The sequence below is a fragment of the Juglans regia genome, chromosome 9 (genome assembly GCF_001411555.2).
Source record: "Juglans regia cultivar Chandler chromosome 9, Walnut 2.0, whole genome shotgun sequence".
NCBI classification, from domain to species: Eukaryota; Viridiplantae; Streptophyta; class Magnoliopsida; order Fagales; family Juglandaceae; genus Juglans; species Juglans regia.
Window position 1 is genome coordinate 22,875,445 of NC_049909.1, and position 111,070 is coordinate 22,986,514.

General features: G+C 35.2%; 13 protein-coding genes and 1 long non-coding RNA gene across 17 annotated transcripts; 8 read left to right on the forward strand and 6 right to left on the reverse strand.

Moving 5' to 3' along the window:
* Nucleotides 1–1,539: 1,539 nt before the first annotated feature.
* Nucleotides 1,540–7,742, reverse strand: LOC108993325 (mRNA cap guanine-N7 methyltransferase 1-like). The gene is made up of 13 exons (XM_018968209.2): nucleotides 7,422–7,742; nucleotides 6,670–6,809; nucleotides 6,324–6,392; nucleotides 6,162–6,233; nucleotides 5,605–5,706; nucleotides 5,263–5,319; nucleotides 4,408–4,546; nucleotides 4,145–4,209; nucleotides 3,945–3,995; nucleotides 2,947–3,009; nucleotides 2,672–2,795; nucleotides 2,317–2,378; nucleotides 1,540–2,189 (listed from the first exon to the last, which is right to left on the reverse strand). The coding sequence occupies exons 1-13, from the start codon at nucleotides 7,495–7,497 to the stop codon at nucleotides 2,094–2,096; spliced, it is 1,116 nt and encodes a 371-aa protein (XP_018823754.1). The 5' UTR covers nucleotides 7,498–7,742; the 3' UTR covers nucleotides 1,540–2,093.
* A 2,910-nt stretch (nucleotides 7,743–10,652) lies between these two features.
* LOC108993391 lies at nucleotides 10,653–16,267 on the forward strand. The gene is made up of 3 exons (XR_004802431.1): nucleotides 10,653–11,046; nucleotides 13,485–13,648; nucleotides 15,734–16,267. It is a non-coding gene; the product is annotated as an uncharacterized LOC108993391 (long non-coding RNA).
* Nucleotides 11,784–15,976, reverse strand: LOC108993364 (putative beta-glucosidase 41). Its single transcript, XM_018968269.2, has 13 exons — nucleotides 15,833–15,976; nucleotides 15,677–15,743; nucleotides 15,500–15,558; nucleotides 14,984–15,059; nucleotides 14,822–14,893; nucleotides 14,654–14,741; nucleotides 14,501–14,573; nucleotides 13,473–13,670; nucleotides 13,191–13,306; nucleotides 12,875–13,098; nucleotides 12,745–12,776; nucleotides 12,566–12,668; nucleotides 11,784–12,492 (listed from the first exon to the last, which is right to left on the reverse strand). Exons 1-13 carry the CDS (start codon nucleotides 15,947–15,949, stop codon nucleotides 12,380–12,382), a joined length of 1,338 nt encoding a protein of 445 aa, XP_018823814.1. The 5' UTR covers nucleotides 15,950–15,976; the 3' UTR covers nucleotides 11,784–12,379.
* A 4,176-nt stretch (nucleotides 16,268–20,443) lies between the features above and the next one.
* On the reverse strand, nucleotides 20,444–22,928 carry LOC108992229 ((-)-germacrene D synthase-like). The gene is made up of 7 exons (XM_018966724.2): nucleotides 22,800–22,928; nucleotides 22,373–22,655; nucleotides 21,773–22,148; nucleotides 21,436–21,654; nucleotides 21,192–21,330; nucleotides 20,830–21,078; nucleotides 20,444–20,737 (listed from the first exon to the last, which is right to left on the reverse strand). The coding sequence occupies exons 1-7, from the start codon at nucleotides 22,926–22,928 to the stop codon at nucleotides 20,444–20,446; spliced, it is 1,689 nt and encodes a 562-aa protein (XP_018822269.1).
* Nucleotides 22,929–37,354: 14,426 nt separating this feature from the next.
* Nucleotides 37,355–44,134, forward strand: LOC108992005 (putative anthocyanidin reductase; the record flags this gene model as incomplete). The annotated part of the gene is made up of 6 exons (XM_035693879.1): nucleotides 37,355–37,531; nucleotides 37,612–37,766; nucleotides 38,172–38,279; nucleotides 40,361–40,364; nucleotides 43,573–43,673; nucleotides 43,742–44,134. Coding segments are annotated over 6 exons (699 nt in total), but the record flags the coding sequence as incomplete, so codon positions are not given.
* Nucleotides 44,135–45,347: 1,213 nt separating this feature from the next.
* Nucleotides 45,348–47,764, reverse strand: LOC108999455. The gene is made up of 2 exons (XM_018976344.1): nucleotides 46,560–47,764; nucleotides 45,348–46,211 (listed from the first exon to the last, which is right to left on the reverse strand). The coding sequence occupies exons 1-2, from the start codon at nucleotides 47,236–47,238 to the stop codon at nucleotides 45,580–45,582; spliced, it is 1,311 nt and encodes a 436-aa protein (XP_018831889.1). The 5' UTR covers nucleotides 47,239–47,764; the 3' UTR covers nucleotides 45,348–45,579.
* Nucleotides 47,765–55,606: 7,842 nt separating this feature from the next.
* Nucleotides 55,607–56,947, forward strand: LOC108993415 (probable histone H2A.1). Its single transcript, XM_018968332.2, has 2 exons — nucleotides 55,607–55,960; nucleotides 56,428–56,947. The coding sequence occupies exons 1-2, from the start codon at nucleotides 55,772–55,774 to the stop codon at nucleotides 56,641–56,643; spliced, it is 405 nt and encodes a 134-aa protein (XP_018823877.1). The 5' UTR covers nucleotides 55,607–55,771; the 3' UTR covers nucleotides 56,644–56,947.
* Nucleotides 56,948–61,074: 4,127 nt separating this feature from the next.
* On the forward strand, nucleotides 61,075–62,158 carry LOC108992238 (21.7 kDa class VI heat shock protein-like). Its single transcript, XM_018966736.2, has 2 exons — nucleotides 61,075–61,414; nucleotides 61,790–62,158. The coding sequence occupies exons 1-2, from the start codon at nucleotides 61,108–61,110 to the stop codon at nucleotides 62,083–62,085; spliced, it is 603 nt and encodes a 200-aa protein (XP_018822281.1). The 5' UTR covers nucleotides 61,075–61,107; the 3' UTR covers nucleotides 62,086–62,158.
* An 8,870-nt stretch (nucleotides 62,159–71,028) lies between these two features.
* On the forward strand, nucleotides 71,029–73,124 carry LOC108993448 (methanol O-anthraniloyltransferase-like). The gene is made up of 3 exons (XM_018968374.2): nucleotides 71,029–71,275; nucleotides 71,401–71,890; nucleotides 72,020–73,124. Exons 1-3 carry the CDS (start codon nucleotides 71,094–71,096, stop codon nucleotides 72,941–72,943), a joined length of 1,596 nt encoding a protein of 531 aa, XP_018823919.2. The 5' UTR covers nucleotides 71,029–71,093; the 3' UTR covers nucleotides 72,944–73,124.
* Nucleotides 73,125–77,886: 4,762 nt separating this feature from the next.
* LOC108993424 (kinesin-like protein KIN-14N) lies at nucleotides 77,887–84,230 on the forward strand. 2 transcript variants are annotated; one of them, XM_035693743.1, is made up of 18 exons: nucleotides 77,887–77,962; nucleotides 78,214–78,291; nucleotides 78,450–78,674; nucleotides 78,808–78,952; nucleotides 79,030–79,139; nucleotides 79,231–79,350; nucleotides 79,476–79,658; nucleotides 80,247–80,456; nucleotides 80,564–80,638; nucleotides 80,768–80,914; nucleotides 80,987–81,125; nucleotides 81,245–81,354; nucleotides 81,799–81,960; nucleotides 82,050–82,255; nucleotides 82,580–82,661; nucleotides 82,812–82,916; nucleotides 83,134–83,238; nucleotides 83,718–84,230. In XM_035693743.1, exons 3-18 carry the CDS (start codon nucleotides 78,483–78,485, stop codon nucleotides 83,895–83,897), a joined length of 2,271 nt encoding a protein of 756 aa, XP_035549636.1. In that variant the 5' UTR covers nucleotides 77,887–77,962; nucleotides 78,214–78,291; nucleotides 78,450–78,482; the 3' UTR covers nucleotides 83,898–84,230. The 2 variants fall into 2 exon arrangements, with proteins under 2 accessions (XP_035549636.1, XP_018823890.1); XM_018968345.2 differs by lacking the exon at nucleotides 77,887–77,962 and having other exon boundaries at nucleotides 78,047–78,291.
* A 1,144-nt stretch (nucleotides 84,231–85,374) lies between these two features.
* LOC108993453 (transcription factor ILR3) lies at nucleotides 85,375–87,995 on the forward strand. Its single transcript, XM_018968380.2, has 5 exons — nucleotides 85,375–85,760; nucleotides 86,488–86,550; nucleotides 86,979–87,056; nucleotides 87,158–87,320; nucleotides 87,514–87,995. The coding sequence occupies exons 1-5, from the start codon at nucleotides 85,621–85,623 to the stop codon at nucleotides 87,778–87,780; spliced, it is 711 nt and encodes a 236-aa protein (XP_018823925.1). The 5' UTR covers nucleotides 85,375–85,620; the 3' UTR covers nucleotides 87,781–87,995.
* A 2,189-nt stretch (nucleotides 87,996–90,184) lies between these two features.
* On the reverse strand, nucleotides 90,185–93,023 carry LOC108993438 (probable galacturonosyltransferase 12). Its single transcript, XM_018968366.2, has 6 exons — nucleotides 92,675–93,023; nucleotides 92,092–92,147; nucleotides 91,841–91,996; nucleotides 91,109–91,699; nucleotides 90,718–91,020; nucleotides 90,185–90,614 (listed from the first exon to the last, which is right to left on the reverse strand). The coding sequence occupies exons 1-6, from the start codon at nucleotides 92,886–92,888 to the stop codon at nucleotides 90,327–90,329; spliced, it is 1,608 nt and encodes a 535-aa protein (XP_018823911.1). The 5' UTR covers nucleotides 92,889–93,023; the 3' UTR covers nucleotides 90,185–90,326.
* Nucleotides 93,024–94,964: 1,941 nt separating this feature from the next.
* Nucleotides 94,965–97,940, forward strand: LOC108992246 (disease resistance protein At4g27190-like). Its single transcript, XM_018966747.2, has one exon. The coding sequence runs from the start codon at nucleotides 94,965–94,967 to the stop codon at nucleotides 97,938–97,940; it is 2,976 nt and encodes a 991-aa protein (XP_018822292.1).
* Nucleotides 97,941–100,805: 2,865 nt separating this feature from the next.
* LOC108993457 (autophagy-related protein 18f) lies at nucleotides 100,806–106,016 on the reverse strand. Of its 3 annotated transcripts, none has more exons than XM_018968399.2 (7): nucleotides 104,944–106,016; nucleotides 103,943–104,407; nucleotides 103,433–103,864; nucleotides 102,800–103,036; nucleotides 101,909–102,709; nucleotides 101,649–101,815; nucleotides 100,806–101,279 (listed from the first exon to the last, which is right to left on the reverse strand). In XM_018968399.2, exons 1-6 carry the CDS (start codon nucleotides 105,139–105,141, stop codon nucleotides 101,705–101,707), a joined length of 2,244 nt encoding a protein of 747 aa, XP_018823944.1. In that variant the 5' UTR covers nucleotides 105,142–106,016; the 3' UTR covers nucleotides 100,806–101,279; nucleotides 101,649–101,704. The 3 variants fall into 3 exon arrangements, with proteins under 3 accessions (XP_018823944.1, XP_018823935.1, XP_018823929.1); XM_018968390.2 differs by having other exon boundaries at nucleotides 100,806–101,230; nucleotides 101,636–101,815; XM_018968384.2 differs by having other exon boundaries at nucleotides 100,807–101,230.
* Between the last annotated feature and the right edge of the window lie 5,054 nt (nucleotides 106,017–111,070).

Consider the following 111,070-nt stretch of genomic DNA (forward strand, 5'->3'; position numbering starts at 1 on the left):
TCTCTCCGAACGTATGGGTGCTATAAGTTAGGCAAAAAATTAATAATAATAAAATTGAACTCTATTAAAAAAAAGAGTGATGCTCCCGCTGGGATGTAGTGTTATTTTTTATGTGTTTTGTTTAAGTGATTTTTTATTATTTTAAAATATTTTAAAAAAATAAAATAAATTTAAAACATCATTAAGAAAATACTTTCTTAATCAAAAAGTAAAAAAAATATATATTAAAAAATAATTTCTTAATCATGAAGTAAAATAAAAAATTATAAAAAATATTTTTAAAAAAATAAAATAAATTTAGAACATCATTAAAAACACTTGCTTAATTAGAAAGTAAAAAACAAAATCATTAAAAAATACTTTCTTAATCACGAAGTAAAATAAAAAAATATTTTTTATGATTTTTTATTTTACTTCGTGATTAAGAAAATATTTTTTAATAGTATTTTGAATTTTTTTTTTAAAAAAAATATTAAAAATTATTAAAAAAATTTATATAAAAAATAACTTTAAAAAAATACATAAAAAAAACACTACTAATCTCCAGCGGGAGCTCCCAGTGGGAGATATAGCATTTCCCTAAAAAAAATTAGGCAAAAAATTAATAATAATAATAATAATATTTTATTATTATTTTACCTCCAATATACATAAACTAATGTGAATGCTAGAAATTTTCATTTTGCTTGGCACATGATTGCCATATACAATGTAGGCCTAATTATTATAAGCCTAGTAAGAGCATTCACATTGACTTGACCAAATGAAAAAGTTAGTTAAAATTTACATAATTAATGTTAAAAATACTCTTCTACAGTGATTGACCAAAGATGAAAAATCACAATTGATTCACCAAATATTAAAATACTAATTTCTCACTCCAAACAAACATTAAAATATTAATTTCTTACTCAAGCAAAAATACTATTTAGTTTGTAATTAAGAAACTTAGATAGAATTTTAAATGAGTTTAATCAAATATTTTTTGTTATTAGCATTAAATGACTTTTGAAAATATGATTTTTTTTAATATTAATTTAATTAGAATATAATTATTATTAATCTTAAATTGATAGAATTATAAAATGTGATACAAATAAATTAAATAAAAAGTATTAATTTAATAATATTTTATTATTATATAGAGAGTGAATGGTTAATTCAATATAGGGATTGAATTTAAATAAAATAGATAAATGTAAAAAAGTATAATATTGACTAAATTTTAAAGATGTATTTGACCAAGCCAATGAAGATGCTCTAATAGCTGGTTAGCCAATGGCAGAAATTGCTCGGTGCTGTGGCGTACAAGAGAGATTCGAAGCTTATCTTGACCTTGCACTTTGGTGAGAATGTTGCCGTTGGTATCCGTCCCCACGGGCAAGGGTTGCAAGTGGAAGACTAAATTCAGGGATTGAGATCCTAATCCTATTTTAGGTGAAATCAAGAGAGTTAAAAGGGAGACCTTGCTTGCCACGGGATGTGTGGTTATACAGCGCCACCAACGATAAAACGATAGTACAGACTCTTTTTAAAGTATGGTTCGAAGAAATTGGCTCGTAAGACAAGCACAAAAATGAATATTTTACAAGATTCGCATGTTCGTATCTTAGAATTAGCCTGACATTTTTCTTCTTATAAATCTACAGCTCAGTTACAGATGGGATATATTGCACCATCACTTCTCGTCAACTATTTTGGAGTTCTTGTTTTGTACCTGTAATTATACGTACAAACCAAGAACGTTTTCAACAAATATAACTGCATAATTAGACCTTACGAGGAGACAATTGCAAGAAATAATATCGTTACAATTCCCCAGTTGTCTTGTCTACTATAGATATTCCTCATCCTGAGAAAGTGCTCTTGATGTTATCTTCTCCAGAACAGTAAGGTAGATTTTTCTTTTTCAATGACTTGTAACCTCGCCAAGGCAAAAACCTTCGGATCCACAAGGGAGTAATCCCAAATACATGAACTCACCACCAAACCGTGTATCAACTATCAAGTAATTCAGGAGTTTGAGCATTTATTCACTGGATGTTATCCTGTTAAAGAATTATCCGATGAGAATTGGTTGCCTTGCCTGTCAATCAATTGCTACTAATGTACATGATGTCCTCCTTTGATATATGCATCTGCCCCCTGTCTCTTTTGGTATTTAACGGTGTCCGATCCGGTTGTCCTCGCTGAAAAGAATACAATTACGTAACTTAGGTTGCAACTGACTTCTAACAACATATCAACAGTGATCGTTTCACACAAACTCTCTTCTTTCCCTCTCTAACTCAGCCAGAGAAGGGACGTGGCACTTACCTTCTTTAAGACAAACGCCAAATATAAATAAGCTACTTCCCATTCATCCTGTGAGAGCGTACCTGCATATCACAAAGCAATACTATAAACTATCAGTCATAGTTGGTGGATCTTAAGCACTTTGAGGACGACACGGTAGTGAATGACTAAAAAGAAAAGTAAATGAGCCCTTTGTTGGGAAATAGAGGGGTAATGGTAACAAAACATTAGAAGGATAACAAAGGAAGGCCAAACGATTCTCAACTAAAATAAGAATTAGTGTCTTGGATTACTGACTTGTTTACTACCCAGTGAGAAAAGAAAAGGTATTACAGCTAAAGGAAACTTTTTTTATAAGTAGCTAAAGGAAACTTACTCTGATCTTGATTACCATCACCCAAGGCACCAAGCCTCCGCATGAGGTCCACATATTCTGACTTTTTTATATATTCGTGCACAAATTCATGTGAGTTCTTTGCAAACACTAGCTCCAAATCATACTGAAAAAATGAAAACAAATTACATTGCATGGACATATCAAGTTAATGCACTCCAATGCCTAAAAAACATTTTGATAAGGCTTCAATCTAAGTAACAGTGGAGTTTGGCTGCCCTATCAAGGGGGTGACCAGCGAAAAAAGTTATATATACCTCTTCTGCCAATGATTTGAAGACATGAAAGGGGACAATCCATTCCGGGCAATCAACAGCATCCTGTGTCACGGTTTAAAATTTAAATACCATGGGGTATCTAATTCCACAAAGCATGCAAATTGAGTGAATTCACTTTTTTTGTTTTAAAAAAATCACAATTAGTCATCTAATGGAGATAGTTGGGAGTTGCTGCAGAAATTCAGTTGATTGAGGAATTGAAAATTTTTATGCACTACACCATTATCCCACTCTTATTCTACTATGATAAGGTGGCATTGCCCATCAACCTTCGAATCTGCTCTTTAAAAATATAAGAGATGATCGAAGGATGTTGGAAAGTGTCACATTTACAAAATAGGATGCAAATAACATAGCAGTGTGGTGTATATATATATATTTTATGTCAGGGAACCTCTCCAAGGCAAGGCCTTTTGGATCCACCCTTGTAGAGTAAACCTTAGTACCATGCACCGCACCCTCAGAAGTTTCCCTACACGAAACTGATTAAATCGCTGATTTTTCAGCAGAGAGTGTGGCCCCAAATGATTGTTTGCACCCACGAGGTGTTGAACTTTGGACTTTGAAGGGAGTGATACCCCAAGACCAAGGCCTTCATCATTTGGGCTAGCCCCTTAGGGTTGCAGTGTGGTATATAATATTACTCTATAGAGAAATGATTTGTACAGGCCTCAAATAGACAAGTCTCATACAAGCTCTTGTAAAAAAGTGGAACCCACCTAAAAAAGTGTAAAAAAAACTATTCTTTATTAGTGGAACCCACTTTTTTACAAAGGGCTTGTATGAGGTTTGTCTATTTAAGGTTTGTACCTAGCATTACTCTACTCTATATAATAGGTGATGAAAATAATACACTGGCTACCATACAACAAACGTAGAGATGTAAAACCTTTTGACACTACTGCATTACCTTGACATGGCAACATATCATCCAATTCATAAAAACTACGAGATATATAAAAAACAAACTTTGATACCTCAAGGTGAAACTTGTACTTGATACCAAAAGGTTTGGAAGATTTGAATTTCTGGAACATATAATGCAGTCAAGTTAGAAGTAATCTCCAGCATTTATGCATACATACCATGTAGCTGCAACAGGGGAAAAAAGGAAAAAATCCCCCCCCAAAAAAAAAAAATCAAAAGACCATGTAGCTGCAAGGGAAAGAAGTCCTACCTTCTCAGAAAATTCTTCATCAAAATGTATCCAATAGACACTATTACCAAAATCCAATCCCTCTGCTGCATATTCAAAGTGAAAAATAGCGCCTCCAATAAAAAAATATTAAAATTATCTGCCATTACTGAGGAATCTTAATGGTCATGGAAATCATCAATCACAGAATACAACTTTTACTCCATGTACTCGCTCTTTATTAAATAATTACTCCAATAAAGGTAAACAAGTAAAGGCAACCACGATGAGGTGCAAGATAAAACCTTCTCTAAGTTTTTTAATAATCACATTGGCGTCTGGCATTGTTCCAATTAAGGTGCCTCCTGGACGAAGTAAAGATGATATATTTGCCAAGGCTCGTCGCGCACGTGCCTCAGTAGACCAGGAGTAATGCAACGCAAACTGCAAGATTTTGTATATATTGATGTTCAGAATCCGCTCAGCAAAGCCTTAAGAAAGCAAAAAATATGAATGGGCAGGATTTAAAGAATATACGATAGGAACAGCATAAACAATATTGCAGTTTGTTCAATGAAAGAGAAAATATGTTGTGATTTTATGTCTGCTGTACAACTATCATTTTATGACAGCCTGACACATGCACTTTATAGAAAGGGCAGTTCCTAGAGTTTGTTATTTTACTTCGAAATCAAGACAAATTCAAACAATAATCAATTTGATGAAATAAAGGTGATTAATCATTTGACAAGCCCCAATCCCAATACCTTGATTTCCAATGGCAATGCATCGTGGGCCCATAAATATATACACACGCCAGCAGTCCAACCATTTGTACAGTTTACTACTATCTGACTAGGAATTTTGTCTTTTGCTTGTTGGAATGCTATCCAAGTAACAAGTAGGCAGCTCTACTACTTAGTTCTGCTCTGTGTGTGTGTGTGTGTGCACGTCCGCAGTCGAACAGTTTACTACTCATCTAACTAGGAATTTTGTCTTTTGCTTGTTGGAATGCTATCCAAGTAACTAGTAGGCAGCTCTACTACTTAGTTCCTGTGTGTGTGTGTGTGTGTGTGTGTATGTCCATATACATATAAATATACACATATATATATATAGAGAGAGAGAGAGAGAGAGAGCAGGTACGGGGTATCACTCACCTGGCAACTGCAGATATCAAAAGGTGCATCATCTGCAAGTACTTTGTCCAAGTGAATCTGAGAACATTATATGGAAAACAAATCAAAATGATTTCTGCTGCCATCTTAACTAAGTACATAAATGGCTACAGAAGCAACCGGTCATAAAGTCAATTGCTCTAAATCAATTTCAATTTTGATGTTTTTAATCTACTGAAAATTCACAACTATTCAGTATTGTTAACGACAACATATGACAATACTCATCTCATCAAGTTATGCAATGATAAGCTGGAAAATTTTTTAGCTGACTAGCTAGAGAACTGACATTTTTTTTACAAGTAAAGAGAGGACTGCAATTACCTCATAACAATCTCCACATATGAGGCGAGCAGGAAATGTGAATTTGTTACGACGCTGATGATGGTCAGCATCACCATTATAACGTGTACGACAGTCTTCCATCTGTAAATAAATGCTGAAAACTATGATAAGATGGTTGATGAAAAGACACATAACAACTGGAATAGTTGGAATGAAAAAAACAGATGACAGGTAAACTACACCATGTGTTAATAGAAACTTAGGCATCAAAATAGGTGATTCATCAGCAAGAAGGAAAAAAAGGTATTCATATTGGTGTGAAGATGAAGTTTAACTGTGGCATAAAAGACTTGCTACCATACCAAAAGGTACATATTGTGACCACAACATAAAACATGCACTGTCACAAGCTATTTCTAACAGTCTATTCGTTTTGAAAGGGAGTTAATTGTTAATGGACCTATTACAAAAGAGGCTTTCTGGATAAATCAACTTTGGTATCTCACCAATAAATTGACTACCATAATAACTCAACCTGTGGTATCTCCAACATAGAAGTGAACAAAGGAAGTAATATGTCAATTTTATGCACTTACCGAGCCTTCCGCTATATCAACACCAACATAATATCCAATTTTCGCCTTGTCCCATTTTATGAGATCACCACCCTGTTGAGCATTAAATAAAAACAAATAATTTTTTTCTGGGGAGGGGGGATGCAAATAGTAATAGAATAAAATTTAAAGAACCTACAATACCTTTCCACAGGCAAGATCAAGAACTGCACCTCCCTGGCGAGCATAGAGCTGAATAAGTACACTTTTAATCTGTTTAATGAAAGAAGGAACCACAACAAATTAAAATATTCAAAAGAATGAATATAGATAGAAGTCACTATTGGGAGCATCCATTTTACACACATGATATGGCATCATCTAGACCACACATTTCTCTAAGTGAGTGTTGGGAACAATCAACTAGAAGCAACCACGCAGTGAGTGCAAAGTGTACACTGCTATAGTGGCTTCTCTCTAGCATTACTCTATTCAAAAACATGTGGTGATCGCAAACTTATAACAAGCTTCATGAGATTGCAAGACAAACCCAATTGTTGAGTTTCTTTAAATGGATGATTGGACTATTTTCTCTCTCTTCCAGAGTCTGATTTGTCCTCGCACTGTAATGGTCAGCCACTTTCCGAGCAAAAATCTTGGTGCTTTCATCCTCTAAAAAGTGTCCATCACCTGAGACCACAAAGCACAACACACAATCAAAAGAAGATCTTGACGCTCAATTTAAGCTTCCATCAAAATCCAAGAATGGAAAGAAAAACCGAAATATCATTTTTAAACTCCTCATTGTTAGGGAACAGAAGGTAGAAGAAAAAAACTTACACAAGGCAAACTCTGACACAACCTTTGGTCTAGTTGATGTAAGGTTTTTTATTTATTTATTTTTTTTTTAATGTGAGCTTCTCTTTTCCGGTAAACAAAATCTGATTTTATTGGTGGTTTGCCAAACCAGAATAACATACAACACAAAAAACCAAATAGTAATTTCTTCCCCTGTCCTCTGCTTTCTCAGCGACCATACAAATCATAAAGCTTAGGAGTAACCCAAGTCCTGGAGTTAACCCTCGAATAAGTAATTGATAAACTTTCCATAATAAAACCAATCAATATCAGAAAATAAATAAATAAATAAAGTGTTTGAATCTTTAATTCCTATACCTTTCCACCACTTTCCCAGCAAACAAACTCAAACAAAAACCCCCAAACGCTCCCAAATTAACCTCAAAACCCATCAACAGCATCATAGACCCAAAAATCACAACCAAGGAAAAGACCAACAATTACCGTTAGGGTTATACTTAGTTCTGGACTGAGGTGGCCCCACGGAGGCCGACGGAGATTCCGGGTACCCTCGTTTCATTGCCAAACTATCAAAACGACAACGCTGTTTCTGTTGCTGATTGAAAACGAGCTATGGGTTTTTCTAGTGGACAGGATGGAACGTGGGTTTGCTCCAAAAACCAACCGGGTGCTTTTTGTGTCTGAGAACGAATGACAAAACCAGCAAAGATGCTTTTTTTTTTTTTGGGTCGGGTTTGGTCACAGAGACAATACAGGAAACAACGCGTCTGAGAGAGCTGAGACAATTTTGCGTTTCGATTTTAGGTAGATTCGAGGTCCGAAACTTAAAAAAAAAGGGCATGAAGTATTAAGTTCATGTAATTTGGTAGACGGTTCATTGATTTATGCCATTTAATACTTAAGTTACTTGAATAAACTATATATGCGTGTCAAATCAAGATAAATCTTAAACATCTCTCAACTCATCATTACAACTTTTTCAAATTCCAATATAAAATATAATAAACAATTCAACTTTTTTAAATTTTAAAATAATAATAATATTAAAAAATAATATTTTAACAATATTTTATCATCTCAACTCAACTCAACTTAACTCACTTTAACATCCAAACACAACCTAAAAATTAAATAGAAAATATTGTTTATGTTACGAGAATGAGAGCCAAAGAAATTGAACTAACCATATGGAATAACATGTTTTTATTTTAGAGTATTTGTTGTTTATTAGTTACGATTCTTTTGTACTTGTGGTCAATATTTATAATTTGTGACATTATCCATAAATCTATTAGTTTATTTGAAAATAATTGATATGATGACCTATAGGTAATAATTATAGATCAAAGTGGGGCATATTGGGGGGGAAAAAAAATCTGAGACCTCTCACGGCTTTAGAAAATACTTGGTCACACAATAAGCATAACAATCCTGCTTATAATCTTTGAGAAGATATACTTCACTATTGCATGGTCATGAGTTTTGACATGCAAAGCACATAGAGAAGGTTTACTTGGCAGATGGATTAGCTGAGCCTCCCTTGGAGTACATGGTAGTACTTCGAACTCTTCTTCAACTTATGGCATTTTAGTAATTGACAAGTCCGGTATACCAAATTTCGTAAGGAAATAGATTTTCGTGCTTAGATGTATATGACTATTAGTTTGTAAGGAAAATTTTATAAACTATATTATTATTCTGCTTTCATTTTATTAGGCAATATGTGACATATTGATGTGTAAGAAATTGCATAACAGACCAGAATGAAAGAAAGAGTTATTCTAGACTTGTTATGATGATTTAGACTTCGATCAGTGTTGTTTGTGCTCCTGGCAGTGGTTCGGTACGGTCGTACAGTATTGATGTGTACATCCATTGTGGTGTATAGGAAACAAATGCAGAGAAAGTAAGAAATTGAGACAGAGATTTACATTATTTGGCATAATGCTTACGTCCACCGGTGTTTGGGGAGGAGAAATCCACTATAATATGCTTGTTTATAATCTCTTATTTTTTATTGTACAATGAAGATTTTGAATATATTTACTGGAGAAAACCCCTCGTTTGAGCCCCTCTTCGAGAGGTTGAAGAAGAAGTCGAAGCAGAAGAAGTCCCCAAGTCGTCTTGCCGTTTGTTTTTTTATTTAATCATCTTCCCGCGTGCGCCTCGGTAGTGGTGAAGGAAGTCTGTTTTACATGTTTGACCACCTCTCACTTTCCCACTTTCTCTTGACACTACCCCATTGCCTCCTAACACACTCTTATCCTTACCTTCCTGTTTTTCCTCTTGTTCTCTAGTGGTAGTCTAGTGGGTTGAGTCTGGTTGTAATTCTTTATTGAATGATTTTTTATCATCCATTGATAAATATGCCACATTTTATATTGTGAGATTAAAATAGTGAATAACTTCAGACCGGAGACACCTATAAACTGAGAATAACGGAGACCAGTAGCACGCTGACACATAAGGAGCATATGACCAAATTATATCCTGTGTAAACAGCAGATCAAACTTTCTTCTCTCACTCTCTCTGCCTTTCGATTCTCCCCTCCCCCTCTCTCTTTGCTCTCTCACTCTCTCTGTCAAAGGAGAAAAACCATGCTCCCTCTCTCTCTGCTCTCTCAATCTCTATCTCCGAAAGACAAAACTACATCTGCATCATCCCAAAAATCTACTCCCTTTCTCTCCTCTCTCACTCGATTCAAAAGACAACACCTCCATCTCCATCTCTCACTTCCCTCTATCTCTATCTCCGAAAGAAAGCCACCAAGCCCTCACTTGAGATGTATCCAGACCCCTCAAGTGATCCAATGAAGGTGAGAGTTTTTCTCTATTTTTGCAACTCATGATGTAGAACAAATGGAGAATATTGTTTGGAGCTCAAGAAATTCCTAGAAAATCAATTCAAATTAAAAAACTCAGTAGCTTTACTTGAGAAGAATATCTTTTATAGGGTTTTTTAAATTAAAAAAAAATAAAAAAATAAAAAAAAATAAAAAGAAAAAAGGGAAGGATATTTTCTTCAGTTCGTTAAGGGTTGTTTACATTAATAAACTGACATTCCTGTTTGCTTTTACTTTTCAACTCTTTCAAAGGGATGACAACTTCCAAAGAGATGCATACCAAATTGCACTATTTTTGACAGTCCTCTATTTTGTCGTTCATTTTTTGAATTTAACATTATAATAACAGCTCCGAGGACACTCACTTTTGTAATTGTGGTTGTGAGTGTTTTCGTGAGGGAGATCGAAAGAGACTGACTCAAAGGAGCGAGAGGGAAGGAGAGAGAGAACTGACCGATTAAATTCAGGAGGAATTTTTCATGAGAGATCGAAGAAGAGAGAGGGAGAGTCGAGAGAGAGTAAAGAAGAGAGACAGAGAGAGTTAAAGGAATTATCGAAGGAGAGAGAAAATCAATTTTGGGAGAGAGAGAAAGACGATAGGACTGATTTGGGCAGCATTTCTGTTGATACCTTATATGCGTCCCCACATTAACAACTGAGGAAGGCTTACATCACCTCTCTATTTGTTTATATTATTCTCACTTTATAAGTGCCTCCATCCAGTAGCGTTTATAATTAAAATAAAATGAGAATATAATATATAATATTACTCAATTTGTAAATGTGTTACATACATGTATATTCAATTGTAAAGAGTAGTCTTGGTTAAATATTTTTGTAACTTTAGTCCTCTTTTTTTTTTGAAAAAAAATAAAAGAAGCGCTCCTTACAACGGCCAGCCGGCTGATCTCCCCGTCTCCGTCAGCATTCCCACTAAAGCCGTCTTGTTGAGCACGATTTGCTAGATTTCATATAAATCCACCTGAAACTTCCTCTCTTTCGCTCTCCCCGACCTTATCCGTGAAGGATCGTGTTTGTTTTTCAGGAAGTAGCTAACCTAGGGTCTGGAAAACCTAATTCGGGCAAATCTTCGTCAAATTCCGACTATATTCGAGGTACGATTTCGTGCGGTTCTGTATATGCATCGGACATTGTTGCCTCTTTTAGACCAAACGACACCGTTAATCTGCCTGGAAACGCCGCAGAAGCAGTTGCGGTTTTCATCTGCTTAAGAAACAGCACCTCTACAATATCATCGTTGACTTGTAAGTTGTACACATTGTTGACCATCTTTTACGACTCGTAGCTATAGCCCATGGAAAATCTTGACCTTTCCATCAACTATTAACAGCAAGATTTCAGTATTTTCTTTACGATTAAAATGTGCAAGATTCTGACCTTTTGGGTCTGAAAAAGGCTGGGACTTCTTTTAACTTTTTTTTCCTTCCCATTTTAGGTGTCATTGTCAATGTTGGGATTCGTTAGTAAGTTGTAATCTTTTCTAGGGTCAATATGTGGTTCTGTGAGTCTGATGACATTTGCTGCCGTCTCTGTCATAACTGAAATCTGGGGTGAGTGATGATATATTGAGGTGGTGCCAGGATAGATAAAAGGGTGAACAATTGACTAAGGGAAATACTGTAGTTACAAAATAATTATAAAAGTAATTTCATAAATTAATATAATTTTTTAAATTATAAAATTATTTTTATGATAAAATAAATTTAACAAATCTAATGAACTACGGCAGTTTGTGAAATTATTTTGTATAATTATTTTGTGGATGTAACAACTCATTGACTAATCCATGTCTTCAACGAATTTTCTTTCCAACTTTGATTGAATGTTCCTGTTTGAGCTTTCAATACATGGTACAACTTGTGCTTTTTATGTTATATTACTACAATGTAAAATTCAATTGCTTCGATCATCGTGTTTTTCCCGGAGAATGCTTTTGAACCATTGAGCAGAATCTTTGGGAATCCTTGTCAGGTTATTCTTGTAATCGACGTAGTAGAGTCCAAACCTGACGCTATAGCCTAAGTTCCATTCCCAGTTGTCAAGCAATGCCCAAACAAAATAACCACGCACGTTGCAGTTGTCTTGCCTGCATTTGTAAAGTCCCCTGTTAGGTGGTATTTGTAATTTCGAGGGTCTATGCAGAAGGGCTTCAACAACTCTGAAGCACAGGCATTCATAAACAGCAGGAACCAGGGACGAAACTACGTGAGGGCCCTCCTCCCTCCTCCCAAGATGTTGAAAAAGAAAATGACAAGATAGATATAAATGATTGATTTGCTGATTTTCGAGTTGTGCAGGAGTAGTGTTCTTTATTTCTTATCTTGCAAACTTGGTTTAAACCACACGGACGGTCTCTAAGCTATTGAAATTTGAGACATTTCAAGATATTTCCACGTGTTTGAGCCAAATGAAACATTTTGGGTATGAGACCTTGAAAATTTAGTCATAAATCGCTTATTATAAAATATAATATAAAGATTTTCGGGAGAATTTAATCCAGCCCCCTTAAGTGAAAATCTCGTCCCTGGCAGGAACCCAATTGATAATAGGTTGAATAACCAATCTAGGGAGTTGTTATTACCTTATAGCAGCAGACAGGTTCGACAGATAGTCCCTGTGGAATCTTATCCTTTTGTTGTCCTTTAAAGCTTTGTCTATAGCTATAGAAGCTTTATTTGGATCATCCATCCCTGTTGTCATGTATTTTGATTAATTTCTTGAAAGTATGGGATTAGCTTTTTTGTTGGCCATAAATATACTCACCATTTTCTGTTATAATCACTGGGGGGTTCCTGTACTTATCTTTCACATACCTTGCCAACTTTCGGATGCCCCATGGAACTATATGTAGCCAACGGGAAGCTGCCTGGGGAAGGAAGAACTCATGAGTCAACTATAATGAACATATTAATTTTAGGCTTTACTCAGGCATAGAAACGTACTCTTTCTCCAATGGCAACCCCACTTCGGTATGCTACAATAGAGGATACATAGATTATTAGTCAAAATCTCAATGCAACTTCTTATATACATATATATCTAACTAACTAAGATTGCATTTTGACATCTTACGGGATGCAATGACTGCAGTATCAGATGAAGCATCTTGCAGTATCAATTTTCGAATCCGAGTTCTGTCGTTTCGGGCATACAGTGTGGTGTAGTGGTTTATGCCAACAAAGTCGAAGGATCCCACTAGGAGTTTTGAGACTGCACTCGAAATGTTTGGTAATCTCCCACCTACAAGCTTCCTCATTGAAAGAGGGTATTCCCCAAATATAAGTGGATCGAGGAACCTGATTCACTTTCACTGTATTAGATTTATTTCTATGTGAAAGTTGCTTTCTTCTCAAATGTGAGTTATTTATATTTGTAGTAAAAAAATTACCATCCAAGCCCAAAATCTATTGCTCTACGTGCTGCATCTTTATCCTCATCACTCTCAGATATGGGTTCATACCATTTGGTATCTAGTGCTATTCCTATTTGACCTCCTTGCCTTTCCTGGAAAACCCGGTTTAAAATAATAAGAACAACATCAACATCAACACCAGGACCACCACCAACAACAATAATAAAAAAATATCTTTTTGATTCTCTGTTTTCTTTTCACATCTGGTAAATTGATTACTATATGGGTTAGAAGGGTCATGTGTGCAAATCAGAGTACCTTAAAATGCAGGTTGTAACTATGATAAGCGGCAGCATGAGACAAGAGGATATTGTGAGCGACAATGTATGGTTCCGTGGATGATTTTCCCATTTTGCACAACAGATGACCAAGAAGAGAACATCTTCCAGGAGCTTGAATGCCCAAGTCATATCCTTGGATTGAGTAACCACGAGGTTCGTTGAAGGTGATCCAGTTCTTTACTTTTTTTTTTTGATAAGTAAAGATATAAACTTTATTGATGTGAATGAAATAGGCATATACCTAGTACACAGGAAGTATACAGTTGAACACCTAGATACATTCTAAGAGCGTTAACCTAAAGATAGGAATTCATGTATATCATCCCCATTTAATACAATAACTGAAAACCAAAGCAATAAAGTGTGCAGAAAATAATTCTTCAGCTCCATCATTGTTCTTTCTTTGTCTTCGAAGCAGCGCATATTCCTTTCCGTCCAAATACACCACATAATACACAACGGAATCATTCTCCAAACTGCTGCCACTTGATGACTGCCCTGCAGTTTTCTCCAACAACCCATCAGCTCCACCACTCGCCTAGGCATTACCCAAGCCACACCGACCCGTCGAAAAATCTCATCCCACAACCCTCTTGCTACATCACAATGTAGTAAAAGATGATCTACCGATTCTCCATTCTTTCTACACATGTAACACCAGTCCAGTACAACGCATCCTCTCTTCCTCAAGTTATCCGTGGTTAAGATCTTCCCAAGGGCGGCATTCCAAACAAAAAAAGCAACTCTAGAGGGCACTCGAGACCTCCAAATGTTCCTCCATGGGAATGAGGTGTGATCCTGTGAAGTCAAAATTTTATAATACACTTTTACTGAGAATTTCTTATGATCCTGGGACCTCCATTTCAAGCTATCTTGTTGCGCCCTAGTAGACCCTAAAGAGTGTAACAAGCTGAAAAAATCTGAAACCATAGATAATTCCCAATCATGAATATCTCTATTAAACAGAATATTCCACTGATGCGAACCATGAGCAAATAATCGCACATCCGCCATCCAGTTCTTTACTCTATCTCCAAAAGCTTGGAAGCAAGTATAGGCAAAATATTCAAAGTCTTTTCTGCAAGTGAATGGAGGCTATTGTGAAGCTTGACCGGTATTCAGTCACAAAGATGGCGTATATGACTTTGGATTACTTACACTATTTGTGTGCTCAACCATCCTTCATATTCATCTTCTAGCTTCTGTGGAAGATCCCAGTGATATAGAGTTACATAAGGCTGGACTCCTGATTGAAAGAACAGCTCATCCTTTAATAAGATTGCCCCATATGAAAAATCAATTTCTAACTGATGTTTCTCAAGTGACCTTTTTCCAATAAAGCGTCTATGAAGCCGTTGTAGTAGTTTATTCCTTCTGGATTAGGTTCTCCTGTTCCATCTGCAAAAAATATTTCAGAAGTAATTAGTGATGGATATATGACAATGAAATATATTACAGAAGTCAGTTCTGGTCAGAATTGTCACTTACTTGGAAAGATTCTTGACCATGATATTGAGAGTCTGTAAGCATCCATTCCCAAATCCCTCATCAAGTCTATGTCACTCTGTAAGTGTTAATTTTTTCTCTCAATTTCAGTTAGAAAGAGACAGATTGCACTCATGTATTGAGTTAGAATATTTAAACCTTTATGCCGCACTGATTCTCAATTGCTAAAACATCATCATCAAGACCATCTTAATAGTCTTGATTCTTAATTCTATGTAGTTTCGTGCGTGTTATGAATGGACCACGTAAGCTACTTTTTGTATAGCTGATTTATCCTCAAATTTGGTCATGTTCTTTGAATTTTTATGTGTTTTGGTCGGTAACTTGTGGACTTGAAAATTGCTACTTAGCTTTCCTTTTGTGGTGGGGGGGAGTGACTCTCTTGCTATGCAAGGATATACTTGTATGGGAGGAAGGAAGAAAATTTCGGAGTAACCAACCTCAGGTTTTAGTATAAAAACATAATTTGAAGCCAACAAACTTATCTCTACAATTCACCTTAAATCGATGATACTGATCGACTGCCATCTCTGGATTGCTGAAATCTAATATTCTTCCTGTTGTAATATAAAGAATTGTGACAAACAAAATGCAGTAGTCAAGATAAATATAATAGTTCGCATATATAAGCTTTTGCAACATTGATTTTACCTTCCAGATTTGCAAATTTCTTACCCGGCTGCCTTGCAAAAGTATCCCATATACTAACTCCCTTGTTTCCTTCTTTAACAGCTCCTTCAAACTGCCACACAGAGGATCACCCGATCGGTAAGCTGCTCCAGTGTATGCCGGAGTATGGTTGAATTAGACTCAAAAACATGAAAACTTTACCTGGAAGGCCGAAGAAGCAGTTCCAAAGACGAACCCATCTGGGAAATCAAGCCTACTAACTGATTCTGAGGTCATAAAGAAACGGGTTAGAAGAAAGAAAAGAAGGCTGACTTCCATTGTGATAGGTTTTGGATAGAATATGATCTTCTTCTTTTTTATTTCTCAACGAGTTTCATGATGAAGGTTTTCTTGGATATTTGTAGAGGTGGCACGGGGAGGTTGGCTGAAAAAAACTTTATTAACTTTGCTCTTTGTGTGCACGTTATGCAATATACGTACAGGGAAGTCGGCATCTCCCCTGGATAACAGGGGAGGATGCATGCTATACTATTGTACAGAGAACATCTTGACAAGAACAGCAAGTGCTAGCTTGTGTCTCTTTTATTTTTTAACTGTTTGTAAAAAAATAAATAAATCTATTTACTTACCATGTCACATCAATATCAAAAAATTATTTATATTTTTCTTTTTTGTAATTATTATGGATTGTACAGTGAGTAGGAGTAGGAGCGCAAGTAAATCAACAGGTTTCGTTGATGTTTTATTTTTACCCCTTTTTTTGTTTTTTTCTGAGTAAGCTCTCTTACAGGATGTTGGAGTATTAGTGGTTGGTTCCTTCAAAGAAGGAAATAGAGATATTATATAATATTTTACCACCATATTTCCCAACTCATTTTATCTAATATTTTCCAAAGAAATTCATATTAAAATATGAGTTTGGCTATTCAATAATGAACGATTGAGTTTCCAAATTAAATGCCCCAATGTCGATCTTACCATGTGATCATGTCCCTATCTTTGAAGAATGATTATATAAATAACAATTTTTGGTGAGTCCCACTATTTATTTATTTTGAGAAAGATATATATATAACGCTTAGTGCTTGGTGACTGGATTATAAAATAATCATTCGATTACGTAAACCGTGTGAACACGCCATGTATTTGAATATTGATTAAATTATAAAGAAAACGTGGATTATTCTAAGTTATTGGGCTAAGCTTGATGGGTTTGCTCATCAAGAAAACACGACTTTGAGAATGGGCTTTCTGGTCCATCTAGATACCTTGTTGATGGGTTTCCCACCTGCCTCTCTCTCTCTCTCTCTCTCTCTCTCTCTTCCTATCCTACCCTTCAATCTTCTATTCGTTCTGCTCCTTCAAGCTCTTCGTAATTTTCTTCATGTTATTAAGTTTTCTACTTTCTATTCAGAATCTGGTGATATTCTGTTTTTGTGATTCACTTCGTGTAGAGTACTTCGATGCTGTGTCTTTCTGCTCGGAAGACGTAGGAAAGGAAATGAAATCGTGCATTTAGTATATTATGTGTTTCATTTTTTCGCGTCTCATTAGTTGAGTAGCTCAGAAAATAATAGCTCCTAGAGATTCAATCACTAAATAGTGTTGTTAGTTTGATTATCTGTAACCTTGGCGTTAGAGATATAATGATCAGTTTTAAAATATAAATCAATGGAGGGGTACGGTTATTCGCCGTTGTAAATGGAGCATACGCTCATATATTTGGATCGACTGGGTGTCAATCTAGCTGTAACGCTGATTGTTTAGGATGGTGACCACTTTGGTCTTGGTTTCTGTAGCAGTAGGATTTTAATGCGTGGTAACCAGAAGCGATGTCTCTCTCTGTTATTGGTTGTCTGACAAAGATGTAGAGAATTAGCGGATGTGAAAGGGTGGTAATTGGTTTGCTTGGTTGAGCAACTCTGCTGCTCGATTCACTTTGGTTGTCTCTCTCCAGCTTTGTTTTCTTTTATGTGTCACTTTTTAAACGTTGTGTTTCTTGAGATGATTACAAACTTGCATTAAGTTTTTTTACTATTGTTTTCTTTCTTTTTATTTTTTTTTCTCTGATTGCCTTTATAGCCTTGTAGGTGACCCGTCAGGCTTAAGAGGTTCTATGAAGATACATATTGTAGATTGGTCAATATTAAACCTCTATCTTTATACAGTACGACTTTATATACTACAATAACAATAATAAATATGGTAGAAAGTTATATATATTTCTTTCTACCATACTATCCAATCTCATAGAATACTAATGATTCTAGTCCACTTATTTCATTTAAGACACTAAATTTGAATACTTTCCATTTTCTTTTTTCTTTTCATGCATTAAGAAGAACTAAACAGTCAAGTTTCATTCAAATGTATCAATAGTTCAAACCGCACTCAAAGATAGGGCATTTCCCATTTTTATAGGAACTTTTGTACCAAAAATAATGATATCTTCAATTATAGCCCATTTGGGAATCTGAGATGTAAAATATATCTTTTCTCACCATCCACATGGTATATGAGACAAATGTATGCATTTCGATTAGGGTCATACAAACACTTATGATCTGCCCCTCTATGTCCTGCGGTAATGATTCCTCTGGAATTACGACCTTTATCACAATGATGCTATTCGTAGATCAAATTATTTCGTAGATTAGATTTCACTTGACTTTCTATGGTTCCATTGTGTGTGCTCGGGGTAGAAGTTTTGTATAAATGTATCGCCATGCTATTAAGTATTTTGATTTAAATTATTTTCTTTCTAAGAGATGGAATAGAATAACCCGGTTGAAGGGTAATGATCATACGTCAGTAATGCATTGTATGTCCCATAAGAGGTGGATTAGAATAACACCATTTTTTTTTTATAAGTGGTAACTGAACACATTCTTTCTATTTGTGTTGTGTGGTTTCTAGATGGTTGGGTTATATTTGCCGAGTATGCAAGACCCAAACAACCGCCCAGCCTGTCCGAGAAAAACATGGCTACCTTCATATGGCTTAGTCTTCAAATAGCATTTATGGCTCGAAGTTCTCCATCTTTATGTATACATCCTCTGTACTTAGACTATGCCCTTCTTCTAGGATCAATAAAATTTGTTTTTCTCAGATAAAATTTTATGGTTCTTTCAATGAAAACTATTGTTATTTTCATAGTACTAGCATATACTTGGCCTAAAAGCTTGCATTTCTTCAAAACCCCACTCACACGTATATTGCTCATTGAAAGAACCACATGATTTAGAATATCCTTGAAAAGGGATATGTAAGAGCATTATCGGAGATCACAACACTTTCGATTCACATATATATGAACCCAAGAACACGGACGTAGCTTTGTTGGTTTATACCTTATACACTTGTGAAAATGTTGTGAGGATGAAAATGGACATACCTGAATCCTAATGCCAAGTTCTAGAAATACTAGGTATAAATCACAAATAGATAAATCCCGCGCATCCCTCTCTAAAAAAGTGGGGAGATGAGAAGCCTGTGATGCCAAGCTCGCATCGATGAGGTGTTCTTTGAGAGAAGAGAGACTAGAAAGGGAAGGGAAAATATAATGTGGTTGGGGTGTCTAGGATCTCCATCGAAGATAGTGCAATTCAGAAACAGAGATGAGAGGGAATGAGCAAAAAGATTAAAATGTGAAATATGCAGGGCAGCTCTAGGACTTCTACATACAATACATGTTAATTATTATGGCCAATCGCTTTGGATTTGAATTTTGAGGATCAACCAAATTAACCCCTCGCTACAAAAGAAAGCCGGTTTATCTATGTTTACAATATTCACTGCATAAGCCGGTTTATCTATGTTTACATTCACTGCATTTTTGTATATACTGGTAAATTTACATTATTGCCAGCGATTATTTTTTACACCGACAAATAAGAATTTTGCCAGCGTTTACACTGTTACACCAGTAATAATATATATATATATAATCTGATATTTTTAGGAAATTTATGCCCTATTATTGATTTAATTCATCAGTTTTTTAAAGAGTTAAATATATACCTATTTATCGGTAAATTTAAGTTTCGTTATTTTTTTTTAAAGTACAAAAAATATTAAAGGTAATAGTACAATAGGAGAAAAGCTATTAATTATAATCTGAAATTCTGAAAAACTACAAGTTAAATATGTGCTACGTACCCAATATGACTGCAATTTAAATATATAATACCGGTATATTATATAGTCTTGGTTTTTGTAAATAGTTACCGTTTTCATTATTCACATATTGTAAAGCTTGGTATAGGAATTTTTTTAAATCTTCGTTAGGAACTTTAGCTACCATTAGGTTTATTTGTAATAAATATTCTTTCATCATAAGTGAGAATTATAAATTGAGGTGTTATTGCTTTCTATATATATATATATATATAAAAGTATGCCATATAAAGGTAAAACGAAATAGATACTATACGGCATTGCAACTTTCCATTTTTTTTAAAGAGGATAGAATCTTAATTTTATTGATTACTCTCACTTTTAATAGAGGAAAACCGTATTTACAACTGGATATCTGGGAGTTACATATCATCTTAAATTTTAAACCCAGATATCATAATGAACTGCAAGAACATAAAGGAAAACCGCTAAATTCGCAACGTTCCATTGAACATCGATTAATCAGCTTGAGAACTTACGTACTATGATTATATTATGACTTTAAATTTATAAGTTTTTATTACATCGATACTAGGATGGTTTATTTGAGCTTTATTTTATAAGGAAGCAATACATGAGAGAGATGATAGATATATTCTCATCCCAAGAGCTTTGCATTGACAGACTCATAGTTAATTATAGCAATACGGGATCGACAAGCAATGAAGTGACACCCTCTGTCAGTACTCCTCCAAGATGTGTGTACGCGTCTTCATTCTTGTAAAGAAGATCCATTACACGTGCGAGATTGAGTATCCGCAAAAGGAGAGGCATTGGAACTTGAGTAGGTTTAAGGAGCTCCTCATTCATATCCTTCCATGCATTCACAATCTGCCTCTGAAATTCTTCATGTACCTCTTGCTTTGACACGCCATGTTGCTTCATATAGCATTCAATACCTGTGACAACGTGGCCACTCTGTTGTTCAAACTGCAAAAAAATGAAATCCAAATCATCCACACACACACACACATATATATATTTGGAAACGAGGGGACAAGCTGTCTATTAATTATAAGTACTTCAGTGGAAACAATATCATCCATGAGCCTGTTTATGATTTCTGCTGCTTTAACCATCCTAGGGTGACTGAAGACCCAATCGAAGGCTTCCTTTGTTACGATGTCTCCCATGCCAACAAAAGATAAGGTTGTCATAGTGGAGTAAGCACATGATACAAGTGCATTATTCATATACTCCTCGAACGTGGGTACATAATTTTCATTAAGCCATTTGGCTTCAACAAAGTAGGCTTGAACTTGATTCTTCATCTGCAGGTTATAAAATTAAAACAAACGAAATTATTATGCCTATAAATCCCATTTAATCCAAAAAAGATTAAGCCAAAGTGAATTGATAGTGTCATAGACTCGTATGTATATACCTCTTCCTTTGCATAGTAAACGCGGTAGAACCTTCCTTCCTTGGACATCTCTTCCTCAATTTCTTCATAAACATCCAAGAGTGCTTTATAGATCAATTTCATGTACTGTGGGAGTTGGTCAATGCAGTTTATATCCCACCTGAAGGTATTTGTAAACAGAAAAAAAATCAATCAAACAATATTAAATCGACTTCAACACCAGAAAATTATTGAAGACACTTTCGTTCCAATGCAAGTGCCAAACCTTTTAACTGCATCTGTAAAGAGCTCGAGTTCTTCAAACGTACCATAGGAATCAAATGCATCATCTATGATTGATAGCATGCAAGCTATTTTGGTAAGAATCCTCCTAGCAAGAGCGTACTGGGGTTCAAAGTACACTCCCAAAATCCAAAAGTACAATTCCACCAATCTATCTCGGGCAAAAGATAACTCTATCGGGATGTTTAAATCTTTCCACCACCTAATTAAGCATGCAAAACAATTAGCGGAAATCTACTCCTTAGTTCTTGCATGCCTATAAGTACAAGATTAACACCAACTTTATCATGGAGTGCGATATGTTTGATGAACTTAATTACCTTGAGAGATGGACAAGTTCTTTCTGGTGTTGTCCTTGCAGTATGTTAAAATCTAACTTGGCGAAGTTCAACAAAACCTCATTAAATGAACTACTTTCCTGGTAGATAGACAAGTAATGTCTCGCCTCTAACCTCGGCAAGCACTTTCGAAGGGGCCTCTGTAAGGCACGACTTACTTGTGCAACAACAGAAGGATTTGAATCTGCAGTCACCATCGACTCAAGGCGAGCGGTTGTAAAATCGAGTGCCTCATCAAGTATATCTTCTCCATGCACCCTCATATGCGAAGCTTCATACAAACATAAAATGCCTCGCACATCGTCAATAAGTGACTCCCTAAAGTTCCCCTTGCTGTCCTTGAACTTGTTGAAAACATCTGCGCGGGTTACCACCCAACACATTATGCGACCCATTTGCATGTAGATTGTATGATATATAATAACGAGGTCATGAGATGAGTGCATGCATACATACTTCAACTGCTCAACACAAGTATGAGTTTGCAGCTAAAGTTGAATTTCCTAAATAGTTGTACAATTTATAGATTTAAGTTGTTGATCAATCTGATGAACTTGAGCAATTTAGAAAAAAAGGACTAACCGCTTGGAATATTATAACCTTGTTGCCTCAGTAATCGAAAACGGAGAGCAACGGTGTAAAGGCCATGACCAGAGATTTCCTGTTCATCTTCATTGTAATAATAGTACTTGTGAATTTCTTGTAATACAGAGTCAATCTCGCTTTCAAAATGGTAAGATACGCCTAAACGCTGGATCGCATCAATTAACTCCAGCTTTTGTAATGGTTTATCGACGGGAGCCATTAGCATTCTCTGCACTTCTTCCTTCAGCTTCTGGACTTGCTCCAAGTTCCCATAGGTTTCCTACAAAAGCAAATGAGTTTTGTGTTTCAAATTAAGATTATTTGTGTTAACAATAATATTACTTTTAAGACTCTGGCATTTGAATACATAATTGAGAAATAATAAGGAAGTTATTCTGTAGTCTGACGTATCTTTTGTATATACCATGGAGTTGTTAGCTAAAGATAGGAAACGATCTCCCCATAAGCTAGGACGATAATTTGCTGTTGGACGATTTACTACAGAATTTGAATTCTGGGTTTGAGCAGAACTTGTCGAAACTGGAAGAGACATTATTCTGGGATGTTAAGAGCATCACTTGATGTGGATCAGATGATGCAGTTGGCTGGGGTGAATGAAAAAAGTTATGGACATGGTACGTACTTATAGACGATGATTCATCGAAGGCAACAGCATTAATGTTTCTAATGAAAAACACAGGGCCAATCACGAACTGTCACGTGTTCATCTTTCGTAGGTAATATACACTTTTTCCCTTTTTTTTATTTATTAGTTGAAATTCTTAGCCCCGTTTGGATTGGTTAGTGAACTAAGCTCATTTCATTTCATCATTATAATTTTTTTAAATTTTTATAAAAAATATAATAAATATTTTAACTTTTTCAAATCTCTAAATTATAATAATATTAAAAAATAATATTCTAATAATATTTTATTCAATTTTTAACTTTTATCTCAACTTATCTTATTTCAACTTTCAATCCAAACACGCCTTAGGAGTGGTTTGGATTTAGAGATGAGTTGATATGATTTGTGAATAGTTGAATAAAAATTAAATTATTTATTATATTTTGTGTGAGAATTTAGAAAATTTGTTTTAGGATTTGAAAAAATCGAATTGTTTATTATATTTTGTGTAAAAATTTAAGAAAGTTGTAATGATAAGATTAAATGAATTGAGATGAATTGAGATTAGTTTTGAATTCAAATGAGGCTATCTCATATATGTTTGAACGACTTCATTTTGTTGTTGTATTCTTGCCTTCAAGAATGCAATTTTTCCCACGCCACATAGAATAGCCTCTACGGAACCATATTTATGAAGATATTAATAACCTTCATCATAAATATGATGCATCCCCAAAACGAAAAATGGGTGCATGCCAATTACAAAAGTGACGGCTTTCAGTTTTATTTTCATATTACATCTGTTTATAGAATGGAATAAGATTTATTGTAACACCTTTCTTCTCCATGATTAAGAACGGCATCGTATTTAGAAATTTGGAGAGCCAGAGTACTACTACTAATGAACTTCACTTAAAAATATTTCTTTTATTCTAAAGGAATTGTCTAGTACAAAGATATTCATTATAATCAATAAAATCGTTCAACGTACTGAACTCATAAAAGAGTGCAAGCAATATGCTTATGACATGGTTGATTTGAAAATATTTCTTGTACCTTGAGTTATATGATTTATCTAACTTATTTGACCGGATAACACACTTAATTTTATGTGCAAGTTTGTGCACCAGTTCCACATCTTGTGGCTTGCACATCCACCATGACTTTATTGGTATTATGCATATGAATGGTCGCTTAATCTAATCTTTATCTTATACTTGTCTTTTGAAAGCTTACGTATCTTACGCAACGTGAGATGCATGATATGTATAATACTTAAAATAATTATAAAATATGGAATTAAACATGATCATGAATTATGATGGATAACGTACTTGTAATTAGCATGACATGTGTCGTACATAAATATTAGTTTCAAAAAAAGTTATTTTAATAATAATATATCTAATTAATTAATATGTGTTAATCTTAATTTTATGATCAAGCTACTTATCTCATAACGCTGCTTTCAAATTTTCACTTTGTAACCCGTTACTTATACAGAATACTCTGCTTAAAAAAGAGCATGATTCCTGATTTAAGGCCCGTAAAGAAATTTAAACAGTCTCCTATATATGAAATTCGGTTCTTTATAAAGTAAAGGGTATTATCGTGAATGAAGCATTTACGGGATTATGGAAATATTATGGAAAGTCTGAACATGTTTATGATTGAAAACGACGGGTAATTTTTTCCCCACCAAACAAAAGCATGGTCTGACTTTTGTTTTTTAAAGATAAGCATGGTTGAGATATGAGTTGAGATGATTTGTAAAAAATAATAAAATTTATATAAATTAAAATTTATGAATAATAATAAATAGTAATGAAATGAAATGAGTCGAGATGATTTTAACGCACCTCTCAATCCAATCGAAGATATATAACATAGTTGACTAGCCCCATGAGTAGCTTGATTGCTTACTTGTGAAAGCAATTGCAAGTTGAAAGGAGAATAATTGAAATAGGACACCGTCACACCTACAGAAGAAATCTACCAAAAAATTAATCTGCAATTTTTTTTAAAATATTTTACACCCCTTAAACATTTTTTTAAAAAAAGTATAAATTTATTAAAAAATACTTCTTTAATCATTCAATTAAAAAAAATAACAATGAATAAATGTTGTCAATGATATTCCTTCGTGAAAATAGAAATATTCTTCTCATCAGTTACTATTCACCATTCTACATTCTATAAAAAATATCTCACATCCTATGAAACACCACACTCTATAAAAAAATTTATAAATATAGAATGTGAGAATAAATAGTGGCTGATCCATTCCTCATTAAAAAAAAAAAAAAGTTGTGATGTAATTGCAAAGATCTGGTGGAAAAGAAAAAAGAAAAGGAAAAAGTAACACAATTGAAAGCAAAAGGGGTAGGTCACTTGAAAGTCGTGTGTCCTGACTCAGAAATAAAACATTTGAAATAAGTGGTTTCCGTGAGAGTTTGATGTTTACTCTGTACAACGGAAAAATGTTCAGGCTCAGAAATAAAACATTTGAAATAAATGGTTTCCATGAGAGTGTCCTGGCTCAGAAATAAAACATTTGAAATAAGTGGTTTCCATGAGAGTTAGATGTTTAATCTGTATAACGGAAAAAGGTCCAGGCTTAGAAATAAAACATTTGAAATAAATGGTTTCCGTGAGTGTCCTGGCTCAGAAATAAAACATTTGAAATAAGTGGTTTCCGTGAGAGTTTGATGTTTAATCTGTACAACGGAAAAATGTCCAAGCTCAGAAATAAAACATTTGAAATAAATGGTTTCAGTGAGAGTGTCCTGGCTCAGAAATAAAACATTTGAAATAAATGATTTCCGTGAGAGTTTAATGTTTAATCTGTACAACGGAAAAATGTCCAAGCTCAGAAATAAAACATTTGAAATAAGTAGTTTCTGTGAGAGTGTCCTGACTCAAAAATAAAACATTTGAAATAAAGCAGCAGCATGCATGGCCATGGGAGTTATTAATTAACACAAAATGACCTAGGACCACATGCATGCATAGCCGCACACAAGGTATATGGACCTCTAGATTATAAATTAAGATCAGCTTTCCCATGGGTGCATGGCTAATGGCTTCCTCGATCTCAAGATGCGTTTAGATGTTGAATTAAGATAATAAAATATTATTAAAATATTATTTTTCAATAATATTATTATTTAAAAATTTAAAAAAATTAAATTATTTATTATATTTTATGTTAAAATTTTAAAAAAAATTATAATAATGAATTAAGATGAATTTAATAACCAAACCAAGCAAGCAATCTCAAAACTATATATGAATTATTGTAGTCAAGGGCATAATCGGAGTTTCATTAGGAAAAAAAAAAAAAAAAAATCTTGGATCAAGTCTTCCATTGATTTCTGACGTCATGAGGAATGGACACACTATTTTTACACTAGCATTCCAAAAGAACTAATCAAAACTACAATTGAAATACCCCCGCCTCCCCTTGTTGTTGAGGAAAAAAAAAAAAAAAAAGATTTTGAAAAAAAAAAAATACAATTAAAATCTCATTATAATTCTTATTAAAAAAAAAACAAGAAATTATTCGTTCTAAACAATAACAATAAGACATCTCATATATCACTTATATAACTTGCACTTAGGGTGAGTTTGGTTACCAAACTCATCTCAACTCATCATTACAACTTTTTCAAATTCTAATATAAAATATAATAAATAATTCAATTTTTTCAAATCCTAAAATAATAATAATATTAAAAAATAATATTCTAACAATATTTTATCATCTCAACTCAACTCAACTCACTTCAACATCCAAACACAATCTTAATACGGGTATCATAAATTTTTTTTTTTTTTTTGAGACCAGTCACATCTTATTTTTAAGATGTACTGGAGGTAGGATGGCAAGACCATCCATCCGGACTGGAAAAATCTACGGGAGCGAATGGTTATTAGTTTGGGTTTTACATCTATGTCAACACTTCTCAATTTATTATTATAATTTTTTTAAATTCTAATATAAAATAAAATAAATAATTTAATTTTTTTAAATTTTAAAATAATAATAATATTAAAAAATAATATTATAATAATATTTTATCATCTCAATTCAACTCAACTCAACTCAATTTAACATCTCAACTCAATCTAGATCATACGAACCGAATCGATATTCTTATTGATCAATCTTAAGATGTGATTATTTTGGACTAGACTGGACCGAGACCAACCGAATGTAGATATGATATATATTTTTAAATATTATATATATAATATTATTTTATATAGTAGTTGTATAAATTAATTATGTAATTTTTATTCAAGAGATTACCATTATCATATATATATTGAAATTATTTAATATTCATTACCTATATATAAAATGTTAAAAAAATTACTTATTTTAATTTTACTAATTTAATTAATTTTTTTATAAAAAAAAAATGTTCATGGACCGACTAGATTGATAGCTAACGGTCCGGCCCGACCAAAATTTTTAATCCATGAACCCCAAGACCTGGACGGATTACACCCCTAACTAAAGGTGGACATACATGTTTCCTTCCAAAAGGAGAAACAAAATAAATATCAATAACATGAGCAGCTGAAATCGTACCAGCACTACAAAAATTCTGGCCTTTTCCGGGGAGTAGAATTCGCCACAAAAATATAAATTCTCGCCACAAAAGACTTCATGCGACCGATATTCGTTCGCAGCAAATTGGCCGAGAATAAATCTTCTGGGTTGATCAATTACGGTGGCCTTCAGATTTCGTCGAATGGGATATCTTTTTCTGCGAAAACATTTCGTCGGAAATAATCTATTCACACAACATAGAATCATTTTTGGCGCAAGCTTAGCTCTCCAGAAACAACTATTTGCGGCGAGTAGTATTCGCCGCAAATAATAAAAACATTAAAAAAATATATCTGCGGCGAATTAGGATTTGCCGCAAAGAACAATTATTCCCAAAAAAAAAAATAAATGCAGAACACATTCATCAAAATCCAAGTCATGCACTAAACATCCTCAAAAATATGTTTGCAATAGAATCACCAAATGCAATCTTGGATATTGTGCACGTATGGGTTTCACATATAGCCACAACAACTTAATATATGTAAACATTTTCTCAGCCAAAAATTGTATAGTAACCAAAAAGAAAGCATCAAAAATTGTATAGTAACCAAGTCTTGGATGAACAAGTCTGGGAGAATGTAATGAGTCCAACCAAAACAAACATAAAACTTTAGGCTCCATCCTCAAGATCAGATTGAGAGACTCACCTCCTCAGTGAGGGTAGTTTGGCTACATCCTCAAGATCATGTTATGCTTTTGAGAGGTAGTGAAAGCATCATCACTTGAAAACATCATTACTAAAGTCAGCCCTTAATAAAGCCACACACGCACACACAAAAACATGGAAAGAAAGAAATAGAAATAGAAAGAGACAAGAGTAAAATAATAATAACAGTTGCCGTATTTAATATTATGCATAAACCAAACAATCTATTAAAGACCATTCAAAGAGCAAAATGCATAAAGAAAAAAATAGAAAGTTGAGAGATGTACAAAAATATTTTGGACCCATATTTTACTTGCATAAAAAAAAATTAAGTATAAAAAGTAAATTAACCTCCCATAGCTTTAGACATCAATTAAAACTTGTAAGATGTCTTGGAAACAACCTGAAACAAAAAATAACCAGAATAGCAAAGATTTCCCCCTCTTGTTTATGATTCTGGGATGAACAAGTTTGAGAGAAAACAAAATTATACCAAACAAAAGTGAAAACAAGAGATTGAGAGACTCAGGCTTGTAAATATGTACTAAAGCTCACTAAATATGTACATATATATATATATATATACTTTATATAATATGATACTTTACATAATATAATATATACTTTACACTAAATGCGTTTTGTAATCTGATGTGTATATGTATAAATATAGCAAGTCACCTTAATTACTTTCTAGCAAAACAGGGTAGTTGCTAGTGCTTCTCCGATGTCCCTTCTGAAGTGGTGCCCCATGATTTGGGTAGCAAAAGTGGGTAGTTTGGCTACAAATCTTTGTCTAAGCTATAAAAAAGTGGGAAGTGCCAAGTGGCATCAAAGGATTTGTCAAATGTTGAAGGGAATTACTTATTAGAATTCAACTCATTTTCTTTGGAAAGAGTATTATGAGATGATAATGTGGGCTGTGCAACCAGCCTAGCTTGTGGTTGGTGCCCCAACACATGCCTCAATTTCTAAGGGGTCAAATATTGCTCATGCAATATTAATATATATTGCCAAATCTATATAATATATATATATATATATATATATATATATATACATCAAGTTGCAACAATCTTTCACCCAAATAAGTTTCCAGTTTGTCCCTTAGTACTCTCTATCTTTTCATGTTAAGACGTTCCACATCCTATAAGATATGGAATATCTATTATATATTAATGTTTATATATATATATATATATATATGCTACCTAACAAAGTATTGAACAATAGAGGTCATTGTTTGGACCCTGATCTTCATCCTTGCAATGTCTCTCAAATTTCAGACTCTAAAAAGCCTCAACATGTATTGGAATTGTATATATCGGGTAAAATTCCACCACCACAGGGCTGGTTGTAACATTAATTTCAGACTCTAAAACTCTCTGTTACTACCCTCCTCAGCGTGCATTTATTTGATTAGATGTGGATTAAATATTTCACAGCAGCTAGAGCCAGCACAATCCCAAAATCCATGGAGAAGGAAATTATATTAAATATTTGGCAGATGCATGCAGTAGCTTCCTATGTTCATTAGTATCCGCTTCATGTCCTTGTTATTTATTGGAATTACTTTCATAGAAGATGTAAAAATAGTATATTTTCAAAGGTTTCCTTTGAGACAAATTTTAGGGCGAAATCAGATAAACATATATATAGATAAAGCATGGCAATTCATAACAGATTCACAATAAATTCGTAACAGATTCACAATCAATCATGGAGAATATCCAAATAAAAGTGAACTTACCCACCTTCATACACAGGAACTCCAAATCTACGAAATCAAAACAAACATAGATGAAGGCAATAGCACTATGCTCAGATGAAATGCTTGCAATACATATACCTAAAACAAGAGGGGAAAATTTTGAAAAACACAGACCCATTCATTGAGCAGCAGCCCCTCGTCCACGCTCCGGTCGAGATCCCCACGTACGATGATGGAACCGAGAGAGAGATAATTAGGGCGAAATAGAGAGTGGGCGAAACGGAGAGACGCGCACACACACAGACGAAGATAGAGAAAGAAACAGACGGAGGATTGAGAGACTCACCTCCTCGGTGAGGTGGCGACGGCACGGCAGCGGGCATGGCTTGGGAAGGGCAACAACAAACTCACTGAGAATAGAGAGGGAGTGTCGATTTGGGGGAAAAGAAATAAGGGGGAAAAAGAAATAAGGGGAGTTCGCACTTCGGAGGATTTTAAAGTGACATTTTGCGGCGGTTAAAAATCGCCGCAAATAAAGTGAAAACGTCACCGTAAAGACCCATATGTGCTATATACCGGGATTGTGTATGCGATCATATTTGCGGCGACATATTGTCGCCGAAAATAATCTTTTTAGCGGTGAATATCTTGCTCTCCAGAAGAAAAACACGGCTACAGTTGATAAACGGCTTCTGCCGTCCAATTGTTGCTCGCGGCAATATTGTTTGGCCGCATAAATGGCTTTTTCTTGTAGTGCAGGGAACCAAAAAATGCTCTACCTATACGTAATACTCTACTTCTAGCTTCGTTTGTTTTCGTATATAAGATGAGATGAATTAAATTAAAATTAAAAAATTAAATAAAATATTATTAGAATATATTTTTATTTTAAAATTTAAAAAAGTTAAATTATTTATTTTATTTTGTATTAAAATTTTAAAAAAAATTATAATAATTAGATAAAATAAATTGAGAAGTTTCTTAAAAATAAATAAATAAATCTTCAAAAAGAGCATGATTCCTGATTTAAGGCCCGTAAAGAAATTTAAACAGTCTCCTATATATGAAATTCGGTCTGCATAAAGTAAAGGGTATTATCGTGAATGAAGCCTTTACGATATTATGGAAATTTTATGCAAGTCGGAACATGTTTATGGTTGAAAAGGGCAGGTAGTTTTTTTCCCACTAAACAAAAGCATGGTCCGACTTTTTTTTTTCGAAGATAAACATGGTTGACTTGTTATCTTTGAATTGATAGATGAGTTGAGTTAAAATTTATAAATAATAATAAATAGTAATGACTTGTCCCATAAGTAGCTTGATTGCTTTGTACAAAGCAATTACAAGTTGAAAGGAGAAGAATTGAAATAGGACATCGTTACACCTACGGAATAAATCTACCGAAAAATTAATCTGCAATTTTTTTAAAAAAACTTTTTACACCCCTTAAACATTTTTTTAAAGTATAAATTTATTAAAATATACTTCTTTAATTATTAAATTAAAAAAATAACAATGAATAAATTTTGACGATGGTATTCTTTCGTAAAAATAGAAAAGTTCTTCTCATCAATCACTATTCATTATCCCATACTCTACATTATATGAAAAATATCACACATTCTATGAAAAACACCACACACCTTATAAAAAAATTATACATATAGAATATGAGAATAAATAATGACTGATGCATTCCTCGTTAAAAAAAAAAAAAGGCGGCCATAATGTAATTGCACAGATCCGGTGGAAAATGAAAAGGAAAAAGGAACACAATTGAAAGCAAAAGGGGTAGGTAACTTGAAAGCTTGATGTTTACATGAGAGCTTGTTGTTTAATCTGTACAACGAAAAAATGTCCAGCCTCAAAATAAAATATTTGAAATAAGTGGTTTTTATGAGAGTTTGATGTTTAATCTGTACAAAGAAAAGAGCCGATTTGATGAAATTGTGCATGCAGGACTGTGTCTGGATCGGTTGGTTGATTATTTTTTATAACATGATTTGGCTTTGAAAATTTAGAAATGAAATAGACTTGTAAAATTGACTCAGTTAGTGCTTAAGACTTTATAAAAAACGAGAGAGTTTTAGATAAATATTGGTAGAAAATTCGAAGGGGACTCGATCAATGAATTTGGATTCAAAATTTAGTAACATCTAGATTGATGATTTAAAATGAGGAAAATTCATAACTGGAGATGCTTGTTTGGATACAGAAACTATCTCATCTCATCTCATCATTACAATTTTTTTAAATTCTCACACAAAATATAATAAATAATTCAACTTTTCAAATTTTAAAATAATTATAATATAAAAAAATAATATTTTAACAATATTTTATTCAACTCATCTAAAAACATATCATCTTATCTCACTTTTGAATTATTAAAGTGAATTTTTTTAATATAAAATTGTAGCTAAGTTGTAGAGTTGTTTGAAAAATTGGAAATGATATAGGAATATCGTCAAGAAAAGTCATCGATTCTCATTTTTATTTTATTTTTACTTAATTATTTATAATTATTTTTAAATGAATTTGTGAAAATTTTTTAAATGTTTAAATTTTTTTTAAAAAATACTTAAAAATAGAAACGCAAAATAAAAAATAAAAAATAAAAAAAAATGCATTGTACTTCGGTATTCTCGGTAGCTCTAGCACGAGCCTTGAAAAATATACTACCACTCCGTACCCAAACAACTTGATCAATCGACGCACAGCTAGCTGTGTCAATTAAGCAAGCAACCATGTAGAATGCGGTTCCAACCAATTTCTTAACCTCACTTTGTGGGCTAAAAGCGTTTTTCTCTATTAATCACGTGCAAGGCACCAAACGGCAACTTATTAATTGCCCAAAAAATAAAAACAATTTGTAACACTCCAAAAATATTTGGTAAAGAAATACACTGAAAATAACTCTTCGATGGAGTACCTCCAAAAAATAGAGATAGAAGTAAAAGATGATAGAAAAGAAAATAAGAAAATTGATTTAAGATTTTGCCTACGGATACAAGTGCCTCCTTCTACTGCATGTGCTGATTTCCCTCTTGGGCCAACTTAACCAAACAGTAAAAGTAAAGCAATTAATATAATTTTAACGAACAATAAATTGATCATGGCCCGACTCAACAAAAACATACAAATAAAAAGGTGATGATGGCTTCGACTCACAAGCCGAGTCTAACTACTAAACTCTTATTATCCAACCCAACCCCACTATGTCTTTGGCTCTACTGTCGCTACTACAACGTATGACACAATTTATCTTTACTAAAATCTCAGCAATAAAAGTTCAATGACAAACATCGGATTGAGGCGTTGAGCAATTTGATTTTGAGATAAATCATATGGACAAATTTTATATTTAGATAAAATTGGTCACACAGCCCTTATATTATATATATATATATATATATATATATTTGACTTTGGATTAACTTCTTGTGTTTTTTTACAGAATTGACATATTGTGATTTCAATTATTTAGATATTATAATTTCTCCCATCAACTTTTTCATCCATCAATATTAATGAAAAACACGTGACTCAATCACGAACTGTCGTGTGTTCAACTTTCTTAATATTATATTTTCCCCCTCTCTATTATTAGCTGAGATTCTTAATCTCAACGACTTCATTTTTTTTATAATAACATCAAATTGCATTCATATTGTAACAAGTACAGAAGAACATAATACATGAGCATAGCATTTACATAGCGGAATCTAAAATAACACGATTATAAATAAATCCAGAATATTGGTGCCACCATGAACACTATGATCCACAAAATAAGTATGTTGTGCAAGTAGGTGAGCCACCTCATTCCCTTGTCTACCCACATGAATCACCTCAACCTCTTCAAACTGACTCAAAATAATTTGAATCTCTGCAATCACAGCTAAGTCTAGATAAATTGGAACAAATAGGTAGCTTCAATTGTTTAAATAGAGTTCCCCTTGTCTGTGTTTGGACAGCGAACATTTCTCAAATATTTTCATACAGATGAGGAGACTTCACATGCCAAACATGTTTGAAGTAGTTTGAACAAAGTCTCTTGCCACTATGTTGAACAATGTCTCTTGAACAAAGTCTCCAAACACGTTTGAAGTAGTTTGAACAAGGTCGTGTGCAAATGCCAATGTGCGACGGAGAGGGAGAGGGAGAGGGGAAGGAGGTTCGTGGTGGTTGGGTCTGCGAGAGGTGGTGGAGGTGCGGTGGCCTGGGTGGCCGCGTACGGCGGCGCAAGTGGACAAAAATTTGGTGAAACCCATTTCAGTTGGGTTACTGTAGGGGAGAGAGAGCTGCGTGTGGGGGAGATCGGTGGTGGCTGGCTTGGTCACCGATGTGAGGGAGAGTCACCAGTGGTGGCAGTGAGGCTGGGTGGCCGTGTACGGCGGCACAAGTGGAGAGAAACCCATTTCGGTTGGGTTATCGTAGGGGAGAGAGAGAGAGCTACGCGTGAGGGAAATCGGTGGTGACTAGTTTGGTAGCCGGCGTGAGGGAGAGTCGTCAGTGGTAGCGGTGAGGCTGGGTGGGGAGAAACGGGCGTGGGGGAGAGAGAGAGAGAGAGAGAGAGAGAGAGAGAGAGAGAGAGAGAGAGAGAGGAAACGAAAAAAATTACTATAATATTTATTACTATTATATAAATAAAAAATAAAATCACTATAATATTTATCACTATTATATATAAAAAATAAATAAAATCAATAAAATATTTATCACTATTATATATAAATAAAATTATCATTTCATCATCATTAAAAAAAAATCAATTAATGATGAGACCTACATATTTTTCAACTATATATCCAAAAGTCAACAATTCAGCATACTTCATACATCTAAACAACTCAAAATACTCTTAATGAAACTCACAAACTCACTTCAATCTCTACTCATAACTATTCACAAATATTCTCAACACTTTTCATATATTCTCATTATCCAAATGTGGCAAAATCACCTTGTTTGGCAAATTCATATTCCAAAACTTTCTCCAAAATAATTTCCACTCAGCAACACATGAACTTTCAGCTTTGTCCTTTTCAATAAATAACTTCACCGATGATAACCAGACTTAAACAGTATAATAACCATTTTTAGTACCTTGCCAAACCAGACTCAACGAGACTTCATAAAGGTGTTGTATTCAAGGCGAAAAAGAATGCAATTTTTCTCACGCCAATTAGAATAGCCTCTACGGTACGATGTTTAAGAAGATGTTAATAACCTTCATCATAAATATGATATTGCATGCATCCTTAAACAAATTGCTTGATGAACAAAAATACAGGGTGCATGCCAATTACAAAAGTGACGGTTTTCAGTTTATATCAGGCTTAGATCAGAGGCTCAATCTGGACCAAAACAATAGCATGCACGTCGAAAGCCACAGGTTCAAAGAAGCAGCATCGATCTCAAAATGGCAACGCCATTGCTGCACTCTCTATCCCTTCTCATATCTAGGGGCGAAACCAAGAATTTGAATTGTGGGGGCCGAGCAAAATTATATCATTATTTTTTGGGGCAAAGTTTATTTTTATAAATTAGTTTACTTTAAGTAAAATTAAAAAGAAAGTTAAAACTTTTTCAACTTTGTGGGGCCGAGGTTCCCCAAAGCAATACATGTTTAATTCCGCCCATGCATGCTCACGTCCTACTTGTGTTTTAATTAGCAAGTGTGCATGATATGAATCACCGTTAACTTGTGGCCCAACAGAGATATATCGTGTGGCCCATCTATGACAAGCATGCACATATGACGTGCGTCTTTTTTTTTTTTTTTAATAGAAATAGACTTTCATTTCATTCAATGCTGCGACTTATCAATATAGAAAAAAATCTAGAGTACAAGTCAAACTAATGCATTTGCTCTGGGGCACCCCACACAAATTTTTTTATGATGGATATTATCTTAACTTCTAAAAACTCACTCCTAACAAAGATGAACGCTCCGTAAAACAGACCTAAACGTCCCCTTCCAACATAAGAGAAGTATCATCTTCATCCTCTCCAAGAGGAGAATTACTATCTCTCCGACTCCTCCCAAAAAAAGAATGAGACTCCACTACTATGGACAACAAAGTCCAAAAGCCTATTCCTTATTATTTTTACCTAAAAACAAACAACAAAGTCCAATAGTTTTAATTTCTTACTCAATGTCTCATAGCTATGACTTCTTTTTTCTTTTTTTCTTTTTTTTTTTTTTTTTTGAATTGCTTATGGATTCTAAGAAGAGACTAGAGAGGATTAATGTATGTTTTCGTTTTGATTAGAGGGAGAGAGAGATAGAGTTATCGAGCTTCATTGACATGGAAATTGGTGAAGAAAGGGTCAATTGTTGAGTACCATTTATTTGTTGCATATTAATTAGAGTTTGCTGAACTTTCGGAAAAACTTTAAAACTATTTCCTGTTTTTAGTTTTAGAAATGAAAATTCTCTTATCAATCATTATTTACCACCCCACACCCTATATCCTATGAAAAACACCTATGAAAAAGTTATAGACATAAGGTGTGAGAATGAATGGTAGCTATGCATAGTAAATCTCATTAAAAAAAGTAAAACGATAAATAACTAAATTAATATTGTTCCTTCTTATTTTTTCCATTTCTCTGAGACCTATATCTTATTAAGAAAACACAGCCAAACGGGCCCAAATATTCTTGCGTAAATGAAACCAACCACCCAGGCAAGTCTTGGAATTCAAGCGAAGAAGGGACGAAGATCTAGTTGGGTTGAAGTTGAATAAAAGTGGAAAAAAACAAAAGACCAACAAAATGAAAACTACAACTATATATAGTCATGGTAACGCCTTAATTAGTTAAAAATCAATTTGAGCCCTTCTACGCATAGCCCATGATGCTGATTCTCAAGCCGAAGGGCGCAGGTTGGGGGTTCCCATAACCCATGGGCCAGATTGTGCTTGTGGAGTCATCGCATCCGCGGTGGGCATTTTTCCTTTTAGGTGCTTGTAAAGTAGTTCAAAAGGCTGCCCAATGTGCCCATGGCGATGGTAGCAGTTAACTTGAATATGTTATCTTTATTCTTTTGTCACTTCCAATATTTTTTATGATTTTCTATATGAACGAAATATTACCCATATTTCATCTTCTTGGAATTATATATGGGTAATGTATGTAGGCTGAACTGAAACCTTAATTGTCACAGCAAAGTCACTATCCCTATTATCCATGTGGACGGGAAGTGAGCGGTTGAGATTCATAGGTAATCCCATGATAACTAATTAATTACCAAGCTATTGACAACTTTTCAGAAGCCATTATGTTGGATAAAAGTCGCATTTTAACACTCGGTTTCTCTCTTCTCAACTTGAAGACACTTATGCTCAATCAAATATCATTGACCAACCTTGAACGTTTTCAAAGCCTGCTTAAAATCCAAATCTGTGAAAAGGGTTGTTTTCACATCTTCCATTAGTACTCTCACTGCCAAAGAGTACATCACTGGAAATTGGAGATCTGTAGTTGATGAGTCTTGCCAAACTCCGGTTGATCATGTCTGGAATACAAAAGCAAGTGGATGGGTACGTGGTTCTTCCTCTCCCTCTTGTATTGCTATTTATGAAGCTGTTCTCTAATCTTATGTAGTGGTTTTTTATTTCAGATTTATGTACTTACAAAGCGTCTCACGGAGGAAGCAGCATTTAAATTTGCAAATGAAAATCATATTGATCTCGTCTCAGTAATAACTAGTACTGTTGCTGGTCCATCACTCACTTTGGATGTCCCCTCAAGCATTCGAGTTCTCTTGTCTCCAATAACGAGGGAATTTGCAATCATCTCTCAGTATTTCACGACCATAAAACTAGCCCTACAAATCCTGGCTGAACAAGCAAGCTAATTACCGATTACATTAGGGGGAAAAAACGATATCACCACATTTTCATTTGGTTCTTGGTTCTCCTGCATTTCTATACCTGTATTGTTTTTCTTGTTTTGCTCTGAATAGAATCCCATCAGTTATACGTACCAAGAAAATCTAATCTCATGACATGTACCTTACTGTTGGTATTTGCAAGTCTATTACAAAAGAACTTGTTTACTTAATTTACAGCCAAATACAAGTCTACGATTGGTTTTTCTGCATGTGAACAATACGTATTCTGGTTTATCCATATAAGATCTAAGTACTAAAATTTTCGAGCATGTTGAAATGATCATCTATACAGGAGAACCTGAGACCTTTAGGATATTATCTGCTGTGAATGCAAGAATAGGGTCGATTGCTTTAGTTCACATCGAAGATATATGCAGTGCCCACATATTCCTTATGTAAGAAATGGAAATGGAAAGGAAAAATTTGCAGAGGAAAACAGCAGAGGAAAAAAATGCTCTCTGTGTATTTGTTGAAATCGTTATATTGAAGATTACAAGGTGTGCTACTATATACAATTGCCAGAGAATATTCTAACTGCCTACTAAGTCTGTAAAGACACTAATACCCTTTTCTATACAACTCAGCAAAGAAGAAACAAATAACAGAAAAATCAAAAACTCTAGAGCAGAGGTAGCACGATTTTATACAAGCTATACAATGATAGGCTCCTTGCCTTTCTGTTTGTGATGTGCTGCTCCATGTTGTTCTAAATTATTCTTCAATACCCCCCCGCAAGATGGAGCGTAAAGATTTACGACTCCCATCTTGGATAAGTGTAGATTAAGAATCTTTGAAGACAAAGCCTTTGTTAAAAAGTCAGCAAGCTGATTGGAACTAGGAACAAAACGGGTACAGATGCTGCCTTCTTGGATCTTATCACGAATTAAGTGACAGTCGAGCTCGATGTGTTTTGTTCGTTCATGAAAGACGGGGTTGGCAGCGATGTGAAGAGCAGCTTGGTTATCACAGTGAAGAAGAGCAGCATGAGGATGAGGTACTTGAAGTGCAGACAGAATAAATCTAAGCCATGTTAACTCTGAACAAGTAGCTGCCATTGCTCGATATTCTGCCTCAGCTGAGGATCGGGAAACAACCGTTTGTTTCTTGGACTTCCAAGAGATCAAAGAAGAGCCAAGAAAAATGCAATATCCAGTCACGGAACGCCTTGTGTCTGGACAAGAGGCCCAATCCGAGTCACAATAAGCTTCAAGCTGAAAAGAAGAAGAAGTGGGGAAGAGAAGGCCTTGTCCAGGAGCACCTTTGAGATATTTAAGAATTTTCTGAGCTGTTAACAGATGTGTATCAGTGGGGTTAGCCATGAATTGACTTAAGGTTTGAACACTAAAGCATATATCAGGCCGAGTGATGGTGAGGTACAAAAGACGACCAATTAATCTTCGGTAGACACTAGGATCTGATAATGGAATGCCTGTAGATGTATTGAGCTTCAAGTTTTGATCCATAGGAACTTTAGTAGGTGTGCTGCCCAAGGTACCCGAATCTGCAAGGATATCCAATGTGTATTTCCTTTGGCACAAATGGATCCCTTTTTCTGATCTTGCAACCTCTATACCAAGGAAATACCTTAAAGGGCCAAGGTCCTTGATCTTAAACTTGCTATGTAGAAAAATCTTTAAATCATGTACAGAAGTCAGATCATTACTTGCAACAAGTATGTCATCAACATACACAAGTAAAGCAATGAAGATGCCGTGTGTGTCTCTTGTGAAAAGGCTATAATCAGCCTTAGATTGAGAAAATCCAGATTCAAGTAAAACAGTGGAAAATTTAGAATACCACTGCCTTGATGCTTGTTTGAGTCCATATAAACTTTTGAGTAACTTGCAAACTTGGTGTGGAGATCCTTTCTTGTAACCAGGAGGTTTTTGCATATAAATGTCTTCATGTAAGTCCCCATGCAAAAAGGCATTGTTTACATCAAATTGATGCAAATACCAGCCTTTAATTGATGCAATAGCTAAGAGGCATCTCACTGTGACCAGTTTGGCAACAGGTGAGAATGTCTCTTGGTAGTCTACCCCCTCAAGTTGAGTGTAGCCTTTGGCTACTAATCGTGCTTTCAATCTTTCTATAGTGCCATCAGAATTATACTTGATTTTATAGACATACCTACAATCAATGGGAACTTTTCCAGGTGGTAAATCAGTTAGTTCCCAAGTTTGATTGTCTTCCAAAGCAGCCAACTCAGTATCCATGGCTTGACACCACCCCGGATCTTTAATGGCTTGTTTGTAAGTTTGTGGTTCAATGTGAGTGGAAATAATAGTGGAAAATGCTTGATATGGAGGTGAAAAAGAATGATAAGATAAAGTATGATGAAGTGGAAAAGGATTACCTGAAGAAGGCATTAACTTCTTGTGCAACAATGGGATAGGAGCTGTGAGAGTTGTCTGCTGACAGTGATAATCCTGCAGGTATTTGGGTGCACTTCGAGTCCTGGTTGATCTGCGAGGAGGGAGGTGAGCTGGTGGAGAAGAAGATGATGAAGCTGGAAGTGTCAAAGGGAGAGATGGTGAAGAGATAGTAGTAGTGGAAGATGGGGTTAGGGAAGAGGGATTGATTGTCTCGGGTAGTGAAGTAACGGGGATAGGAGTATGAGCTGGAGGGAGGATATTTGGTTGCTGAATAGAAATGAAAGTGGGAGGAAGTGTTGCAGTAGTTGAAGTGGAATTGTGTATAGGTAAAAGATGGGAATGAAGGGAAGGGAATGTGGTGTTAGAATGAGGAGAATGAAAGGGAAAAATGGTTTCATGGAATTGGACATCTCGGGATATAAAAGGTTGTGCAGTTAATAAATCTAATAATTTATATCCTTTAACTCCAAAAGGGTAACCTAAAAAGGCACACAACCTTCCTCGTGGATCAAACTTGTTTCTTCCATGGGAGAGAGTAGAGGCAAAAGCAAGACACCCAAAAATTCTTAAATGATTGTACTTGGGTGGGGTATGGAAAAGGATCTCAAAAGGACTTTTGTTGTGAAGTAAAGGGGTGGGAGTCCTGTTTATGAGATACACTGCTGTTAAGATACAGTCACTCCAGAATTTGAGGGGAAGATTTGAGTGAAATCTTAAGGCACGAGCCACATTCAAGATGTGTTGATGTTTTCTCTCTACGATACCGTTTTGTTGTGGTGTTTCCACACAACTTCTCTGGTGGATAATGCCTTTACTAGAATAGAAATCTTTCATTTGGAATTCAGAACCATTGTCACTCCTTATAACTTTTACTTTTGTTTTGAATTGAGTCTCAATTAAATTGTAAAAAGTGACAATACAAGTCCTTGCATCAGATTTGTGTTTAAGCATATATACCCAAGTTGTCCTAGAGAAGTCATCAACAATAGTGAGAAAGAAACGAGAACCATCAACAGCAATAGTTGAATTGGGACCCCAAATGTCACAATGGATAATATCAAAAACATGTAAAGATGAATGATTAGAGGATGGAAAAGGAAGGCGATGTTGTTTTGCTAAAGGACAAATGGAGCAAGGAGTTTGATTATGAGAATGCAAATTGTTTATTACAATAGGATCTTTAATCAAAAGCAATCTGGAAAATGATATGTGGCCAAGCCGATAATGCCATAAACTAGAAAGGGAAGCTGTGTGAGTGGCGGAAGCAGAAATGGACTGGTCTTTGGATAAGAAAGAAGGCCAAGCATCAACCAAAGCTGAAGGTGACACCCATGACCTGAGCAGGTGATAGAGACCTCCTCTTACTTCACTCATCCCAATCGTTGTCCAAGATGCTAAGTCCTGAAGGAAGCAAGAATTGGATAGAAAAATTAGACAACAAGAAGTATGTTGGGCAAGCTTCTTAGCAGAAAGTAAATTGAACTGGAAGGAAGGCACACACAACACGTGAGGCAGCACTAAGTGTTCAGACAATTGCACAATACCAACATGAGTAACAGGAACTGTTTCTCCATTTGGTAACTTGACTTTATAAGAAACTGCAGCAGTAATGGATGTAAAAAAAGAGGAGCAACAAATCATATGATCTGTTGCCCCAGTATCAATGATCCAAGGTGTAGTGTTTGAAATAGAATAATGTTGTGTGTGTGTGCATGAACAAGTAGCCATACCAGAAACGCGGGAATTGCTGACATTATTAGGAGATGAGGAAGAGGAAGGCTGAGCAATAGAAAGTGAAGCCATGGTAGAGTTGCTTTCTTGGGAATGCAATAGAGCAATTAATTGATTATATTGGCTCTTGGTCAGAGCCATGGTCTCAGTTGACGCATCCTCATTATCAACTTCTGGTGGTACGCAAGATTGAGTGGCAGCTGCAGAAAAAATCTTGGACTTCCCATGAAGCTTGTGCCCAGACGGATATCCGTGTATTTTGTAACATTTGTCCACATTGTGGCCAGTCATGTGACAATGTGTACACAATGGAGGTTCAGCATTGCCAAGCTTAAAACAATTATCAAGTGAGTGACCCTGGATTTTACAATGGGAACAGTATGGTCGATTGGGTTTGGGATTACCAGAGGCAGTGACTTTGGCAATGGGTTTGGGGAATTTGTAAGAAGACTTGGCCATCATAACCATGAGATCAGAGGGGGAAGAAGGAGAAATCATTTGGTGGTGGCGTTCTTGCTGCTGAACCATAGAGAAAACATGGTTGAGGGGAGGTAAGGGATCAAGAAGCATAATCTGGTCTCTTGTAATTGAATAAGAGTCAGATAATCCCATAAGGAACTGAATAACACAATCTCGGTCATAACGAGTATGAAGAATTTTCAGTTTGCCACAATCACAATCAGGGAGAGGGTCATACACAGCAAGCTCATCCCATAAGCCTTTAAGGCGACCAAAGTAAATACTAATAGAATCCTGATTCTGTGATAAACTAGCTAAATCACGTTTGAGCTGAAAAATGCGGGGACCGTTTTGTTGAGTAAAACGATCCTTAAGCTCAATCCATAAAATACGTGAATCATCAACCAACGCAAGACTTGATTTAACGGAAGAACTTACAAAATTTTGCAGCCAAGAAACTACCAAATCATTGCATCGTTCCCAAGCTTCAAAGAGGGGATCAGAAGGATCGGCTGGTTTAAGAAGTGTGCCATTGATGAAACCGAGTTTGTTCTTCGCACGAAGAGCTCGACTGATAGCACGCGACCAGCTGACATAATTATCAGCGGTGAGAAGATCAGAGACCAACGCAGCGGCTGGATTATCACCATTCTCAATTCGGAATGGGTTAAATGGGTCAGAAAAATTGAGGAATCGCGAAGAAGGATTGTTCGCGTATGGGGATGGTGGAGGAGTGGGCACTTCAGTATCGCTTGTCATTGGATCGAGGGAGCTCTGGTACCATGTAAGAAATGGAAATGGAAAGGAAAAATTTGCAGAGGAAAACAGCAGAGGAAAAAAATGCTCTCTGTGTATTTGTTGAAATCGTTATATTGAAGATTACAAGGTGTGCTACTATATACAATTGCCAGAGAATATTCTAACTGCCTACTAAGTCTGTAAAGACACTAATACCCTTTTCTATACAACTCAGCAAAGAAGAAACAAATAACAGAAAAATCAAAAACTCTAGAGCAGAGGTAGCACGATTTTATACAAGCTATACAATGATAGGCTCCTTGCCTTTCTGTTTGTGATGTGCTGCTCCATGTTGTTCTAAATTATTCTTCAATACCTTATGGAGCATGCTAAAGCAGAAGGTCGATACATATGCTGCGCCCAAAATTGTCAAATGTCCAAGTTGGTTGAGCATCTAGCTGGGGAATACCCCTGCTCTAATATTAGGTAGTTTCTGTGTTTAAAGATAACTTTCTTAAACTTGGTTATTTCCTCTGATATCCTTTCTCGTGCAGGTCTGTAGAGAAAGAAGAAAACCTAGTCCCTCATGAAATTTCTTCCAGGAAGCTAAGAGATCTGGGTTTCAATTACAAACATGGCTTACAAGACATAATACATGAGACAATCACTTCTTGTTTAGAGTATGGTTTTTTACCTCCTGCAAAGTAATGGACGATGCTACGTTGGTAAACTGAATCTTTCGATGCAAACTGGTGTAGCATTCAAATGCGGTGGGGTATCTGGTTGCGACTCTTTGCAAAAATTTAGCTAAAAAGCTATTTCAAAGAGCTCATGCTTTGAATCATTGTTAAGATAAATAAAATCCAACACAGACACAGCAATTGTGGCACTCCAGATGAAGGGTCTAAATCAAGGAGTCGTGTGTGTTCATCTGCTGCCAAACTACCCCCAACGCAGACATTCAAGACTGAAAATGATAAAAGAATTATCAATTAAATTTCCTCAATTCAGAATTTTATACAAAGTGTTCGATGTTATAAGGAGGGTGGGTTAGTGTTCTACATTTATGAGGTGCATGTGCCATAGAGCTTTAAATGCCGTACAGATGTTCCAGCAATGAAATGAAATGACAAATCTATAGGCAGGCAGATGTCCTTACAAAGGGCACTACAAAATGAACAACAAGAGATTTTCAGGAAAAGAATGACAGATATAATATATATATATATATATATATATCTAGAGAGAGAGAGAGAGAGAGAGAGAGAGAGATGGCCCCCGGACCTTATCTTGAATTTTAGCTGCTCCTACACCAAGAGGATTTAGCCCTTATCTCAACTTATTTTATTTTATTATTATAATTTTTTTAAATTTTTATATTAAATATAATAAATAATTTAACTTTTTTCTAATTTCAAAATAATAATAATATTAATAATATTCTAATAATAGAAAAAATGAATTTTGATGATGTATTTTAAAGGGTAACAGAATATTCACAGAGCAACATCAAACAGCGATGGGAACAGAAAGGGACAATAAAAAAATGCGAGGACAGTTAGCATATAACACATTTCCTTTATTTTTGTCCTCTGCATTTGGAGTAACCTTTGTTTGAGGCATGAAACCCCACGACAAGGCCCACATGCCCTTTTCACACCATATATGCTAGCTGGCACTAAGCCAAAAACAGAGACACACTCGTGGGTGACTGCTACCGCCCATGGAAATTTATCGCCATTACAGCTTCCCTTCCCTCCTGAGTTTGGATGCTTATTCAATACAACCTGATTCTATAGATTTCAGAACCATTAATGATTTCAGATTATTCTCCATGAAGGCATCTTTCATTTATTTTTCAGTACCTATTCAAATGATGTTATTCGACTTTAGTCACCAAAAATCCAATGCTAACCCTTTATTCAACACGTACTGGTAGCTGCAAAACACCTTCTTTGTGCAATATATAACTTCGAATGAGATTAAGAATATGGAAAAATTTTTGCATCTGCCTACACCGGCACACACTCAATGCAATGAGTGTAAAAAAAAAAAAAAAAAGAAAAAAAAATGTGAAGTGTGTGCCGGATGTAGGCAGATGCATAGCAAACCCCTAAGAATATTCATAATTCTATAAAAAAAAATCTGCATTTGCGACGAGCACTTAATGAAGAGGAAGGATGCAAACATAGCAAGAGGCTGATACAATTCACCCAGAGAACTACAGAAGTACAAATCTTTAATCAATATATTAGCAAGTGACTAAGAGGCTTGAAGGAAAGATCTTCCGCAGCAAAGAAATGGAGAAACCATCAGAAGAAATTGATTTGGAAAACCAAAACGGATTCACATAACTTGAAAATGACAATGTGATATAACTTTCAATCTTTCTTCAGGGTTTGCAGATTACCACAAAGCAAGGAAGGAGGGCTCTAGGATTGAGCAAATAAAGTTCCTCAATATTGGAATAAAGACCCACTCTACCAGCCAATGAATCAAATCCTGTTTGGCCAGCCATTTCTTGTATGTTCTCCAAAGGCCTATGAACCCTTCCAGCAACGACTCTGCAGACTATTAAGGCTTTCCTAACAGCTGCGTCTTCCTCAAGAATTTCTATAGATTCAAAAGCTCTTCCACTAGTTGAAGTTGTGAAAACTCCTATTCCACCCTTAAGCTCCTTCTTGGCAGAGAATCCATTTTTTATAATTCTGCAAACACTGCATTTTTCTGTTGCACAGAGGCTGGAGGCACCATTTCGACCAAGAGAACATGACAAGGTTGTGCCATAGAACCTCAAAAGTTCGTTACCATCGGCGAGGCACCGAGGGTGTTTCTTGGGGAGTTTGCTGGCTTTGACCTTCACCATCTCCCTATATTCTTCAAATCGAGCAAGAGTTCTTTGCATATTATGAACTTTCAAAACCCTCTCAATCCGGCCAAATTGGTTCTCAGACTTCAACCAGCTTGTCCGGCATATAATTTCAACAATTTTCCTAGATGAGTCGCCTTCCACAAGTTCTGTAACTGTGAAGCAGAAAAATATAGTGAACAGAAGAATGACTAAGCTATTCCAAAATCTTGAGAAAACTACTTTAATTGGTGAGATAGTCCGAAGACCATCAAAGCAAGGCAAACAGTTCCTGGACATAAAGCTCAAAAAGAGAGTATCTTAAATTTGTTTACGATTCCTTTTTGTCTGCGGAGAGAAAAAGGGTTTGTGGTAAGGAACTCCTCAAGCATGGGGGCAAAAACAAACTGAGGAAGAAACTCCTTAGCATTTAAAAACTACAGATATAAAGTTAACGACAAACTACAATCAAGACTAGGAATAAAATTACCCTCAAAAGAGAAAAATCTAGAAGGTTTTCTTACCAGCATGCTTGGAGAGATGATGAGCTTCAGCAGCTTCCCATTTGCTGAACTGCTCTCCACATTTATGGCAAATCACTGTAGAAGACCCATTAGACTGTGTCTCAAGAGAGACCCTATTGCTTGAATGAACTCCACCACCACCAAAAACAGCAGAACCCTCTGATCCAGACCCTTCTCTATCTGATACAACAAAAGAAGACTTCCTTGGAGGAGTTGATGATGTCCTAACAGAAGAATTAAAATAGTGCATTGTAGGGTTGCCCCCAGGTCCAGGTGTCCCCGGCCTCAAAGTGCCCACAAACATTGAATCACCGCTACCGTTATTACCACCAAGACCACCGCTTTCACCACCTCCACCACTAACCCCTTCTTGGAAACCACCAAAACCAGTGATTTTGAGCTCACACCTGGAGTTACTCAGTATCACTTCATGGGTTATTGGGTTGAGGAATTCACTGCTCCCAATAGATCTTGGACTGCAACTTGGTGGCTTCTCCAAATGTCTCTTACTTCCATGGATAACATCTTTGAGATTTGCTATTGACCTTGAACACCCAGACCTTCCTGCTTTTCTTGTCGAGATTGTGCTCAGTTGCTTCCTCGTCTTTGGGTCATGAACATCTGATGGCTCTGATTTGCAGTGTAAAGACCTTTTTAGAGAGAACCACACTGTTGGCATATTTTCCTCTCTCTCTCTCTCTCTCTCTAAGTATTTAGGCTACAAAGATTCACAGTGCTGAAATTCTTTTCCAGCCTTCATTCTCATAAGCACATTGCTTTCAATTGCTATTTTCCACCATGCAAGGCTGAACAAAAGAAGAGAAGCCAGAAACAATGCTTTCTCTACAATAACTTTCTACTTTGGGCACAACACCCCACTTGGTTGAGATTTCATTCCCATTTTCCCGAAACTAATTCCACTTACCGAACAACTCAAAAACAAAAGAATAGTACTTGAGAAGAAACCAAACCAAATATTCATGCAACACCCAGAAAGAAAGTTCCGAAACTCTCAAGTGCCATGCCGTTTTGCGGGATGCATTCTGGAAGCCAACAAACCATTAGGAACTTAAGAACTATTATCTAATATGGATGTCCATGACCATGAGGCCACAAAGGTGGAAGGAAGTGGGACAAATGGGCTCAAACCAGAAACTATGCACCCATTTTGATTTAGGAGATAGGAATTCAAGAAATGGAGAATCTTTGGCTCTTGGGGAACATGACAACCAACCAACAAAACCTTGTTCAGAGACACCAATAAATGCTAATTACCGATGAAGACAGACAGTAAAAGACTTGAAAAAGGACAGTCCTCAGGCTGAATGGACTTGCTAAATTGAATTTAAGATGTTAAAATAAGTAGCAGGTTCATTCAGATGTTCTGAAAGATACGTAATAAGTTATTACTAGCAAGTACGTACACAGATAATATTTAGCTAAAACCACCATTACTCTCTGAGTGCCAAAGCCCCTTCCATGGTCAAAAAGGGCAAACTAATCTTTGATTAGATCCATTGAGTGGATTCTGGGTGCATGTTTTCTCTTTTGCTATTATTGAAACGAAAAACCATAATTGCAAGTTCAGAGATATCAAAACAAGGGTTTTAGATTTTTTTTAGCCTTTTAGAAAAAATACATTAATGAACAAAATCAGGTAAAACTAATGGAGGTGAGGCGCCATTGCGAAGAGCATCGGTGCCCAATTTACTGCACCACTGCCTTTAATTCACAAGACTTAACACTAACTGTGACTGTTTTATGAACGTGATTCACTCCAGTCAAAACCTAACCTTAAAAAAAACAGTCGAATCTTGACGGATCTGTTTGGGCAAAGACTGTGTTTAGATGTTGAGCTAGATTAATTAGTTTTTTATGAATAATAGTGAGTTGAGATGATGAAATAAGTTCTGTGGGGCCTACTTAAGATAAGTTTAGATATGTTTAGATGTTAAGATGAGTTTAGATGTATTTATGAAAAATTAAAAAAAGTCGTGGGTTCCATGTTTAAAAAAGTGTTGAGTTGAAAAAGATTATAGGTATCACGTGTAAATAGATTTTGAGTTGAGATGAATTTAGTGATTTGAGAGTTAGGTATTTGGATCAAAGTTTTAAATTTCGTACCGTACCGGCCGGCACGGCCGAAATTTTTCGTTTCGGCCGTCTGGCCGGTACAGGTATTATATCTATTCCGTATCGGTTAAAATATCGGCCGTACCGGCCGGTACCGGCCATTTCGGACTGAATTTCAGCCTGTACCGGCCTATATTTCGGCCGATACCGGCCGATATTTCGGCCTGTATGTTTTTTTTTTTTTTTCATTTTTTCACACTACAAATTTATATTTTAACCCCTAATTTAGAATAGACTATTTATAATTTATATATATATGTATTTATATATAATTTATTTATATATAGACTATTATTTTGAAATATAATTTTTATATATATTTATATATATAATTTATTTATATATCGACTATCCCGAAACGTTATCCCGAAACGCTATTCCGAAACGGTACCGGTATCAAAATATTCCGTTTCAGTGCCTTGACCGGTACAACGTCCGGTACAGTATTCAAAACATTGATTTGGATATTAGAAGAGATCTAAATCTAAACCGAACTCTACTAAGCTGAGTGCAGTCAAAGAACCACATGATTATTTTGGTATTTTGTGAATAATAGTAGAATGATTTGAGTGAAGATATTCTATTTGATTTTGATAAATGAAAGAGAAAAAATTGAATAAAATAATATAAAATAATATAAATATTTTAATATAATTTATATTTTGAAGTTTGTAAAAGTTATAGAGTTTTTCTATTTATCATTCTTTGACCACACATCTGTTAAGAGAAAAAAAATAAAAAAAAATAAAAATAAGTGTATGGTGTAAAGATGATGAGTATAATTTTTTATTTTTTATTTTGGAGGATTTTGATAATTCTAGACTTTTGGTAGTACAAAAACTCTCCTAATTAATTATATTAATACCGTTAGCAATTTTTGAGAAAAATAGTAATTTTATTTCCAGTAAATAAAACGAAATTAGTTATAATGTACCTAAAAATGTGAAAAACATGAATTATTAATTTTTTGCCATTTTTCGTAAATTAATAAGTGAAAAACATAAAAGGAAGACAAAAAGATCTGCTTTGTAGTCAAAGCAGCCAAAAGCGGAACGTTCCAAATCATACAGTCAAAATATTATGGGCCATTCCTCCCACATAAGAATAAAAGTAAATTTATTAGGGCACCGTGATCGGCACTTGCTGGCCTACTGACTTGTTATTACGTACTGATACTTTATACTGACTTTCATTGCAAACCGTTGATTAATCCTTTCATGATGAAGCTAATTTTTATCTAACCGTCCACATCGGAGCATAATTGATCAATTCTTGTATCGAATTTGGCATGTTCATTTGAATAGTTAATTAAAGAACATTATTTTGCTGGCATGTGCATGCATGTTTACTATATGGAATAGTATTGATTATGGTTACAAGCTTCGTGACAGCCATTGACAAACCCATCATCTCCACATACTCCAAAGTACTTCACAGATTTGGAGGGCCCCATTAATTTATACTTCAATAACTTCACACACTAAAAATCGTGACTTATTTTGCTTCTTAGATCTGTCTTCTTTACTTTTATAAATAAGATGATATGAGATAAGTTAAGATAAAAATTAAAAATTAAATAAAATATTATTAGAATATATTTTTTAATATTATTTTTCTTTTAAAATTTGAAAAAATTAAATTTTTTATTTTATTTTGTGTGAAAATTTAATAAAATTGTAATGATTAGATGAGATAAGATAAGAATGATTATAAAAAAAAACGAGACCTTAATCCCATCTCATTGAGAATATTTTTTTTATTTTCTCTAGACAAAAAATATAAATAAATGAATAAATAAAAGAAGGCTCTTATAATTTAGATTTATCTCATCCTTAAATCGTGGATTTAGAACAATAATGTAAGTGCTCATTGTTAGCTTTGACCCACTAATGTAAGTGCACACGGAATACTCTTTTTGAATGAATTATTCTATTTTTAAGTTTGTGTATAAAACACAAAATTTATATCATTTAAATTATAAGATTTTATTTGTAAGTTTTTAAAACCTTAAAATTTATATTTCAAATTAAATTATGTCATGTAAGTAGAATGTGATATAAAACCCTTATAATAATAGAACTCTTAATTAAGTTCACCAGTCACCTTCAAATTTAATTATTTAGGTATTATATAGTAAATTAGGTATTAATTGAAGTGTGTAAAAAATATATTTCCCCACTAAATTTAAAGATTTGCGAAAATAATAAGAATCATGGACAGCTATAGAATTACGTTAAAGTTGGTAAGCATTATTATGGTTATGATTATAAGAGCATAGCATTGGCATTGGTTTAGTCAATTTTCTTTTTATCTTTGAATTTAGATAATAGCATTCACATTTTGCCATTCACATTTGGCCCACATTGAATTAGTCAAATTAATTTCATCTAAAATATGAGCTACAGTAATTCTATCTTTCTTTTCATATTTGAAAAACACTGTAACAAGTCTAAATGTCTTTTTTTATTATGTTTTAGCTCTCATTTCTTAGGATTGTTCATCCGGATCGAGTTTTTTCCCAGCTCAATTGTGAACCTGGTTTTCTTCTCCAATTTGAATGTTTTGAACTATCATAAATTTAGTTCCCAAGGCCAGTAGGATCGAGCAATTAAGCGAAGAGTTAGGAGATTTGCCTAAGGATGAAATCCAAAAGTTGAAACGGGAGTTGTGGAGAGCGACGCAGCTTGTCAATGGTTCTTCTAGGATTTTCGAAAATGGGATAAAGGCTGTACTGTGTGCGTGTGGCTTTTGATGGCGGGTTCAAGTGGATTGTCTTGTCAACATCAAGTTGGATTATTTCATTTTTTAATCTGCATTAGAGGTTTTGTGGATTCAAAAGTCTGAAAAGATGCATTGGATAGATTATTTGGTCGGAAACTAAAATCCAAGAAGATTCAAACATTCAAACTGAAGAAGAATAAAAAAATAAAAACCGAGTTCAGGATTTAAATTTTGGATTCATTAGAATTCTGACTCAGATCTGACCTAGGTTAACCCGATTCGGATTTCGGCCCGAGTTGAAAATCCAGGTTCCAGTTCAGGTATACCCGGATTCCTGATCCGGATCCCAAATAAACAGTCCTAGCCTCTCTCTCCCGCGGCTCTTCTTCTTCCCCACTCTCTCTCTCTCTCTCTCTCTCTCGGACCAAGACTTAGACCGGTTCAGTCCACGGTCCAGGGTTTTTCCGGACCGGACCGAATGAAAAATAAAAATATATATTATATATAATAATTGCACAATTAACAATATAAATTTTTAAATATATTATTAATACTCGATAATATTCTATCAATTAACAATATTTTATATATATCTTTATCTAACATATCACTATTAACAATATAAAATTTTAAATATGTTATTAACACTTGTTAATATTCTATGAATTAACTAATATATAATATCAATTAGTTAATTATATAGTAATTATATAAATTAATAATATAATTTTCATCTAATTTATTATCATCGACCATATAAAATATTTTTTTATTGAGTTTGTTACATAATCCACATTAATAAGTCACTTAATTTAATTTAGTATTTTAAATAAAAAAATTTTATTAATTATTTTAAAAAATTAGGCTGGACCGACTGGACCAGACCAATAGCTATTAGTCCGGTCTGGTCCGATCCCTTTGGGTGTTAGGTTTGGTCCGGTCCAAAAAAATGATGGACCAAAAATATTCGGTCCATCCCCGAACCGGACCATTTGCAGCCCTAATTAATATATTGGTGTATTTTTTTTTTATTTTTTATAAATATTTAAAAATATAAAAAATGTGTGAAAGAAAACAAAGAAAGAAAAAAAATACAATTTACACTGGTGAACATGCCCAACAGTCACCGCCGGGTGGCATAGTAGTAGTGTCCATTATCTTTTAATTAGATATAGTTTTTTACTAAAAACTTGTATAAAATTTATTTATTTAAATTTTGTATATCTCACGGGAACTGCTACAGATACACAGGGATCCCACAAACTGATGTGGCATTATGCCACGTCATTTTTTTTTCCAACCGTTGCGTTACTGCCAGCCATCCCGTCACACACAGCTCCCTCACGCAACGTCCCACACGTCTCTTGACAACGTCCCGCATTTTCTTAGCAAACCACGTAGCTCACTCCTTCACGCACGACAACGTCCCTCTCCCTTCTCTGGTATCTCTCTCTCAATCCTTCTCTGGTTTCCGTTTTTTCATTCCACTTATTCTTCTTCTTTTTTTTTTTTTTTTTTTTGTCTCATGTATTGGTAGCTTCAATCCTCTTCTTCTTTTTTTTTTTTTTTTTTTTTCTCAAGTATAACCAACAACCGCACGATAAAATCACACAACAATCACATGCCAAAATACAGCAACCACACACAAAAATCAAACAATCCAGAAACCAGGGTGTTAACATCGAATGCTCAAAATTCATGAAATTCATCGCGATGGATTTCCTCACAGGTGTTCGGGGCATAAAAATTTGAAGAAAAAAAAAAAGCAGAGACGATAAAATTCAAATTCATATATTAGAAAAAAAATACAATAATGGGTTGAATGGGCATCGACGAACCAAAGTGACACCCATTTTGAACAAAAAAGAGCCTTCGAATTTGCTGGTTGGATGGGCAGCGAGACAAGAATGGGTTTTCATGGTGGGCAGCGGGGGAAGAGAGTGGCGTTGGGGATAGGCAACGGGGAAAGAGAGTGGCGTTAGGGAAGGGCAACGGGGAAGAGAGTGGGTTGTCGGCGACTGCCCGGGGGGGTTGGCTTGGGGCGACAGTGGTACTGGGTTGATGCCAGAAAGACGTCAGCAGCGGCACTGGGTAGAGATCCCACTTCATTCCTCGTGAGGAGAATGGCCTTCGTAAGGTAAGGGGGAGCAGAGGAGAAGGAAGGAAAAAAAAATGGAGAAAAAGAAAGGTCGCGGGGGAAGGGGCACGTGACACACTATCAGTGTCTTTGTGGGATCTCTATGTAACTTTAGTGTTTTCCATATCTCATTACACATTTTTAACAGCAACCACAACCTATAGAACCACGTGAACTATGGATAAAATCTCTTAGAGTATCCTCAATGGATTAGTTAAAAGTGAAATCCATCGAGTATTTACCCATTAAAGAATAAAAAAAATCACAATGGATTAGCCAAATTCTAAATAATTGGAATTTAGCTACAATTACATTCAAAATAATTTTCAAATTTGAATGTTCTTGTTCATAGGCCAAATTCTTATTTTATGAATTATTTTTCTCTCCAGCAAACCAACATGTCCAGTTTTTAGAAATGTTTGTTGAATGTATGCTCTCTTCAAATGCACTGGTTCATAGATACTCTGTCCAAATTTGATAAAAAAAAATATAGTTGGATGAGAATGATAGAAATTAGTAAAATATGATAAAATTAAATAAATTAATAATTAAAAAAATTAAATATTTTTTAAATTATTAATTACTCATTGCTATATAATGAATAAATGGATAATCCAATGTGGAAATTTGATGTGAATATTCAAAGCCAAATTCATTTTATATTATTTTATTGTTATATAATGAAAAAATAGATATTCCAATGTAGAGATTTATGTGAATGAAATAGTTAAAAGTTCAATTTATCTTACATTCATAAAAAATGTACTTTAACTTTAACTAATCATTTGAGAGTGCTCTAAGACATAACATATCTCATTTCTAAAAGCACTCCCAATAGCTATTGTAAAATACATTTTTCTTCAAAATATAAAGAAATATGACCAAAAGTCCATTCTATTAGAGCACTCCCAATGGTTTATGTATCTTATCCTTTAAAAATACATCACCAAAATCTATTTTTTTTATTTTACATACTGACTTTTACAATATACCATACATCAGTTTATTTATTTTTATTTTATATTATATTATTTAATAGTTTGTTGGAAAAAAGTACAAGGAGAGATAAATTATTATTGGAGATAAAGTATATGAAAAGAGAATAAATAAATAAAATATTTTTACATTTATGAATAGTTTATGCTAAATGTAGCTAAACACTGTAGCAAAATGTAAAATAGATTTGAAAATAAATGATCCATTGGAGGTACTTTTGAGCTACTTTTCTTTAAATTTTACATAAAAATGAGTTTTACAAAACCCATTGAGGATGCTTTTAAATCTATTCTATTTCTATTTTACATTTAGCTACAATAAATTCTCTACATGTAGAAGTAACTATTCATTCATCTAAACAATTTTTTATTTTTTCTATCTCATTTCATCCTATTTTCTTTTTATCTTATTTTTATTTTAATCATTTTATCAGTTTTGCACATGCCCCACTCTATTATCTCTCATATACTCTCTAGCACTCTGTTTATAATCCATTCGACTTTTATGCATGCTAAAGTTTTGATATTGTTAATAATAAAGACATATATTTTTTTATTGTTTTACTCTATTTTTTTAAGTAATTTAAAATATTGTATTGTAAATAAAGAAATATCAAAATATCAAAATATATGATATGTAGAGAAATATTTGAAATATATGTTATGTAGAGAATATAATATTTAAAATAAATAAAAAAGATTAAAAAGTATAATATTTAAATAATATTAAAAAATAAATTAATATATGAGGTATTATAAAATTTAGTATGTAAAATGAAAGAAAACATATTTTAATGATATATTTTAAAAAATATGATAAAGAAGTCAGTGCCGTTAAAAGTTAGAAACTTTAGAACTGTATGGGAGGTTGGGAACCAAAATTCACTACGTAATTACAGAGATGGAACGAGGGTACCTGTGTAAACGAAATCTGTTTGACTTGATTCGATTCCCTCCAAAGTCCGAACCAACGCAAAGCGGTGAAATCCTATCCTATGGTTTCCAAAATCTTTACCGTCTCTCTGCATTCTAATCCAACGGTGATACATCTCAATCCGCGTACTTCAACCCCATTCGTCCAATCCTAGCTCACATCTAGTATATATATCTAAGCACCGTCGCTGCGTTCTTCGACTTTATTCTCTTCCCCTCTAGCCCAACTTTCCCTCCATTATTTTTTCTCCCTCTCTTCCCGAGACTTTCCATTTCTTTAGTCCTTCAATTCGATGGCAGGTCGGGGCAAAACTCTCGGATCAGGGGCCTCGAAGAAGGCCCAGTCTCGGAGCAGCAAGGCCGGGCTCCAGTTTCCAGTCGGTCGTATCGCCCGATTCCTGAAAGCCGGCAAGTACGCCGAGCGTGTTGGAGCCGGCGCGCCTGTATACCTCGCCGCCGTCCTCGAATACCTTGCCGCTGAGGTGACAATAATGCTCTTTTCTCTCTTTCTATTTCCCCAGGGTTTCTAATTCTGTGCACGGCGTTGTATTTATGAATATGTATTTACCCACTTGTTGGATCTAGCATTTTGAATTCGTACTAGATGAGTTCCAATTTTTGGTGTAAATTCACATATTTGTGTATATGTACGGAATTTATGTTGAACTCCCTGATAATTCTGCGTTTCCATGGAGATGGATCCACTTGCTCCTCTCTAGTTCTAGGGTTTCGAATAAGTCTAAAAGTTGTGTATTTTCTTTCTTTTGGTAAGATTTACATTAATTTTATGGTCGTGGAGATTATGCATAGGCGCTGATTAAATCTGAGTCTTTCGGAAATCCACTCCTCCTGGTTTCCCTAGGTTCTCTAGGGTTTTGAATTTTGCTCATTTTGTGTAATTAGGTTTTCGAATTAGTTCTTAATTGTTCCCATTTCCGGGCCTTTTCAGGTTCTTGAGCTGGCTGGAAATGCGGCCCGAGACAATAAGAAGACTAGGATTGTTCCACGACACATACAGCTGGCGGTCCGGAATGACGAGGAGTTGAGCAAGCTTCTTGGAGATGTGACGATTGCCAATGGTGGTGTGATGCCGAACATCCACAACCTTCTCCTGCCAAAGAAGACTGGAACCTCAAAGGCCTCGGGTGGAGACGATGACTCTTAGATTGAAGTGAGTTGTGATTTTCGGTCTCCCACGTGTTGGATATCTTGTTTACTTCCCTTTTTTATTTTTTACTTTTGGATTATGATTTTCAAGTTTATGTTAGGGTCTGGTTACAAGGTAACGGTGGAGTCGTAGGAGTCGGTGGTAGTATTTAGCGTCTCAGTCCGTAGCGAATGTGAATATAATGTTCTTCCACTTGTTATAGAAGTGATTTCTGAGCTCAATTTTATTCTTACCCGTTTATTGATATACTTCATGGCATTGGCGATGCAGAGTTCAATTCTAACGTTGTTTTATTTTTCAATGTTTATATTTTTTACATTTTGTTGTAATGGTTTTAATTTGGAGGCCGTTAATTTTTAAACCCTTGTTTTTGCGATTCGATTGATTATATGGTTGTCAGCCAGTTTCGGATCTTGTTATTCAATGGAAATGAAGGGGTTAATGGGTATGCTGGGGTTCTGTGCAATCTGGATTTGCGGGAAACTCCCATCATTGAGTTGAATTGAGGTGATTTTGGTTTGGTTTTTACTCGCTCTCTATTATATCTCTGGCTTGGTAATTGAAAGAATAGAATTCGGATGCTGTTGTCATCAGAAAAGAAAAGATTAGTCTTCGCCAACCTAAATGTCTTATGGCATATTGGCCATGGTGTAGTGAGATTTGAAAATCGTGTTCTTCATCGCCGTTGCCTTTGCGAGGGATTCAAATTTGAACTAGTCGTGAGGTATTTGGAAGAGATAAAGATTGTGAAGGTGCTATTCTTTATCTCTTATGGTGTTCTGTTTACTTGGTTGTTTTAACTTGAATGTCCTCCGACATTCAAAGGCAGCACCGACTGTTTCTGAACGGGGAACTTAGTGCCTACACTGCTCTCAGAATAACCATATTACAATATTTAGGATCGTCAATATGTTAATACGAATGTATTCTGCAGTTGGCGCCATGTTTAATGAAGTTTGAAGGAGTTCTGCTGGAATCTCATTTCCTGATTCGACAAAAGTAAATTAGAATATGTCTATGATGCGTTGACACCCAAGTGAAATTGTAATACATATAGAATGATTGCTTCTGTAATTTGTTGGCCTCACAGAAAAATGAAAATGTAGTCAGCAAAACTAAAATGAGATGTTTAGATGCTTTGATTCATAAGTTTCAAGCAATATGATGGTGCATGCAATACTTACCCTGACAAGGTTTAATGGTTATTTCAAAACATCTCATTCAAACAATGAAACTTGCCTGAGAAGAACCTAACCATACTGGCCAAAATTCAAATACCGGCCGAACCACTGAAAATTGATTGGTATTGTCCGGTATTTGATCCGGTACGAAATGTAGATCTCCTCCATGCTAGTTATTGTTCTGGTATCATATATTTCGGTTGTATTGGTCAATATGATATGATTTTTAAAAGGAAAAATATTTGCATCAGCCCCACACCAGCACACACTCAACCTATTGAGTGTAAAAAAAAAAAAAAAAAAAGTGATGTGAAGTGTGTGCTGGTGTGAGGCTGATGCATAGCATTTTCATTTTTAAAACTTTGGTAATGATATTCACACAATATATTTTACAATATAATTTATAATACATGTAAAATAAGAATATTTTGGTAAAATGATATTATTTTTATAAATTAAATAATAAAAATAACCTTCATTCTAAAATATTGTTATATAAAATATTGTAAAAAATTATGTATGTTTATCATTTTTCAAATTTTATTGATACTGAAAAAGATATGAAAAAGTATGTATACAAATCACAAAGAGGAAGGAGGTGCAATCTGATAACTGATACACCGAATATATAAAAGAGTCCTTGCCCACTGTTTTTTTTTTCTTTAATTAAATTTTTTCTCAAAGCAAATGGTTGATCATATGATTCATATCAGATATTTGGGACATCGGTGGGTTTTTTATTATATCAAATAGTACAACTAAGTAGCTGTTTGAATATTGAGATGAGATAGTTTTAAATAAAAGTTAAAAATTGAATAAAATATTATTTTTAATGTTATTATTATTTTAAAATTTGAAAAATTTAAATTATTTATTATATTTTATATAGAAATTTAAAAAATTATAATGATGAGATGAGATGAGAGTATTTCTTAATCCAAACGACTCATAAAAGTGAGAAAGAATGAAACCTAAATGATGATACTGTTCCTTAGTATTATTAGACGCATCAACTCCATAAACAACCTAACTTATGCTCTGTTTGGATAATATAAGTGTTTCGTCTCATCTTATCTCATTTCATCATTATAATTTTTTAAATTTCTACATAAAATATATTATACAATTCAATTTTTTCAAATATTAGAATAATAATAATATTAAAAACAAATATTTTAATAATATTTTTTTTAATTTTTAATTTTTATTTAAAATAATTTTATCTCATCTTGTTATCTAAACTGTTAATTTGTAAAAAAACATGAACAACTTGGTCAAGTGGACTCAATCCTATGAGTTCAGCCAAGGCCACTGGAAATTTAAGGATAGGTTTGGGGGGTGAGATGAGAAATTTGTGTTTTATTTTGAAATTTAAAATATTAAATTTTAATATTATTATTATTTTAGGATTTGAAAAATGTGTATTGAGATTTGAAAAAATTGAATTGTTTATTATATTTTATATGAAGATTTGAAAAATATATAATGATGAAATAAGATGAGATAAAAATTTTATATTTTGATTTTAGTCCCAAACCTGCCCTAAATATACTCTTCCATCTTTGAAAATTCAAAGCTTCTATAAAACCATCGAAATCCTAAAAAGGTACAGTATTGACTCGATATGAGAGCATCCTGACTCTACTTGATTCTGCGTGTTGACCCTCTATTAATCTGGTTTTTAACATACTTGTCAAAAAATTAAAAAAAAATCTTTCCACACAATTTATCGAAGAATTTGAAAAAATCTGATTGAAAGAGTGTTGATAACCAATGTGGAGTACGGACAGCTAAACTCGATGCTGAGGGTTCTGTAGAGTCTGGCATGAGCGACAATCAATGGGCTTGATTAATACATATTCCATCTGACACATCCTCCATGCCGGAAAAAATAACTTGCCATGGCTCGCCACGTGGCATTTTTGCTTGCATAATCTGCCTACCGCAGCTTCTTCCCAACGACGGTTTGGATTAAAAAAAATATATATATTTACACACAACATTCTATATAACACATTATATAATAATATTTTAAATAAAAAATATTTTTATAAAACATATTATAAAAATAATATAATTTTATAAAAATATCTTCATTTTATAATATTATTATACAATATATTATATAATGTATTATATATATCATTATTCTAAAAATAATATTTTAATTCATTTTATCTAATTTAATTTTTATAATTTTTATAATTTTTAAAATTTTTTAAAATATAATAAACAATTCAATATTTTTAAATCTTAAAATAATAATAATATTAAAATAAATAATATTTTATTTAATTTTTAATTTTTTATCTCAACTCAAAATCGTATCTCAAATCATTATCTAAAACCTCATTTGGATGTATAAATAATTTCATTTCATTTCATCTCATATTATTATTATAAATTTTTAAAATTTTTATATAAAATATAATAAATAATTTAATTTTTTCAAATTTAAAATAATAATAAGATTTTATTTAATTTTTAATTTTTATCTAAAATAGTCGATTAAGAGCACTCTCATTAGAATAGCTAAATTAAAGTACATTTTTGATGAATGTAAGATGAATTTAACTTTTAGCTATTCCATTTATATAAATCTCCACATTGGAATAGCCATTTTTTCATTATATGACAATAAAATAATATAAGATGAATTTAATTTTGATTATTTACATCAAATCCCCAAATTGAATTATCCATTTATTCATTATATAGTAATGAGTAATTAATAATTTTGAAAATTTTTTAATTTTTTTAATTATGAATTTATTTTATTTTATCATATTTTACTATTTATAATATTATATATTAATTTGTAATTGTATTCTAATTATATTTTTTCAATTGTCATTTAAAATGAAGAGAGAAATAATTAATATTAAAAGGAGAGAGAAAGAAATAATATAAAAATGATTTGATGAATAAATAGTGTGTTCCAAATTTAGAAATTAGTTTAGATATTACTGTAGCTATATTTGGAATATAGCTAATTCAATGTGAGTAATTTATCCACATAATATCTAAATTCTCATTGAATTTAACTTTTAACTAATCCAATAAGAATGCTCTAAGTATCAAACGTGGGCTAAACCTCCCCAATCTCTACGTCACTAAGAAATAAAAACAGAATGCTTAGCAATCTGTATAAAGAAATATTCCTATTCGCTTTAATGGAATTTATGCACTGCTTTTTCTAAAGGCTTCGCCCGCACTATAAGAGAACAAACCCAACACTCTTTCCATGCTAAATTCTCCAACTTTACTCTTCTAATCATCAATGGCGAGTCGCAAACAGCTTGACGTTCATAGAGGTGATCAAAATCCACAGAAATGGCGTATCTCACTAGGGGAAGACGTCTTCAAGAGCTTCCTCTCCCAGGGTTGTCCAACAGTGCACAAGGTTTTCGACGAAGGGTCATTTTTCAGTCCACTCTTGTTCGGAAAATTCTTTGATCCTTCAGATGCTTTCCCTCTATGGGAGTTTGAGTCTGATATCTTGTTATCGAATCTTCGGAGCTCTGGTCAAAGCACTGTTGATTGGTTTCAGAGCGATCAAGAATACGTACTTAAAGCAGATCTACCAGGTAAGAGACCCAAGTCACGGTTCAGTTTCATTTGTTTTTGGTATATAATTTCTAAACTTAACGTTCATGAACCAAGCAGACAGCAAGTACTAGGAAATTGTCAGACTGCAAGATATATAAACTGGTTAAGGGAGTAGAGGCAATTATTCCTTAATCCTAAGGTAAACTTCTGGTACAAGGGGACCCTAATATCTAGAATTTGCATGTAATTTTGGGTTCCGGTTCAAAAAAGAGAAGATAGTTTTCTATCCATATGACTATGAGTTGGGGATAAGGCAAAAACTCCATAGGTTTATCAAAACCTTCATAAACTACATTAACGATAGTTACATAAAGTGCAGTGACACAACACCAATTATATTTGTGTTCAAACAGGAAGCGGGAATAATGTTCAAGTCTTCGTTGATAAAGGGAAGGTTGTTGAAATTAGTGGGCAGTGGAGGCAGCAAAGGGAGTCCAAGATACAGGACTGGAGAAGTGGGCATTGGTGGGAATATGGGTACGTTCGGAGGCTTGAGCTGCCAGAAGATGCCGCGGATTGGAGGAAGATAGAGGCGTATGTGGATAACGATGTACACTTAGAGATTAGAATTCCCAAGGACCTTTTGGATGGTAATCCTCAAGGAAATGCAATTGTGGCTGCTAAAGATTCTGAAGGCGGTGTAAATTAATTTGATCAAAGCAAGCTGCTGAATCGAACTGTTTTTAACCATTTTTCATACAATCTAGATCCAATGATGTAACCTGGACAACTGTACATATATACATAATACATAGTGTTGATGTTGTGTTTCGCTGCCCGAGCAATATCGCGAAGTCCAAGTCCCACGTCGCCTGCAACAAGGAGGAAGAAGAGGCTTCAGTGATACCTGAGGTCACTACGATACCTAAGTCAGTGGATAGTTCAATGAAGAAATCTCAAGAATACAGAAGAACAATAGGGTTATCAGACAAAGTGTGTGTGTGAGAGACTCACGTAGAAGAGATCTCCTTTATTTATACTTGACCTAGGTTCCACTGTCGAGGAAGATCGTGGTGTGTCAGGTGTTAGACCTGCCACTACTCATTTTCTTGTCGCCCAATTGTGTTAGTTCGTGGCCTAGCGGGAGGTCGTGCTAGGTCTATCCTACAACCACCTCTCTGTCATGACAGTGTGTCAGATTGCGGGCGAGCCGTCCTTCGTATGTGGGGTGTGCTGTTGTGTGCCGGGTCTCCTGACACAGGTATTGATCACGATCGTGCCTTGGTCTGTCGAAATTGTGACCGGTCACATGCCATAGTCCGCGTGCAATTGGACGTCCTGTCTATGATAGGGCTAAGAAATTTGCCGATCCCCGAGACGTTTTCCTTGGCACCTCTGAGCTTGGTGTTGATAGGCCATCCTGGGTTGGTTCGCGCTCGTCACCCGTTCCTCCGGCTCGGAGTCTCCAACTTCCTCCCTTGGGGCTTGGAGTTCCATAGCTCGACCTTTTTGGGCTCGAGACTTTCTGGGATGAGACTTTTTGGGATGGGCCACGCGCTCGGTGCCTGATCCTCTAGGTCGGGGTCTCTAACTTCCTCCCTTCGGCCTGGAGTTCCATAGCTCGGCTTTCTTGGGCTCGGGCCCTTCCGAGATGGCCTTCCCTCACACATAGTTCAAAGTTTAAATCGAAACCTTTTTATATGCAATAGATACAGAACACGCAGTTTTATTCATAAACATCATTCGCTCCTAATCCTTTTTATATTAAATAGAGCAAGAAACAAACACCTTATCAGCATAACTACCAAGTACAAACACACGCCCAACATGAAAGAAACTACTATATCCACAATACACGTGACTTGTTTTCTGCATTAACCAACAACTTCTTCCCATGACCCACGATGCTGGTTTCGTAACCTACCCACAACCAACTTCATAACCGAACCATGGAGCCCCGACTCCTGTCACTCCACTTGTACTTGTTGGCATCCTTACATTTTGGGTTGGGCTTGCGCAGACTTTTAGTTTAGGTCTGTCAAACACTTCTCACAAAGAGAAATGCTTTAGTTATAGATAAATTTTATAAAAATAAATTTACAATTTAACGCAGTTTGATGTAATGCATCAGCTCATAGATTATGATGAAGTAAATTTAGCATATCGCATAAAATTATGTCTATTTGTAAGTTTATTTTTACAAATTCTTTTTATAACTAAATGTAACACTCCTCTTTTATAAAACAGATCAAGAGTTTTTGGTGTGTATCGTGCGCACGCGTGAACACATCTTATTTGTAAATTAGATTGGATTAAGTTTTTCATGTTCAAATATTTGTTACCATTAGAAAAACATAATGTGTGATATTGTCACAGTATTAAACGCTCTCCTCATAATTTCATATTTTATTATCAATTAATATTTTTCAGAGTTTTTTTCTAGTTTTCATTTTTTCACAATCTCAATCCCAAATTTCTATTGATTAACTAGCGGCTAAAATAATGATTATTCTTTCCGGATCATTTTTCTTAAATTTTTTTCTTTTTTTTTGTACAACAATTTTAAAGACAATTAAGGGAGATGAGGATGACCATTTGATATTTTCCGTGTGGGTGTGATGATAGTAATACGGGCAATCACTAGCTTTTCATTGCAAACTTGAAGACTTTTTATTTGTCAAAACACCATAGAGTTAGGTTGCGTTTGGACGGTAAGACTATCTAAGATCATCTAAGATAGTTTCATATGGATATGTATATATATGTAATATATATTCTCCATCTTAACTCAACACTGCCCATTGATAGGACTTTTATTTGTAAAATATATAAATAAAATAATTATTCTATCACTACAACAATAAACCAATCATTGATGAGATTCACTACCTTTTTAATTTCATATAAAAAAGTTAAAACATATATCAACCTACTTAAATACATCCAAACACATCTCAATGTAATAATTCACAAAAACCACTCAAACATCTTAACTCATTACTATTTACAGCTAAATTTAGATCATCTGAGATATTCTTAGCATCTAAACTAAGCCTTAGATACGTACCTTGTTTCTGTCGAGTATTTTGTCGAAATTTTCTAAAATCTTTATGAGATTTTGTGAAAATGGATGTGATGATAGTATTTCTCAGTACATCCTTATCATTGTGTATTAAAAAACTTCAATGTTAATACTTTTTAATTATCAAACCAAGCGAAAGTTAGCTTCTTTCAATGTATATAAGTACTATCGATCGCCAATATAATTACTTTGTTGAAAATTGTGTACTATACGTTCATGAAAACTTGAACTTAAGACTTTTTATTTATTCCACTACAACAAATAAGGTCTTTTGGAATGAAAAGTGTCGTCCCAAAAGATTGGCATTTTAATAAAATGTCCCAAGGTCGTCCCAAAATACCTTTTGGGACGAAAATTACAAATTCGTCCCAAAAAATATCTTTTGGGAAGAAATTAAGCTGAACCGTTCGATTGCGATCGAACATATATTTTTTTTCGGGACGATTTAAATTCGTCTTGGAAAGTCGTTCGAACGACATAAATAACATTCGAACAAAGAGGGACTGTTCGAACGGGTACTTCATGACCGGTCGATTGATACCAGTCCGTACGATCAAATATATAGAGAGAAACATTCGAACAAACAAATTGATGATCGAACGGAAATAGTGAATTGCTTGTTTGAACGCGGTCGAACGACGCACAACGTTTTTACCGTTTGAACTCGAACGGTTATAAACTTATATCCGATTTATATATGTTCGAACGTTTGATGAGAGTTCGAGTGATTATTATTTTCATGGACAATACTAATTTAAAACCAAATAAAAATTTATATTTCAAAAATACATTACAAATTGTCAATATAAATAAAACTAATCTAATAAGTCAAAACTAAATAAATAAAATACTAAGAATACTAATAAAATTATTAGTACATGATATATTATTGTTCATTATGTAAAAACACTTCTAAAGAAAATTAATTACTTGGAGGTCTGAATTGTTGCATAAGTATCTGCGTTTGAAGCTGCATCTGTCTATGTTGTTATTCTATTTGGAGTTGCATCTTTTTTTGTTGATCTTTTTGCTGTTTTATGCACATTTCCATGTCCATTTGTTTCATCAATTGAGCCTCTAACTCATGTTATTTTGCAATCAATTTTTCGATCCTAAAATTTCCATTCTCTAACGCAATGACAGTAGTACTTGACTTTGATAAAAAAACCTAAAGGTTTTACACAACAACCAAAACCTCTCAAATATCTTGAACGTTGATGCAGAACTTATGTAAAAATTTCAACGTCACTTGTTGATGAATTATGATCTGATGCAACTTCAGCACGGAGGGCAACCATTTTATTATACACACAACATATAAAATTAATTTTGACACAATAATTTAAATGTTTAATTAAAAGAAATTATAATATTTACATAATTCTCACGAGCATCGGGATGAGTCCACTCTCCATTACTATTAGTATGTGATGCAGCATATCATTTTGTCAGATCATAATTGATGTCTGACTCTTTCTATAAGAGACAATGTTAAGATATGAAGCCAATATTAAAAACAAACTATATAGAATAATAAAACAAGAGAGTACATTACCAATTTTTGAGAGAGACGATGAAAAGATCTTGAGCCTACGTGATGATGAATCTTCATCTTCGATCTATTCGTTTTGTTTATAGAACTTCGCCCTTGCATAGAAGTTGTCTTGTCACGAAGCACGAGACATTCGAGATTTCATTTTCTTGGGCATGTTCCTGATGACAGGGCTAATATTCAGAGTGGTGCAAAGCTGGGAGATATTGGAATATCGATTGGTGACGCATCTACACAGGCCAAGGCATCACGCACATCTATTTGCGAGGAGATGACTGACATACTGCGTGTTGAGATCAGCGGTGATCGATGCAGTACATACTGCTATGACTGAGTTGCATACAGAGATTATGGCTAGCATCTTTGAGTTACGTATAGAGGTTAATGAGTTATGTACAAAGATCATTAATGCCAATAATACAACTCAGGTCACGCTTAGTACTCGACTAGCACAAGTAGAGAGACAATTAGCTACAGTCGAGATTGTGTGCAGAGATCTCGCATCACAGTAGTTTCTATTTTTTATTTATATTTTTTTTTGTTATAGTTATGGACAATATATATGGTGTTTTGATAATTTGCTTTAGTTGTAAATTAAATATTTTATATTTTTGGGAGTAATTATTGATTTATATTATGTGGTGTATGATTGATAATATTTATTTAATTAAAAATCTTATTTAACATAAAAGAAATCATTAAAATATTTTTAAATTAATTACATAAAACTAATTAATGAATTTGTATATATGATAGATATATTTTTTATATTTTGAGTTACGTACTAAGATTAAAATTATACGTTCGAATGTATAAATGTGGTGCTTGAATATGTTCGAACTAAATATATTCCGTTCGAACGGTTTAGAAACATTCCCACCAGGTTTTGCCACCAAATATTTTCTGTTTGAACAAAAATAATTATCGTTCGAACGGTTTTGAACTTTCCCCAGAATAATTAATTACTTTCCTGCCAAGATTTTTCTGTTCGAACGTATTTTTTTCCGTTCGAATGAAAAAAACTTTTTGAGACACTTTAATTCGTCACAAAAAATACTGTTCGAACATATATTTTGTCATTCGAACGGTTTTGTAAAGTCATCATTTTTTTGAGATGAAATTTAACTTTCGTCCCAAAAAAATGACTTTTAGAAATGAAATTTATTTCGTCCTTAAATCATTTCGTCCCTAAAAGTCAATTTTGTTGTAGTGTTCAAACCACATGAGTGTGAGCTTATTTCCATGATTTTCTTTAATGTCTTTGAAATTATGATTTTTGTGAAACCTTTAGAAGACTTTTTTATTATTATTAAAATTTTAAATATATTTTTATTGATATTTAAATATGGTGAGATCAGTTAATTAATTGTTGTTCGAGAGAAAAGTTTCGATTCTTTAATTTTAGCTTTTGCTAAAGTAGTTTTTAGTCTTCGTTTTTTTAAATCATGAAATTTGATACGAGCTGTGATTTGGCAAAAACTATTTTTTTGAGATGAATTATATTTGCATATAATATTGAGCTAGGGTGAAAAGAGTTTTCAAGAAAAGTTGAAATAAGTTTTAGACGTATTTTATAATGGTTTCTCATGATATTTAAAATAAAAACAAATTTTAAACCCAATAAATATTTTTGATATGTTTTTTTTGAATCAGGTGATCCGATCTCCCCTTATTTATTTATTCTAGTAGAGGAAGTTTTATCTAGAATACTTAAAAGGCTGGTGGGTTTGGGAAAGATTACTCCATTTTATCATCCTCGAGGGGCTCCTATTATTTCCCATCTTCTTTATGCGGATGATATAGTGATTTTTGTGAATGGTGGAAAGGCATCGTTAAGGAATTTTTCGAAGGTGTTGAAGCAATATGAAGAATGGTCGGGTCAGGTGGTTAACAAGCGAAAATCTTCTATATGTTTTTCGAAGAACATTACCTCCTCTCGATATTGCATGTTACTTCGGCTAACTAGTTTTAGTGAGGGTAGTCTTCCTTTCAATTATTTGGGTGTTCCTATAATATCTGGAAGACTACTTGATGTGCATTTTGAATGGTTAATCAATAAAGTAAGGGATCGATTAGAGGGGTGTAAGACTCGTCTTCTATCCAGTGGTGCTCGGTTATTATTATTAAAGCATGTTTTGCAAAGCATTCACTGCCTTTCGATTTTACAAACTCCTAAGGTTGTTATTGATAAATTGAAGAGATATATGAGTACCTTTTTTTGGGATATGCGTGATGGAAAGCCAAAGAAAAAATGGCATGCTTGGGGTGACTTCTGTAGGTCGGTGTTAGAGGGTGGTGTGGGTCTTCAGAATTTGCAGGAAGTGCAAGCATCTTTGCATATGAAATTGACTTGGAACCTCATCCAAGGGAAATCGACCTAGTCTAAGTTTTTTCTTGCAAACTATGTTGGCCAAAAGCATATTACTATGGTTGATACTAAGAAGGGATCCAAGTTTTGGAAAATGCTTTTGAGTAACTTTCCTACTGTTTCTTGAAATTCAAAGTGGAGGGTGAGGGAAGGAAAATTGTCATTCTGGCGAGACGAGTGGCTTAGTGATGGTCCGATTAATGAACATCATCATGTTAGTGAGTTACCGGATTCATTGTTGTCTGCATGGAAAACAGAAAATGGATGGAATTTTAAGGTACTTGATCGTTTGGTGGGAGTAGAAAAGACTGATTAGATCATGGATGAGTTGAGAAAAATTAAACCAGGGAAAGATATGCTTATTTGGTTGCCGAATTCTCAAGGGAATTTTTCAACCCGTAGTGCATGGGAGTGTATATGGATTTGTTCTCCTAAAATTCCATGGATGAACTGGGTGTGGCATTCTTCGTTGCCAAGAAAAATTTTGATAGTTATGTTGATAGTTATGTTGAAGACTTTTCCACACCTGGTATCTAAATGTGATTGTTGTACTTCAAAAGGTTATGAGGATCAAAATCATATCCTTGCATTGGGGGATTTTGTGAGCAGGAATGGTGTATTTGTTCAAATTAGTTAGGAATGCCTCTGTTGGAACCTGGAAACAAAAGATTGAATCTTGGTACAAGCGAGCTAAAAACAATTCTCAGAGTGGACAATTGATTGGAATTAGGGCTGTAATCGAGCTGAGCCGAGCTTTGGCTTGTCGAGCTCGGCTCGACTCAAAATACTCGAGCTCGAGCCCGAGTCTGAGCTCGAGATTTTTTTTTTATTTTGTGTTCAAGCTCGACTCGATAAGCTTAACTCTCAACTCGAGCTCGTGCTCGTCCCACAAACGAGTTTGAGTGGAGCTCGAGCTCGAATTGTTTATTTTTTATTTTTTGAATAAGATTTAATAATTAATAAATTAAATAAATAAAAAATCTAATATTGAATTTATACAACTAACAAGTAGAACCTCTATTGAATTATAAAATTTTAAAAAAATTATAAACTTAATATGATAACATATATCTATTTCATATATGGTTCCCACATACTAGTATATGAAATTATTAAATTATCAACTAATTATTATACAAATTATAAAATATACCTATGAAGTATATTCACTGGATAGACATAAGTAATTAGATTACATATTATATATTTAATTATAAAAGTGGTATGCTTATATTATTAGCTAATACATATATATATATATGTATATATTCATAGATGTATATATATATTTATCAATATATGAATGAGTTTTAATCGAGTCGAGCTAACGAGTCGACTCGAGCATAAACGAGCCTTAGCCGAGTCGAGTCGAGTTTTGTCGGGTATGTGTCATTTACAAATCGAGCGAGTATCTGCTTTCACGAATGAGTTTTTTTTTTTTTTTCTTCTTCTTCTTCTTCTTCTTCCACGAGTCGAGTTCAATTCGAGTTTAACCGAGCGAGTTTGGTGGCGTTAGTGTAAGGCAAGGATGGAGGGGGAGCAAGAATCGGTACAAGCGGTTTGGAGTTCTATCAAATATTGGTTGGCGATTGCAAGTGAAAAAATAAATAAGTCTTTAGGTTTAAGCCGCCGAGATGAGGAAATTTTGAAGTTATTAAATTTGCTTATTAAGGTTCAAAAACAAAAACCTGCTCAGATAGTCAAATGGTCTCCTCCTCCTATGGATTGGTTTAAACTCAATGTTGATGGAAGCTCTTTTGGAAAACCAGGGTCTTCAGGTGCGGGAGGAGCGATCTGTGATCATAGAGGAGATTTGCTTATTGGATTTTCAATATTTACTGGTATTCGGTCAAATAATGTTGTAGAATTTATGGGTTTGCTTTAAGGTCTACGAATATTGTGATTTTTGGGTTTGTAAAATGTCGAGATTGAGATGGATTCTATGTTGGTGATAGAGTGGTTACGAAAAAAGAGATGTGGCTTCTGGTACTTGGAGGATTACTGGGAGGAATTACTTAAACTGTTGGATGGGCTCTTTTTCGCTTTCGGCATATATATTTAGAGGGAATGTAATTTTTTGGCAGATAACTTTGCTTGTTGGGTGCTTCAGGGGTCTGCAAGGTTTGGAAGCATAGTTCTGAGCTTCCTAGACATCTCAGAGGTCACTTTCGCTTGGATAAGGGGCCGGGGTTATTCTTTTATTCGTTTGTAAGGTGTTATGTGTAGAGGTCTGTTATTGTTATTTCTTGGTTTATGTCTTTTGGTTTTGTGGGTCTTTTCTGAGAGGTATAGGTTCTTTATTTGCTACCACGGCTTCTCCTCAGCCTTTTATATATGAGGATGAATAATAATGAGGCTTGACCTCCATCTTTTTTTAAAAAACAGTGATAAATAGAATAAAACATGTTTTTGCATAAAATCACGTATGTAATTTGTATTACGTTTCGTCAAAGCTTTTTTTGTGGTATTTTTTAATCATAAAACTGAGATAAATGATTATAGAAAGAAAGACGCGGGCCCTCGTTGCTCAAGCTTACCATACTTACACATCACACACATGAAAAATGTTGGACACAACCTTTACATGCTTTACATGCATCTTCTTGAACGAGGATGAAAGGTCTCACTTCTCCGGCTGGAATATGTTGGGCCACCCCCTTTCCGATTATATGTAAAACGTCGGTGGTGAAGCAGCTAGCTAGAAGCTTGGCAATAATGACCGGAAGTGGTCCCGTCGGTCCCGAGCTTGGCAATAGTCTTTGTGGTCATTATTCCACAGGCAGGACGCTTATAAATCATGGCAAGCCTCTCATGATTTGTGTATCAAGGGAAGAAGCAATAAGTCTAGTTTCTGTCGCGCCTATTAATATTTTATTCATACATTTGAAAAGATCGAGGTGGATTTAATTATTTATATTTTGAAGAATTTATATCTAAATATAATACCGTTCCAAATCAAGCGTACTGCATATCCATAATGTTTCTTCAGCTTGTGCTCTAATATTTTGTGTTTGTTTTACAGCTTGTTGGAAGTGGCTAGCACGAGTATTATGGCACCAACTTATTCCTCTGTAGTGTTCTCAGTGAGGCGTCGGGAGCCAGTGTTAGTTGTGCCTTCGGAGCCAACACCTAATGAATTAAAGCAACTCTCAGACATAGATGATCAGGAAGGCCTCCGTTTTCAGTTTCCTTTGATAATGTTTTACTCCAATTACAATCCATCGATATTGATGGTACAAAAAATAGACGACCCCGCGAAGGTGATTAGAGAAGCTCTGGCTAAAGCGCTGGTGTATTACTACCCTTTTGCTGGTAGACTTAAAGAAGGACACAACCGGAAACTTATGGTGGATTGCACAGGAGAAGGGATCTTATTCGTTGAAGGTGACGCCGACGTCACACTCGCGCAGCTCGGTGACACAATTCGACCACCATGTCCGTATATTGAAGAGTTTTTGCATGATGTGCCTGGATCCAACGCTATCCTCGGATGCCCTTTGCTACTCATTCAGGTGTATATATATAAGTTTTGTATAAGTTTTATACTTTAAATCAATAGTTTGATTGCTGTTCATAGATTAAAGTCTTTGATATTGCAAAAAGTCTTGGTTGCCTAAATTGTCCTTAAAAACATGATGCAGGTGACCCGTTTAAGATGTGGGGGATTCGTCTTTGCAGTCCGACTAAACCACACCATCAGTGATTCTCTTGGGTTGGTCCAGCTCCTAAGAGCCGTTGCAGAGATGACAAGTGGTGCATGTGCACCATCGCAGCAACCCGTGTGGCAAAGAGAGATCTTTAATGCTCGAGATCCACCACGGGTGACATGCATACATCATGAATACGAGGAGGGAGATAAGACCATAGACAACAACAGCACAACACCGACGTTGCAGGAGGAGATCAACAGCATTAATATGGTCCACAAGTCTTTTTTTTTTGGCCCCAAAGAGATGGGATCATTACGGAAGCATCTTCCACCACACCTTTGGGCAAGCTCATCCACCTTCGAAATACTCAGCGCCTGTTTATGGAGATGCCGTACGATTGCCCTTGCTTTCGACCCGAATGAGGATGTTCGTCTATCCTGCATGATCAATGCGCGTGGTAAACAAGGGCTGCAAGTGCCTAATGGGTATTACGGCAACGCATTTGCCTTCCCAACTGCACTCACCAAGGCTGAATTACTGTGCAATAATCCATTAGGATATGCACTAGAGTTGGTGAAAAAGACGAAGTCCCAAATGAGTGAGGAATACATAAGATCAGTGACAGGTCTAATGGTGACGAAAGGTCGTCCTCGTTATATAACAGCTGGAAACTATCTTGTTGCTGATACAACACGCGTTGGGTTTGAAGGAATTGATTTCGGGTGGGGAAAACCAGTCTATGGGGGTCCTAGTGGCGCCATACCATATGTTAGCTTCTATGCAAGGTTCAAAAACAGCAAAGGTGAGGACGGGGTTGTGGTACCAATATGGTTGCCGCTGCCTGCAATGGAGAGGTTTCAGCAAGAGTTGTTGAAGATAACTCGGGAGCCAAGAATAATTACTTCAATGCTCTAAAGAATCAGCTGTACGAGTTGCGGAAACACTAATCCAAATATAGAAATTTGCTTTCGGGGACAGAACTTTCGATGGCTATCATCTGGGAGGACATCCTGCATGTACGTTTAATTTCTGGGAAAGAGGAAGAAATATATGTTGTCTTTGATACACCTCTTCATATATATTGTACTTTTTTGCACCTCAAAGTTTTCGACTCAAGTATGAAAACCAGATCATAAGCGCATGCATGCACATCTAATGGAAGTATATTAATTCAGATTGATATATATATATATATATATATATATATATTGATAGGAAATAGACTTCATTTCATCTATGAATGAAGTTACAGTTGTGACTAATCAATACAGAGAAAAATTCCGAATACTAGCCAAACTATACATCTGTTGTATGCCTCCCCGCACACAAATTTCTTTACGACAGACATTGTCTTAACTTTTAAAAACTCTCATAAGAGAATATCAATCTCTGTATAAAACAGAGATAAAAAACCAACCCCCACCTCCAAATGAGGGAAGGGTATCCAAATCGGTATCCAAACCCCCATCATCTAGAGGAGGAGGAGGATGAGATAACTACCCAATCCTCCAAAAGAGAAGGGGTTCTATACTATGAATATAAGTTCAATAGCCTATTTCTTTTCTTAATCAACACAAACGGAGAAACAAAATTATAAACACTAAGACAACAATGCAAAAAGGAGAAAACACAGCACAAAGAGGCTGCAAGAGTGCATGTAGGACACGTGCCAGTTGAAGAAGAAATCGGGTAGACAATCGTGGAGGAGCCAAAGGCGCTGGATCTAGCGACACCGCGCGTGGCACCAAAAAAAACAACACAGAGGCGCGTGGCGGCTACGCACGAACTTCAATCGGCGTGTGAAGGATACGCGCCGCTCCTTTGGATGCCACGTTCGGTGGGCTGATAGATCGGCAGCCTCTGAATCCCCTTGTGGGGCGCGTGGTGTCCTTCGACCACCGGAAAGGCTTTGAAAGACTCTCCTCCCTTATTTGGCCTGTAAAAAGAATAAAAAAAGTAAAATAATAACATAAAACAAATAAAAGGACTGGACTGAGAGGAAGGAGAAGGAAAGAGGGAGGAGGGAAGGAGCCGAAGCTCCCACCCCCTTGATCGGTTTTTTCTGGTGAGTTTTCTAGAGAGAGTTTTCAGATATATATATATATATATACAATTCTGCTAGGTATAATCGGTAGATATAATTGCCGCACAGTCGGCTGATGCAGACTACTGACGTGAGCTGCTGTTAATTAAAAAAAAAACAAAAGAAAAACAGAGTGCGCATTTTGGATTACATTCCTATTTCACTTCTCCGCTTCTCATCTTCTTCCTCTGAATGCTTCTCATCTTCAGCCAAGGAGTCCCAGCCACGGAAAGATCGATTGAAGGGGGATCCGCCAAGTAATCCAGCCGTGGAAAGATCGTCTCCGCGCAGTATCGTGGAATAGATAAACCCCCGCCATTGTTTGCATCTGATTGAGTCAACGTCTTTGCAAAGAAGGCCGGTTTTTCTTGCGCTTCAGCCCCATTAATCCCTTCAATCCCATCATCTTCAAAGTCTGGCTCATTGGCATTAATCGAAACCAATCTCATCTTGGCGAAAACCTAATCGGTCTCAGGATTGACCATGTATTTCACAGCACAAACTCTGCAGGGATAAACGACACAACCCTCGGGTAGCTCCGAAAATCGACATTTATGCAGGCATTCACAATTAATTCTGATTTTCGAGCTTGTGCAACTCTAAGCTTTACTCTCTCGCTCTCTACTTCAATTTGGGCATCTTTCAAACTCACGATATAAGACATAACATTTTTCTTCTGTTTCTCAAGTTCTGTTGGTTGCTTTTCCAATTGGATCTCTTGTTCGTCCATTTTCTTCCAAGAGGATGCCAGAGATTTCTAAGAAGAAACCAACTCGGACCTCACGTCAACAAGAAGTTTTTTTACTCTTCTGAAATCCTCAAGAGTTTTATCTATTTCCCTTGCATGTTTGGATGCTTTTTCTGCCACTTTATTTAGTTCTTCTTGGGCTAATAATCACTCCATAGTCCTCTTCTCCAAATTGGCCTCTGCAGCTTTATGACTTCATTGGCTTCATTTAAGAGCTAGATTTTAGATTTAAGTTCAGAATCATTCTTCAAAGCTTCTACAATCTTCTTCACCAATTTAACTCTCAATTTTTCCATTTCCTCTTCTGTTAAAGATAGGGAAGACTGGGTAGTGGCAATCTCCTCGTCTCTTTCCTTGAGTTGAAGTTTTAGATCTTCTATCTGCCTGACTTGAGATGGAAACTGAGAGAGTGAGGGAGAGAGGGACAAAACGGTGCGTTTGGATTTTTTTTTTCCAAGACAGCTGGCGCTTACCCAGCGCTTACACGAGGAGACTGAATGTAGAGTTTTTCATATATATATATATATATATAATCACATTCCTTTATTTGTCCAAATTACTGATAATTAACAACAGTACTTTGCCAAATAATTATGCTGAATTAAGTACTGATTGCAAAATTTTTTTTTTAATTTTCTTCATACGGCCATCGGCATTTGACAAGCAGATTCGTAATTTCTTATATTTATGACCAGTTTGGATAGTGAAAGTGTTTCAGTTTCATCTTATCTCATCTCATCTCATTATTACAACTTTTTCAAGTTTTCATATAAAATATAATAAACAATTCAACTTTTTCAAATCTCAAAATAATAATATTATTAAAAAATAATATTCTAACAATATTTTATTCAATTTTCAACTTTATTTAAAACAATTTCATCTCATTTCATCTCATCTCATCATTATAACTTTCCAAAATTCCCATACAAAATAAAATAAATAATTCAACTTTTTCAAATTCTAAAATAAAAATAATATTAAAAAATATATTCTAATAATATTTTATTTAACTTTTTAACTTTAACCTAAATTATCTTACCTCTGAAAATAAACGTGGCCAATTAACAAATGCATGGGAGGCCCTCTTAAAAGCTTGAGATCATTTGACCCCTCACGAAAATGAGCCATGTTCCTAGCTGCAGTGGGCCGGTTTTGATCAAATCCTATTCGACAAATATATAATTAAGGATAATGTTAGCTGCCGCCAGCAATAATCGCGAGACGTGTGTCGTTTAGGTAAAATTTAAATTTTTTATTATTTAGATTTATTTTTTCATATTTTTTTAATATCTTTAAAAATTTTTTAAAAATAAAAAAAATATCAATACCTTAATAGTCACTTCTTTAATCAATAATTAAAAAAAATTAAATATATGAACGGTCAAAATAAAAGAGTAAAATGAAAGGGCAAAGTAGCATTATATTCTATAATTAATAATACAAATTACGACTCATGTACATGTTCCTTACATTTTATTCATTGAGTTGAATGTGATCAGTACTATATACACAAGGCAGTAAATTGATCAACAAGGCCAAACTTTGACTGAATTTGTGTCGCCGATGTTACATTCTGTTTGAGCAGTTTTCTGATCATTTGCTTTAAGAAAGGCAAGCCATGAACATCAGGATCAATGGCAGGAAGAGTTGCGGACTTCATTCTCTTTGGTTAAAAATGCTTCTCATGTGTTGCTTAAGCTGGAAAGTGATTGCGTGTATTGCACAAATGAAAGTATATATCTTTATAGTACGTACTACAAGTTTAGCATCATGTATACGTACGTCGGAGATTAGAGAGATCAGGGCCGGGAAAGTCAATTTGAGCTGTGCATGGGTAAAGATGAAGCTTCCAGACAGGATTAGAGAAAAAAGACAGCAAGATTGCTGCTGAGTACCAATAATTGAATTGAAATACCATCAACTATATTTTACAATCTCATGAGATGGATGGATATTTTTACTCTTTCTGAGCATGCCACTTCACCAATACAGATGGGTCAATTTTTTTTTTTCTTTCTTTCTTTTGTGGGAAAATAGAAAGGTGTAAACTCTTAATATATTAAATATTTACTTGCTAGAGTACTGATTGGAGGATATATTAGTTTGGATATTGAGAATATTTCAATACCGTACAACTATTTATTATTTTATTATTATTTTTTATTATTATTCATTATTTTATTATTATTTTTTTACTATTATTCTCAGAATATCTGAGAATACCTCACTACCCAAACGCATAACTATAGCTGGCTAGCTTATGGGATATTTGACCTCTCAACATGGTTAATGTTTTATTCATAAAACATGTGTTTCTATCAAATTATCAATTCTATAAGCTCTTGTAATCAAATAATTATTATTTTTTTATCTAATTATCATTGGTTGAGACATTTTCATCTCATTAAAGTTTTAAACTATTCTATTACCGACACAATTTCTAATTGGTTGACATGTACAAGAAAAGGGATATTAATTAATTCAGTTTGGTTAGAGGTCGTTACTCGTTAGAGCTCGGGTCGTGGTCGATTCAATTTGCCTCCTTGAATGGTAATCATATACGTGCAAAGAAAAATGCATATGTTTCCTTATCACCACAAAAGATACTTGCATTAAAGTTTTTGGTCATGTGAAACGTTAAGTTGATTGTTTACCAATTTGTTGATCGTGGCATTAATTAGGATATTATTGGTTCTTAATTTCAAGATATTAGTATATTTTAAAATTTATTTCCAAAATTTAAGACTAATTAAGGATAAAGTAAACGTATAACACTCTGTTTATATGCGGTTTTTAATTAAACTGTATTGAGATTTGATAAATATTTGATAATTTACTTCGGGTATCTAAAGTTTAATATTTTTTTAAAAATAGTAAAAAAAAGTAAATAAACCTAAAATTTACGTGAAAAAATATATTTTTTAACGATAACTTAATTATTTAAAAAAAAAATGCGTAAGATTTTGGACACTGAACGCTAGTTGATGTTCTGTCCGTGTAGCGAAACATCCGAGCCTGTCTCTCGTCGCGTGGTACCGCCTGATCCAGTTTCGAAACAAATAAAAAAATCCAACATCAGTGAAACGAAATCTAACCAACGGTACCAAAAAAACACAATATAATCTCAAATCTTCTTGTGAGAAAGATTATAGCTTGTGTTTGTAGTTTTTTTTTTTGTTTGCCTTTCAAATTAATAGCAGTATAAAAAATTGATCAATTATTTGTTTAGTTTGTTCTTTCTTAATCAGCCATCTTCCTGCTCGTTCAAGCAACGACTTTGATACACTGTTAGCTTTCATTGCAATCCATGGTGACATGGTCCCACTCTGAACCTCCCTCTCTGTTTTATAGCTTCAAAATGGCCACCACGAACCAGAACAAGCCTCCATTTCCATAAAACAACCTCACAACCACAAGCCTTCTTTAAATGTAAGCTTTCATTTACTCTCTTATGTTCCATACTCTTCCTAACTACAAAACCTGGGTTTCAAGTTTAATCCATTTTTCATTAATGGGCTGTCTTCTTCTAGGTTAGATTTTTCATTCTTAAAATTTTCAATTTGTGTTTTTTTTTTTTCTTTCTTCAGTTTGTTAAGAAGAAGTGCATTGGTGATGAGAAAATGGTTGGGACGGCAAACAATGGGAGGAGCAGGCAAGCGTTTTCTGTCGTAAATGAAGGACAAGATCTCGGCCCTAATAGTGCTCCCACGAGCAATGCGGGCTCGGAGTGCGGATGGATTGAGTTTACCAGAGAGGATGTTGAAGTACTGCTGAATGAGAAACCAAAAAGGAAAGACAAATTCAATCTTAAGGTTAGTGAGTTTGTTAGTATTTTGAGGTTGTCAAGTTGATTCCTCCCCCGGTTTTAAGCGGTAGTTGGTTTATTTGAATAGGAATTGGATTTTGAACCTTTTATTAAATTTGAATTTTTATAATTGTTGATAGGAAAAATTTGATATCATGGTGGAGTACATTAGAAGGCTCAAACTATGCATCAAATGGTTCCAAGAGCTTGAGGGAAACTACTTAATTGAGCAAGAGAAGCTGCTGAATGCGTTGGAATCAGCCAAGCAAAAATGCAATGAAATGGGTACGACTGATTTCTTTTGTTTCATCAAGTTCTTCTTTAACATGCTTAGTGATGTGAACATCTTTGTTTCATTCTAGAGGTGCTAATGAAAAACAAGGAAGAAGAGCTGAATTCAATTATTATGGAGCTAAGAAAGAATTACGCTTCTTTACAAGAGAAATTTATGAAGGAAGATTTGGATAAGTTGGTAAGGACAGGCAATAGAGTATAGTCACGAAGTTATTGTTTGAATGATTTTTGTTTGTGAATTACTCAATGCTTTCTAATGTCAAAATCAGGCTGCAATGGAATCTCTCGCAAGAGAGAAAGAGGCTAGACTTAGTATTGAGAGAACACAGGCTTCTCTATCAGAAGAACTTGCCAGAGCTCAACAAGAGCTTTTAAGTTCTAATCAGAAGGTAAAGCAGAAAATGTTACTCCAATTCATGGGCCTTGTCCTATATTGCTCTTATTCTTCCTTTTTAGTAATTTTATATTAAACTCTCTCACAGATGTTCGGATCTGCATTTGCTGAATTCTGCAGATATCATCACTTAATGATATGTATAAGCGATTACAGGATTACAACACAAGCTTACAGCAGTACAACGGTAAACTTCACACGGACCTTTCTACAGCTGAGGATGAGCTAAAGCGTGTAGAGAAAGAGAAGGCTACTATAGTTGAAAACCTCAGTATGTTAAGGGGTCAACTTACTTTATCAAGAGTGAGTTTCTCTTTTCCCGTGGACCATTTCCCATTGCGACATATACTTATGCCAAGTACCTCATAAGATTGTCAAAGAAGGCAGGGTGACAATTGTGTAATCAAGGAAATGGTGCATTCTTTTAGTGGGGGGAAAAACACTAATGTAACAATACTGATACAGGGTATGTGTTCAAAATTTCAAAGACCTCATAGACAACTAGGCTCCTATTTTAAGTCCCAAAAGTTCAAGCTATTAGGAAGTTGGCCAACAAAGCACATATCAAGATCATGAATATGTGAACAATAACTGTGATTTTATAAGAGCTTGCTCTAGGAAAACATTTGGATATTACCTGTGCTATGTTCTGATTGAGGTTGTTTATAAATACAACAAATTTCTAGAGGAACTTTTTCCTGGAAACTACTGAGATTTTTTTTTATACATAAAGGTTTTTACCATGAAACATCAAATGTAAAATAAATGAGCAAGTAACCTCAAAAATTTTTGGTTGAAGATTGGCATTTTTATTTCCTTTTTATTTCTATCTTCATTTTTTACAGTTGCTTTTATATTTTCAGTTCTATAAATTCAATTTGATGTTATTAGGCTTCTCAAGATGAGGCTATAAAGCAAAAAGATGCTTTAGTGAATGAAGTTGCTCGTCTTCGGGCAGAGCTAAACCAAGTGAGAGATGATCATGACCGCTTGCTATCGCAAGTGCTCATTTTAACAACTGATGTGATGAAATATAAAGAGTCTACAGAAAAATATAGTGCTGAGGTGGACGTCCTGACAACAAAAGCAAATCAACTAGAGGTTGATTTTCCTGTTTCAGTATTTTTAATTGCTTTATTGTTTTCTTAAAATCTTATGGCTGTACTCTTAAAATGAGAAGCTTGTGAAATGTTGGGTTTCTTTTACAGTTAACCTTTTCGTCACAAAATACCCAAATAGTGGTGCTGAAGAACCAGTTAGCAACTGCAGAGGAGAAATTGCAGGTAATGACATAGAGTCATGGCATTTTGTCATTGTAGGTATATGGTCCTTTTGTTCGTGCAATTTAAGGCATGAACCATTAGGTCCTGTAGATAGATCTATAATTATGATCAAATTTCCTCTCTTTATAGGTTTCTAATTCATCTGCATTGGAGACAAAAACTGAATTTGAAGGGCAAAAGCAGCTTATAAACGAATTACAAAAGCGCCTGGCAGATGCAGATTCCAAACTTGTGGAAGGAGAGACACTTCGCAAAAAGTTACATAATACGATATTGGTAATGTTCTTTTCCTACAATCTTTATATTAGCAGCAAATATGTACTAGTCACTAAACTACTAATGCTATAGGAGCTAAAAGGAAACATTCGAGTATTCTGCAGAGTACGACCTATTTTGCCTGATGATGGTATTACCACAGAAGTAAAGGTTATCTCTTATCCCTCGTCAATAGAGGCTCTTGGACGGGGAATTGATGTGGTGCAAAATGGTACATTCTTGAAGAAAAAATATTGGTCTATTAGTTTCTTTTCTGCCCAATATTGGTTACTAGAAGTATTCAAAAGTGTCTTAAAAATAAGTACTCTTCTAAGTTTATATTGTAATCAGGGCAAAAGCATTCCTTCACATTTGACAAAGTTTTTATGCCTGATGCAAAGCAAGACGATGTTTTCACAGAAATCTCACAACTTACACAAAGTGCTCTTGATGGTTATAAGGTGATCTATTAAATTCCAAATCTTGTTTTCTGTTGAAGTCAATTTATGTACTTGTAACAAAAATAGTACATGTAGCATTTATTTAATCAATTATTCATCTTTTAAACATCAAGCTTGATAGTCAATTATGGAAAAGCATCAAGGTTCTCCATAATGTGTGTGTTGTTTGTGTTTGTGCATGTATGACTAGACTTTTGCGAACTAACAAGGTCATTTTGTGAACTAACAAGATCACTAAAACTCTTTTGAAATCATAATAATTCTATTACGCTTACAGAATTTTACTTATAAAGTAAGTAAGTGGGTCTTGTAATTGAAGCTTTTCCAAACAGGCATATCTCTTTAAATTCCAGTTGACTTTGCTAGTATCATATGTGCTAGATATGTGCTAGATATAATTTTCATCGTACTTGCTTAAGAAATGGTGGTGCTTTACTGTTTCAGGTTTGCATTTTCGCCTATGGTCAAACAGGTTCTGGTAAAACTTATACTATGATGGGTAGGCCAGGATATCCTGAGCAAAAAGGTTTGATACCACGTTCGCTAGAACAAATCTTTCAAACTAGGCAATCTCTTCAGCCTCAAGGTTGGCGATTTGAAATGCAGGTGAGTAAGAATGGATTTCCATTGGCTTAATAAATGAATGAATTCTCTCATGTCATCATTGAAAATTTGACTCTAAAAAACATCTGCAGGTATCTATGTTAGAAATATATAATGAAACAGTTCATGATTTGTTATCAACGAATCAATCACCTTCAACAGAAAATGGCGTTTCTGCAAAGCAATATTCAATTAAACATGATGCAAATGGAAACACGCACGTCTCTGATCTTACAATTGTGGATGTCCGCAGTGCTAAAGATGTCGCATTTCTTCTGGATCAGGCTGCAGAGAGCAGGTATAATTCAAATAATGTTTTTTAAGCTTGATTTCAGTTGTGCCTTTTTTTCCACTTAAGAATTTTATTTTGTTTTATGAAGAGTTTTAACACTTTACTTGTAATGTTTTGTTTAATGTTCCGTTTTGAATGTTTTTTTTGTCCCGTATATAACAAATATTTATTAGATGTGATTCAAATTGACATGGAAAATGTTGTTTAAAGTATACATGTAAATTACAATGTAATATTCCTGTTTTTTTTTTCCCAACAATTTTGTCCCAAAGTTCCCTATACTTCGAGTAAAGGTATGTTGTCTTGAATAAAATACTTGTATCCTTTTAGGTCTGTAGGCAAGACCCAGATGAATGAGCAATCATCGAGAAGTCATTTTGTTTTCACCCTACGAATATTTGGAGTAAACGAGGTACAAACATTTACTTGCTTCTTGTAACCTCTGCTAACATGTATGCTCAGGAAAAGGGAAAAAACTCCAATAGTATGTCTCATACCTCCCTTCTGTTTCTCAGATTTTGTATTGCAACTTATTGTTCTTAATTTTTGCTTGATGTACTAGAGCACTGAACAACAAATACAAGGAGTTCTGAACCTTATTGATCTTGCTGGGAGTGAGCGTCTTTCTAAGAGTGGATCAAATGGGGACCGATTGAAAGAAACACAAGTATTATACTCAAACTACTATTTTTTATTGATAGTTATTACGGTCAAACTAGTTCTGATTTCTCTCTCTTTGAAATTTAGTAGAAGCTACTGCAACTAAAAAAAAAAGTACTCGACTATACTAGTGTTGAGCACTGACAAACTCACACCATCCATTTCCAACGGGATTTGATTATGTAGTTTCGTAATCAAAAGTTACTTTTATGCAATTGGAACAGGCAAATAATAAAAGCTTGTCATCCCTAAGTGATGTTATATATGCATTGGCAAAGAAGGAGGACCACATACCCTATAGGAGCTCAAAGCTTACACATCTTCTTCAGGTAATTTATTTAAAGAGTAATGAAGTTGATTTAATTTCAATTATTAAGGTCATCTTTAATCTCCTACCTTCACTATAGATGTCCTGGAATGTCTCTCTTCATGTGATAGAAGCGTTTCAGGGACCGTCCTTGAAATGGTGAAGACAAAATAAAGAAGCATTTGCAATTTAGTGCTGCCCCTATTGGCAACATTATTTGCTTTATCTACTTCATTTGTTTCAAGACATGGCAACATATTTGTTTTTTATAGCACAATTAGTCATTGAATGGGAAATCAATAGTTGGATTTTGCAGTACAAAAGATTACAAAAACATATGTTATCACTTTGAACAATGAATTTCAACCTTCGTTTAAACAAGTATGTCAGGGAAAAGGCAACTAAACAAACTATGGTTCTTCAACATTAATTTCTTGGTATTTTCTGCATAGATATGATCAATCAAGATGTTCTAACCTTTTATAATCACTGGTGAACCAGCCTTGTTTAGGTGGGCAATCAAAGACGCTGATGTTTGTAAACGTCTCTCCTGACCCTGCCTCAGTGAGCGAGTCACTTTGTTCACTCCGTTTTGCAGCCCGGGTAAATGCTTGTGAGATTGGGATTCCTCGTCGCCAAACCAACACGAGGCCTTCGGATCCACGCTTAAGCTATGGCTGAACTTTTGATAGATTAACGATCCTTTCTCTTTTCAAGACAAGGAAGTTTTCTGTATCATCGTTACCCATATCAAAATACAAAAGGAATGGTCCTAATGTAGTTTAGTATTTTGTATAGGAAAGGATAAGTTTGTATCAGTTCAAGAAAATGCATTTCTGATGATCAGATTTCTAATTGTGCTGCTGATTTGGGATGATATGCCCTCTAGTTAGTAGCTCAAATGAATCCCAAAGCACTGCAATGTAATGTTGAATTATAAGCGCATATAGAGTTGTACTAGTGGCTTCTTTATTGTTTCAACATAAAAATCTGACTGCGAAACCAAAATAAGAGCTTGGAAACATGCACACTTTTGACTGTTTTGTCATTAATCTACAAAAGGTCATTTATTTGAAGGAACCTGACTGTTTAAATATGCCAGTTATAAATGATTAATTGGAGAGCATTGTGCAATTTAATTTGTTCATCAGTCCTCCCGAATCCACTTCATCTAGGTGACGCTTTTTTTTTTTTTTTTTTTTTAAATTTTAATTTTAAATTTTAAATTTTATATATATATATATTTTTAAATTTTTTATGATATGTGGCATGCAATGCTATTAGAGTTCTAACAAAAATCAAATGTAAATTTGACTTAGTTTTAATTGAAAAAAAAATCGTCAATTCAAAAATCAAAATAATAAAATTAAAAATCCTGATGAGAAAAAAAAAAAAAAAGCATGTAAAATTTATAAACGGATTAGTCGATTGGCTATTTAACCCATATTTTATTAACAACGTAATACAAATAATTAATTTTTGTTAAGAATAAAATATAAATAAGATAAGTGGTGATACCATGTAAAATTATCATATATTAAAAAGGTTAAATCAATAAGAAAATGTAAATTTAATTATCTGTAATATGTTTTTAACCCTTCCCCTGAGCCAAACTCATTGTGATTTCACAATTTTCAATACAAAAGAACGCTATATATTTTTATATGTTGAATTAAGATTTTCTCAACTTATCGCCCAAATTTAAAGGCTTTAAGTAGAAAAAATTAGACGCTTAAACTGAAATTTAATGCTTCTTAAAATATTTGTACGAGTAAAATTAAATGCTTAAGATCTATTCTATATGTCTCATCTTTTCCTTCCTATAAAAAGGAGTGTTATAACTATAAAATGATAAAATAATTATATAAAAGTAATATCAGCTGATATAATTTCATGTGATTTATAAGATTTATTTTATAATAAAAATAATTTTATCATTTAACGAATTTTAAGTTACGTCAAGATTACTTTTATAATTCCTCTATTGCAAAATGTCAAATTCGAATAACTTGGAGGGATTTTTTTCTTGGTTGAGACTTGAGAGTGTGGGCTTTGGTGGAAAAAACAGAGACGAGGCAATACTGCTTACCAAGGTTGAAGCCCAAACCCAAGAAAATCCGTTTACTCGGTTAACGATGACGAGTCCCAACACCATCAGCATCAACATCAGCCACCAATCAACCCCCACTCATTTCCCCGCACCTTGACCTCACTCAGATTCTCTTTTCCGAGAGAAAAAGTATCATACTGAGACTCCCGTTGTCTTTCCTATATTCTTTCTCTGTCCCCAAACGCCCGAGCCCTCACCTACCTCCACCCTCACTCCCATCCTGACAGTTTTCCAGGATAACCGAGTCTACGCCGGGAAACCTGAATTTTCCGGCGAACCCAACCGACAACCAAGATGGTCTCTCCTGAAAACACCAACTGGCTCTTCGATTACGACTTGATCGAAGATATTCCTGTTACCGATGGGAATTTCCCTGCTCCCAACACGGGATTCTCCTGGCCCACGCAGGCCTTGAATGGTTCTTCTAATGCTAGGTACTAAATTCTTTACCTCTCGCAATTAGGGTTTTTGACTTCGTTTGATTGCGCAATTTAGGGCTTTTCTACAAAAAAATTTCTTTAATTGAGTTTTGCTCCCTAGCTTTGTATTGTGTTTAATTTTATTCTTGCGGCTTGGTTATTGTTTTGAAACTTTTTGATTCAAAGTTCATGGGTGATGAGGCAATTGTAATCTGTATCTTTTTGTGGGTTTTCTTTTTCTTTCTTTTTTGTAATTGTATCCTTTAGTTTTGGTTTTGTTATTCGATATGATTGAGAATTTGATAATTGTGTTGGAAAAGCATCCTTTTTGGGCTTATAACTCGGCAGGTTGAAAGAAGTTTTGTAATTGTATATAGGCTTGACCATTTTATTTAAATGCATTATTGATTCAAGTGGTTGCTGGTTTTGGGACAAGATACATATCCTCCGACACAATATTCTATTTTTGGGATATCATTTTTATGTATATGTAGATCGATGTTGCTTTGTTGAACTTTATTTTCTTTTCTGTGCAATTTTTTTTTTTTTTGACCTTTTGCTGTACGAATGTTATGTAAGCAAAACTCTGACTTCTCGATTGTTTGAATTACTCTATTTTTATGTATAATTTTTTTTACTTGCAACTTGAGCCTGTATTGTTATAATTGCTTTCTGGGTTTGCGCCGGTGTGGTTGCTGACTGAGTTTTGTTTCTTTTTTGACGAAATGATCTGTATGTCTAGTGTGGAAATTGATGTCTCATTGGGGGATTCAGATGGCGTCAAGGACTCTGGCCTAAAGAAGAGGTACACAAACAATTTCTTCTTTTCTATTTCAGATTGATAAAAGGAACAAGATTCTTTGCTATTCGAAAAACTGTGTTCACCACTTCTTGGTAAGGGCTATGTAGTTTTTTCCCTCGCGCCTTTATATTATCAGAAGATTTTGAGCAAATTTTTTGCCTGTAGTTGATTTTTGGTGATTAATATTCACCAATAGATGCTCATTTAGCTCGGGCACTAAAATGTCCTTGAAATTGAGCATAACAATATCCAAATTCCTGAGCTAGTATAATAATAGGTCTAAACTTGATTTTCCAAAAATACATAAATCAAATTTAGATTTAGGTGTTGATTTATAATTTTCATAAAAGTAGAATGCACCATGCAGCCCATGAGTTTGCTATGGGGTCCTACATTTTTATTTAGATCTCTGTCTCTTGTATCTCCTGCAGGGGTAGATCTGAGTCGTGCTGTGCATCTAGTTCCAAAGCTTCCCGGGAGAAGCTGCGGAGGGATAGGCTGAATGACAAGTATTCTCTTGTTTCATTTTCCTCTCTCTCTCTCTCTCTCTCTCTCTCTCTCTCTCTCTCTCTCTCTCTCTCTCTCATGCTTTTATCTGTATCATAATCAGGTTTGTGGAACTGGGCTCTATTCTGGAGCCTGGAAGGCCTCCAAAAACAGACAAGGCTGCTATTTTAATTGATGCAGTCCGAATGGTGACTCAGTTACGGGGTGAAGCCCAGAAGTTGAAGGACTCAAATTCAAGTCTCCAGGAGAAGATTAAAGAGTTGAAGGTGAATTTGTGTTTATTTGAAATTTTCGAGGAGTTTGAGTACTTCTGTAAGGTTTATATGCTGTATGATTTATTCCATTCCACATTACCTTTTGCATATCCTCGAAAGTGCTGGTATGTTCAACAGATGGAGAAGGAAACATATGGGGTTTTATAAGGCCAGTTATCTTAAACTGCTTCCATACCTTGTATAGGTTGAGAAGAACGAGCTTCGCGATGAGAAGCAGAGGCTGAAGGTGGAGAAAGAAAAGTTGGAGCAGCAACTAAAGGCCATGAATGCACAGCCTAGCTTCTTGCCAGCCCCTCCAGCAATCCCTGCCGCATTTGCTTCTCAGGGCCAGGCCCCTGGCAACAAGTTGGTGCCTTTTATTGGTTACCCAGGAGTCGCAATGTGGCAATTCATGCCACCTGCTGCAGTGGATACTTCACAGGATCATGTACTCCGCCCACCTGTCGCTTAAGTTGGTAGTCATGATGATTTGGGTTCGAAGGCCGAACCAGTGTATTCGTTTTGCCATTGTTATTGCCTGTAATAGTTTTTGCTGAAGTCTGCTAAGTTGCAACTGGATTTGGTGGGTAACTTCATATGCTGTCCAAGGTACTTTAATGAATTGATGCGGATTTTCACATGTAAATGTTTAATAAGTTTGTCTGGCAACCTTTGATTCTGTTTTGACTGCTTTTGATAGAGGCTTCATGATTAGTGCGCCTTTTGAGTTTTCCGTAGGCTCCAAAACTTGAAGTGGATTTTGGCTCCACTGTAAGAGCGAAGGGTACATATTACTCCTTCGAAAAGAAACTGTTTTTTTTTTTTCCCTTTTTTCTTTTCACTTCTGAGCATTAGCATTGTATGGACTATCTTATTAGCTACATTTTGCCTAATATCACACTTTTTGCCTTTTACCTCTCTCCCTCAAAGCACAATCCCATTATCCATATAAATTTCATATAATAATAAAATATTATTTCCGTTTAAATTATTTCTTATGTCTGGAAAAAAAAATTTCATATTTTGCAGATCCATCTCCCAACACACTTTCCCCTTCCTTTTGATCACACGCTATCTCTGAAATCTCATCTCCAAATAGAGCTTCTGCTAACTCGTGGTAGACTACTAGGGCAGCCAGTAAAATCTACCCATTCATGGTGGACCTCAGCCGGACATATGCAGCGAGGTTGAATTTCTTTTGGTCATGGGTGATGAATTGGGGGAAACTAGGGAACTTTGCAAGAGAGTCTAAGTTGAAAAAGTTCCGCACTTTAGGTTGGAAGAGTTGCGTCGGTGATGGAGACACAATCACAAGAGAAAGTACCAAGAAGGAGCTATGAAGAACAAATGTGGAGAATAAATTTTGGGACTTGGAGAAGAAATTTCGAGAGAGCTGTGAAGAACATATTGGCAGAACGAAGAAATTTCGAGAGAGGGGAGAGACGTTACCTTTTGGGGTAGAGAAGAAAGAGAAAATAAGATAACTTGGAACAGTACACTCCAAATATGTTGATGAACCGTAGCTAAAAGCTCGTATGCCTTTGTGATGGCTAACTCAATGCCAGCTGAAATTTACCTCACATTCGCTTAATTATACATTTGCAGTGGTTAATTAGCATTGTTGGCCAAGCTTGGGAGGACAGAATTTTGAGTGGTCCGTTGTTTCGCAAGCCATCAGGCCTTTTTACTCGGTTGGAAACTCAAACAAAATAGCTTCCAATCTTCTCAAGCTTCATTCATGAATGATGTAAAAAGGTGTTCTTTCGCCGCAAGCGACTCTTTAGCATAATTACTTTATCCACTCCACGAAATCCGCATTTCATTCTCACAATCCCTCCTCTTCCACCGACACCGTTCCCATTCCGATGTTTCCTATTATGCTTCAATTCTGCCACACGAATCTGGATTCTGTACCCATTGGCTCCTCCCTATCCTCTTGCACCCACCCAGCCACACTCCAGCCAAAGTCTGCCTTTCACCCTTCTTGGAAAAGACCCTCAACAATCCCAACTTGTCGGCAAACAAATCGCTATCCCAACTGGCTCCAATCATTTCAGGACTTACCCATCAAAGGAAAAGGCTCTCCTTTTAAAGTGCTACTCCTATGGCCGAACGATATCTTAACAGAAGCTACTTGGGGCATTCGGAACTCAGTCAGGTACCAAACTGAACATACGCACATTTCCTCGGTCACCAAAGGTGATATAAGATATTTGAATCCTGGTGATATAGCAGTGTTTTTGGCCCCAGAGGCTTCACAATTGTCGGTTCTAAAAGTCGTTACTGACAGTTGGTATCCAAAGCATGTGGCTTTTTTAAACTCGAAAAGTGTGTTTGAGGAGGAGAGCAATTTCGGTGACCTGGATTGCGTTGTTGGGTCATTTGAAGTGGATACATTCATTCAAGGGGTTGGAGGTTGGCGGGATGTTTTGAGTGGGAGGAAGAGGTGATATTCAAATACGTGAGAGATGGGGGTTGTGACTAGTGAGATATGGACGGTTCTTGTTGAAGAAGAGGATGGAGAATCGAAAGTGATCTCAAGATTCAAGACACGGCCATCGATCGCCGAAGTTGAGAGTGTTCTGCATAATTTGATGGCAATCGAATTGGCCCATCACGAAATCTGCAAGGTTCTCGAGGGATTTGGTGTCAAATGTAAGTGGGAAAAAGTAAGTTAAAACAACTCTGGTTTGATTTTGGATTTTAAGATTTATTTGGTTATGATTCGAGCTCTTTCACCAGCTTCTCGTTGAGTTGCCTGAACGAATTATATTTTTGAACTCTTTACTGACACCTGATATCTGTGCCATACTTAAACTCCAACTGGTTGTATGAAAAATACTTTTTTTTAGAGAGAGAGAGAGAGAGAAGAAAACATGTGTCTGATGGTGTTATCATGGCTCATTCAGTTCTCTAGGCCTTGAATTTGCAAAGAACTGACTCATTTTCTTCTTCATATACAAATGGATATTGTTTTTATCAAGATGGTCAGAACATTCTTCTTCTCAAAAATCTAGACTAAGAAGATGCCCTTATATGACAGCTCTTGATGAATTTATCAGTGAAGTTCACATACTTAGCCCACAATGGCCTGAGTTGAGGGAATGCTATCTCTAGCCATGGCTTCGCTCTTCCGTTAAAATGGATGACACCAGCACTCTCAGCATCAGCAAGGCTCGTATTTTCCTGGTAACCAAGCCCCAGCATGTGCCAAAAGGGACCGATGATATGGACGTGACCATGGAAAGCTATTAGTCCAGGGGGTAATGTCCCAAGTTGCCACAAGCTCAGGTCCGACTTCAAGTTCTGCATACAGGTAAAAACAGAATAAAATGGGGGATCCTTAAACATTTTTTGTCTTGTTCTTCTTTAAACCAAGCCAGTGTATGATGGAATCATGGAGATATACCTGTTCAAGCCAGTAATGATATGCAAGGCTAATGTTTGTCTTCCTCCATGCCTCTAGATCAAAGATGTTCATGCCATAAGCCCATGCACATTCATTGGGATTGAAACTGTTCGATATCAGAGGATGGGAGAAGTTCAAATAGCTTCTGAACTGCTTTGACATGACAAACTTGTCTTCTCCCCTGCATGTTTCCACTGCTCCATTCACTTTTCCATTCATATCAACGTCCCATAGTGGCGAAAGATCTGTTTGGATCACAATGTCGTCGTCCAGAAAAACCACCTTGTTTAGGCTTGGGAACAACTGCAAAGGAAATCAAAGAACCTTTAGCGGAGCAAGACAAGCGATGTTGCTTTCTTAAACAATTTGTTAAATCTACTAAGTTGATTACCTCTGGTAGATGTATTCTAATGTGATTCATCATAGAGTTGTATTTAGGACTCAATGCTTGTAACTTTGCTGCAATGACTTGTGGCTTCTCAGTATTATTTGCCACAATGGCCGATGACCCGCCTCTAAATTGCGATCTCACACGTTGATCCTTTTCCATTGCCTCCAAAACCGGCACTTTCCCCTTCGAAAACCAATCAAAATGGTGCAATGCCTTGACTTCAATTATTGCAGGGGACAACGGGTGCAATGAGAACCATGCCTGCATGGGAGAGTACGTCTTTCTATCCGTGATTATATGCAGGACAACCTTCTGGGGGTGCAACGAGTTGCGGACAAGTGATGTTGCAACAACAGAGGTGGCGAGCACATTGTCGGAGGCAAGGACAAAGTGGAAGTAAGAGGAGTCAACGAGGGCAGGGATGAGTTCAGCAGAAGGGAGCTGGAGGCGGGCAGCAGCATTGGTGGAGTGCTCGTTGGCTAGATTTAGCGCAAGGCAGTGGAGCTGTTTGGGTATGCTACTTGATGCTACATGACGGTACAAGTATTCTTGAATTTTGGCTGTCCGGGTTCTTTGTTCAAGAAGGGTAACCTGATTATTTTAAAATATTCTTAGTTGAGAGTCTTGAGACCATAGTCGATCAGGAGTTTTGTAAACATACCAATTATTGTGGAACTCAATAAAATTAAAGAAGTAGTGCAAAGGGGATGGAAATAATTAAGGTAGTAGTACCATCTCTCTAAGCTTGACAGCAAAGGTCTTGGCGTCTGGTTTGGTTTTCTTAATCTCAGCCATGAAGTCTTCCAAAGTCTGAGGAACATCAGATCTTCCTTTTAATTCATCTTTGCCAATGGGCTCTTCTAGTATTCGGTATATCACTTCTGGGACCTTTCACACACCAAAATTGATTAGCACGAGGATATAAAAAAATACATAACTATTGAACAATTTAAAACCAAAAGTAAGAGTCCAGAGATTATTACATTTGAGTCGAGCCTTCTTCCAAAAATACTTGGTCTTAATCTTTTTCCCAGGCAACCTATGCCATTAATATATAAGTCAGTAACTCTAATAATTGAACACAAACATTTTAATTAATTAATAAGCACCAAAAAGAGGCATGATATCAATTTTATTATTATTATTATTATTATTATTGTTTTTATTATTATCATCTTCCTCACTTTAAGGCTGGAGGTGGACCGACCATGTACTACTTCTGTATGGTTACTATTTTTTTTCCTGTATGGTTACTCATGTATCCATCAATCATATCAGTAAACAATTAATAGCTGGGTATTTTCCAATAATTACGTACCAAAATCAGAATTTCACAGTGAATGTTTCCAATTCTACAGGAAAAATGCATCTGGCGGCAAAAATCAGCAGGCTCAACAGTATTGGATAGGGATTTTTCGCTTCAGTTTTTCAACTTTAGTACGTAGATATTACTGAATTGATAATTAGTTTATGGACAATCATTATATCCTTAATGGTTACGTAGATGATTCAGACTTTATTCCCTGTCATGCATGAAAGAGGGAGGGAGAATGGCTTAGAATGTACCTATGGAAGAGCACTTGCTTTGATCTCTATCAATGGTGTCCACTGCTGTAAATACGAACGCAAATCGGAGAATAAACGTAAAGAACAAAAGCGAATAGAACAGCACTCGATATGAAACCCGCCTTGATCCAACCTTCACTTTGATAAACTCTTTAAAACCTTTCCCCGGAAACACTGATATGTGCCTCAAACTCGGTGATATGTAGAGCTGCATTTTGATATACACAAGTACGTACAGTACCAGAACTCACGTAAAGTTTCTAATTCGGAAGGCGAGGGCTGGCTTAGTATTTCATTCGGCAATCACCCAAAGCTAGAAAGAATAACTGAGTTGAGAACCCTCCTCCCTTCCCTTGTGGTGGTTACTGGTTATGCGGTAAAAGTAAGGATTTGATCATTGTGTTTAAGGTAGCTATCTCAATCTGTTACCTAAACTTGCTTAGCATTTGGGCTAGAGAGACGTCAAGGTTCTGGGGACTCAATATTATTATGTTAGAGGCGAGCAGGGGGATGTTAAAGAGAAAGAGACAAGCGACTGAAAGAAGAGGCTGTCTTTGTTTTTGTTGGGTTTATTGTACTTTGGCTTGAGCTTAAAGGAGAAAAGTTGAGGAAAAAGGAGAAAGGAACTAAAAATTATATATATATAATATGAGATTGGGATCTTTTGGTCTTTGCCTCCACATGAAGTTTTCGAGGCATTCAACAGAGTTTGAACTTTGACAGAACAGGGCTTCTACATGGAAAATGACTCTCCCTGGAGTGAGTTGGGAGTAAAAGTACAGGAACCTCTATATATTTCCATTTCTCTAACAAATAAATGAAGTGAAATTCAAGGAGGCTTTTGTTTATATGTACATTTGTTGATTGTATGACTAAACTTGTCGTTAACAAAAGACTAATTTCTCAAGTTAGCGTTAATTAATGTTGCCTTAGTGCACATAAAATAAAGAAAAAACGGTATGGTTATTTTTAATTTTAATTTTAGCATGGAAATGCGGTGGTTTTAGCAAGTTTGTGATCCAAGAAATTAGTGATTTATTTGCTTTTATGGGCAGAACAAGAGTCATAATGAGCCACAGGTGATGGAAAACAAATTGAGTCAACATCTATGCCTTTAACATGGGTGGTTCAGGTGAACATAGATGATAAATCAGGTGGGTTTTTGATAGGTGCTTCCAACCTTTTTTTTATCTCAATCTGACCTGTTTTAAGTTTTCCCCAATGATTTCATTGTGACCAATATTGCAAATCGGCCTGAAGTAAAAGTTAGGCTTTAGTCAACTGGGTCAGGCAAAACATCCAAACCTAATTCAAATTAGACCAGATTTTAAGATTTGGTGTTGGCAAAGTTGGAGCTAAGTAGATTGAACCCAATTCAGATCCAAATGTTTTAGAAAATAATTAAATTATTAAAGTTCATTACTATTCACAAATCATCTCAAGTCATCTCATCTTACTATTCAAACAGGCTCTAAAGACCTCGAATTGTTGTGCTCTTTGAATCATTATAATCATATCCCTACAAAACGCATAATTTATCACAAACTGAACCACACCTCTTCTTCTTTTAGTAGGAAGAGCAGTACCATTTTTTTTTCTTTGCTTTTACGAATAAAAAAAATCTAACCTTACATTAAAATTAGAAGAATGATATTCGTAAACATATGTATCATTATCTTTTTTTTTTCATTCTAATGTGGTATCAAATTATCAAAAAGTTTATGAATTACATTTTTGTTCAATTTAAAGTGTGATTTAGGATTGAATTGCAGCAAACATTTAAATCTTGTGGAGGCGGAGAGATCAGCAAAATGTTCATCCCTTCAAAATCAGAATCCAAATCCACCATACTTCCAAGGGAGTTTTCCAAAAACGAACCTCCTTGTTGAGAGAACATTGATCAAATACATGTTGTTAAACTTTGCTGTGGGACCCAAATAAGCAGTTAAATATATGATAACCCATGAGATTTCTTAGTATACGAGCTGCCGTTCTTGTAGTCTTCTCCAGAGAGAATATGCTAAAACTTAGTTGTGGGATCCAAATATGTTCCCAAAGCAGTTAAATAGGAAACTTCTTAATATACGAGCTGCCGTTCTTGTAATCTTCTCCAGAGAGAATATGCCAAAGTAATAACTGACGAGGTAAGAATTTATTCTCATCGTATGATGTTATGAACAGTCTCCTGAAAGGTTTTCATAAATGTTTTTCATGATATTATTTCCCTGAGGCTGGGAAAACTTATGATTTTCTGTAGTTATTTGGGCTGGGAATTTCTTAAGCTTCTAGCATGGAAGTGGTGGCTTCGATTGTTGCCGAAGCAGTGGTAGCAATGGGCCGGCTTTTCTCTGGTTCTATCTATTCTATGATCGTGAACACTGTCAAATACCAATCAAACCTTGATGCTCTGGACAAGGAGATGAAACCACTTATGGCTCTCAGAGATGATGTAAAAAATGACACCGAATTAGCTGAGATTGAAGGAAAAGTGCCAAGGACTCGAGTCATGGAGTGGCTTAAGGAGGTTGATGAGCTTCTGCTTAAAGTCGATCAGATTCAAGCAGTAAAGCTTTCTCGACTTCCCTTAAATTGCAGTAAGCGGTATAGAATAAGCAGGGAAGCGGCAGAAAACCTCAGAGAGATACAAAGGCTTCTAAAAGCTGGAAGTTTCCACACTGGTAGTGTGTCTGTCAGTTATTCAGCACCCAGTGCAGTAGAGCATATTCCAGGACATTCAATTCAAGATCAAACAACAGCATCAACAACTTTATCCCAAACTATGACGCTATTGTCTGACCCTACAGTATTAAGGATTGGTATTTGTGGAATGGGAGGTGTAGGCAAGACTACTCTGATAAGAAACTTGAATAATAAGCTCAAAGGTACTTCTTCAATCCTGCCTTTCAGCATTGTCATCTGGGCTACTGTTTCCAAGAATTTTGACATGAAAAAAGTCCAATTACAAATAGCCGAGAGATTGAACTTGAAAGCAAAGAAGGAAGAAAGTACGGAGAGATTGTCTATTCTACTTTATGAAAGACTTGAGAAGGAGAAAAAATTTCTGCTGATTCTAGACGACGTTTGGGTTAAAATTGATTTGCATAGGTTGGGCATCCCGGAGCCTGAGGTTGAAAAGGGCTCTAAGATCATATTAACAACTCGATCTCTAGATATCTGTAGGTACATGATGACTGATGTTGAAGTTAAAGTGAATGGTTTAAATGATGAAGAAGCTTGGCAATTATTCAGTCGATATACGGGGAGTGTGGTTAGTTCAGAACATGTTAGACCCTTCGCAGAAGCAATTGCTAGAGAATGCTGTGGATTGCCATTGGCTATAACCATCGTGGGAGCTGCTATGAGAGGAAAGACAATGGTGCGGCTGTGGAAGGATGCCTTAAATGAGTTGCAAAGATCAAGGCCTAATATAGCAGGCGTTGAGGATGAGGTCTATAAGCCTTTGAAGTGGAGTTACGACTCACTTCAAGGTAAAAGAATAAAAAGTTGTTTCCTGTATTGTTCTTTGTTTCCCGAGGACTTCGCAATTGGAAAAAGTGAACTAGTAAAGTGCTGGCTGGCGGAAGGTTTGCTAGATGAACAAGAGAACTACGAGGCTTCACTCAATAGAGGAATTGCCATGATTGAAAGTCTGAAAGACTCTTGTTTGTTGGAAGAGGGTATCCGTGAGTGCACTGTGAAGATGCATGACGTAGTTCGTGATGTTGCCATATGGATTGCATCCTCATCTGAGGATGAGTGTAAATCCCTTGTCCATTCAGGCATGGGCTTGACTGAGATTTCAGCCGTTGAGTTATTAAATTCTCTCAGAAGAGTTTCTTTCATGAATAACAAGATAAAAATGCTACCTGATCGTGTGATACAATGCTCAGAGGCCACGACTTTGCTACTGCAAGGTAATAGTTGCCTTGACGGAATTCCAGAGAGATTCCTGCAAGGATTTGGAGCACTCAGAGTCCTGAATCTGAGTAGGACAAACATCCATTCATTGCCTCTTTCTTTGCTTCAACTTGATGACCTCCGTGCTCTCCTTTTAAAGGACTGCCTCTATCTTGAAGAACTACCCTCGCTGGAGAGGCTTAGTAGACTTGAAGTGCTAGATCTCTCTGCCACTCCTATCAAAGAATTGCCAAGAGGGATGGAAAACTTGAGCAACTTAAGGCAATTGATCTTATCCCGCACTCGACACCTAAAAACCATTCAAACTGGAATTATATCAAGGTTGTCTTGTTTAGAGTACCTGGATATGACACACAGTGGTTACCAGTTGAGGGTGAAGAGGGAAGTAGAAGAGAAACAGACATCTTTTGAAGAGCTCCTATGCCTTGAGAGGCTACTTGTCTTATTCATCCATTTGGAGAGGATCCCATGTCTCAGCTCTGAACCTCTTTCCTCGGTATATAGATTAAGCAGATTCCAGTTTTTAATTGGCCCACATGCGCACCACTTGAAAGGTAGGCATGCGCATGACAAAAGAACAGTAACTGTAAGGGCTCTTGATCTTTCTGCAGAACCGATTTGGTGCTTGTTGAGTATTGCCAGCTCTCTACTCTTGAATCATTGTTGGGGACTGAACGAGATGCTAGAAAACTTGGTCATTAACAGCGTTGGCGGCTTCGCTGGTTTAAAATCTCTTACCATCAGACGATCTGATTGCAGTTTTCGGCCAGGAAGAGGATGTGCGGGTACGACTCTCTGTGACCTCCTACCAAATTTGGAGGAACTTCATCTCGAATATCTGTCATGCATAGAAAGCATTTCAGAACTAGTTTCCCACCTGGGGCTAAGATTTCTGAGACTAAAATCATTAGTAGTGGCCAATTGTCCTAAACTGAAGTATCTTCTCTCATGTGGTTTCTTCATTCATGACCTGCCAAACCTAGATGTAATCAAGGTGAGCTTCTGTGACGAGTTAGACGAACTCTTTAATTGTCTTCCTTTGCAGAATATGGATCTATGTCCTGTTGTTCCAAATCTACGGGTACTGAAATTGAAGGACGTTCCCAAATTAAGGGCTGTTTGCAGAGACGAAGAGACGTGGCCATGTCTAGAGCAGGTAGATGTGATCGATTGCAATCTTCTCAGGAAGTTGCCTCTTACAAACCGAAATGCAGAAAACATGAAGAAAATAAGAGGAGAATCACAATGGTGGAACGCATTGGAGTGGGATGCTGACATAACCAAATCAAACCTGCAGCCTTATTTTCATCCAGCCGAGGCCTCTAGGAGCCGTAAGGAGTGGGAGTGAATTGGGACATGAATGTTAACCAGCGACCCTTCACTATCTCAGCGCCCCTCTTTGCTCAATCCCGTTTCTTTCTCTGCCTCACCCAGCCTCCTTTCTCCCCAAGACAGTGGAATGTCAATGCAGGTTAAAGGAACAATGTTTTTCCTCCTCTCTCTCTCTCTCTCTCTCTCTCTCTCTATATATATATATATATATATATATATATATATATTCAGATATATATATATATTCAGAGGGCATGTTCCTGGATTTGGAGCATCATATTCACTTGTCATTTCCTTTGCCAAATACATGTAACAGCTTTAGAAACTTTATAGAGAGGTCCTGATTGCATTCAACAAGACGATCTCCCGTAAAGACAGCGGGACCATGCATTTGTACGTGAATAATACAAGCGACGCATTACCAGAAAGAGATACTGAATAAACACGCTTTCCATTAACATCAACGTCAAACCCTAAAATGGATCCAAATTGACCATGCTTGAAGAGAATTTCCCGAAAAGATCACCAAATTCACCTTAGATAACTCCCAAAACAGGACGCGGCCCCCCGTAGGCCTCACCGCCTCCAATACAGATTTGTAATCAATGTTTTGAATACCGAATCGGACGCTATATCGGTCAAGGTACTGGAATGAAATATTTCGATATCGGTATCGTTTCGGAATAACATTTCGAGATAGTCGATATATAAATAAATTATATTCCAAAATAATAGTCTATATATAAATACATATATATTATAAATAATTTAGTCTGAATTGTGGGTCAAAAAATGAGCTTGTAGTTTGAAAAAATTAAAAAAAAAAAATGAAGGCCTAAATATCGGCCGGTACAGGTCGAAATACAGGTCGGTATAGGCCAAAATATAGGCCGGTACCGACTGGTACGATTGGTATTTAGGCCGATACGAAATACAGGTAGTACCTGTACCGGCCCAGTGGCCAGTACGGTAAATACCGACCGTACCGGCCGGTACGGTACGATTTTCACAACTTTGGATGTAATAGAATAAATTTTATTTTTATTTTTATTTTTCTAAGCAAGCAAGTTTTCATTCAAATAAAAAAAAGATATACATGTGGAGGGGGTGGAGTTCCCCAACAAACGTCTTAGTACAATAACTACAGTGCAAATGTGGAGGGAAAAAAAAAAAAAAAGATTTTGGGACTAATTTCTTGATCCCCACCCATGCCTTACAGAGAGGGCACTGTCTTAAAAGACGGTTTTTAACAGTTCGCATAGCCAAGCAAATTGTGGAATCACTATTAAAGGCGGTGGAAGTTGTGGGTGCACTGCAGTTTGTTGTCTTGGGATATTTCTTGAAGAGATCAATATTCCCTTTTTTAAGATCATTTGTTAGGGAAAGCGATAACATAGTAGAAAGCACGGTATCGGATGAACTTATCTGTGGCAAAGCATCTGTCTTCCTGCGTACCTATGGTGGCACATGGAGACCAGGCGTCGATGGTTAAGATGTGAGGTGGGGCAAATCTAAAAGATCTTGAAGTGGAGGATCTGTTGGTGCTGCGCATGTAGCCGGAGGCTCGTTGGGGCGCAGCGGCGAGTGAAGGCTACGCACAGAAGCAAGCGGCACGTGAGGGTCACTTGTCGACTGTTGGTTGTGTGGTGGTGGGGCGCGTGTCGACTGTTGGTCGTCGGAGTGCGATAGATGTGACCAAAACCAAACCGGTAGAGGAGAGATAATAAAAACACTACCATGAAAGCCAAAGCATATACACAAAGCCTCATCTCTGATGGAAACATTCGAAGAGATTTGAATTTTCTAGAGATAATGGAGAGTTTCTCTTTCTAAAACCCACAGAAGGCAGCTTTTCAACATCATATGAGTTTAGAATAAATTTTAATTAATAGAATAAAGAAACATAGGAATTACATTATGCCAATATTTACATAGGAGAAATGTTTTAACTGCAAATAGATTATATAAAAGTAAACTTATAAAATGACGTGGCATACATCAGATTATAAAGTTATTTTTATCGTAAATAGATCTAACAAATTCATGAAGACACATCAGTTGAGTTTTGCTACACAACCTCCACCACACTTCACATTCCACACTCCACATTTTTTAAAATTTTTAAATTTTTTAATATTTTTAAAAAAAAAATTTTTTGAATTTATTCTTTTCAAATTATTTCAAATTTTATATTCATTATTTTATATAATAAATATTTGATAAAAGAAAAAAATAATAAAAATTAAAAAAAATATGGAATGTAAAGTGTGAGGAGGTGGTGAAGATTTATTGTTATTAGAAATATAACTATTGTTATTTACAAAGTCATCGGTAGATGAAATCCAAACAACACAATATCAACAATTACGTTTCACAATAATCTCTTTTTAAGTTTCCACCCCATTCTATTTAACACTGTTAGTGAACCCCAAAGGGGAACAAAAGAATATCTGCACATGAGAGAAAAGGAACAGAGTAACTCAATGATGCAAGAAACAAAGAGTCAAAACTAATCAAAATACGAGCAAATATTTTTTTGCAGAAAGGATGTAGAATGGAATTCAATATTCGTCAAGAGAAATGATTTGTACAAGTTTTAAATAGACAAGCTTCATACAAGCCCTTGTAAAAAAATAGACCCCATCTTAAAAAAGTATAAAAAAATATATTCTTTATCAGTAGAACTTACTTTTCTACAAAGGACTTGTATGAAATTTGTCTATTTAAAACTTGTACCTAGCATTATACCACGAAGATAACTAATCCAAATACCATGAAATTTTGGAGAACCGGTGTAGTCTATGGTTGATTATACCACGAAATCTCATTTGCTTGTGAGACCTAAGTTGCCAAACTTTTGGGGTTGGGTTCCAAGTAATGGCTTGAGAGTTATCTTCCAGAATATTCTTGTATTGTTTCAGACAATTGGAGGAGCTCCCCCTCGAAAGCACTTTACTATCCATTTCAATACAATACGTCTATTAATTCCAGATTCCTTCTACATTCATACATTTCATTGATTCCTAGTTGTAACACGGGAAAAAAATCCCAATATAGTCATCAATGGCATTGTGAAAAAAATATACAATACGTCTATTTACAAAGCTGTTGGTTTCTACCGGCATCCGAGGACCATCTGAATCAGTTTCTTCAATGACATTGTGAAATTCTCCTAGTGAAGCATCGCTGTCAGTCACTGAATCATGAGAGCCGGAACTGTTTCTGCATGAAAGCCCACCATTCGCCAACAGACCAGATCTCTGATGCTGGATTCACCCATTAACATTGCTGTCCAGGGCAAGGTTCCTGTATGACGAGGAAATTGGTACTTCATAAATGACAATATGACTGCTCACTGTTGTGCACAAAAAGATATTACACAAGTGAACAGAAGCGAAAGATATTAATATGCACATCAAGCAAAACATACAGTTTTATTTGATTGATAAGCAGCACAGCACCAAGTGGATCTTAATTTCACAACATCCCACTCTTATGGAAGGAAAGGTGTTATGTTAGCTAGATAATTTCACAACGATCCACAGATGTCAAGTTTTGTCCAAGATATTTTTCGATAAATAATTTTTATCCAAGATATAACTTCAAGAATGGAAATATAAAGAATCAGGTACCCCTACACCTAAAACATAATCCATATTGATATAAGCAAACACTCGCATCCACAGAAAAATGTAATATATAAGGACTCACAAAGTTAGTGCACCTTGTTTGCTGGATTTTGGGAGTTGGAAGATACTCAAAAGCTGGAAACAAGCCTTTTCACCTTGCTTCAATTGTGTGAGTTGGAATCCTCTCTGTTTCAAATTCCCCCCCAGAAGTATTTTCTTCATCCATTTTGGAGCCTTCCACCATCATTGACTGAAAGTACATCTGGCAAGCAAACGTACAAGCATAAAAAAATCAATGTGGTTGACATAAAACACACACACAAGCACACTTCATTAAAGCAGAATGCAGAAATACCTCAGGTTTTGCCCACAACAGGGCTTGAGGTTCATGCATCTGCAGTTCAGCTTCTGATATATAAAAATGATGTTTCTCCTCAGAACTGGTCTTTGCTTTTGTAAATATATCCCCGGCTTCAGGATAAATGCTATTTCCCTTCCTCACTTCTTTAAAATATATTCTAGTGCCGTCTGAATTTTGATTCTCACCATATATGTCAGTATTATCTTCTCTCTCTTTTCTGTTCTGTTCCAGACATATATTCCACTTCTGGACAGCCTCAATGACTAATCTTGCATCACATTCTGGAGCTGACTCAGCAGAACTGCTTAATCCAGGCACAACAGCCATTGGACCAAGACAAGTTGATGTTTGCAACATATATTGTGTCAAACAACTGGATGGAAAAAATACCATGAAGTGGTATGTTGCCTTTGAAGAGCTGCAATCCACATATAAAGCATTGCCTCCGCAATTGTGGAAAGAAGAAGCAATAGCCCCAGAAAGAAAACTCTTCCTGCCTGTTGCAGCTGCTGCTGCACCACTTACTGTTCCTCTCCATCCATTATTTCCGTTCCTTATCCTACTGACAACAGAAAGTGTAACTGGAGGACCAGCTGCACAAAGGCTCTGTTGATTAGGTGGCCAACTAACTGATGGCTTAGTCAAATTTCTATTCCTGATAGTAGGACTAACATCAGCAGACTGAGATTTTACTGATCCTCCAACAGGATTAATAGCAAACAAATGGCTAGTCCCCCTTGATGAACTGATCATAATCCAGTTACTGTCGTCACTGAAACTGATATCCTGTATGACCTGAAAAGGTTAACCAAAAAACAGATAAGTGCGAGATGAAAACAATGACATATTCAATAAGGAACCTTGAAACATGTATCCTGCACTTACTGCATTTGTGAAACCGCGTTGCAGCCTGTAAAGATGTACATGAGATGCACCTGCAGCAGATGTAGAAGAGCTTCTGTGGAGTCCAGGCATTATTTTGAAAACATTTATGTTGTGCCCCTGGACTGATGCGGTAACTAAAAGGGTGCCGCTAAGGTCAAAACATAATGCTGAAATATGACTCTGGTGTGCCCTGAACTGGGCAATCACAACTTTGCTGACAATATCTCTGACAATGACCTGATAATCACTAGAAGACAATAAGAAACATAGGGAAAAATAACTGCGACAAAAAAAAAAAGGATCAAGCCAATGTCAGTTCATGAATAGCTTCATTTGTGAATACCACAACAGTAAGATCTTGCACATAATAAATTGATACCATGCTCAGAACCAGGAAATGCAAGCCTCACAACAAATTATAAGTATCCATATTACAGGTCACACTTAACAACATCTGTCATACAGCTTTTATTGTGCAATAGAATGCATTCACCTAGGGAAAGAAGCAAAATCAAGTAAAAGTACATGAACTCTAGCCAATTTGTTTTGAAAAAAAAAACAAGAGAGAAATGGAGCAGGCATATATATGTGGTTTCAGTAACAAGTAAACACAAAGTTGAGAAATGCATGTACCATTCCGGCATTTTCTGCATCTGCTAATTGGATATTAACAGTCCCATTGCTTTTCGAGGCAGGATTCCCTGATTGCATTGAAGTATTACTATCAGGCAGAAGCTCAGAGCAGTACCTGGACAACTTCTTATATCCCATGTCTCCAAGGGTCACAATCCCAGCAGCAAGTTGCTTGCTTGATTCTTTTGCATAGTAAGCCACCATACTCCCATTTGAAGGGAAATCAGGAGGGCTTGCAGAACGCATTAAATGTTGTGGACTGACACAACCTGAATTTGAGACTACAACCGGACTTCCACTATAAGCAAGCCATCGGGAACCCACAGCAAGGGGTCCATAACCTATGCCACCAGAACCCGGGCACACCGAAACTATAGGGTTCGTAAGAATGGTATATTCCCTCTCTAGAGTTTCGGTATCAAAGCAGTGTATCTGCAATTTGTACCACTTAACTTTTCACCTGATTAGACAGAAGAAAAGGGTGCTTGAAAACACACATAAGAAATGTACCTGAGCTGCTTGAGCAATAGCGACAACTCGGGAACTGCACCGTACAGAGTAAACAACTGACCCGAACTTTAGCACATGAACATAAGATTGAGATTTAAAGGAATAAAACTGAACAGCAGTAGGCAAAAAACTGCAATCCACTGGATCCTGGCCATTTGGGATGGTCCTATTGGAAGGAGTGGCTACACCATCCTGAATGCTACTACCTGTATAAAGGGACCCATCAGTACAAACTACCAGTAGTGGGTGGCTGTCTGCAAACTTGCCCTGCAACTTCTTTTTTGTGATTGGTTTTGGGAGCATTTGCATAAATGAAACCGGACCGTCATGTCTGGAAACTAGGCCTCGGACATTATCTGCATCTTCAACATCCCAAACCTGGAAACCAGACCAGTAAGCCAGCAGGAGAACGTGCCGAATGACATCTCCTTCATCCTCTAACTTGTCAAACCCGGCCCAGTTCACCTACATAAATTTTACATGAAAATATGATACCAGTTGTCTCCATGACTAAAACTACTATGATGGAAGTAATTAATATTGAAGCTACATGACTAACACCACTTCACACAAAATATACAAGAGAGAAAGAGAACATACAATAATGTAAAGAAGCATGACTAATCCACGTCAATGCAACACAAGATTCAACCATATAATGCATGTCTTGTCCACCATCAATGTGAATTTATCAAAGAAAAATAAAATATTGAGTCAGAAATTTCCAACTGAATGGCCATGCATTATTATGGCATAATAACACCTCACTCACACCCTTTATGTGCTCATTCAAGCACATCAGAAGTAATTATGCAATCAAAGTAACCCCCCAAAAAAAAATATTCAAATACTCATTGCATATACACCATAAATGAACTGATTACTGTAACAAGGACTTCACTTTTTCATAACAATTCCACTTGGGAAAAGCTAAAAATGTTTTATATATCTTGAATTGAAAATACTTAAACGAAAACAAACAAACCCATTACACCTCTTACCTGATCATGGCTGGCATCATGATCCCTATCCACAATTGATGACGCCGCCGAGGCCGCAGAGCATGCCACTGTCGATGCCCCCGATGACACGATCCTCAGGTAGCTGGAAATGGCACGAAAAGAGCTCGGCATAAAGCTGTTGGGCCGCCCTGGCTTTGGCACACCACCCTGCTGTTGTTTCTGGCCCTCATTCCTCATTCCAAAAACTAGAGAGAGCAAAATAGCCAATGTCCAGAAAACCAAAATCAACGATACTCCGATAGTCCTTAATCATAACCCCAAGAATGTTTCTGTTTTCTCTTCGAAGCAAAACCCAAGAAGCAAAGAACCAGTCAAAACTCATTAGCTTAAATTACATTTGTCTCCATTCCGCCCCTTCGCCTCAAACAACAGCATTCATTCCAAATTCAGAAGCACCCACAAATCACACAACCAACATCCACAAATGGATTACAAAAAAAATACCCACAACTTTAAAAATAAACGCTTTGATTTTTGTTGGCGTTTGCACCTCCAATTCTGTAATAAAACACAATGAAACGACGGAAGTGCTTTTAAGACAACGAAGTTCAAGGATTTGTCTTCATACGCACAAACCCAAAACCAAAGCAGCATAAAAATTGACGGCTTTAATAGCAACGATCTTAGTGGCTAATCACAATAAAATAATCAACGAAATTTATACGAGAGAAAAAAAAATTATTTGAAATGTGAAAGGTTTTTTTATCAATAAATAAGAGTTTTATTGAAGAGCACTAAGCACAGCTTACGTATACGGAACAAATAAACACTGAGCATAATTGATTGGGGAACAAGGATTTGTAAATGATTGAAAAAACAATGATTGCGAGATCGGAGGGGAGAGTGAGAGAGTGGATTTGTGCAACGTTTATGTCCCCCGTCTTGTCCAGTCGCAATCTGTCAAACGGTTTTCACTTCCTTTCACCTCTGTATAGACTTGCTGCTTGCACACAACACACCTCTGGCTCTGGTGGATTATGGTTTGATAAAAGTAGAGTCCGATGGAGTTTAGTTTATAAAGGCTTGCCAGTGAAGCCAGGTTTTCTTCTCAACCATTCCGCCCCAGGGTTCGTTTGTTTTTTCAACTAATCTCAATTTATTATTATAATTTTTTTTAATTTTAATATAATTTATAATAAATAATTTAATTTTTTTAAATTTTTAAATAATAATAATAATAATAATTAATATTTTAATAATATTTTATCATCTTAATTCAATTCAATTTAACATCTAAATACAACCTATATCTCATATTAATTATATATAAATTTTTAAGATAATATCAGTCACAACAAAATTTATGCATAAAAAAATTTTAGAGTTGATATATAATTTAGTTTATAATTTGATTTTTTAAATAATAAATTATAATTATAATTTCAGATCATTAATAAAATGAGTTTATTTTCGTTAAAAAAAAAATCATATATGAAACACCTCCCGAGATTTTAGCAGTTTCTTGCAATTTAACGCAAAGTCAGAGATCACAAAAAGTACTGAATTAACGTGCCTTTTATTCTACCATTTTCATTCAATTTCTATTATTGATCTCATATAACTATTTCTTCACGGAATAATTAAAAAGATGAAATAAATGACATTAAAAATTATATAGAAAAATAGTAGTAATGAATTAGTCTAAATAAAATTGATTATTCCACATTCAATTAATAAATAAAATCATAACAATATCTATATTTTATAATTTAAATTAAATAATTAATATTTATTTTAATTGAAGTAGAGCCAAATCTTTTATATGATTCATCTGGTTAAATATAAATTTATAAGTATGTTAAAAGAAAAAAAAAATTAAAAATCAGTGATATCTAAGCTTGGTTTTTTTATTTAGAAATTTTATTTAGCTTTTCTAATTTTGACCTCATAAAATGATTTTGATTTTAATAATCGCGAGACGTAAGAGAGGAGAGTTGATGGGAGACGATGAAGAGACCATGAACGTCCTTTTTACGATGATCAAAGCGTGAAGTGGACAGAGTCGGTGCCATTACAACCCTTAGCTTGCTGGCATCTCTCAAGTGTCTCTTGCAAGTTGCGACTTTTGTTGCTTGTTGCCTTGCATTAGACACTTTGAGATCCACGCTTCTAGAACGCCAAAAATGGAGTCGATTCTGGCCCCGGCGCTGGAGTACACGCTCAAGTACTGATTGAAATCCTCCTCAAGTGATCAGTTCAAGTTGCGGCGCCGGTCTGTACATCTCTCCAGTTTGGGTATAATTCCGCAATTGCTCTATCAAAGGCGACGCTTTGTATTACAGCCTCAGATTGCCGCCGGCGCTGAATGAGACGACGAGAAGGTCTGCAAATTAGAGATAGGGCGATGCTACAGCCCCCGCGGCTCCGGTTGGGGTGTAATATTATTTTATATGTGTTTTGTTTAAATAATTTTTTATATAAATTTTTTAATATTTTAAAAAATAAAATAAATTTAAAATATTATTGAGAAAAGAAAATATATTAAAAAATATTTTCTTAATTAAGAAATAAAATTAAAAAAATTAAAAAATATATTTATTTTATAATTTTTTATTTTATTTCATGATTAAGAAAGTATTTTTTAATACTATTATGATTTTTTTTAAAATATTTAAAATGGTCATGTTACGGGAGCTCCCACGTTGAGCTTAGCATGTATTTTTTTATGTGTATTTTTTTAATTTATTTTTTATAGAAATTTTTTTTACACTTTTAAATATTTTTAAAAAATAAAATAAATTTAAAATATCATTAAAAACACTTCTTTAATCAGAAAATAAAAACAAAATCATTAAAAAATACTTCCTTAATCACGAAGTAGAATAAAAAACACTTCCTTAAATATTTTTTTAAAAATATTATTAAAAAAATATTTTTTAATAATATTATATTTTTATTTTTATTTTTTAAAAATATTTAAAATTATTAAAAATATCTATATAAAAAAAACTAAAAAAAACATATATAAAAAAATGCTAAAGCCCAGTGGGAGCTCCCAGCAGGAGCCCCCGACGGGGCATCTAGCATTTTCCTTAGAGATAATGGTTGGTTGGTGACTTGGGCAGGTTTAGAGATTAGATGAGAATTTTATGTTTTGTTTAAAAATTTAAAATATTATATTTTAATATTATTATTATTTTGAGATTTAAAAAAAGTAAATTAAAATTTTAAAAATTTGAATTATTTATTATATTTTATATAGAAATTTAAAAAATGTATAATGATAAGATGAAGTGAAATGAAATCATCCCACCACAAACCGGTCCATCAAGATTGCACTCAAATTAACTCAAACTACTTCAGCAATTAGACTGGATTTTATTCGGTGGTAATACTTCCTTTTCTCCCCATTATTTTCCAATTTTTGGATTTTTTTTTAACAAAATATCTACACAATTTCTTACTATTTACACAACCTCTACACCATATTTTTTTTAATTTTTATTATTTTTTTCTTTTATCAAATATTTAATATATGAATAATGAATAGAAAATTTGAATTAATTTAAAAAAAATAAAGTATAAAAAATATTAAAAAAATTTTAAAAATTTTAAAAAAATGTGATGCGTAGAAATTTAGAGATTGTGTAGCATTGCTTTTTTTTTAATAATTGAATTCACTTTGTGTGCTTTTGTAGTTGCCATCTGTAAGTAACGTTCAAGTATAGCCAATTAAAGTAGAAAGGGTCCTATTTGCTAACGTGGCAAGTGAAAATTTTTCTCTCATCGTTTGAGGGGCGATTAGGGTTCGCATGATGATAGTTGTCGACTCCTTGCCTACGTTGGCAGGTCAGGGTGCTGGCGTGGGGCTTTTCAGCAAGGGGGAGCAGAGCAGAGTGCAGGGGACATCGGGTTCAGCACCTGTGTTTGTGGATGTGGTGACTGCGAATCCACAAATCCTACCGGAGGTGGATATCCCTTTACGGGAACCAAGATTTCAGGATGGGGAGATGTTCTTCATGTTTTCGAAAACGAAAATTTACCAATTGGCTGAGTCGTTTCGGTATTCCGTTGTTCTGAAATTTCTTCGTCGACGATAGGGTTGCAAATGGTCCGGTCCGGTCTGGCGATGGATCGAATATTTTCAGTCTATTATTTTTCCAGACCGAACCGGACCGATAGTTATCGGTCTAGTCGATCTGACTTATTTTTTAAAAATAATTAATAAAAAAAATTATTTAAAATACTAAATTAAATTATACATGCACACAATTGCTTGAGAAATGATATTTACACTTGACAAAATTATATTTATAATAATGAATCACATTTTTTTTTTTAAATGGAGTGTGGGAGACTTACACAATCTAAAGCATTATTCTTGCAATTATTGAATTTGAAAGATTATCTCTCCTTATATGAATATCATATTGCAGATGGAATGACTGGGAGGGATGAATCTTGAACTTGGCTTGGCAATTGCCTAGAACTCTGTTGATTAGGAGCTAGCCAACTGGGAGATGAAAAACTTGAAATTCTCTATCAAGCAACCGGTAATAGAATCTTGTATTTTACATGTCTATCCATGTTAATGTTGCATAGTAAGGTCTAGTATCGTGATGATCTTCGCTCTGCAGACTGAGGCAGTTGTTACCAAGGATGAGCTGCAGCACCTTGCTTTTCTCTGCAAGTCTGGAGTTGACTCAGTGGATTGAATAGCTGCTGGAACCTTTTTGGTTACAGAAGCCGGATGGTTCTATTAGCCAGGCAGCAATAGATCAAAAGTAACCACGTTGTCATATTATCAAGAGTTAAACAAGTTCCTATCTTTTGTAATTAGAATAAGTTCTCGTTATCCTCCACTTCCTTGACTACAAAGCTAGACAAGCTGCTTCAGAGTAAATACAGGCAGCAAAAGCTTCGTTTCTGTCAAAGTCGTTTCTATGTTTTGTTCCATAACGTGAGCCATGAAGATCACAAAACATGTTTGTCACTGTAGATTTTATGTTTGAAGCCACTTCTATACCTTGTATCTTCGGAGGAAAATCATCAGCACTGCAATCAATGGGGATTACATCTGGTTTGAGTTTGAGGCGGTGGTGTAACTTTTGAGGTTTCTTATCTTTGAGCACCCTAACGAGGCATTACTTTACATGTAAGTATTGTATTATTTTGCATAAAAAAAAATATCAATTTGCAAGCTTGTTTACTGACTTATCAAACCATGGTGATTTTGCTACGTTAATGAACATACAAACAAAAAATTATTTTATTCTCAAGCCGGTGTGTAGAGCACACCATCGGTATCACTTAAATAGTAAAATTTGATTTGTAAAATTTAAAATCAAGTTATGTTATGTATATTTTGTTCGCATTGGCTTATAAATAGTTTTTTATAATAAAAACAATCTTTGTATTTTAACTTTTTGTATAATTATAAAGAGTCTCAAAGTAAATAATGGGAATATAAAATTACTAATTACTGTCCACTTCATTAAAAAAAAATAGTGTGTATATACAACTGAAGAATAGTAAAATTCTTCTGCTACAAATGGGCACCTCCACTAAGTACAAAGGTGAGTACAGAATGAATTAGATTGTATGAAGAGTCATCGGTCTTTGAATCATGCGATAGAGAAAGATGAATATTAAAAAGAAGAAGAAGAACAAAAACTGATGTTGATGCAGCAGACAGAGTCTGGTATACACATGTTGCAAGCAGACAATCGTTGGTCCTACCTACGAGAATTTAATTTTTAAAAAATATGGGCAACTTCGTTTTTCTTTTTGTATTTACTTTCATATATGGCCACTTGATCTTTAGACAAAGTCAGAAAATTATTGGGGTTGCCTTTCAATAGGGGAAAGCAATCATCATTCACCCAAATATTTACAATTTGATTATTATACCATTACCCACTTGGTTTTATGTTTTGGCAAGGGAGCCAAATGCAGGCAAGGACATAGTAAGTTATAAACAGAAACAACCATAAAATGGCAACATAAAAATGGACTCTTGAGTCTGCACACATTGCAAACTCAGAAACAAAGACTATTACCTACTGGGTGCCTGAGCCTCAAAGTCATCAAATGATCAAGGTCATTTTCAGCTGCTGTCATCAGCTAGATACGATTGGTTAAACATAACTTCACTCATAAGCACAGA

Bases quoted from the DNA above. Each gene is read 5' to 3' on its own strand.
- LOC108993415 (XM_018968332.2), top strand. From the start codon at position 55,772: ATGGCAGGTCGGGGCAAAACTCTCGGATCAGGGGCCTCGAAGAAGGCC. The intron at 55,961-56,427 runs GTGACAATAATG...GGGCCTTTTCAG, and splicing joins TCGAATACCTTGCCGCTGAG to GTTCTTGAGCTGGCTGGAAA.
- LOC108993453 (XM_018968380.2), top strand. From the start codon at position 85,621: ATGGTCTCTCCTGAAAACACCAACTGGCTCTTCGATTACGACTTGATC. The intron at 85,761-86,487 runs GTACTAAATTCT...CTGTATGTCTAG, and splicing joins AATGGTTCTTCTAATGCTAG to TGTGGAAATTGATGTCTCAT. The intron at 87,321-87,513 runs GTGAATTTGTGT...TACCTTGTATAG, and splicing joins AGAAGATTAAAGAGTTGAAG to GTTGAGAAGAACGAGCTTCG.
- LOC108992229 (XM_018966724.2), bottom strand. From the start codon at position 22,928: ATGTCTCTTCCAGTTTCGACAAGTTCTGCTCAAACCCAGAATTCAAAT. The intron at 22,149-22,372 runs GTTAGTCCTTTT...TAACCCGCGCAG, and splicing joins AGGTTATAATATTCCAAGCG to ATGTTTTCAACAAGTTCAAG. The intron at 21,079-21,191 runs GTATATACATAC...TATAACCTGCAG, and splicing joins TTTACTATGCAAAGGAAGAG to ATGAAGAATCAAGTTCAAGC.
- LOC108993364 (XM_018968269.2), bottom strand. From the start codon at position 15,949: ATGGAAGTCAGCCTTCTTTTCTTTCTTCTAACCCGTTTCTTTATGACC. The intron at 14,574-14,653 runs GTAAGTAATCCA...ATTCACTTGCAG, and splicing joins TGGTTGAGCACACAAATAGT to AAAAGACTTTGAATATTTTG. The intron at 13,671-14,500 runs GTGCGATTATTT...AAAAAAGTAAAG, and splicing joins TAAAGAACTGGATGGCGGAT to AACTGGATCACCTTCAACGA.
- LOC108992238 (XM_018966736.2), top strand. From the start codon at position 61,108: ATGGCGAGTCGCAAACAGCTTGACGTTCATAGAGGTGATCAAAATCCA. The intron at 61,415-61,789 runs GTAAGAGACCCA...GTGTTCAAACAG, and splicing joins ACTTAAAGCAGATCTACCAG to GAAGCGGGAATAATGTTCAA.
- LOC108993424 (XM_035693743.1), top strand. From the start codon at position 78,483: ATGGTTGGGACGGCAAACAATGGGAGGAGCAGGCAAGCGTTTTCTGTC. The intron at 81,126-81,244 runs GTACATTCTTGA...TATTGTAATCAG, and splicing joins AATTGATGTGGTGCAAAATG to GGCAAAAGCATTCCTTCACA. The intron at 83,239-83,717 runs GTAATTTATTTA...CTGGTGAACCAG, and splicing joins AGCTTACACATCTTCTTCAG to CCTTGTTTAGGTGGGCAATC.
- LOC108999455 (XM_018976344.1), bottom strand. From the start codon at position 47,238: ATGCCAACAGTGTGGTTCTCTCTAAAAAGGTCTTTACACTGCAAATCA. The intron at 46,212-46,559 runs GTAAGAAAACCT...TCTGCTTCACAG, and splicing joins TCATCTCTCCAAGCATGCTG to TTACAGAACTTGTGGAAGGC.
- LOC108992246 (XM_018966747.2), top strand. From the start codon at position 94,965: ATGGAAGTGGTGGCTTCGATTGTTGCCGAAGCAGTGGTAGCAATGGGC.
- LOC108993438 (XM_018968366.2), bottom strand. From the start codon at position 92,888: ATGCAGCTCTACATATCACCGAGTTTGAGGCACATATCAGTGTTTCCG. The intron at 91,700-91,840 runs GTACTACTACCT...TAAAATAATCAG, and splicing joins CTGTCAAGCTTAGAGAGATG to GTTACCCTTCTTGAACAAAG. The intron at 90,615-90,717 runs GTATATCTCCAT...ACCTGTATGCAG, and splicing joins ATCATTACTGGCTTGAACAG to AACTTGAAGTCGGACCTGAG.
- LOC108993448 (XM_018968374.2), top strand. From the start codon at position 71,094: ATGACCGGAAGTGGTCCCGTCGGTCCCGAGCTTGGCAATAGTCTTTGT. The intron at 71,276-71,400 runs GTGGATTTAATT...TTTGTTTTACAG, and splicing joins ATACATTTGAAAAGATCGAG to CTTGTTGGAAGTGGCTAGCA. The intron at 71,891-72,019 runs GTGTATATATAT...AACATGATGCAG, and splicing joins GCCCTTTGCTACTCATTCAG to GTGACCCGTTTAAGATGTGG.
- LOC108993325 (XM_018968209.2), bottom strand. From the start codon at position 7,497: ATGAAACGAGGGTACCCGGAATCTCCGTCGGCCTCCGTGGGGCCACCT. The intron at 5,707-6,161 runs GTAAGTGCATAA...ATTTATTTACAG, and splicing joins TTGATATAGCGGAAGGCTCG to ATGGAAGACTGTCGTACACG. The intron at 4,547-5,262 runs GTGAGTGATACC...AAAATCTTGCAG, and splicing joins TTGATATCTGCAGTTGCCAG to TTTGCGTTGCATTACTCCTG.
- LOC108993457 (XM_018968399.2), bottom strand. From the start codon at position 105,141: ATGAGGAATGAGGGCCAGAAACAACAGCAGGGTGGTGTGCCAAAGCCA. The intron at 103,865-103,942 runs GTACATTTCTTA...TACAAATTGCAG, and splicing joins CTATTGCTCAAGCAGCTCAG to ATACACTGCTTTGATACCGA. The intron at 103,037-103,432 runs GTACATGCATTT...AGTGATTATCAG, and splicing joins ATGCAGAAAATGCCGGAATG to GTCATTGTCAGAGATATTGT.